Source organism: Silurus aristotelis, assembly GCF_946808225.1.
Source record: "Silurus aristotelis genome assembly, chromosome: 8".
NCBI classification, from domain to species: Eukaryota; Metazoa; Chordata; class Actinopteri; order Siluriformes; family Siluridae; genus Silurus; species Silurus aristotelis.
Window position 1 is genome coordinate 21,031,705 of NC_139581.1, and position 144,179 is coordinate 21,175,883.

The 144,179-nt window shown below is 37.9% G+C and overlaps 3 protein-coding genes across 7 annotated transcripts in view; 1 reads left to right on the forward strand and 2 right to left on the reverse strand.

Annotated features, from left to right (window-relative positions):
• Positions 1-48,881: 48,881 nt before the first annotated feature.
• On the reverse strand, positions 48,882-58,658 carry LOC310730434 (V-set and immunoglobulin domain-containing protein 2-like). Its single transcript, XM_083549462.1, has 7 exons — positions 58,521-58,658; positions 56,194-56,357; positions 53,450-53,654; positions 53,114-53,272; positions 49,576-49,695; positions 49,361-49,496; positions 48,882-49,286 (listed from the first exon to the last, which is right to left on the reverse strand). Exons 1-7 carry the CDS (start codon positions 58,570-58,572, stop codon positions 49,181-49,183), a joined length of 942 nt encoding a protein of 313 aa, XP_083405588.1. The 5' UTR covers positions 58,573-58,658; the 3' UTR covers positions 48,882-49,180.
• Positions 58,659-58,853: 195 nt separating this feature from the next.
• Positions 58,854-99,798, reverse strand: esamb (endothelial cell adhesion molecule b). 4 transcript variants are annotated; one of them, XM_083549449.1, is made up of 9 exons: positions 99,767-99,798; positions 99,480-99,560; positions 73,090-73,235; positions 70,416-70,617; positions 66,466-66,621; positions 65,431-65,475; positions 62,607-62,729; positions 62,391-62,520; positions 58,854-60,209 (listed from the first exon to the last, which is right to left on the reverse strand). In XM_083549449.1, exons 2-9 carry the CDS (start codon positions 99,538-99,540, stop codon positions 59,807-59,809), a joined length of 1,266 nt encoding a protein of 421 aa, XP_083405575.1. In that variant the 5' UTR covers positions 99,541-99,560; positions 99,767-99,798; the 3' UTR covers positions 58,854-59,806. The 4 variants fall into 4 exon arrangements, with proteins under 4 accessions (XP_083405575.1, XP_083405577.1, XP_083405574.1 ...); XM_083549451.1 differs by lacking the exon at positions 65,431-65,475; XM_083549448.1 differs by lacking the exon at positions 99,767-99,798 and having other exon boundaries at positions 99,480-99,679.
• A 36,648-nt stretch (positions 99,799-136,446) lies between these two features.
• Positions 136,447-144,179, forward strand: part of LOC310730404 (roundabout homolog 2) — a 96,525-nt gene continuing 88,792 nt past the window's right edge. For both annotated transcript variants that reach the window (XM_083549386.1, XM_083549387.1), the window contains exons 1-2: positions 136,447-137,310; positions 144,064-144,179. The exon at positions 144,064-144,179 is cut by the window's right edge and continues 211 nt beyond it. In XM_083549386.1, coding sequence (XP_083405512.1) covers positions 137,250-137,310; positions 144,064-144,179 — 177 coding nt within the window. In that variant the 5' untranslated portion in view covers positions 136,447-137,249. The remainder of the gene's footprint in view (positions 137,311-144,063) is intronic.

Here is a 144,179-nt window from a genome sequence, read left to right on the forward strand (position 1 = left end):
CAAATAGGAACACCTATAATGCACTACACAATTAATTTCCTAAATGCAGGAACAATCATTTTGGTTTCTGCACTGAAAATTTATGGATCTTCCTCCATTTAAAAGATAAAGGTAAAGGTGCCTTTATAACTTCAATGGTTCAAGGCTGAGTAGAAAAAGAGAGCTATTTAAAATTAAGGCACGATAACAAAGTAAAAAAAAAGAAGCCTTCAGAAATTAAATCTTTGAAAAACAAAAATAGTTTGGAGCAAGTGAAATTTCTTTAATGCAAAAAAAAAAAAAGGGAAGGTCAATCTAAAAAATAAAAAATTATTTATATCTCTGTAAATATATTTATAAATCCCTAAATATGACCATGAAAAAGCAGAGTTATTGCATATCAGATAATCTATATATGCCTGCTGTATAATGCCAAGATTTTACTCATTTGAATTTGTATGTCTGTAGAGACAGTCTGATAGTCAGCAATATAGCAATAAATAAACTATTGTGCTTATTTGCAATTCCAGAAATTGGGCTGGATACATCACAAAAAAAAAATCTCAGTATGAAACGTTTTAGGTACATTTTATGAGTTAAACTTTAAACCCTACTATAACACCACCATGAGGATGAATTAAAAAAAAAAAAAAAAAAAACAGCAACATCTCTTTTTTTCTAAACACTGGCCCTGAACACGTCTCAGTGAAAGTCTACCATATAATAGCCACATGCTATTAAAGCAAAATCTCAGCACAGTGGCCTCTATTAACTCCAAATGATGTGGAAGCTTCTGTGGAATTTCAAACAAATCACATTTTCTGAACTTAATTTATTTTAGTTGCATGTGCTGAATGCTATCAAAACTCTATCTTAATCGACATCAGGGAAGTGGTGAGAAGGCTATAATGAAATGACAGAACAACAACTACAATAATAATAATAATAATAATAATAATAATAATAATAATAATAATAATAATAATAATATGAAGAAGAAGAAGTAGACGAATAGCAGTAAAGTTTTCAGTCTAGTTTACTGAAGGAGAGGAGGCCAAAAAGCCAGGTATCAATTAGGAGCACAGATGGAGTGGGGAGTTGTTTTTTCAAACACAGAACAGGATGTAGAGAGTATAATAAGCATCTATGGTGCATAGGTGCAGACTAGCTGACAACGCAACATGACAAGCTTTTAAATCAAGCTCTGGAATACTTTCGAGCTTTATAAAAACAAGTGGTGCAAAATCCATTTGCTGCTTTCCATATCCCAAAGGAGAACGTTTCTGCCCACTTTGTCTGTGCTGTGGAGTTAAATAAACCGAGAAGTTCAGTCTCTTAACAGATTGCTCTTGATAACGTAAACAATTTCTTTAGTGTGCTCCGAGTTTTTAATGCTAATCAATATCTTTTTTCAGAATTTTTGACATTTTTAAAGAAATTTACAAGAGTTGAGAAAATCCTTGAACGTTTTAAGTAAAATAAGTAAAAAAGTAAAATAATGCACCAAATTTTTAGATTTTGTTTTAGATTTAGGATGATTTTAAAATATAAAAAAGTCCTCAGAAAGCCATATACTATTTAAAAAGTATTTGTGGTGTTGATAGACTTGGTCTCATCCTTTTTATCATTCCCATTTTTCACCTGTAAATATAATAAACAGGTGTGTTTTAACACTGGGAAGTCAAATTTAAGCACTGCTTGCCTTCAAAAACAGGCAGAAATAAAAAGAGGCTATGCTAATTATACAGTTAATTTTCTTTAATATTAGTATTTTAATGTCTTTGAGGTTATGGGTGATAATCCAAGGTGCACAGGATCAAAGCAATAGCAGAACTCTCAAAAAGCTAAATGTTTTCCTAACACCAGTGACAAATTGTCATTTGGAGACTGGACCACAAATCAAATTCCTACAACTAACACTGATTCAAAAACCCAAAGTATTCACGCTTCACCCAGTTGTTGTGTACATTGCTACACTGTAAAGTGGTTTTTAGCTTAATGGTATTGTTGGATTCTGGCCTATTTGTTCTACAGTAAGGATATATTTCCCATTTAGAACACAAAGCAGTTCTGTAAGTTGGTCTCAATAAAAGCATCGGGCCAATGCTGTAAAAGAAAAGACAGCATTAGAAAAGCAGTACAACAGTAAGCCGCAGTAAAGAAAGTATGCGGCTAGTAATTCGTTATTCTATCTTCTATAAATCTGTGGTGGCATCAAGTGATAGTGTGTCAGGGCTTGGTGTTGAATTAGTAAATTCTAATGATGTCATTGTCACGTAACAAACAAACTAATATTCCATTTTGGAAACTTCTTTTTTTCAGTGTATACAGGAAGAAAAACTTTTCAAAGGTGGACATACGATTTCAGAGAGTAAAATACTAGAAAATTTGCATTAAAAACTATTTATTTAAACTAAAACAAAGTACAGAACATTTACTTACTGTAATTGTACAATGATATATATATATATATATATATATATATATATATATATATATATATATATATATATATATATATGAATATATGAGTGATGGGGTGCTGCGCCAGATGACCTGGCCTCCACAGTCACCGGACCTGAACCCAATCGAGATGGTTTAGGGGTGAGCTGGACCGCAGAGTGAAGGCAAAAGGGCCAACAAGTGCCAAGCATCTCTCGGGGAACTCCTTCAAGACTGTTGGAAGACCATTTCAGGTGACTACCTCTTGAAGCTCATCAAGAGAATGCCAAGAGTATAATCAATAGTGCAATAATCAAAAGTAATCAAAGCAAAAGGTGGCTACTTGAAGAACCTAGAATATGACATTTTTTAGTTGTTTTACACTTTTTTGTTATGTATATAATTCCATATATAATTCCACATGTGTTAATTCATAGTTTTGATGCCTTCAGTGTGAATCTACAATTTTCATAGTCATGAAAATAAAGAAAACTCTTTGAATGAGAAGGTGTGTCCAAACTTTTGGTCTGTACTGTATATATATATATATATATATATATATATATATATATATATATATATATATATATATATATATATATATATATATACACACACAAGTATATATTAAGATATATGTCAGGATCTTCCAGGCACGCGGTGTGCACTTCCGGTTTTGGGGCGATCTTCCCGCTCGGCGGCCATCTTGCCCTTTTTCTCGCGCCTCCCGGTATTTAAGGACACCAAAGACTTTAGCTCGGGGCTAGATTATCTTCCTGGCTCTTTAGACCCTGAGATGATTCTTGTCGCTCTGTATCCTGTACCTGTTCCTGTTTCTGACCCCTGCTATGCTATGTTTTGGTTTTGACCTCTGGACTGATTTTTGGTTTGTGTTTTGCTCTTCCCGGCATTGCTCAGTTTGCTGGTTTATGAATCTTGGATTGTTTTTGGTTTTGTCTCTCCCTGCATTGCCCTGTTTGCCTGTGTTTTAACCCCAGACTGTTTATTGGACTGTGTTTTTGCCCGACCCCATTGCTCAGTTACCGTTTGTCTTTATTAAAGTCTGTTTTCTCCATACCCCTGTGACATCCTGCATTTGGCTCCTCCCTCCCAGTCTCCACTGACTTAGTCACCTGCAAGAGTTCCTGACAGAATAATCTGGCTGTGCATCATGTCCCATGAGATCTCTGACAATATAGGTTTAGCCTTTTTCTAAGTACAATTTTAGGCTTTAAGTTTTGTTGTATGATGGGTTGGGAAATAAAAGGAAATGCAGACAAAGCTTTTAAAACATACACTGTTTATGAAAATTGTACAGCAAGTCCAGTAGTTTAAAAACCTGAACAATAAGGCCAATTAACACTCTTTTCAAACACAGCAAAGTTTTTATATGCAAGAATAATAAAATACAGAAGGGAAAATATATTCAGTAATTGCAGTTCAAGTTTCAGTTTAGGTTGTGATTTAATAAGCATTGCTGGAATAAAAGCAGGCTGGGTGATTTGATCTTTGTCTAAATTGTGAACAGTTTAAAGTAAATCATTTTCCAGGACTTGGTACCCTAACAAAACTCCTTCATTATTTCATGTAGCTTCAAAAAGAGCTGTCCAAACCAAACACACACACATTTTTACAATTCCTTTACCCCAAAGAAATTACAATGTCATTAACATGTATCGAAAAAAACACAGAACTCTGAAACTGTTATATTCCTGGTGGATAAATCCATGTTGGTCTGAACAGCTGCAAGCTGCCAAGTTAAATTGCTGCTCATCTTTGCCAGCTGATGTTGGGTGTCATCTTGATGGTATTTTCAATAAATAATTGGGTAATGGGTAAAAAGAGGACACATGAAACTGGCATTTTTTTTATATAGGTTGGGAATTTGAATATATACCGTATATGGTGGTTTTTCAGCAATATATGGTTCCCAAACTGCTACCACAAAGTTAAAGGCATGCAATTGTATAAGTTGTCTTCGGATACACTAGCATTAAATCTTTTCTCCACTTGAGCTAGAAGACCCAAACCTGTTCCAACATGACAATGCCCCCCGTGCTTAATGCAAGCTCCATGGTTTACATGATCTTGAGTGGCTATAGAGCTCTAAACCCCAACCCTATTAAACACCTTGGGGGCCCCAGCTGTCCTCACCTCACCTGACTTTACTAACACCCTTCTGGCTGAATAAGCACAAATCTCTACAAGCACACTTTAAAATCTAGTTGAACAACTTCCCAGGAAAATGAAGTTTATTATAACAGCATTTGGGGACTAAATGTAAACTGGTATATTTATAAAGCATGTACGGATTCATTGGTCAGGTGTCCACATATGTTTTTTTTTTCCATGTAGTGTTAATGAAACAGCAAGCCATCAATTATGCTTAATTTACACTGGTTATGCTTAAAAAAAAACAAAAAAACATGTGCATGTTCAATTAGGTTGCAATAGTGACAGATTTCTCAGTTAAGAACAATGCCAGACATAAACTTGTACATGCAATTGCATTACTTGCAGCTACACCTGTGTGTCCTAATTTAATCTAGTTATTGAATGAACATACAAGGTCAGTCACTGTTGACTTTGCTGTAATCACCACCATGTTGAATCAAAATGGTCCTTTAGATTAGTGCCATGTTTCTCCCCAATGTATTAGTAGTTAATTCAAATGTCAATAATCGCAATCATGTATGGAGAGTATAATTGGAGAGTATGATAGAAAAAAGGCAATTTATATTCTCAAATATGTCCCATCTATCATTTAAATGCCATTGGAAATAGATTCATGCTATATGCAATATTCGTAATCCAGCTATTTGTATGCAATCTAAGACCTGTTGTGCAATGTCATAGCAACGAATAGTGCAATTTCCATTTGTTCCACATGCAGCAAGGTCATAATGCATTTAAGTAGGCTTGCTTGTGGTTTGCAGATTGACAGCTTGGTTTTTGCATATCCTCAATATCCAATACATAACAGCAGACAGACTGTTCTACATTTCCAGTAGCTGCTCCCTCAACCACTATGATATATGATATGCCTGAATGGATAATATATGATATATGAATTGCTAGGAAGTTGTACAAACTGGCTATTAGCACTACAGTTTACAATGTATTAATTTATTCACAGATCTTAAGGAAAATCTTTATCCTAGGTGGAGCATGCTGATTATGAAGCTAATCATGGGAATGCATGGTGCAAAGCACCTTTAGACATTTTAAACAAGCATTAAATAGGCCTTAATGATATTTGTGGCATACAGTTTGCCTGCATTTTGAGCAGATGAAGCAAACTTTTTTTTTTTTCAATAAACTGGGTGTTACTATGCCATAAAACAGAACCTTGAAAGACCAAAGATCTAATAAGAGTGCAGCTAATGTGGCAGTGAAACTTCAGAGTTTTAAGTGAGACATGTAGCAAAGGTATACTTGAACTTTCTGCTTGGTTCTTGCAAGACAAAGCACCAAATAATTAATGACTATCATGCAAATCTTGCCCAGATGGGAGAAATTGTATTTTGCATGCATCTTAGTTAAAATGGCTTAATCTATAATGATAGATTGTGCTGAACAGGGCATATCTGTTGGTTATGGATATATATATAACTTGTAAAATCACAGAGCAAGAATTTAATCTGAAAAAAATAGACGAAGAAGATCTCAGCAATTTATGTACATTTCATTCTTGTGTTTATAAAAAAAATAAATAAATACACATCCTGGGCTCCTAATTTAAACCATTTCTTCTTTATTTCCTAATAACAGCTTCCAGGCCCCATTTCTTTACAAGGTCAGTTTTTGGTGACAGACAGGTGTGATACCCTACCTGAGTGTCTAACTGACCTTGCAAATATGACTCCCTGTTAAAACAATCTGTCTCCTGACAACCAGCAGAGTTGTCACATGTTTTGTGTGTTCATAAGTAAAAGCAATGATGCATCTATTAAATTTGTTTTACGTGTAAATTACACATGGAACAATGCAGTCCTAAATGTCCTTCAGAACAAAGCCTGAATGTGCAGGTAATGAGGTCTAAGGATTAATTATTATTAATTAACAGTAATTTAGAAGAATGCCTCAAGTCCCAGGTTAATATAAATTATGCATATATGCATTGTGGTGGGATTTCCTGGCTGAATAACCTGCTCTGAATAACATATATATGTTGTATAAAACAAAGATCATTCAAGCAAACAAAGAGAAAGGAAATCGTGACAATGAGCATTACAGCTGTGTTGCACTAGCCCTTTAATTTAGAGTGTGTTGAAGAACTCCATGCTGGGATAGAGTGTTGATTAAATAACAGTGGAGGTGAATTGCAATTTGATGTGAGCCCAGTAAGTGATGAATGCTCAGTAAGGGTGAGGTAAAGGAGAGCTTTGATAGCGAGCGATAAATGAGTTTAAATGTGAATGAAAAGGTGAAAAGGTCAAAAAAATTATTCAAACCAAATTTGATAAAACGATGCTTTGGTTTAGCTACCCTGATTATGTACAGTATATACATTTTTTTTGTTTAAACATTTTATTTCCTAACATCATTTTGATTCGATTCCCTATCATAAATAAATGTCTGCATGTCTATACAATGATCATCAAGGCCATCTTAAAAAGCCAATTTCATCTGTATAGCAGTAGCAGGCTGACTAATGCAATGCAATTCATTTCTTTTTGTATCTTTAAAAGCATTTTTGCTTAACAAATTCTCTTCAATTAGCCAGCACTCATAGAAATGGATTTTATTTTGGCCATAGAATTGTTCAGCATGCTTGACGATGGCAAACACACACACACACACACACACACACACACACACACACACACACACACACACAAACACACACACACACACACACACACACACACACACACACACACACACACACACACAATTTTGATCACTAATTAACTGTTACTACATATGCAGTAGGAACGACAGGCCTGGTGTAAGGTGGAGGTTGGATTGCATCAAGGATCGGCTCTGAGCCCTTTCCTGTTTGCAGTGGTGATGGTTGATGGACGAGGTCAGACAGGAGTCTTCGTGGACTATGATGTTTGCGGATGATATTGTGATTTGTGGTGAGAGTAGGGAGCAGGTTGAGAAGAGCCTGGAGAGGTGAAGGTACGTGCTGGAGAGAAGGGGAATGGAAGTCAGTAGGAGTAAGACAGAGTACATGTGTGTGAATGAGAGAAAGGGCAGTGGAGTGGTGCGGTAGATGGATAAGTTTAGGTTTCTAGGGTCAACAGTTCAAAGTATGAAGAGTGTGTTAGAGAAGAAAAGAGCGCAGGCAGGGTGGAGTGGGTGAAGAAGAATAGCAGGAGTGATTTGTGATAGAAGGGTATCTGTTAGACTCTAACAAAAATGCAGGTCTATAATTTTTCTTTTTTACTCTAACAGTTAAAAAGGAAAGTTTATAGGACTGTGGTAAAACCTGCTATGTTGTATGGTTTAGAGACAGTGGCATTGAGTAAAAGACAGGAGGCGGAGCTGGAGGTAACATTTTAAATTTTTATTGGGACAAAGTGAGAGACACCCAATTCAAATAGTTTAGAGAGGAGGGGCAAGGGTTATATAGGTAGGAGAATGCTGAGAATGGAAAACGGAAGAAGAAAAGAAGGAAAAGAGGAAGGCCAGAAAGGAGGTTCATGGATGTGGTGAGGGAGGACATGCAGGTAGTTAGTTAGGTAGTTAGGACAAGAGGCAGATGTAGAGGACACAGTGGTATGGAGACAGATGATCCGTTGTGGTGACCCCTAATGGGAGCAGCCGAAAGAAGAAGAAGAATATATAACTGTAACTACATACAGTTTTTTTTTAAACGCACTTCTGATTCAGCAATTCACAGAAAATGTTGACCCGATATTGGTATTAACTGAAGTTATCTATACAAATAAAGAAATCATAATATCATAATCTACTAAAAATATTTAATAATATGGATTGACATTGGAAAGAAAATTTGCTCTACCTCCAACAATAACATGTTGTTTGATAAGAAAACAGCTTACCCACCACTGAATACAATTATATCTCATAATAGGTAAAGTGCAAAGAGCTCTACCAAGACCTTCACAACAATAATGTTGCGCTATACAACAATGGCACAATATACCGATGGAGCAACATCAGAGCATTTATCTACAAGTGAAAGACACATCACCATCAACCGGTAATGCACATGATCTTGCTCAATTTCTGTTTAGGAAGTCGGAAGAGTAGCCCAAAAGCCAAGGACTGTTTGGAAAGATATCCAGAAAGGCTTAGAGTCAGAAGTTAAAGCTGACACATGTAAAATGCACTCCACTGCAATAGCCTCTATGTACACCATTGGTGGGCCATAAGGGCTAGCAAAGCCTTCTCTGCTGGCCTAAACACTATCAGAGGTACTGACCTACATTTACAACCTAAATTCTAATATTTGTTTAATGAAATTGTATTAATTTACTCCCAACAGTCTATTCTCTTCATTTTGTAGCGTTTCTCTTGGCTGCACTGCTTCCAGTACGTGTATGTGGATGCTAGATTTTTTGTCGAATCAGATTGCTGGCCCTTTTACCTTAGAGAATATTAGCAATGGGTTTCTTTAACCAATCAGATTTCAAATTAGCCTCACAGGGCCAGCTAGCTGGCGCAGAATATCGTCCGCATTTCTTTATCCTCTGCTGTTAGTCAGAAGAAAACTGTTACAGCCAAGTTTGACTGGCAAAACACATCTGTAGAGCTCTGAACACATTAAAACAATTATCTGTTAGAGTTTTTTAAGCCTACGGAGGAAGAGAAATTCATTTGGTCTTGGACAAACTTAAAAATCCATTCTATTTTCAAGAAGAGCTAGACATTGTGAGGAGGTTGGCCAACCCCGAAGCTAGCTAGCTTGTCTGGGAAATGGTTTGTTCGCCACTTCCAGACCAGTGAATATGAGCGGCACCACTGGATTACAGCCTCTGAGGAGCGGTGTAAATTGAGTTTGCATATCTGGTGAGTATGTCGTATTTTATTGAAATATTTAATGTTTTTGTCATGTTATTAGACATATATTGGTTCTAAACTGCTCCAGATAATGTAGGTGGCACAGTTGTGGTTGTAGTGTAGAGGTTTGGAGCTTGATTTAGTAAAATGGTATTTACCCTCAATATGCAAAATGTCTCTCTCTCTCTCTCTCTCTCTCTCTCTCTCTCTCTCTCTCTCTCTCTCTCTCTCTCTCTCTCTCTCTGTGATGCAATGTGTTGTTATATTGTGTTTTTGTAAAGTATTGACGATTTCTATAATTGCGACAAAATAGTGGTGGTATTAAGAGGTGGATTAAGTCAGGTAAGTCCCCACTGAAGGCCCAGGTACCAAATGCACGGGCCGCCACTGATGTACACTCTCCCCAAAAGGCTTCATTATTAAAGAAAAGGCATTTTGAAATTTGCTACACAACAACTGGAAAAGACTGTAAATTACTGGGAGATTGTAGCCCGGTCCAACAAGACAAAAATACAACTTTTTGGCAATAATACCACATGCTATGTTTGGAAAAGAAATGGCTCTGAACATAATTCTAAAAATAGCATACAAACAGTGATGTTTGGAGGTGGAAGCATCATGGTAAGGGCCTGTTTATTACCTCATGGTACTGTCAGAATCCATATTATTAAAGGGAAGATAAATGGAGATATATACTGGGAGAATTCTGAGATGAATTTGTTGCCATCCACCGGAATGATGAGCATGAGATGCAGCTGAACCTTCCAGGATGACAATGATTCAAAACATACTGCAAAGGATAGGAAAAAAATTAAGTTGTTGGAATGGCCCAGTCAATCACCAGACTTCAAACCAATAGCGCATTTAGAGAAAGAACTGAAGCTTCACAAGAGGTTTTTTTTTTCTGAAATATTTAAAATTTTAAAACTGTTAAAATAAATGGACCAAAAACCCACCCAAGCACTTTAAGCAATTAGTCGCTTTATACAAAAATGGTCTTGAATCTGTAAATGCAAACAAAGGCTCTGTCAGCAAATCTTAAATACAATTTTAGTTAACAAGTTCAACAATTTCAACTTGCATCATTCAACTTTATTTTTCGCTTGAAATATTATGATTCCTTAAGTTAATACCTATGTATGGCCAGAATTTTATGTGAATTGTGTATTTTGTTTTTCATTTGAACAAAGGTGATGTGATGAATACTAATTTCCCCCACTAAATTTGATATTGGTATTTATTGCTTTTATTTTATTGTCATGAGCTCCGATTCATGTTCATTCAACTGTTCGTGCAATGTCTCAAATGTATTACTCAAAAACAGCATTTTTAATTACTGTGACTATGAAGCAAATTTTAGTTTAGGTGTGCAGTATTTCTGCATTTAGAATACCAGCTTTTGATGTTCAATATGAAAGAAAATGCTTCATATTATATAGTAAATAATTAAATCTGATATATACCAGATAGGGATGAAAATGGAATAATTTGATACATTTTTGTTTTACTGAGTAGTCCGAATAAGAGAAAGATTTAAGACACATTATAATATTTAATTAGTAATGTGTGACTGTTATAATGTAGACTCTGGAGACAGCATTGTGAATATCATTAAGGGTTCAAGAACTATCATATGCATCCTTAACCAAACCTTTGGAGAGGACAATATTATTGTTCAGAAATAAAGAGAAATAAGATCAAATAATAAGATCAAATGTACCATTTACTCCAAAACAACTCAAGCCTCACACTCCAACCATGTTTCTCTTGAACTCGAGAGCCATAGAGCCTGTTTTTATGGGGGCTGTTGCCTCTCCATTAAAAGCCACTCTCGGCTCCCTATCAAGGAGGAGGGATAATTGGATTGTGGGAGGTGTGACAACAGATCTGTCTCTCTGTTGTGCACACAACATTTCTGTACTTTGTAAGCATTGAAAGCCAGAATGGTCCAACAAGGAATCCAGAATATAGAAACAGAGGCATTCCTCGCCAAAGACATCTAATCTCAAGCACGAGGTGTGTTAAATCAGTACTTTGACTCTCTAAAACTGAAATTGGTGACCCCAGTAAATCATTACTGGTTTGTACAGTATGTGGGTGAGCTGAGATAAACAGATAAGATGCTAGATTATGATTGGATAAAATGCATGTAGCTGGTTATGAGTTGCATGGTAATATCTTAATATGAAATTTGTTTTTCTATAGTGTTACATAAATAATATGTGATCATGTGATCATAATTATTTAGGGGAGCAAAAGAAATGCATGAATCATGTAAAAAAAAAGAAACATAAGCGAATCTTGTCTAAAATTCTTAAAGAATGAATCACATGATTCAAGCGTAAAGAAAAATTAAGAAAAATTAATCTTTTCTGTATAACAAAATACTAGTGTAATTTCCATTTTTTCACAGATATGACCTGTTTTTTAGGTTTCTCTTTTTGATTAACATTTTTTCCTGGAGAAGGGGCAGCAGATGATGCAATCTGACAGCAATCTGAGCACAGAATTGATTTTCTCTACGGGGCTCTATTTAAATGAAGCTAAATTATTGACTACGATGTTAACTTTTGCACATGCTTTTATTCTGTCATTAGCACCAGCATAAATGCCAAAGCAAAGAATACAATACCTCTTACCTGAGTTTTAATGAGACATGTTCCAGCAGATTACTTTGTACAGAATTTCGCTCTAATTACAGGTAACTAATTACAGAGTCACTTTAAATATTGAGAGGAAGCAAAGACCTAATCCTCCAGCAGAATTTTGTAATGCTTTAGCACAGCAATTACAGGAGGCAAGTTTCATAACAAGAATAACCTTTTCTACAGAGAGCATGTTTTGAGCTCTGCTGCAGGCACAATCAAAAAGAAAAAAGAAAAAGAAAAACTTGCCGCAGAATTACAATTTGCTGAGGCATAAAAGCTGTAATTTGATTTATTATATGAGCTGCAAGTCAATTATGTGGTTAACAATTGATCAGGATCATGGTTTTATTTAAAAGATACTTTTTGAGGCAATGAAAACTTATTTTTCTTCTAGTTTTCAAACCTGCCTTAATATTTTTTTTCCCCTTAGGGTAATACATTTTCATAAATTAAATAATTTGATATGTTTATAACTTGGTATTTTCTATGTGTTTGTTTCATTGCACATTAGTTACAAAAAACTAAACAAAACATGTACTATACCATTGGTGTTTGGTGTAACTTTTAGAAAACAAATAACGTTTTTATTTACTAATAGTGCACTCTCAGTGCCAGTCCCATGCCCAGATAAATGGGGAGCGTAAAAACATGTGCCAAATTAAACGTGCGGAGGATCCACTGACCCCTAATGGGAGAAGCCGAAAGAAAGATTGATTTACTAATATAATATATAGCCAAAAGGTTTTTGGATATTTGGGTATAACACACATAATGGGCTTGCTGATCATACATTCCTGATTTAGTCCCTAACTTCATCTGGTAGGGCTTTCAAGATTTGGAATATGGATGTAGGGATTTGTGCTCATTTACCCAAAAAAGCATTAGTGAGGCACCAATGTTGGGCGAGGAGGCCTGGAGTGTAATCCCTAAGGTGTATAGTGTTTAGGGTTGAGTTCCCTTTCAGGAGCTCTAGCTGCATCAACAATGCTTTAGAAACGCTTTCTGGTTGTCCATGCTCTGAATCACGTGTGTAATCCGTCCAATTAAAAGCGCAGCGTCACGGGCAGGGTGACGTCATGACCAAGAAGCTATAAAAGCACATGGAGTGAAGCACTAGCTTCTGTTTGTTCATGAAGCGCTCTGTGTGTTTTTGTTCTAGGAAGGAAAGGTAAATTGTTATGAATGGATAGCAAGCAATCCTTCTGGCTGTGCATTCTTACTTGCCTCTGCTTTATTGTGGGGGGGGATATGCACAGTTTGTGTGTCGCTTGCATAAGAGCAGAGCATGCTCAGTCAACTTTCGAAGGAGCCAGCTGCTCACATTGCTGTCGCATGACCTCCTCATGGTTCTGGCCCCCCTTCCACTGAGGAGAAGCAGCGACAGCGGTCATGGTGTCTAATCTGGCAGAGGGTTTAAAGGCAGGCCTGTCCCTTTATTCTACTTCACCTGCTAGATCCAGCGCTTTTTCCTAGGGTTTCGGAAGCATGCTTTTTGGCAGTTTCTTCCCCTGTGAGAAAAGCGCTGCGTGAGAAGGGGGAGGGCATGGATGCGGGAGGATACATCCCCACAGCCAGTTCAGCTCAAGGATCTGTAGGAGGTAGTGACTCAAGCTGTAGCCAAGCTGGATTTCACCTTGATTTCACCTGGATTTACACCTGAAGGTGTGCTGTTGTGGAACGATGCCCCGGGTGGAAGAGACACTCCCCTAGGTGCTGGTCCTACCCACCAAGCCTCTGAGGATTACCTCAGCTTTGGTGGGCAAGGCTTATTCAGTGGAGGTATGGTTAATGTACCAGATAATTCATCTCCAGGTCAAGATTTCCAAATAACTTTTCATAAGTCTCCGCTCTCCCCTTCAGCCACTGCTCGCAACCGTGGGGTGACCATGGACAATCAACTGTCCTCCTTTCTCACATGTTGCTAATGTGGCTCATTCTTGTCGATTTCTTTTCTACAACATCAGAAGAACTCTGCCATTTCTGTCAACACAGGCTGCCGAGGTGCTTTTTTTCAGGTTTTTCTTATTTCGAGGCTTGACTACTGCATCTCTCTGCTGAAAGGTCTACCTCTGAATGCTATTTGTCCACTGCACATGATGCAAAATGCAGCTGCATGACTTGTGATTAACCTGCCCAAGTTCTCCCACAACACTTCACTGCTGTGCTCCCTCCACTGGCTTTCAGTAGCTGCACGTATAAGATTCAAAACACGGATGTTTGCCTACAAGGCCAAAAATGCGCCAGCACCCTCTTACCTCAGAGATCTCATCACACCTCGCACTGCAACTGAGAACCTCCAGCACTGCTTGACTGGTACCATCTTCTCTCAGGATAAGAGGTAAGTATACTTTTAGGCTCTTCTCTGTTTTGGCACCGAGGTGGTGGAATGAACTTCCACTAGATAAACGAACAGCGGAGTCCCTGGCTATTTTCATGTGATGGGTGAGGAGCCACCTCTTTCTGAACCACTTTAACACTTTCTTACTTCGCTTTGTTAAAAAAACAAAAAACTCTCAACAGAGTTGTAGGTTGATATTTCTTAAGTTTGTAGTCTAGTGTACCAGTGTAGATTTATTCATTGCTGAAGATACAAAGCACTTTTGTACATTGCTCTGTGGAGCATTGGTGGAGCAAATATACCGAATATTTTACAGACCACAAGTGGACCTGTTTACGACTCAAGAGGTAGCCTCGTGCTGGTAAACCTTCTCGAACACTCTCCCTAGGAAATTTCTTCCAGAAGGGACCTTTTCTCCAGCAGGGGGCACTTTGCTTACCCCCACTGCAAGCTGTGGAGCCTGTGGCTCTGGCCCCTTAGAGGTCCTAGCCACTGGTCCCTTGGTCGAGGTTGTAGAGACCATTCTCCAATTCAGAACTCCCTCCACGAGGGAGTTGTATGCTGCAAAGTGGCACCTGTTCACTATATGGTGCATAGGTCACCACTTAGACCCAATTAATTGCCCAGTTGGCCCAGTGCTAGGATTTCTCCAAGCACAGTTTGCCAAAAGGTCGTCTCATTCCACTCTAAAAGACATGTTTTCTAAAGGCCTTGTCTAAGCCTTCCTTCGAGCCCCTGTCCAAAGTGCCCTTGAGATTTTTGACAGACAAGACTGTTTTTCTACTGGCCATCTTCTCTCTAAAGAGGGTTGGGGACCTTTCCATGTGCCCCTCTGGTCTAAAGTTCACCCCAGGTGTGGCTAGTGCTTTCCTTTACCCCTGCGACCAGCCATGCTCCATTCATTCTTCCCTCCTCCTTTTCAGGCCCCAGACCAGGAAATGCTTAACTGACTGTGTCCATTCCACAGAACGGAACTGTGAAGGAAGTCGGAGCAGCCCTTTGAGGAGAAGTCTTCCTGCAAACAAGCAGATGCTTAGCAGATGAATTGTGGATCCTACTTCATCCTCTATCCACTCCTTTTGGGGTTGGAGCTCAATCAACTTGGAGTGTGGCAGCCCCTAAGTCTTTGTTCTATGGAGTTTCCCTCTAGGACATCTGCAACACAGCGGGTTGGTCCGCTGACCTTTGACAGGTTTATAGCATTCAAGTCAAGAGTCTAGTGAAGAAGCTTTTATTGTTATTTCAACCATATATAGCTGATGCATTACACAGTGAAATGAAACAACGTTCCTCCTGAACCCTGGTGCTACATACAACAACAATCACAGAAAACACATGGCTAAGGACTAGTGTCCTCGCCACATAAAGTGCATCGTGTGCACCCTGGTTCAAACAGTGCAAGACAACACAAAACAGTGCAAGTCAACACAAGACAGTGTAAGACAAATACACAAAACACAAAATACAAAATAGCGCCGCCAGTAAACCTGTTGTATATTGCACACTGTGGTGTGTAAAAGACGTAAAGTGAACATTGTAAGTAACAAAAAATGTAAACAAAATGTTGTGTAAAAGAGCAATAGCAGCAATCCAAAATCACAGTTGGACTGCAATTAAGTTGTAAAAACATCTCAATGATGATCAGTGGAAACAGAATGCACCTGAGCTCAATTTTGAGTCTCATGGCAAAGGATGTGAATACTAATGTACATTGACTTTTTTTTTAATTTTTTTTTTTTTATCATTTGCTAAGATTTCAAACACACTTCTTTCACATTGACATGATGGGGTATTGTTTGTAGAATTTTGAGAAAAATAATGAATTTAATCCATATGTCCTATTCGTTCTATGTGACTTTGCCATTTAATGTTTTTGTGACTTTTCTGTAAGAGGTGTGTATGACTGAGGACTATATCTTGTTTCTGCAATTTATTAAAATATACTGTAAGTAAAAAAAAAACTTATCAAAATGTTCTATTATTGTTTAATCATGATAAATTGCTTCTCCCAAGCCTTCAGAAAGTAACTGCAGAAAGCCAGCTGCAGAAGGAGACCAAGTGAAAGATGATCGATTTGATGCTTTGTGTAGCATTTGCTTTATCAAAATGAATATACAACTGAGATAAAGTACAAATAAATATATGATAGTTACTGGTTTTAGACCCAGCATTGGCAGTTTGGTAGTGATGGGATTTGAAGAACATAAATATTTTTTTATAAGTTTAAGAGCCATGCAAACAGATTGTTGTGCTGGTGGTCTCTTGTTATTCAGTTTAAGCTGGACAAAAAAAGCAGGGACAGTATTAGTCTTTGGGACATTAATGTTGAGCTTGTAATAGTGTACAGGCAAGAGTAATAACAAAACCAGAGACTTTAAATGTTGCCATCTGTCACTGTTGGATAACAAAATGGTCCCAAAATGGGAAAACTAAAAACTGGACATCCTTTGGATATTAAGGAGGCCACTGGAGCTCAGAGAAAGGGTGAGGAATACAATGGATTCAATTGTTTAAGCCACATGCTTAATGAGTCATGCTGCTGCTAGAGAAGTCTTGCTTAATTCATGTGAAGCAAAGTTTTCTGTAATGCAGAGGAAACATAAGGTGGTTGGTGGTAATTACCATTATAAAAAGTTTCATTTACAGTTTTTCCAAAAAGCCAAATCAATATCCAGAAGTTAATGCAAGCAATTTTATTCTCATTATGCAGAAAAAGGTCAAAGCCAGTAAGTACATGACTGAGGATAATAAACCAGGCAACATTGCAGAATAAGTAGAATTCAAATAAAACAAAGAAAATTTGAATTGGGTAGGAGGTTGTTTAGTGGTTAAGGCTTTAAACTTTCATTCAGAAAGGTATGGGCATTTTTTATATGATACATGTATTTCAAATATTGTATTATATTTATTAGGGTTGATGAAAATGGCTTTATAATTTGTATCAATATACTTTACTGATTTGTATTTTTGTAGTTTTAAAAACTGTGTATGATACTGTGGAACACTTTGTAAGAAGTCTACACGATGACTACTCAGTAGTTTCCCCAGACTTCAGATCAGAATACAAAATTGCTCGTTATAGAAGAAGGAGGTCAAGGTAAAAACACTGCATTTGCAAACTGTTAAACATTAAACTGTTGATTACTTTAAAACAATAGTTCAACAAGTAGATCACAGGGATGTGTATGTGAATTTTTGATCTGTTTGCATATGTCAGATTTATTGCATGACTCAGCTAGAAAAAAACTGTTGCTATCAAACATTGTTTACTTATTCAAGTGAGTCGGTGTAATGGTAAAAGGAAAGAATAATTAGGTCAATTGATGTAAGGTTTGGGAAGATACCCCATACCTGCTCAAATTTATGAATGAGCTAAATGTAAGTCGATCTGGATAAATGCCAAATGCCATAAATGTAAACTTGATTGATGCAAATAAGGCATTTAAATTTTAGACCTGAGAAGTTATAATTGGTGTGTATCCGAGGTGGTAGTACCAATAAAGAAACTGAAAAACAAAACAAAGATAGAATCAGTCAAATGCAAAACTGATGTGTTTACGTCACTGTTTGCATTACTCTTGCTTAATCGCATTTGTTTTTTTTTTCTAAATCAGATTGAAATATGGACTTGAACGTGTACTTAAACCTCCGACACCTAATACTTTTTCAGCAAGGAGGAATTATTAGAACTGCCAGCTTAACTGATAAATAATTGAAAGCAGTGTGATTCCTTTTAATGGTCTGAAATCTTAGCTAAGGAACCATACAGTCAAAACAGCATGTGCTTTACTGGCTCCTCATTTTGGGGAGTTTGATAACAGTAAGCCAGGATTACAAACAGCAATGTTTGTAAACGCCTTGCTGTATGGTTTCCTAGCACTGACTTTTTGTTAATGCAATTATTGAGTGGTATAAAGTGATTTTGTGCGTTATTTTTTTCATGTAATTATATTTTTTAAACAGAAAATGATGTGTTATATTTGAAACTGGCATTAAAGCAAAAATATGCAAAGTGGGCTTCTATTACTTTAGAAATGGAAAGTACAGCTCATTACACACTCCAGTTTAATTCGTGATTAAGTGTTCTTCTAAAAATCCTAAAAGTCCTCTTCCAAAATTCTTTTGAAAATCAGCCACCGTAACGTTTTTTTTTTAGTATATTTTCATTTGATATACTTTTAATATGTGATAATTCGCAATATTATGAGACAATTAAAATTTATAGGACCCTATTCAAGAAAACTATTAACAAGGCAGTAGGGAGATGTAACTCCAGAGTCCCTGGTTCAATCCTAAATGTATTTTTTTTCTTCACAGTGCATTTCATGTGTTCCCTGTGAGTATGTATTGTTTCCTTTGAGGTTCTCCAGTTTTCGCCCACTTCTTAAAAGTATGCAAGTAAATGGTGAAACACTATCTCCTAGTCACAGATGTGGAAAGTAACAAATTACATTTACTCACATTACTGTAATTGAGTAGTGTGTTCTGTGTGAGGCTTTGGATACTGCACTGCCGGGTGCAGTTAAATGTGTGCACGGGGATATCCACGAATATCCGCTAGTGGCCATCACTGTACAATTCGGGAAAGAAAACCATTCGGGATTTGGGACATTTGTCTTAATGGCTAGGCATTCGTAGTGATGTGCGTAGATGTTTTGTGGCATGTCGCGAATGTCAGCTGGTGAACCCACAGCCTATCCCAAAAGTGTCTTTGTGCCCATAACCCTTAATCAAGGTCTTCTTTGAGAGAATTGGAATAGACCTCATCGGCCCATCAGAGCAGACTGCATGAGAGAATCGGTTTGTGTTAGTTTTGGTAAACAATGCAACGTGATACCCGGAAGCAGTGACTCAAGACTATAATATGTGCTAAGATGTTGCGGAGACACTCTAATGTGTTATCTCCCAGGTTGGGATACTGAAAGAGATACTGACTGATCAGAGCACGGCCTTCATTTCACAAACACTACACGAACTTTACGGATTATTGGGGATTAAATCGATCCGGACTAGCATCTATCATCCTCAGACCAACAGCCTAGTGGATCGATTTAATCGAACCCTCAAAAATTGTCCACTTCATAAGAGTTTGTTTTATCAAGTGGGCAGTCAGAATATGTAACATGTATTAGTAGTCAATGTTAAAATATAATAATAATAATAATAATAATACTTATAATAATAATAATAATAATAATAATAATAATAATAGTTAATGCCCCGTATCTATTAACTGAAGCAAGCCTTACCGTAACCTAATTAATTAGCAGGCCAGCGATGAAATGTCCAGTAGCCAATTTAACTAATATACAGTCATCAAGCTAAACCGTATTGTATCTGCTACATCTCCATGGTTGCACAATAAGGCGCTTCCCAGCAAAGAATGCAGTTACGTCAGATCCGGTGTCATGCGCTAAAATGCTCCCCTGCCACAGACTGCCTCCACTTATCTCGTAATTATGATATACTAAGCTATAATTATGAGTAAGTAAGTCATAATTATGAGATCAGGATCTCATAATTATGAAATATTAAGTCATACTTATGAGATAATAAGTCGTACTTATGAGATAATAAGTCATAATTATGAGATAATAAGTCATAATTATGTGATATTAGGTCATAATTATGAGATAATAAGTCGTAATTATTTGATATAAAGTTATAATTATGAGATCCTTTCTCCTGATGTACTTCCATTTATTTGCATTGTGTCCAAATACCTTTTAGTGGCAGAATTTTTTTTTCCAAACCTCCTCCCCATTAAAAAGAGACAAGGAAACAAGACAAGAAAATCTAGGTAAGAATCCATGTAGTTGTCATCAGTAGCATGCAGGCCTTAGCTGGTGAACACCCCCTAAAACTCCAATCTGCTTGGCTCAGTATTTTGAAACTGTGAAGGCTGTGTTTAGAGTTGGAGGGTGTGCATGTTAAGTAAAGCCAGTCCATCAAAGATCCACAATCCCCTGCTGTTTTTGCCACCTTGCTGTGGCAAACAATATTTTCTTTTAAAGTGTTGTATTAAAGTTTTAGGAAAATAGATTTATAGCAGCACTGCAGTGCAGCACAGAATTTCGCTATTGGGTAGACTTTAGGAATGATAGATAACTGATTTCAACATTTCCGCATCTTGTACAAGTCTCATGGGTTGAATTAGCTTAAAGAGTATAATTCCATTCATGTGCCATCTGGCAGATATGATTATTACTTCCTAACAGAGAAATTGTGTGATATATATTTTTTTTCAGTGTGACAAACTGCTTAAACAATTTTGATTTCATGATGCATGCATGCCATTTTGGCTCATTGCAAGTGTAAAAATATCACATTTACAGAATTATCTTTTCACAATTTCCTAGGTTTATAAAGTAGAAATGTGTGTGCTGCAAAAACAATGCAATATTTTATATCATTTTAGTTTAGGTTATGCACACCCATATGCATGTGCATGCCATTGACAAGCATAACAATTCAAACCCCTAAGATTCCCACTTAAGCTCATTTACTCATATTGGAAATCTCATTCATCTGTATTTAAAATCTAGCCTAGCATTGATTAGAGTATGCTTTAAACAAAAAGAACATTAACACAACAGGCTTTAGCTGTTGTGCATTGGTAATGAATGTTGAAGGAGCAGCACAGACTGAAGCACGCACTGACGTCTTTGCTCTATTGTTAGTGTAATGAACACCTGGTCATCAGTACAGTGCTAAATCAGTCACGGTACTGCTGCAACACGTCAGGACTGCAGCTCTGACCTATCCAGAATAAGACTGTTAAATTTAAAGCACATTTTTTTTATTTGAGGAATGAGGAGACCTTTGTGTGGAAAAAGGAGGCTTAGAATAAGAACACAGTGCTAATAAAAAAAAAATAATAATAATAATAAAAAAAATAAAAATTAAATAAAATAATAATAATAATAATAATAATATTTTAAGCAGCAGTAGTAGTAATAGTAGTTTTAGTAGTTTAGTAGTAGTAGTAGATGTCATTTGATTTTTCTCCTTGTGTCTATGTGGGTACTCTGGGTTCTACTACTACAACTTTTATTACAATTATTAATACTAACAGAATCTAAAGGTTGAAAAATCTCCTCAAGTAAAAGTAATACGCAAAAAATTTCTTAATCTTAATAATCTTATATTTAATCTAACAGCAATTCCAATGTTCCAAGCACTGTCATGAACACCGCCTCAAAGCACCAATCACACTATGATTACACTTCCACAAGAGGACCAGGATCACCAAAACAAAGGTTACAGTCAAGGTCACAGTCAAGCCCTACGAGTACACCACCAGATTTGCTATCTGGTGCAATGCCTGCATGTGACCAAATTTATCCCCTGTCTAGGGTAGAGCACAAGACAATGGAAGTATACATTCAAGCCCTCATTCAAGTTTACATCAGGCCATCCACCTCGTCCATTCACATCTTTGTGTAACAGCTCAGTCAGGCCAAGATATTCAAAAGACGGGATCTATGCAGTGTTTACAATTTGGTATGGATACAGATGTGTGGAAGTCTGCCCTCAGATCCATCACTGGTCACTATGAGTACTTAGTCATGCCATTGGGGTTTTGTGATCTCTCCTCACTCTTCCAACATTTCATAGTTGATGTGCTGAGGTATATGTTGGTGAAATGTATACCCTACTTGAGCGATGTGCAACATGTCCCCCAAGTAATAAGACAACTTTAAGACCACAAACAATAGATTGTCTTTTAAAAGTGAGTACACCCCTCACATTTTAGCAACCGTTTTTCTATATCTTCTCAAGGCACAATAATAAAGAAATAAAACTTGGATATACTGTATTTTTAAGTAGTCAATGTGCAGCTTGTATAGCAGTGCAGATTTACTGGCCTCAGAATAACTCAACACGCAGTACAGCTATTATTGTCCAAATTGCTGGCAAAAAAAGTAAGTACCCCCTAAGTGGTAAAAGCTGTTCGTCATGTAACCATGCAAAGCCACATGCCTTTGATCATCATGTTCATGTTTTTTTTGTCTGCTTGACAGAACTATACAAATTTTTGTATATTGTATTAATGCACACAAAATTTGGTTATTTGTGTTCAATTTTCTCATACTGATTTGAGAATTGGAATTGTTGCTCTCCACAAAGATGGCCTAGGCTAAAAAAAAATTGCTAACACCCTGACACTGAGTTACAGTACAGTGGCCAGTACAGTACAGTGGTCAGTGGTTTTTTAAGATTTACAAGCCTCGCAATTGTCGATCAAGAAGTTCGGAAGATCTGCTTGTCAGTGTTCAGACCATATGCTACAAACTGTAACAAGTTTGCATGGCTGTCGTCCCAGAAGGAAACCTCTTCTAAAGCTGGCTCACAAAAAAAACTGCAAACACTTTGCTGAAAACAAACTGTCCAAGAGCATGACTTAATGATACCATGTCCTGTGGTCTGATGAGACTAAACTTGTTTTGCAAGTCTAGCATGTGTGGCGACACCATGGTAAAGAGTACCAAGAAAACCGTGTCTTTCCCACAGTCAAGCATTGTGGTAGTAGAGTCATAGTCTGGGGCTGCAAGGGTGCTGCTGTTACCGGGAAACTGTCATCCATTCAGGGAAACATGGATTCCAACATGTGCTGTGACATTTGGAAGGAGAACATGATGCCCTACCTTCATATACTGGGCCAAACAGCAGTTTTCCTAACATTATAATGACCCCAAACAAACAACTGCCTTGGTGAGGAAGCTGAACGTGAAGGTGATGTAGTGGCAAAGTATATCTCTTGGCCTGAACCCTATTGAGCAGCTGTTGGGCATCATACACTTCAAGGGTAAAGTGAACAAGTATCATCTGTCCAACCTCCAGCAGCTCTGTGATGTTCAAAATGTGAGGGGTGTACTCACTTTTGTGAGATAATGTACATCAAAGGTGAATGGTGTGAGTTCCATGTGACAACCACATCATTCTTGGGGTACATTATCAGCCAAGATGGGGTGACCATCACCCAAGACAAAGTTTCTACTATAGTGATTCCTGGGATTTTCTAACTTTTCATTAGGGGTGTTTCATTAGGGGTTTTAGGCAAATTGAACAACCATCAGCTCACTGCTAAAGATCAACCCCAAAAATCTAACATGTAAAAGTGAGGTCTTTCAACAATTTAAGACAGTCTTCATAAGTGTCTCTATTCTAATACACCCAGATCATTAAAGGTGTGTCAAAGTCAGATAAGACACCTCAGATGTGGTGGGGTAGAAAAAGCTTAAACTCACATGTCCTTCTTCCCAGCGAAAATTTACTCTGATGTGTAGACCTTTTGCCTTGAAAAAGTGAAGACACCGATTAGATATTTTAAATTCTTACAGACTAAAATATCTACTTCAACTCTACTCTTCCTTACTGGTCAGGGTAAAAGAATGTAAAAGCAGGTGCTCTGCCATGCATGCAACAAGAAGTCCTCAAAAAGGTGAAAATGTCGAAGATCCTTCACTATCTTGTGTGGTCTGGACCAAAGTGTGGGCCAGACCGTGATGATTTAGGTACCCCAGGCACCAGCCCCCAGTGCATGCCCAGCAGAATTGTTCCAAAATTGGAACACAGTCATTCTATATGGTTTGGTCCACTCAAATCAGGAAGTAACCCGCTGTGAGGTGAGATTTCTCTAGAATACAAAAAACAAGAAGAAAGTCTAACAAACATCATACAGTCCCTCTGTAAAAAAATAGACCCTAACCCTAACCCTGGTTGTAATTTGACAAATGATACTTGAACGTTTATTAGGCTCCTCAGTGAGGCCCTGATGCTATACACCTGTATTAACCTGTTCATGAACAAAGAAAAAAGCATTTGCCTCAAATGCAGGAAAAATAACATTAAAATCAAACCACACAAAACGAGCTGGAAGGTATGATTGGAAGCTAATCAACTTCAGATGGCAGACATGTCTCATCCCTTAGCAGGTAAACCATGGCTGGGTCTTTATTAAAAGCAGCACCAGACATCCAGGAAGGTCAGTATCTAGATGCTTCAAATTGGCCATTAATATGCCTGCTAAAGCGTCTTTTGTTGTTAATTTATTTTATTCTTCTTGTGCACATTTCTATGTATCTATTGATTAACCTGGTGGCAAATTGCTCTGGATGCCTGTCTTTATAGGTAAATATAGGTTTTCCACCTCTCCATGTTGTCAACTCTGCTCTCCAGCTGCTTAGCAATAAACTCTTTCCACCTGAAGGGCAGTTGTTAAGATCTCGCCTACCATCAGGTGAATAACATCCTTTTACATCCTGTTGACCACGCTTTGCTTTGTGCTTTTCAGTAATTTTTGATGCCTTTTTACTGCAGGTGATCTTAAATGTAAAGTGCCAGTTGTCCACTGGAGTGCATCTACATATAAGGTGTGAAAGTTCCACTTGAGCATGAGGTAGACAACAGAGAGTCTGGCACAGTATTGTTTCATAGCATTCACCTAAAGAGAGCACAAAAAAGTAAAAGATTTTGCTTCCATACTTTTTTTGCATTCACTGTTGGCTCGAAACACACTGTTGTAAAACATACAGAACTTAAAACTTATATATATATATATATATATATATATATATATATATATATATATATATATATATATATATATATATATATATATATATATATAAAATTTTCCAAATGAGCATCAGCTATATTCGATGTAGTTATCATGCAACTCATAAACACAAGAGATTATATTAACCCCTAAATAGTGCCCTACAGCTTGAGTATAAAAGGTTAGCAAAAAAAAGCAACTTGAGTTGAGTTTAGCAGAAGTTTGTGGTGCTTTTTTTCAGTCCCTGGCACACAATTTTGAAATCTTGTTTTCTTCTCTAACATCTTTTAAAATAGGAAATGCTTGATTCAGATCTCATTGTTATTAAACTTATGAAAGTTTAATAACAATGGTAACAAAGTTTAGAGTTTTAAAGCAGGTAAGCAGGAGCAAAAAAGGAACATGAATTTAGATTTGCAAACATTGGTGGGAATTTCTTGCAGACATTTGTGACATTTTTTGTAGTTTTGCAGAAGTTGTTGGTTATTTGCCAGTGTGCCACTTGCAAATAACCAACAACTTCTGCAAAACTACAAAAAATGTCACAAGTGTCTCAGACACTTGTGACATTTTTTGTAGTTTTGCAGAAGTTGTTGGTTATTTGCAAGTGGCACACTGGCACACAATATTAAAGTCTTGTTTTCCTCTCACACATCCTTAGTTTGATGCATTGTTTCTGGCAATGATTATTTTCACATTTTATTTAGCCTTGTATTGTTTCACATTATGACACAGATGATGGTCTCTGTCAATGGTGGTGAAAAAATTTGACATTTTTTAAACTTAAAATTTGCATAAAACTATACAACAGACGTATTGACCAAGTGCTTAATTTTTATGTAATTATTGATTATTTACATTTTCTTTCACGGTTTTCATAGCAAACCCCACATGTGGGACATGTAAAACCTTGTAGAGCAACCAAATATTAACCTATGCAGCAAATCTTACTTCAGCATAATTCTAGCTGCTGTCAAAGGCAGGAGTTTTAGGTTCCAATTTCTAGTACTGCCTAGAAGAACATTTGCTCAGGTAAAAATAGCTTGAATTACATAGAACTACTGCCATTTACCTTTTCCGTCTTAAAATTTAGCTTTGTGATTTAACAGTTAACAAATACACTTATTTCTTCTGTTTCACATTGTGTTTTTATGTTACATATAAAATCAAATCAAATTCAATTAAATTTTATTTGTCACATACACATACATACAGAGTACGACATGCAGTAAAATGCTTTGTGAGACTGTCCAGCATTTAAGCATAAAAAGGAATAGAATTAAGGATAAAAATAAAACAGAAAAAAGGTTTATAATTAAAAAGTATAAACTATATAAAATTGGTACACAGACGGGTCACACAAACAAATACAAACTAACTCACCAACACAAAAATAATGTTTAAACGTTTAAAAAATACTTATGCTAAAACACTCCCCTGCCACAGACTTCCCCAACTTATCTCTTAATTATAAAATAAGGATCTCATAATTATGAGATCCTTAGTAAGTCATAATTAGGAGATCCTTGCACCGACATGCACGAACATACAATAACAGCCAAAGAGTGTAGGTGAATGTGGGGTTTTTATAGGCGGTGTGATGAGTGCTTGGAATAAGTCTCAGGTGTTCTGAATAAAGCCCGATTGCGATGAGCTCCATGTGGGTGGGGTACACATGAGCGAAGGAGCAGGGCTTTCCCTGATGCACCGAGGTATGACAGCCACCGAAGGGGGCGTGGCAGGGGGATTCCTGGAGCAGATTGACGACACCCAGGGAGGCCTGGAAAGGAGCCCCATCCACCACGGGCGACCTGGAACGGTTTGACGTTACCCAGGAAGGTCTGGACGCTGGAGTGGAACCGAGCTCTCGGGGACTCTCTGGAACTCTCTGGGACGGAGCCAAGCTCCCACAGAGGTCCTAGAGCAAAACAGAGCTCTCCTTGAGGCACTGAAGTGGAACCGAGCTCTCGGGGACTCTCTAAAACGGAACCGAGCTCTTGGGGACTTTCTGAAGTGGGGCTGAGCTCTCAGGGACTCTCTGGAGCGGGACCGAGCTCTCGGGGACTCTCTGAAGCGGAGAGGAGCTCACAGGGACACTCTGGAGCAGAGAGGAGCTCACGGGGATGCTCTGGGACAGAGAGAAGTTTACGGGGTCGCTCTGGGACAGACAGTACCTCACGGGGTCACTCTGGGACAGAGAGGAGCTCACGGGGATGCTCTGGGACAGAAAGGAGCTCATTGGGACGCTCTGGGACAGAGAGGAGCGGAGTGGAGCTCTCCTGGAGGGCCTGGAGCAGAGTGGAGCTCACCTGGAGGGTCTGGAGCGGAGTGGAGCTCTCCTGGAAGACCTGGGGTGGATGGAGCTCTCCTGAAAGACCTGGGGTGGATGGAGCTCTCCTGGAGGACCTGGAGTGGAGCTGAGCTTTCCTTGAGGTCCTGGAGCAGAGCTGAGCTCTCCTTGAGGTCCTGGAGCAGGGCGGAGATCTCCAGGAGGTCCTGGGGTGGAGCGGAGCCATCCTGAAGAGCCTGGAGCAGGGCGGAGAGCTCCTGGGGGTCCTGGGGCGTAGCTGAGCCATCCTGGATGGCCTGGAGCAGGGTGGAGATCCCCTGGAGGTCTTGGGATGAAGCCGAGCTCTCCGGGAGGTCCTGGGACGGAGCTGAGCTCTCCTGGAGATCCTGGAGCAAAGCCGAGTTCTCCTCAGGAATCTGGAGCAAAACGGAACCATCCCGGATGTTCTGGAGCAGGGTGTAGAGCTCCTGGAGGTCCTGGAGTGAAACAGAGCCGTCCTGGATGGCCTGGAGCACGGTGGATGTGGGGTTTTTATAGGCAGTGTGATAAGTGCTTGGAATAAGTTTTAGGTGTTCTGAATAAAGCCCAATTGCGATGAGCTCCATGTGGGCGATGGAGACGCACCGAGGTATGACAGCTACCGAAGGGGGTGTGGCAGGGGGATTCCTGACAATATCATCTTTCTCCACTGTATCCTCAGGTTCGTTATGTATAATGTTTACATCTTGAGCATTATTAGTGTCAGGCTGATGGACAGGACGCGGAAGCGGAAATAACTCAATCATAGTTTATTTAATCAGTTTAACAAAAGAAACACTCTCAGTTGCCGTGGCGAGAAAACAAACAAAGAATATCCGCTCGAGACAAGTAATCCAAAACAAAGCAAAGCTGCAACGGCAAAGAGTAATCCGCCCATAGAAACAGAGTCTTCGAGACAGAACCAGCGGGCAGGCTGGCGGTCGCGGGAACATGAGATGACCAGCATGACAATTCAAGAACCGACAGCCTGTGACTCGAGAACGTGAGTTTATATAGTCTAGTCCATAACGAGCCACAGCTGTCGGTGATCATGGCCGGCAAGGGATAATAAGGCAGCGTGACAGCTACCGAGGGGGGCGTGGCAGGGTGAATCTCTGACAGCGGCCGAGGGAGGCGTGGCAGGAGGATCCCTGACAGCGGCCGAGGGAGGCGTGGCAGGGGGATCCCTGACAGTACCCCCCCCTCCAGGGTCGGCACCTGACACCCCAAAACCCACCAACGCCAGGCGGGCCGGGGCACTCAGAGGAAGGCCGCTCGAACCGACCCGGGTCAAAGGAGGCCCCGTGAGCATCGCAGCGAAACAGGGGAAGATCAGGAGGGGCCCGAAGCGAAGCGGCATCCTTGGCCAGGATCAGGAACGGGTCAACGGCCTTCGAAAAGACCAGAAGCTGAGCAGAGTTCCTGGCAGAGATCAGCGGCGGCGCGACCTCCACGGTGGGGAACCAGAACCGTACGGCGTCTACGACGAAGGCTGGAGGCCGAGCGACATCCACGGCGGGGACCGGAGGCCGAGCGATGTCCACGGCGGGGACCGGAGGCCGAGCGATGTCCACGGCGGAGACTGGAGGCCGAGCGACGTCAACGGCGGAGACCAGGAACACAGGGGCACTTTCGGCAGGACGTTGGCCCGTAACGACACCCTTGGAGTGACTCTGCCTTGCCGTCGTCAGAGGGAACTGGAGGACCGACGTCGCCATCAGAGGGACCTGGATGCCCGACTTCGCCCGGCGGGGAACCTGGAGGCCCTAGCATGACGCTTTTTCTTTGCGCCACCCGGAGGCTGAGGCCCCTAGTGTGACCTAGAGTGCCTGAATGGGACCTGGCCATAGTTTTTAGGGGCTCTGGCTGAGGCATTTGGAGGCAGTTGTTGGCCATTTGCTCTTTTAAGAGAGTTTAAGATCTGCAGGCCCTTTCTGGGGCCCCCTCTTTCTGGAGTTTACCTCCTTTCTAGAGGTATGGCCAGTGCCTTTTTGTACCCTAGAACACATTACATATCCAAGGTGCCCTCTGTCTTCCCACAACCAGTGAGGTTACAGGCATTCTACCCTCCTCCATTTTAGGCCCCAGATCTGGAGAAACTAAACCAGCTGTGCCCGGTACGTGCACTGGACACCTACGTCTACAGGACGGATCCCTAGAGGAAGTCCAACTAACTGCTCGTCTGCTCCTGACCCTCCGAGGAGAGGCCTGCCTGCTAATTTGTCTAACCTCCAGCAGCTCCATGATGTCTGAAATGTAAGGGGTGTCCTCACAGATACTGTACATCAAAGGTGAGTGGTGTGAATTCCATGTGACATCCATATCACTGTTGGGGTATATTATCAGCCAAGATTGGGTGATCATTGCCCAAGACAAAGTTTCTACTATAGTGATTCCTGGGCTTTTCTAACCAGCCAAATTGCCAACCATCAGCCTAATGCTAAAGGGCAATCCCAAAGATCTAACATGGATAAGTAAAGTCTTTCAACAATTTAATACAGCCTTCATGAGTGTTCCTATTCTAATACACCCAGATCCTTAAAGGTGTGTCAAAGTCGGATTAGACACCCCAGAGATGGTGGGGTAGAGAGGGCAGTCTAAAGAAAAGCTCAAACTCACGTGGCCTTCTTCTTCCTAGCTAAAATGAACGTGATGTGGGTAACATAAAACTTTTGCCTTGAAAAAGTGAAAACACTAATTAGAAGGTGCTATAACACATAAAGATCTTTAAAAAGAACAGAAAAACATTGTTAGATAATAAACAGCAATAATCTGTACAACAGAAATTTGCTTTACTAGACCCTGATACCATAATTATAAATTATTACTGTAATTCTACAATAAATCTCCCTATAATTCCATTAGATTCTTATCCACATTGACCACCCTGAAAAGGTGCCTTTTGTTAGGAGAGAAATACACTGGAATGTAGTGTTACAAACAATCAGTTTTGAATTTAGATTTCTATATATTTACACATATTCAGGTTTTTTTTTAGCATTGTGTGGCAAATGATTTCAGCTGTCACTGCATTTTCAACAGGAAATACATCTGCAGGAATTCCGGAGTTGCTCCAAGTTCTGCTGGATAAGTGATGCTGAGGAAGTAACACGTTCCAAAATTGGAACACTGTCATTCTATATGGTATGGTCCACTCAAAACATGAAGTAACCAGCTGTCAGGGGAGATCTCCCTAGAATACACAAAACAAGAAAAAGTCACAAACATCATACAGTGCATCCGGAAAGTATTCACAGCGCTTCACTTTTTCCACATTTTGTTCTGTTACAGCTTTATTCCAAAATGGATTAAATTAATTATTTTCCTCAAAACTTTCCTACAAACAATACCACATAATCACAATGTGAAAGAAGTGTGTAAGAAATTAAGCTAATTTATAAAAAAATAAAAAAATAAAAAAATAACCATGTTCATAAGTATTCAAAGCCTTTGCTCAATATTTTGTTAAACCACATTTGGCACCAATTACAACCTCAAGCCTTTTTGAGTATGATACTACAATCTTGGCAAAATTTTTTTGGGCAGTTTCTCCCATTTTTTTGCAAACTCCATCAGGTTGGATGTGGAGCATCAGTGCTTCCAAAAGTTTTTTTGCATTTACTGTTTGCTCAAAACACATTGTTTCAAAACATACAAAACTTTTTTATATATAAAATATTTTCCATATGAGCATCAGCTACATTAGATATAGTTCCCTTTCAGGAACTCAAGCTGCGTCGAAACGCTTTGGGAACTCGCCCAAGTGTTCACGCTCTGAAATAATGTGTGTAATCATTCAAAAATTTGACTGATTACATCACGGCCAGGAAGTCACAACCAGGAAGTATAAAATGCACATGAAGTGATGCCGGCTTCAGCTTCTGTTTGTTCACGAAGCGTCCTGTGTGTATGTGGTAAATTGTCTGTCAATTGTTTGTCAGGAAAAAAATGTTTAAATTTCGGGAGCGGAGCACGCTAAGTCAGTTCTCTAGAGAGCTGGCTGCATGACAATGGCATTGCTCCGTTCCCGAGAGGCACTCTTACAGGAGAGTGCTCACGCGAGTGGCGCGCCAGTTCCTGGGGGTTTGCAAATTGACCTTGCAAAGGTTTCAAAACCGACTTGTCTCTTTCTCCAACCTCACCTGCTCACACAGGTATGGAGCGTTGCCATGGGTTAAAGAGACACCTGCGAGCTATCATTCTCCCGGGATCGCCTCCTTCCTCAAGATTCCGACATTACCCACGAAACCCCTGCATAATAGGTCAGCACTTGTGAGTAAGGCTTACGCTTCGGCAGGTCAAGCCGCTGCGTCCCTGCTCACCATGGTGGTCCTACAGGCATATCAGGCTGACCTGCTGCAAAAGCTGAATGTGGGAGGTGCCCCCCGGGCGGCCGGTTATGGCGAACCTGGCTCTCAGAACTACTAAAGAGACTGCTAGGGCCATTGGCCAGTCCATGGCTGCCCTCATCTAGACAGAAAGGCACCTCTGGCTCACTCTCTTGAAAATGTCCGACAGGTATAGGGCCGTGCTTCTGGATGCCCAACTCACTACTTCATTTGAGTAAGAAACAGGCAGCGGTGTTCCAGAGGTACCTCCCATGGCGCTCTTATGGGGCTGCTTGGTGGGCGCAGCCCCAACCTCAACCCACCACTCCCCCTGTAAGGGCCGAAGCCCCATGGTGACAGATCTGAGGACTGTCATCTTCAATAAGAGGGCTATGGCAAAAAGGTCCTGACATAGAACGTTCCGGGGATCCGGCCATAAAGGGGCTCGTTGCATCACAGTATCCGGTGCCCGTCCTGCCCGGGCCCCCTCAAGGACCTGGTTCATTAACCCTGCAATTAAATGTGCTTCAGGGCACGGCCAGCTCCAGCAAGCATTCTTCTCTGTCTTCAACCGGTTCCGTAGTGGTCCAGAAGAACTTGCTGCCTCCTTTAAGGCTCCTAGAGTCCCTTCAGGGCACTGGCACGGCTCTAGGCACAAGAGAGAGATACCCCTTAGAGACTTCCGGGCAGCCTAGAAAGCTCCACCAAAAGTGTTTTAGTCGGTCCTGCCCACTGTAGAGCGAGGCTATTCGATTCATTTTAAGTCTCGTCCGCCCTGTTTCGACAGGGTACTTCCCACTCTGGTTGGAACCAAGCAGGCTCTGGTCATGGAACGAGAAGTAAACACTCTCCTGACGAAGAAGGCCATCGAGGTCAGATAGTCTATCAGATAGTCTGGGTTCTACAGCCGGTACTTTATAGTTTTTATAAAGGACAGTGGGTTGCTTCCTATTTTGGATCTACAGTATGTCAGCTAAACCTCTTACTCGTGAGACTCAGGTTCAGGATGCTGACCCTCGAGCAGGTTGTGTCTTAAATCAGACCCGAGGACTATTTTGTCACGGTAGATCTTAAGAATGCATACTTTCATGTAATTATCCTTCCTTCTCACAAGAATTTCCTGAGGTTTGCTTTCAGGGCCAAAGCTTAGCAGTATCGGGTTCTTCTGTTTGGCCTTGCCCTCTTACCCTGCACCTTCACAAAATGTGTCGATGCCCCTCTGGTCTCCCTGAGACTTCAGGGCATCCGCATTTTCAAATATATCGGCTATTGGTTGATGTTGGCTCGATCAGAGCAATTAGCGGTCCGGCATCGAGATGAAAGTTCTGGAGTTTTAGCTGAATGCTGGGAAGAGTGTGCTTTCTCCATTACAGAGAACTATCTATCTCTGGGATATGGGATTCGACTACTTTGCATGTGCAGCTTTCCCCTGCCCGCATTGTGGAAGTCAGAAGTCAGAGGTCAGAGAAGGACAGCCTCTGGTCATGACGTCACCCTGCCGGTGACAGCCAGCGTCCGATTTTTTACTGATTACACACATTATTTCAGAGCGTGAACTCTCGGGCGTGTCCGCAAAACGTTTTTTTTTACTTGGATTACATATGTAACCTAGAGAGGTTTTTATCATGCAACTCATGAGCCTATCATGCAACTCATAAACACAAGCCATGATTATTAACCCTTAAATGGTGCCCTACAGCTTGAGTATAAAAGGTTAGCAAAAAGCAACTTGAGTTTAGTTTTGCAGAAGTTGGTGGTGCTTTTTTGCAGTTTCTGGCACACAATTTTGAAATCTTGTTTTCTTCTCACACATCTGTTGAAATAGGAAATGTTCAGATCTCATTGTTATCCATCTTATGAGTAAGCAAAACTTGAGTTTTAAAGCAGGTAAGCAGGAGCAAAAAAGGAACGTGAATTTAAATTTGCAAAAGTTGGTGGTAATTTGCAAGTGTCCTTATCCATTTGTGACATTTTTGGTAGTTTTGCAGAAGTTGTTGGTTATTTGCAAGTGGCACACTAGAACACAATTTTGAAATCTGGTTTTATTGCCATACATTATTTGAAATAGTAGTAGTATGAGTAAGTATGAGTAAGCCAAGCTTGAGAATCAAAGCTTGGTAAGTTAATAATTCGATGGCTTTGTTTTGAGTTCATAAATAAGGAACATCTCTTTGCTTGTATCTAGATACTCCACAAGTGGCATCAGTAGTGTTTTATGTGTTTTCTGTATGATCTTTATTCTTATAACTGACTCCATAATAGTGTGCATAGACTGAACCATTTCTCACAACAGTGAGAACATGTGCAGAAGTGTTATCTACAGACTTGGTATATCCTTGCCATTATAATAGGGTCTTTAAGCAAAGCTTTCAATGTCTCTTCTATAGGGATATACTAAGGCAATTTATTTATTTTTTAATTATTATCAATACCTAGAATATATCTTAAAGATGAACATACTGTAAGAGAAGTTTGCCTCAAAATATTGCCAATACATATAATCAGTACAATGTGAAGGGCTATATACATGTGTGCAAACATGTAAATATTTCAGAACATCTCTGCATTCTGACTCTGTCAAGTTGATATTAGCTTGCAGGGCAACTCTAACACTTTCACAATCATCAACAGCAAGGAAAAGTACAAAGTATTTGCTATTTAACATAGAGGATCTACAGACGGACCCCATCTTCTACAGAGGGACAGTCAAGAGAATTCTGAGCAGTTGCATCACTGCCTGGTTTGGAAACTGCACCATCTCGGATTGCAAGACCCAACAGAGGATAGTGAGGATGGTCAAGAAGATCATCAAAGTCTCTCTCCGCTCTACCCTCTACAGGTATTTACACCACATGCTGCATCCACACAACCACAAGCATTGTGGACGACCCCACACACCTCACACACACTGTTCACTCTCCTACCATCAGGAAAGAGGTTCTGAAGCATTTCGGCTTTACATCCAGACTACAGTATGTAACAGTTTATTTCCTCATCTGACAGACTTTAAGCAACATCAAAAAAATATCTAGGCACAGAATGAACAAAATGCACAGCTGAGATTGCAGAACTTGCGCAGATGTGGCATTTTTATGTTTTCTTGAAATGTATGAACTAAAAGAGGACCTCAAAGAAATAGCTTTGCCACAGCATTTAAATGGGCATTTGAGTTCTTCTTAGTTTGATGCAATGTTTCTGGCCATGATCATTTCCAAATTTAATTAAGCCTTGTATTGTTTCACATTATGACACATATGACTGTCTCTGTCAATGGTGGTGAAAAAATGTGACATTATATTTTTTTTAAATTTCAATTTGCACCCAACTATACAATAGGCGTATTGATCAAATGCTTAATCTTTATGTAATTATTTATGATTAACTTTTCCTTTCACTGTGTTCATAGCAACTTTGCAACCTATGCAGCAAATCTTACTTCAGCATAATTTCAGGATTACTCATTGCCGAAGGCTTTATGGATTATGCTTGGGACATTCAAACTCATAGCGGACAACGCGTATCGAGCGGATGTCTTTGTTTGTTGTTTTCAACGGCTTAAGAGTGTTTTTGTGTTGTACGTGTTTTGAAATAAAAGGACAATGATCGGACTATATCGGCTTCCGCGTCTGCAGCCTGACTGCCACTGGCTTTTTCCGTCTTATAAAACTTTAGCTTTGTGATTTAACGGTTAACAAATACACTTATATTTCTTCTCTCTCACATTGCGTTTTTCTGTTACAGCATATATTATAGTTGTTACTAGGAAGTGGTCTAACAGCAAGTTAAAAATGTGGAAGACAGGCAGCTGTTTACAAGTTGTGTCACTCACCAAACAGACACATGGTTCATGTATCGCTCAATATTTTCCAACATATCTGTGCTGTCAACCTGTTCGAATGGGCTTAAGAAGTACAGACAGCTTTATGTATATTGTTTACATTTTGAGCATCATCAGATAACCAGCTAAGTACAGAATGAACAAAATGCATAGCTGATACAGAAAGTACAGTAAAATACAAAAAAATCATAAACTTTAGTCAGTTAAGATTGATGTATTTTTGAATTAAAGAAGATAAATTTTGCATTCATTTAAAGGCTAAATGAAATGAAAAACATTCATTTAAAGGCTGTTAAAAAAATACATCTACAAAAGTAGATATTTAAATGATCTAAATTTTACATAAAAATTTCTTTGGCAAATCATGTAACATTTTAAAATGTTTATTCCTGACATATTATTATACTTTTACATTTTCATTTTAAAATACAGGGGGGAAAAAAAGTAAACATTTATGGTAAAAACTGTAAATAAAAAATTGTTCTGTTATCAGTGATAAAAAGGGGAAAACTTAAAGGTCCTGGAGGATGGCAAGTCAAAGACTGGTCACGCTGAAAGATCTATTTATTGCTGCACTGTCAGAAGGCTTGTGTTTAATTTCAAAGGCTCTATATGGAGCTTGCAAGGCCTTGGTTACTCTGCCTCCATGGACTCTTAAATGTTTCTAAATTAGGTAGCCAAGGACTCTTAGGGATGCAAACTCTCTACCTGAATGAGTTATTTGAAGTGAGGTCTGTATCAAAGGAGTAATGCAACAATTGAAGAAGCAGTAAATTACCTTAATCAGTACAAGCCAAGGATTATTACCAAATTTCTCTTTGTGTATATGCTGGAAATGTGATTACTTTAAGTCTTTATTGAAATTTAGTTTTTTAATATTGGGACAGAATGTCATTTTTTCAGGGCTATAGTGCAACACGGACACACAGCAGTGTGACCATTAATACACAGAACATTAGCTGAGCTATTGGTAGGGTAGCAGCAGTAGGTGTACAGTATTTCTGTAGCATTTATACATTTAGCTTTCCATAAAGTGTATGATGCAGTGTTATAAAGTGCTTTGTTCAGTAGTATCACACATGGTTAGGTGTTTAGCTGTTTGGAAGTTGTTGAGTATTGAAATTGCATGTATTTGATGGCAGAAAGATAAATAGTCCATGAGATGTTATGGGATGGGATGGATCCAGAAAGGTCATCAGCAATACTACTGGCTTAGCAGCTGCAGTGGTTGTTGTACTTACTGTGGGTGTAAATGGTTAGTAGAGAGATTTCAATGATCTTTATATAGCTTTTCACAATCCACTAAATCAGACTTTTAAATCAAACACTATGCAGTTCCCATACCACATGGCGAGACAACTTGTCAGGACTCTCTTTACTGTCTCTCTGTAGAAGGGTGTGAGAATGAGAGCGATCGTTTAGCTCATCTCAACCTACACTGCAGAGGTGCAGCTTTGGGTTTTTTTGACAGGTGGTGTTTATATTTATAGCATTGGACAGATGCCTTAATTCAGAGCAACTTACAGTACAAATGATGATGTTGAGAATCCAGGAGAGGTCCTTGGTCATGCACACATTAAATAACTTGCAGCCTTTGACTTTCTTAATTTTTGAGTGATCTACTCAGGTTCTCCTGAAGAAAACAATCATCCAAATTTTGTCTTTACACCATTCTGTGTGCTGGTTCACCTGCCTCCATGTATAAGTTGCGTCATTACTGTTTAGAAACTAACTGTGGCTTCTTTTTGCTTGGTTGGGCTTTGATAGCCCAGAACAGACTGTTCCTTGCTGTGCAAAAAGCTGCCTTGACATTAGACCTGAAGGCAGTGTCTAGGGGTTCTTATTTTTCACCAGTCTGTGGTGTTTTACTGTGTAACAGCATTTTTTAGTTTATGTGCATAAAACAATCTTGAGGTGCTAAGATGCTGACAGACCACATAGACTCAAACACATTAACAATATAAAGAAATGAAAAAATTATGTTTAAGATGTGACTTACACTGTTTTTAAAGGGGGAAAAAATACAGGGGGTTTTTTATGTCATGTTTATGGTTTATTTACTATATGTGTGTATGTGTGTGTGCCTAACAAATAAAAGGAAATCTAATGGAACACCACAAATCTTGTGTATTCTAGGGTTATTTGTTTAATTATTTAAAAAGTTTAATGCAGTCAATGTCTGGCAAAACATTCCCAATACTTTACTGTCTGTGCTTATCTGCATAACTTGTAAAAAGTATTTAAAAAAATATAAGAGTGCAGAAAATAGAGGGGTGGAGAATTTCCTACAGCGAAATTTCTTGAATTATTGTTATATTGTTAATTATTATTATTTTGACAAGCTGGTGACAGTGAGGGAGTGCTATAATTTTCTCTTAGAATTTCTCCAGAAACTATCCAACACTTTATTAGCCAACAGAGAGTCCTAGTCCAATAATTTGATTGAAAAACTTTTTTTACATTGGGATCCTTCATTGTGTGTATATCACTCTATAATAAACACTATAATTGTCCGTGTTTGCTTTATAAACATACACCGATAAGGCATAGCGTTATGACCACCTAATATTCTGTTAGTCCCATATACAACAGCCCCATATGCAACAAACTGCAAAGCACTGTGTTTTCTGACACCTTTTTTATCAGAACCAGCATTAACTTCCTCAGCAATTTGACAGGAGCTCATCTGTTGGTTTGGACCACCTTTAAAAATGAAAGCTCATCACATGAAGATAAAAAAAGATGAAAGGGTACCACTTTCACCAGAAACACCTTTAATGGAATTTAAAAATCAATGTGAGCTAGCTAGAGAGCTAATCAACCTCAGGCAGCTGTAAGTTTTCATTTTGTTCAATTGAAATGTCTGGAAGCAACAGCAACTCAGCTACAAAGTTGTAGAATACACCAAATCACAGCGCTAAATCTAAGGGGTTACAACACACAATGCATGTAATGCAAGCTGCCAGTGAACTCTGGAAATGCCATGATTTTGGAATGGGATGTTCAAGTTTATTTAGATGCCATGGTCAGGTACCCACATCGTTTCCTCCATATAGTTTATAATATCCAGTCATTCAATTAAGGGGGCAGGACCGCTGCGCATTAAAGTTCGTAAATACAGATCAATAATTTTTTTCTGGTCAAGATATATGCTTTTTTTTTTTAACCCTTGTTGTTGCCAGACAGGTTTTTTTGGAGTTTTTCAGAAACTGCTGATCCCCTGGAATGTTCACACACAGCAGTCTCTAGACATTGCACAGGATGTGTAAAAAACTGACACCAAATAAAGGGAGTGAGTGGCAGTTCTGTGGATGAAAATGAGAAACTTTATTAATTAGAGAAATCAGAGGAAAATTTCAAGACTTATGCAAGCTAGGAATATAAGTACAACAAATTTCAATAATACGACCGGCATAAAAACGGATATTTTCTAAATACAATAATAATCGTGAATCCACTGTGTTGTCGTTTGTTCATTTTGCTAGCTTGGGGGTTTGAATTAGCGGTAATGTATTATGTGTTAGCGGCCGGAGCAGCCTCTTTAAGAAGGCCGAGGCAAGCATCTTGAAATGCATCAAGAGTGAGTCATAGACAGATGTGGCGGAGAGAATCCGGTTATTTTTCAAAATAAAACATCATTTAGAATCAGATAATAAATAAAACGGAAATAATGTAAGTTATGTATTCTTTCTGTGTGGCCCGGTACCAATTGACCCACGGACCGGTGCTGGTCCGCAGCCCGGGGGTTGGGGACCACTGCTCTAGCTCATTGGTCATCTTGACACTGTGATCATCAGTGTACACACCCCTTGTCTATTGATAAGGAACACTTGTAAAGAAGCAAAAATTTAAAAAAAAGGCAGTTTTGTGGGTGGAAATGCATTGTTGATAAGAGAGGTCACAGGAAAATAGCCAGGTTTGAGTTGTGAGGAAGAATATCATAACTTACTGGTGAGCAGAAAAGCATCAAAACATTCGCAAAACTCTAAGCAGGATAGTTACAGGACTATTATAACTTTAGCTCTTTTCCTAAACATACTATTTTTACTACAATTGCAAAAATAATAGCTAATAATTGTTAGAGGCAATCAACAGAAAAGGAAAGTCAGAGGAGCGGGTTTTTCAGCAGTGCTTATAGAACATTCAAGCAGAAACACTCCAGTTCCCTGGCTTACATCTTCCTATATTCCTATATAAATAATTTATATTGTAGTGCCTAGTAGGTAAAAAGCACAAGGCTGCTAGATAAGTGCTATTTTGTTGAAATATTTTAACTCAACTTTCATCCATTTTAAAATCCCTATTTGTACAATTTATACAATTAACAATGGATAATTCACCTCAGACATAACAACATTTTTTTTTTTTTTTTAGCATCGGAAACATAAAGCAAGCCTTGCTGACTGTCATGCGTACGTGGTAACACACATTCCAGACCATTTTTTCTGACTGTGGATTGGCTACTGTTAATGTGTAATAATTGAAGTCCGCATCTGAAGACATTAATTTCCATGCTTTAATCACTAACACACAACACACAACACTACAAATTATTTTAGTTTGGTTGCTTTTTACTGGGGGGAATGATTGTGTGCATAGTTATTATGCTTATGCCACCCAAACAAACTTAAATTAATAGTGTGCCTAGAACCACCAAGGCTTTATATATCAAATATGGCAACAAATGTAATTATCCAACAGACAAGCTACAGTACTGCATCTCAAATTGCTAAAGAAGTTAAAGCTGTTAATGCTCGATGGGTGAGGACTAAATGGGGACCAACGCAATAGTAGGCCATAATGTTATGCCGGGTCAGTGTAAGAACGTGTGAACACTTCTTGTCCAAACAAGTTAATTGACTAAAACAAACATATCAAAAATCAAATATCAATAAACAGTCCTGCAATGGAACTACTGGGATTAAGCCAAATTGTGATAAGAAGCATGTAAAGAAAATATACTTTACACACACACACACACACACACACACACACACACACGTGCGCGCGCGCGCAGAGAAGCACCTGTGTTTGTGATTTATAATTTCTTGTAAGTGTTTCAAGTCCACAATGTCCTACTGGGTTCATGCCATGATTCATCTGAACGGTAAATTTTCTAAACGGAAAGGTTTTAATAAATCCTTATTTTTTAAAAGAAAAATACACTTTATGAAACTTTATGTTTCTTCATGTTTGTCTGCCCTCAATAATGGAAATGTAATGTACTGTATGATATTCTTTCTATTTATATCTATTTTTTCTCCTCTAAATGCATTCTGGGAAATAATTCATATTGTTCATGTTCATTACCTGTGAATATACATGCAACTTCACATGCAACTTCTAAATCACCATTAATGACGTGTCACAAATGTATCAGTGATGCAGCTTAAATAGAATTGCTCAATGGAGATTCAGTTAAGGGGGAATGTGTTTTATTACCTGAAACAATGGTCACTGATATGCTCTGACCAATCGATCAATCGATAAATAGATATTTACTGTTAATTGTCTTGTTGGAGCATTTCTTTGTGGAAATATTTTTCATTGCCCTTTTTCATATATATTTTAGTTATAAGTTTTCAAGTATTTTTAGATTGTTGTTTCTGCCTGCTTTTCTTTATTTGCATAGCATTGTGCATATAACCTTGTTTTTCCACATTTTTTTATTTATGATGTTTGATTTTTTGGATTGTGGACTTCAGTAAAACCCCTTCACTCTGTTTAAATCTGTCTCTGTACTTGAGCTCATCCTCACTCTTGTGATTCACTGATATTATCTAAGTCTTACAGCCCTGACATAATCTCATATATATCAGCATCTTATACTACCACCTTTGTAATGTTGAATGTACTCAAACCAAGTGGCTCTGAAAGTGTCTCTAGCAGATTGTCAGCAGAGACAATAAAAAAAAGCTGTTAACGAACAGTGTCCCTATCGTGTTGCCTTCATTATCACTTAGACATGTGTGAGCTGACTGAGATTGTCTAAGGATAAAAAAGTCTTGAAGTGAGTGCACTATACACCTTGAAAAACAGTTCTCAAGTTCCCCTAAGCAGTGGCTAATCTTTTGCTCAGCTTCTCCACCTGCATTTTTTAACACTGTTGAGCTTACAGTGGGTCAATACAGGAAACTTCCTCTCAGGCACTATAGACCTCATGCTGTCTTATCAGAAAAATGTCTTGAGTGGAGAATTCATGTGATCTGTATGTAATAATCCCATTATTCCTTAGATGGCCCTGCTTTTCAGGGCTGAATCATTATTTAGTGGTCTACCTGGGTATCCTGTAATTGAGCTTCACATAGCTGACACTGCTACTATGCAGCATTTAATCAAAAGAAATTAGAGTCTGAGGACAATAATTATATATACTCAATCAACCCCCCACTCCCCCCCCCCCAAAAAAAAAGAAATCTCATGAGGAATAAGCTGCCACCACTTGTGCTTGAAAGGTAATAGTGCCACCTAGTGATTATTATACAAAATTGCACAAGAATCTTTTGACTTGTGTCCCTAATGGTGCCCTATGCTATGCAGCTCTACAACTGATTTTAATTTACATTTTTTTGCAATGCGACGAAATACTAAGTTAGGTATTCTGATATAATTATAATTATTAATTTATTATGACTTCCCGTGGGCTCACCACCTGCAGGAGGGACCGTGAGGGACAGTGCTGTGAGGATTGGGCAGCAGTCGAAGGCGGGGGCCTGCTTAGACTGCTGCCCCCGCGACCCGAATTACGGATAAGTGGGAGAAAATGAATGAATGAATGAATTTATTATGATCAGGGTGCCAAGTGCCACTGTTGGGCCCTTCAGCAAAGCCCTTAATCCTCTCTAGTCCAGGGATGCTGTATCATGGATGACTCTGCACTCTAACCTCAGCTTCCAAACAAACTGGGACATGTGAAGAAAGAATATCACTGTGCTGTAATGCACATGTGACCAGTAAAAGCCTAAGCTTACCTTTTAAACAATTTATACAATGGGAATTTGGAAACATATATATATTTGTATATATATATTATTACATTTGTAATTTTTTATATATCTTATCCCATCGATCACTACATAAACATAGAAAGAATATGGCATCACTTTTAGATCTGGCTAGAGGGCATTAGCCAAATAAACAGCAACTATGCCAGGAGCAACAATCAGCAAAAGGCTGATTGTTCTGACACTGTTTCACTTTGGAACTTTATATATGCAGTCATTTGCTGTTTAACGGTTTACACTAATAATGTTTGGTTGTGCCAAGGTCAAAAGGTTTTTTATCATTTTTCATAATTATTCATAAGGAACACATATACAACATGAGTGATAGTTCTGTGAGGGAACATTTACAGTTTAGTTTGACCTGCCAGGAAGCATAGAGCAACTTAAGTAGTCATTTACTGTAAATATTCACAGATGTAATAAAAGAACATCTCAGGATAAACAAAACACAGGATATTAGATTGGCTACAACAACAGAAAACCACTTTGTTAGATAGGATTAAGATTTTGAAGTTTTTGTTGTGTGTAAATTGCAGAGACCAGCACTATAGAATTACTGAAACTAATCTTTGTTAAACCAACAGCCATGCTGCAATTAAAGTGACAAGGATACATTTTTTTATCATTCAGATGTTTGATGTGAACATTAACGGACACACGCTTTATCTGCATGTGTTGTGTTGTGCTGTTGCCATATGATTGACTGATCACTGATTGACTGATTAACTGCATGAATGTGCAGTTGTACATATGTTCCTTATAAAGTGGATGGTGTGTGTGTGTGTGTGTGTGTGTGTGTGTGTGTGTGTGTGTGTGTGTGTGTGTGTGTGTGTGTGTGTGTGTGTGTGTGTGTGCTAAAATGTCTTCATTTTTATTGCCAATTCTGTGTTTTTTTGTGGCATATAGTTACATTTCAGTTCCATACTATAGCTAAATAAACGTTTCAGACTTTAATGGGCATGTAGCTGAAGGGAACAGAGGTGATAAGGAGGTGATGGGTAGGTGTGGTCTTAAGGAGAGGAATGTGGAAAGGCAGATGTGGTAGATTTTGCTAAAGGGATAGTAATGGCAGTGATTAATAGATATTTTGAGAAGAAGGAGCAGCATAGGGTGGCAGAATATGAGTGGAGGAAGGAGCAGGTGGACTATGTTCTATGTAGGAGATGCAACCTGAAGGATATTGGAGACTTTAAGATGTTGGCAGGAGACAATGTAGCTAGACAGTATCGGATCTGTAGGATGGTTTTGGAGGTGAAGAAGAGGAGGAGAGTGAGGACTAAAAGAAGAATGAGATGGTGGAAACTGAAGTAGGAAGACTGTAGTGTGAGATTCAGGAAAAAGGTCAGGCAGGGGATTGGTGCTGGATGATTGGGCAAATACTGAGGAAGTGAGAGCATAAGGAGAAAGAGGTTGGCAAAACAGAATTAAGATTTACAGAGTGATGAGAAAAGTAGGCAGGAGAACAAGGAGATGGGGCAGCAAGTGAAGAGGGATGTGTCAAAAGCTAAGGAAAAGGCATATGAGAAGCTGTATGAGAAGTTGGACACTAAGGAAGGAGAAATATTTATACCAGTTGGCCAGGCAGAGAGACCGAGCTGGGAAGGATGTGCTACAAGTTAGAGCAATAAAAAATGGAGATGGAAATGTGTTGACTAGTGAGGAGTGTGTGTTGAGAAGATAGAGAAAGTATTTTGAGCAGATGATGAATGAGGAAAATTAGAGAGAGAGCGGTCGGATGGTGTGGAGATGGTGAAGCAGAAGGTGGATAGGATTAGTAAGACACTAGCTGCAATTTTCTCCATAAGTCTTACAACCAAAGGAATGTAATCACATGTAATGGTTATTTCATTGTAATTATTTGTTTGTGACGTTTATTAACCGTTTTTTAATAATAATAATTGTATTGGCATTTAACAATTTAATAGGTTCTTTGTTTATTTATGAACAAATAAATAAGCAAGCAAATAAGCCTATGTGTTGGTGTATTATAAGCAGTAGAGGGAGCAGTTGTTTCAAAAGTACACACACCTTCACTTAAGTAGATGTACAGATACTCATGTTTTAAAATACTATGGTAAAAGTTGAAGTACTGACTACACTTTCTTTTTCCAAAAGATAAAGTAAAAAAGTTTGGGCTCTGACTTGTACTTAAGTAAAAAGTAACTATTACTACTACCTGTTCTTGTGTCATGCTGGTAACAGGACCTCATATCATATGAATATATTAATACAAATCGAATACAATTTTTTATTAGTTAATTAATGTATCCAGGCTAAACATCCACCATATAGAACACAAGCAGAGAAACGATGATCAGGTGATCAGGAATGTCTCTGTTTTCAGTCATGCTGAGGAGCTGTTGATGAGTTGAAAATGAAGAAAAAAAAAATTATATTCTATAAAATGATGTCACCAAATAGATTATAACTAAAGTAACAATCTATATATATATATATATATATATATATATATATATATATATATATATATATATATATATATATATATATATATATATACAACCACCGGCCACTTTATAAGGTACACCTGTCCAACTGCTCGTTAACGCAAATTTCTAATCAGCCAATCACATGGCAGCAACTTAATGCATTTAGGCATGTAGACATGGTCAAGACGATCTGCTGCAGTTTAACCTGAGCATCAAAATGGGAAAGAAAAGGGATTTAAGTGATTTTGAACGTGGCATGGTTGTTGGTGCCAGACGGGCTGGTCTGAGTATTTCAGAAACTGCTGATCTACTGGGATTTTCACGCACAACCATCTTTAGGGTTTACAGAGAATGGTCCGAAAAAAAGAAAATATCCAGTGAGTGGCAGTTCTGTGGGCGCAAATGCCTTGTTGATGCCAGAGGTCAGATGAGAATGGCCAAACTGGTTCGAGCTGATAGAAAGGCAACAGTTACTCAAATAACCACTCATTACAACTGAGGTATGCAGAAGAACATCTCTGAAAGCACAACACGTCGAACCTTGAGGCAGCAGAAGACCACACCGGGTGCCACTCCTGACAGCTAAGAAGAGGAAACTGAGGCTACAATTCGCACAGGCTCACCAAAATTGGACAATAGAAGATTGGAAAAACGTTGCCTGGTCTGATGAGTCTCGATTTCTGCTGCGACATTCGGATGGTAGGGTCAGAATTTGGCGTCAACAACATGAAAGCATGGAGCCATCCTGCCTTGTATCAACAGTTCAGGCTGGTGGTGGTGGTGTAATGGTGTTGGGGATATTTTCTTGGCACACTTTGGGCCCATTAGAACCAATTGAGCATCGTGTCAACGCCACAGCCTACCTGAGTATTGTTGCTGACCATGTCCATCCCTTTATGACCACAGTGTACCCATCTTCTGATGGCTATTCCAGTAGGATAACGCACCATGTCATAAAGCGTGAATCATCTCAGACTGGTTTCTTGAACATTACAATGAGTTCACTGTACTCAAATGGCCTCCACAGTCACCAGATCTCAATCCAATAAAGCACCTTTGGGATGTGGTGGAACATGAGATTCGCATCATGGATGTGCAGCCGACAAATCTGCAGCAACTGCGTGATGCTATCATGTCAATATGGACCAAAATCTCTGAGGAATGTTTCCAGTGCCTTGTTGAATCTATGCCACAAAGGATTAAGGCAGTTCTGAAGGCAAAAGGGGGTCCAACCCAGTACTAGTAAGGTGTACTGAATAAAGTGGCCGGTGAGTGTGTGTGTGTGTGTATATAGATAGATAGATAGATAGATAGATAGATAGATAGATAGATAGATAGATAGATAGATAGATAGATAGATAGATAGATAGATAGATAGATAGATAGATAGATAGATAGATAGATAGATAGATAGTCGTCGACTTACGACCAATGAAACTTACGACCATACGACCACAATTGCTAGCCGCGGCGTACGACAGTGCGTACCAGCTTCCGGCATAATTTCACAGTACTGTACATATAGCCTACTCTACTTATGACCAAATCGTGTTACGACCGGTCTGTCGGTCCCAATCGTGGTCGTAATTCGATGACTACCTGCATATATATAATATGCCGAATTTCTGCCTCCCCATGAATGAATATTAATAGAATATATTTCGTATATGATCATTGGTATTTTACATTTTTAATAAACCTGGGTGACTAGGAACACGAAATGGTACCAACCATGACAGGGGTATACAGTAAATATGAGGTAACACAAATCCTCCTAAATATTTATTACAGTAGGCAAAACTAAGTATTATATCTGTAAAATGCAAATGGCTATAGGCACTGGTAAATTTAACATAAGCACTGAAACTGCATATTTCCACCTTCAGAGCCATAACTAACATGTTCCTGTCAGTTTATATCTGTGAAGAGGACAGTTAAAAAAAGCAAAAACAAATCCTCAACAATCACACCTGGAGAATTGTGGAATTATGTTGCATCTTGGGGCCAGAAAGTTTCCAATCCATCGCCACAAGTTGTTTGGACAGGTTGCACGAAAAAAGCCTCTACTCTCATCGAAAAAAAAACTCGAATGTGTTCAGTTTGTCAGACATCTGTGACTTCAAATGGGACCACGTCCTATCGTCAGATGAAACCATAATAGAGCTTTTTTGGCAATAAACAGCAGAGGTGTGTTTGGTGCACACAGAGAGGTAGATATATAGAAGAGTACCTAATACCCATTGTTTAATATGGCGGTGGAGTTTTGGGGCGGTTTTTTTTTTTGTCAGACAACCTGGAAGTTTTGTTTAGAGGCATGATATCACAATATCAAATATCAGCAGATATAAAATTTAAACCTGAATGAATCTGCCAAAATGCTTGGGACATCCAGCAGTGATCTATAACGGTTTACTTACTTGAGATTGAAGTCCTGCCACTGCATAGTAGTTCAACAAATTTTTTGGATCCTTATTTCTTAACACCTACTGTCAGACTATGCTCTTTTAGAGAAAATGTAAGTTGCTACAGTAACTCACTAGTGCTATATAGCAAAGTGTTTGTATTTCACAAAAGACAGTCAGAGATATAAAAAATAAATGATCTTGAAACTCTTACCGGATGTCTGTAAGACGGGTGACAAAAAACAAGAGGTAGACTATATTTTAAAATATAGAATCTTTTTTAGAAAAAAACTGTGTAAAAACAGAACAGTAACATGGTTCAGTGGAATTAAACAAATCATCAAAAGAAAATCTGACATGTTCAAAAGCAGCGGTTTACTTGGCAAAGCTTTTCCACACTTCCTCAATGACACAAACTCATGAAAAGGCATCTTCATCGTGTACAAAATCTACCTTAGTTTTCAGGTAACCACAAGCGTGGTAACTACAATTATTAATAATAGAGTAATTACAGGAACAGTTTCTTTCCCCAAGCAATCAGCCTCATTAACAACTCACCATAATTATATTCCCTGCTTCATATCTATAAGTACTGCACAGAAATTTGTCATCACATTATCTGTATATGTTACACACACTATGGCTGCTATATATTGCACAAAGTTCTATAGTACCTGACGCACAATACTGTCAAGTGCACTACCATGCACTTTCACACTTTATGTACATTACTGTTCTGTCATATAACCTTTATCCCAATTTAATACTCACACTGTCTATACTGTCTTACATTGTCTGTATTGTCTTGTATAGTCTGTTTTTGTCTTGTCTTGTATGTTTTGTCTTGTATAGTCCAAGCTGAATGTATAGTTTTTATATTATGTCTGTACTTTGAGAGTCACCAACAGCTGGAACCAAATTCCTTGTGTGTGTCAACACACTTGGCCAATAAACCTGATTCTGATTTTGATTCTGACTGATACCATTTACTTTGACATAACATCAAGTCATTGTGTAATATTAAGTAATTTATAAATCACAACACCTCATATGTGGTTTATACACAAGCATAATCGTGTGTTTTTTATATTAGAAAAACAAAGGCAAAAAGGGGGCAAGATGGGTAAGCAATAAGATCTGGCAACCACATGTTTCTACAATGCAGAGGCTTACCAGAGCAAAAACAATATTTCAAATACAAATACTTCAAATACAAAAGGTCTCATATATTATATAGCAATTTAGAAAGAGATGAAGGATGATAACAAAAGGCTCTAACATAAATAATTTACATAACCAAAACAAGTGCCTCAGATTGGGCAGAACTCAATGCATACTGTTATTGACTGTGTACATCTTCTCCAACAGTAGTATGGTATGTGACAAAAGAAGTTGAGAATTCACACAGTAACCCGTATACTGTAGCTGGTGTGTTTTTATGATTACATTTTGTACACATAGTTGACTTTGAAATGTTCTATTAAATGTTCCACAAAGAGATTAGTTAACATATTATCCAGCAGTTTACTAAGCATTGCAAATGTCTTGTGTATGTTGCAAGTATATATTTTTTGCAATATTGCAGAAGACAAATGAGACTGTGGGGGTTTTAAGAGATGACCTGTAGAGTCTAAATAATAAATGGCTTTTGTTTAGTTTATTTACTTTTTTACAGATGTACATCAAGTCATGGTTTTAGAAGACACCTACATAGTCAGCCCAAAACAATGCAATTGTCACCAGAAGCAAATGCACATCTGCTGCGGTCAGGATTATGCCTGTGGACATTTTATATTCAAAGCATCGATACTTATTATAAACTTCACCAAAAATAACACACAGCACACAAGAAAATACAAAACTGTTACATGGTTGTCCATGTACATTCCTGAAGGAAAAATCCACTTTTACACCAATGGGCTGAGGTGAGAGACTTTGAGCTCATCACCATCAAAATGAGCAGAAAGCAGATGACCTTTTGACTGGCGTGTCACTGATGAATCAGCATTTTTCCTATTGGGACCAAAAAAAGCAGTGAGATTTACAATAGTAATACATTGTGTTTATCAGCATTTTTAAACACGCACCTTGATTTGTTTTCTGTGCAGCTGCGAGCTTTCTTCTTGTAGCAGAAGAAGAAATAAACAACCACAGCTGCAATGAGTAGGACTAAGAGAAAAAGTCCCATCAGCACTCCGCCTACCACTGCTGCACTACTGCCATCTGTCCAACAGCAAAGAATTCATGTAGCCATGAGAACTTAAATATACTTTTATGGATTATACTGTGAAGTCCTACTCACGTGCCACTTTCACAGCGATGCTGCATGCTGCCTCACCCAGGTCATTAGAAGCTCTGCACGTGTAGGTTCCAGAAAAGGCAGTAGAAAGGTTGGACAAGAGAAGCGATCCAGTACGCTGGTCTACAAACCAGGAAATATTTACAAATCAAATAACGTGCAGATTTTCAGCTGTTATTTTAGAGTGCTTATTAGCCTTAAATCTGATTGGTTAAAAACTGTAGATTTTTTTTAATACCTGAATTTCTGACCATAGTGACAGATGCAAGAGTTATGCAAGAGAGCTCATTATTATATGTTAATGACATCTTATTATAATTTATGATGAATAAACTTTCTTTCGGCTTCTCCCATTAGGGGTCGCCACAGCGGACCATCCGCATGTTTGATTTGGCACATGTTTTTACGCTGGATGCCCTTCCTAACGCAACCCTACCTATTTATACAGGCTTGGGACCAGCATTAAGAGTGGCTGGGGTCGGTTCCATGACTGGGGATCGAACCCGGGCCGCAGCGGTGAGAGCGCTGCATCCTAACCACTAGACCACCAGGGGACCTTGCGCAGAGTGACATTGTTATGCTGGAACAAGTTTAGGATTTACAATACCTGTGAAAGAAAATTAAAATGCTACAGCATACAAAAAAAAACATTTTATACAATTGCAGGGTTCCATCTGTCCAACAGCATTTTGGACAATAACCATATTGTATATTAATGTGTTGGTCAGGTGTCTGCATACTTTTGACCACAATGACCATAATTGGACTTTTCACACTGTGCTTATCTCCCGGTTAAACTTCGCTTTTAACTCACGAGAATAAGAATGTTTCACAGTGTACACAGAAACGTCAGATTATCAGATTAATAGTTAACCTTGGTAAAATTATTAGCAGTTTGAAATGTTCTGAATTACCAGAGGTTACCTATTAAAAAAATAATAAGAACGATAACATTTTTCATATGAACAGAGCAATAAGTCATGGTTTAGACATCAAAGCAAACCCATGAAAATGTATATCCTAAGCAAGTGCATACCTGTTTTATTTCACTGCATGAATATACCTGTGAAAGAATAGACCTGCTTTGGAGGTTTCTAAATGACCCTGGGACATCATCATTCCAAACCACGCTTTTTACAAAGAGTAGAGGAATATTTTACAATAGTCATTTAGAATCAGGGTTTATTTTGGGTTAACTGTTAACCCAGGTAAAATACATTCTATTTGAAATGTGAAATGTGTTATCCAGGCTTTTAAATGCCCCAGGGTTAACTATTACAAAGTTCATATTAGGGTTCAATCAACCCTGGGAATTCATACCCTGGCATTAACCCTAGGTTAACATGCTTAGTTGCACATTTATGACATCAGCAACCATGCTTGGATAAATAGCACGCAAGTGTAACAGTATACGGTGGGGGAAATAATTATTTGGTCCCCTGCCAATTTTGTCAAATTACCCCTTTACAAAGAATGAACAGTCTAGAATTTTAATAGTAGGTTTAATTTAACAGAGATAAATAATATTTTTTAAAAATTGTGTTCGTTCAAGTGAAATAAGTATTTGATCCCATACCAAATTAGCAACAATTCTGACTCCCACAGACCTGACACTTTTAGAAAGCACTCCTAATGTCAACTCGTTATGTGAATAAAAGACACCTTTTACAGAAGCAACTTCTTCCAGTTAAACCTCTCCACCACCATGAAAAAGACCAAAGAGCTGACGTTAAGGACAGGATTGTAGATCTTCACAAGGCTGGTATGGGCTACAAGACAATCAGATTGTTGCCTTGGCCGTATGTTTTTGGTCATTGTCATGCTGAAAAACCCATCCACAAACCATCTTCAGTGTTCTGGCTGAGGCCAGGAGGTTTTCACCAAAGATTCTGCAGTGCATAGGCTTGTTCATGTGGTGAAGTATTCGTGTACCCTTAGCAGAGAAACAGACCCAAAGCAGACTGTTTCCTGCTCCATTTTTGACAGCGGGGATGGTGTTCTTGGGGTCATATTCAGCATTTCTCTGCCTCCAAACGTTTAGCTCCAAAGAGTCATCTCACCACATCACTTTCTCCCAAACCTTCTCTAAATCATTCAGGTGTTCATTGGAAAACTTCAGACAGGCCTGCTCATGTGCATTCTTGAGCAAAAGCATTTTTAACCTTTAATCGGTCCTTGGGGTCTATATGACCCCAATCGACTTTTCCTTGATTAAAAAAAAGGGTTCCCTTCATCTGAGTGGAATAATATTTTGGGACTTTTCCTACATAATCTATCTATACACACACACAAAAACTGGGCTTGATTCGGTTGTTCTGAAGGTATGTAAAAAGAAATTTTACACTTCTGGTCTTCGGGGTCAATATGACCCCACATTGAAATGAATGGGAAATGTGAAAAAAACTCAATATTTTTTCTTCATTTGTCAAAAAAAATTCTATAAATCCAGCATAAATTAGAAATTTAGATCATCATTTAAGTAATTTTTTCATAAAAAATTAATATTTTATATGCAAGCTTATGGTGTAGTTGAGGAATTGTGTGGTAAATAGGTACAAAAGTACTTCATATCTCCCAAAACACAGCATTAATGAATAGATGAGAAGTAAACAAAAAAATATATATATTATTTGTATAATTAAAAATGTATATTTTTTGTATAATTTCTCTATCAATTGTTGGGGTCATATAGACCCCAAAGACCAGATTTGTAAACAGGAAACGAAGACCTTATGAGGGTTAAGCAGAAGGACCTTGGTGTGTTACCAATGGTTTTCCTGGTAATTGTGGTCCCAGCTTCCTTGAGATCATAAACAAGCTCGTCCCTTTTAACCTTTTTAAATCGATGCATCACATAGTTATCTTTTATGTCGATGCACCAGTGCTAATGTGTGAATCTTACCATGTCTATTGTACACCACTAGCACTTAACCCACCCCACCACTTGAGAGCAGTGGTCACTTGATTCTTTTATCTTATTTCTTTTTGTAAATGTCTCTTCTTTCACTTGCTCACATACTGTAACATATATGTCAGTATCTGCAGATCTACCATTTACCTGCATAATTACTTGACATACATAAGACATCATACATTCTGCATACTTTGTTAACATATAATCTTTGTAAGTAATCTTCCACTTCCTCTTTTTCTTATTTTGCTTCTTATGTCCACTTTTGCATTACACACCAAGCCCAGGTCGACTGTCCCAAACTTTTTATGCACATGACAAAGAAACTATCAGCAAACTCAAAGACCAATTGGTCTAATAATGTTTCTAGACCAACACTATTAGGTTGTACTTGAGCTAAACAAGTACCAAGGCCCTTATGTTGGTCATATTAGGCTTACTATTTCACGAAATATTTACTCATGACTTGGAAGGCTTGAGTAAATCCACAAAGCCGTTTGATGTTTGGTGAGCAAACAGTTACAGAACCTTATCTCAGACCCAGGGTTGGGCTCAGGTGCCTGATTCAGCTGAGTAGAGCACTGACAATCAAAGCTGGACAAATGAAAATCTGTGGGTTAGGGTACATACCTGCTACAATGCTGTTAGGGGGCAGAGGCTCTGTTTCTTTCTCTCTCGTCCAGGAATAAATAGGTATAGGAACACCCTGGGAGCTGTGGCATGTAAGAGTGGCATCATCCCCCAAATAGGTGTGGCCATTTAGCTCACATACAGGCACAGATGGTGCCACTGAATATAAATTATAAGGAAAAAAAAACATCACTACTGGCAATATTATCATTTAATAAAATGTTCACTTTGTGTCAATTTAATCTACATAATTTCTTTAATGATTTCAACATAAATATTCATATCAGCACTCAATGGTTTAATGAGTCAGATTTATAGACGTGTTCATTCTCCTACCCAGCACAGTCAAGTTGATTAATCCCTGCCCACTTCCAGACCAGTCGTTTGGATTGGTAACATCACATATATAAAGACCACTGTCGCTGGGTTGGACGTTGTGGATCTTCACTGAGGCAACGCCAGACACTGGAGGATTCTGCAGTAAAGCTATTTTGTTCTCCCAAGAGCTCACCCAATATAGTTTTCCATTGTAGTACAACACCTGTACAAAATGGGTCAGGACAAAAAGTGGTTTATAATTACAGTAAAAAAAAGTACTACTCTTGCGTTGGGTTGAAGTAACAGATTATTATTCTGCCATTGAGACCAATCACAATCTAGAATTTAACACCTCTGAATATATGAGAGAACTATGGAAGTCCTTAGAGGCCATGCATTATAATATTACAATACAAGTACAATACCAACGACTGCCACAGGTATTGTTAGCCAACAGGGTACCGGTGGTAATTGCGCTAGAGTTGGCCGCAGGAGGAGTAGGAGAGGAGGAAGACGTCTACAGAGATGTCAGGAAAAGGAGAAGTGGAGGAGAGTGGAGGTTTGGGTTGGTACTTAAAATGTTGGTACTATGACTGGTAAAGGGAGAGAGTTAGCTGATATGATGGAGAGGAGAAAGGGACATATATGTTGTGTGTTCAGGAGACCAAGTGGAAAGGAAGTAAGGCCAGGAACATTGGAGGTGGGTTTAAACTGTTCTATCATGGTGTGGTACTGTGATTCTGAAGGAAGAGTACACTAAGAGTGTAGTGGAGGTGAAGAGAGTTTCTGACAGGGTGATGAACGTGAAGCTGGCAGTTGAAGGGATGATGATAAATGTCATCAGTGCTTATGCTCCACAAGTAGGTTGTAAGATAGAGGAGAAGGAAAAAATCTGGAGTGAGTTAGATGAAGTGGTAGATGGTGTACCTAGGAATGAACGATTGCTGATTGGGGCAGACTTTAATAGTCACATATGTGAAGGGAACAGAGGTGATGAAAAGGGGATAGGTAGGTATGGCCTTAATGAGAGCAATGTAGAAGGGCAGACGGAGGTAGATTTTACTAAAAGGATATAAATGGCAGTAGTGAATACTTATTTTAAGAAGAAGGAGGGGCATAGGGTGACGTATAAGAGTGGAGGAAGGTGCACACAGGTGGATTATGTTCTATGTAGGAGATGCAACCTGAAGGAGATTAGAGACTGTAAGGTTTTGGCAGGGGACAGTGTAGCTAGACAGCATCGGATGGTAGTCTGTAGGATGGTTTTGGAGGTGAAGAAGAAGAGGAGGAGAGTGAGGACTGAAAGAAGAATAGGATGGTGGAAACTGAAGGAGAAAGACTGTAGTATGAGATTCAGGGAAGAGGTAAGATAGGGGCTGGGTGGTGGTGAAGATGTGCTGGATCATTGGGCAACTACTGCAGAAGTGATAAGGGAGACAGCTAGGAAGGTACTTGGTGTGAAATCTGGAAATAGAAAGGAAGACAAAGAGACGTGGTGGTGGAATGAGGAAGTGCAGGAAAGAATAAGGAGAAAGAGGTTGGCAAAACAGAATTGGGATCGAGAGAGAGATGAGAAAACAGGCTGGAGTACAAGGAGATGCGGCAGCAGGTAAAGAGGGATGTGGCAAAAGCCAAGGAAAAGGCATATGAGAAGCTGTATGAGAAGTTGGACACTAAGGAAGGAGAAAAAGATTTATACCGATTGGTCGGTTGGGAAGGATGTGCTGCAAGTTAGAGCAATAAAGGATGGAGATGGAAATGTGTTGACTAGTGAGGAGAGTGTGTTAAGAAGATGGAGGGAGTATTTTAAGCAGCTGATTCATTAAGAAAATGAGAGAAGGAAGGTTGGATGGTGTGGAGATGGTGAAGCAGGATGTAGATAGGATTAGTAAGGAGGAAGTGAGAGCAGCGATTAAGAGGAGGAAGAGTGGAAAGTCGATTGGACCAGACGACATACAAGTAGAAGCATGGAGATGTTTGGTAGAGATGGCAGTGCAGTTTTTAACCAGTGTTTTTAACAGGATTTTGGAAGGTGGGAGGATGCCTGAGGAATGAAGAAGGAGTGTGCTGGTACCAATCATTAAGAATAAGGGAGATGTGCAGACCTGCAGTAACTACAGGGGAATTAAGTTGATCAGTCACACAATGAATTTATGGAAAAGAGTAGTGAAAGCCGGGCTGAGAGAAGAGGTGACCATCTGTGAGCAACAGTATTTGTTGCCGAGGAAGAGCACCACAGAGGCATTATTTGCTTTGAGAATGTTGATGGAGAAGTACAGAAAAGGTCAGGAGGATTTGCATTGTGTGTTTGTGGATTTAGAGAAAGTGTATGACAGAGTGCTGAGAGAGGAGTTGTGGTATTGTATGAGGAAGTCAGGTGTGTCAGGGAAGTATGTGAGGGTGGTGCAGGACATGTATGACTACACCCTCTTACTGAAGATGAAGAGATCCAGCTCAAAGGTTGCTGTTTTGACACTGTTGGCGGAGATCCGGTACGAATAGAAGAAGGTGTTGACATGCTTCGAAAAGAAGACTCCATGAAATTTTCTAGAAGTGGCAGGAACACTGGGAGCGCTGTATTGTTGTGCAAGGGGACTATTTTGAGGGTGATAGTGTGTAAACATAAATAAATAAAGTACTTTTTTGTAAACAGACACACACACACACACACACACACACACACACACACACACACACACACACACACACACACACACACACACACACACACACTATTTATAAATTAGAGTTTAATCGCTTACCCTCTGGGCTTGAACAGCAGGAGTACCGTCAGCAGCATAACGCCACTCCAGAGTGAAGCCCTCTGAAACCTGTGTGCTGTAGGTGCAGGAGAGCTCGGCTTCTGAACCGGCGTGTGCAAACACTGAACTCTTTACCAACACTGCATGCCAGGACCAGGCTTCATCTGGACATAGACAAACAGAAAGCTAACGCGAATGAGATAAACAAGCCATTACGAGAAATAGAAATGCCATGAGTCTATGTGGGTAAAAGTTAGTTAATAAGGGATTAATAAGGGATCCTTTAACAGCATGCTCAAAAATGTTATACAACACTCACATCATTTGCCAATTAATATATTCATTTTTAACTCAAGAACATCATACTTTTAGCAGTTTATAGTTACATTATATAATGAATGAGTACTTGACATATTGTAACATATTGTATTTTGACTCATGACTACAGTTTGGTTATGACCACCATCATTGTACCCCGCAACATTGTAAATCTGCTCTAAATGGACATTCGGTGCAACCCAGATGAGGACGGGTTCCCTCTTGAGTCTGGTTCCTCTCAAGGTTTCTTCCTTATGCCATCTCGGGGAGTTTTCGGGGCATAAGGAAGGGACAATCAGTTATCAGGGACAAACTTACGCTTATAAAGAACATCTTATAAATTTTTTATAAACACATTATCTGTGTAAAGCTGCTTTGAGACAATGTTCATTGTTAAAAGCGCTATACAAATAAAAATGAATTGAATTGAATTGGAAATTGAATACAGTTGTTCCTTCACCATTGTATATATTATTTAAAAATTCTATCTAAGGTTTTCAAGACCAATCAGTTTTTGCTACAGTGAAATGGGAAAACGCAAAATCCTGACAATTCCTGGTGGAAAACACTCTCCAAAGAGCATCTCCAAAACTGCAGGTCTTGTGGGATGTGCTTAGTATCTACCAAAAGTGGACCAGGGATGGAACAGTGGTGAACCGGTGACAGGGTAATGGGCCCATGTGGTCTGATGATCCAATTAGCTACTTTAGCTTAAATTGTTCTTAATGCTCAATGGTTTAGGACTGTTTTGGCAGCAAAAGGGGGACCAACACAATATTAGGCAGGTGGTCAAATGTTTGCCTGATTGATGGCTATTAAGTTATGCTTGATTAGTGTAAGTGCTAAAAGTGAAGACTCCTTACGCAGTGTCCATTAATGAATTGCCTTGTTTTCAGTGTCACATTGTAATTCATTAAAATATATACTATATATATTATATTATATATATTTGTTTGGTTGCAAATTAATTGCTGTTAATTAATTGTCCACTAAGTTGTGCACTAACAGAAACCTGTGATGTTTCCTGGTACACTACTGAATCGCTACCTCATGACCAATCAGATCCATGTTCAATTCAAATCCACTGATATATAATTGCACATAGTCATCAAATGTGCTACAGCAGTTGCTTTTAAGCCTGCTAGACCATCTGGCTCTTAAAGCTCTTCTGATTTTCTGTTTATTTTTCTGTGTGAACACAAACAAATAAGTTTAAGTAGGGGTATGTACAAGTACTGTACATCTTGAAATAGCCTAGACCAGTGGTCCCCAACCCCCAGGCACCTGGGACCAGGCCGCACAGAAACAATACATAACTTAAATATTTTTCTGTTTTATTTATTATCTGATTCTGAACGATGTTTTATGGAAGATTCTCTCTGCCACATCTTTCTAAGACTCACTCTTGATGCATGTCAAGATGCTTGCCTCGGTCACATGTCTTACCTCCATCCGCTACCTTCTTAAAGGGGCTGCTCCAGCCGGGAACACATAATACATTACCGCTAAATTGAAACCCGCAAGCTAGCAAAATGAACAAAAAAACAACACAGTGGATTCACATTTATTATATTTAGAAAATAATGTTTTTATGCCTGCCATATCTTTTTATTTTGTTGTATTTATCTGCCACACCTTAAAGGCGGGTCCGTGAAAATATTGTCTGACATTAAACCGGTCCGTGGTGCAAAAATAAATTGGGGACCACTGCTGTAGACTCTGACCACTGCATTGAACAAAATTCAGGTGGCAATAGTTACAAAAACATCATGTGCAAAATTTAACATTCAAATTCAACATTCAAAGCACTTAAATAAATCAGAATTCCAAATGATTTAATTGATTATATATTTTTTTTAATTGCCCTTTAACAACAAATAGACCATCGAGCAGGGTGAATATACATTTAGCTTCCTTATTACACCACTGATATGACAGTGGCAACGCAGAGAACTACCTCAACGTTAACGTTTTCATTAGTGAACTAAAGTGAGAGGATTTTTACTTACCAAAACAGTGTATCAAAATCCAAGAGACGAACAAAGTGTGAGTGTGAGCCATGTCTATTTGTGTTTCTCACGTACAGGTTTCGTTTCCTTGTTGTTTACCGAGATAACATAGCTCAAACAGCTCATACCTGTGTGGCACTGATTAGTAGTGAGTACAGTTAGTGCTTAAGCACAGGGAAAGCAGGTGGAACCATATGCAAATAAAACCAACACTGTTGTTGGTTTACAAAGTCTTCACAAAGCTAATGTACATCTTACTGAGTTTGGTCAAATATTAATAATCACAATAAAATAATCGAGAAAAGTGCAGTTTAAAATGCAACAATCTTTGCATTTTTTCTATATGTTGCAATCTTTTATTAAAGAAATGAACACAATCATTACATCATCTCTTTGCTTCCACCATGTGGACACTTATGGAATGAAAGATTAAAAGGGACCAATCACAAATCAGAAATCCATAAAAGTAAAAAAGAAAGATGTTACACTTATTTACTCATCATTCTTCTTTTTTAACAATCTTTTTTTTTTGGTATGAATATAATCAATTGCATGAAACCAAATAGAAAACCGAAGCACCAACTATGAAGTCACGAGCCTGACATCAATCTCTTAAATACATCTTTAAAACAAAAGAAAAGAAAAAAGAAAGAAAGACTTTCTTAAAATGTATAAAACTTTCGGGATTGGATTTACTCATTAAAAAAGCACAATAACCCAAATAACGAATAATTTTCAATACAATCTATTGTTTAGACTGAGAGATGCTGTTATAATTGGGCTGTAACATGTACTGTAGGAACTCCTGAGTGAAAAAAGAGGCACGAGGTAACATTTTAAGTAGAACACAAACACTGAATACACAACTGTTTAAATGTTATTCAAACAACTTTAACAAGAATCAAAGAAGATCCTTCAACATCTGGAACCATTTACATACTGTATGAAGTTTAAAGCAGATATTTGTTTACTTTTATTGTTTACTTTTCTTTACTTTTAATCTAATAAACTTTTAAAATGGGATTAATAGGATCTATAAACAAAAAAGAAATCACATAAAAATCTGACAAATAAAAATGATGGTGTTAATGAGAGATTTAAAGCATCAAAATATAATTCATAGTTTTATCTCATCTTAATCTATACAGTATACTTTATAAATCAGAGTACTAATGTTTTACGCAGAGAGATTGAACCCCAAATATAAAATAATTTAAATCTTGAACTTGTGTAACAGAGTTGTTGAGTCCTGCTTGGTAAGAGCTAGAGAGTTTGACTCGACTGGTCTAGACAAGCGATCCAGCCTGAACAGGCACAGTGCCACAAAATGACATTGATCTGACATTTACAGAGATGGGGCATGGAGCCTGTGGCTGAGCTCCATTAGTCCTGAGTGTGCAGCTGTTCTTTGGCTGGTGGTGCTGATGGGCGTGACTAGACATCTTGCTGCCATTGTAGCCAGGGAGCCCATGGAGAGGATTAGGCTCTCCTCGGTACACATGTGCGCCACCTGAAGTGGTCAGAATTGAGTCACAACCAACAAATGGGTAATGGTTGTTAGGCAGGTGAGGTGTGTCCTGAGGAGCAGGACTATTGGTTATGGAGGACAGAGTGCCGTTCTTGGAGACGATGTCTGACGCGGTGGCACTCTTAGACCAAGAAACACGTTTTGGAGCCTGAGCATCCTCCCTGCAATGAATCCAAAAGCAACAAATCATAATTGTTATTTGCTCCTGTTGCCTCTCACTGATTCCACATTTTTCTCTGTCATGAAAAATTAAACCATATACAAAGAATGTTTTATTCCCATATTTACCACAATTTGTTCTTGGCAAATTCCAACCAACCAGCCAGTTCTTCCTCTGCCATACAAGCTCCAAAGAAAGAGGGTATGCCATATGCTTCCTCTGAGACACGTGAACTATCGTGACTATCGTCCTGTCGCACGTAGACTCATCGTGATGAAGTGCTTCGAGAGGCTCGTCATAGGCACGTCAAAGACCCAGCTTCCACCCTCACTGGACCCCATGCATTTTGCGTATCGTCCAAACCGTTCCACATACGATGCCATCTCCACGACCCTTTATCTGGCCCTCACCCACCTGGACAATAAGGACTCGTATGTACGAAAGCTGTTCATAGACTTCAGCTCAGCATTCAACACAATCATCCCTCAGCATCTGATTTAAAAGCTAAGCCTACTGGGCCTGAACACCTCCCTCTGTAACTGGATCCTAGACTTCCTGACAGTCCAGATTGAAAACAGCATCTCCAGCACCACCACACATACATACATAACCTAGAGACATTCCTATTTCGGGTACTCGAGCTGCACTTAAAGTCTAATGATTTGGGAACAAGTGTCCAATCCCTCCATACTAAAGAGTCCCTGCTTAGTGTGTGCCAGTGGGCGTGCCTGCGAGTTTGTGACTTAAGCACTGATCACAAAAAAAAAGAAATAAACTATTTCATTTAGAACTGGTCCTGTCCTGAGTGGTTTTCCTTTCCCCGAACCGTCAGCTCTCCCACAGTAGAATAACCTTTCCTATAAGGGCCATAGCAGTCAAAAAGCTGCTCCGACTTTCTCCACAGACCTGTGGACACAGCCGGTTTTGCTTCTCCTGGTCGGGGGCTTGGAAAGAGGCTGGGTGAGAGAGAAAGAACCAGAGGGGACAGTGCAAAGTCTCCTGAGTCGCCAAACAGATCCACCTGGGCTCTGTAAAATCTCTGCCATATCTGCTGAGGAAAGCCTATCTCCCTTCCCCCATCCTGACCACGTTCTACAGAGAGACCATTGAGAGCATGTCTTTCTTCTCTATCACGGATATTTATACCACACACTGCATCCACAAAGCCAACAGCATTGTGGACGACCCCACACACACACACTCTTTACCCTCCTGCCATCAGGAAAGCGGTTCCGAAGCATTTAGGCTGCCATATCCAGACTGTGCAACGGTTTCTTCCCTCAAGCCGTCAGGCTTCTCAACACAGAACCAAACTGAAACTTACGCACACACACCCAACTATGTTACTGATCTGTAAAACCCGTACTCAAACACACACTCATACTTATTTCACACATCCATGTCTTCAGCGCCACCCACATTATATTACTTCATTATTACAAACTGTTTACATGCTGTTTACATGCTGTTTTTGCACAAACCCTTTTGTTTACATTTTGTTAATTACAAGGTACACTCCTGTACTCAGTACTCTCTTACACACTTCACTGTGTAATATGCAGTAGGTTAACTGACAGCGCTATTTTAGGTTTTGTGTATTTGTCCTACACTCTCTTGTGATGTGTTTGCACTGTCTGTCGTGCACTGTTTGCACCAGGTTGCACACGATGCACTTTATGTGCCGAGGACACTTACTAGTCCTTAGCTCTGTGTTTTCTGTTATGTAGCTTTATGTCGTTAAATGTAGCACCAGGGTTCTGGAGGAACATTGTCTCACTTCACTGTGTACTGCGTCAGCTATACTCTATATGGTTTAAATGACAATAAAAGCTTCTTGACTTGACGACGTGAAGCCAGCCAAACACGAATATTTAAACTGCTCCTCATGCTGCATAACAGGGTGCCATTCTGTAACACTCTCAGAGAAAAGTGCTACTAATCATCTTTAGCAAACCATGAGCTCACAGATTATAATGAGTGGCTATCATCACTATATTTATTCCATGGGAAAAGAGTAAGCGATCCCTTTCCAACTAGAAAGTATGACCAATTGTGCTTCTTTGGCTCCAATAAAAGGCTATGCCATCAGAGGTAGACTTTGTTTTTTGTTAGCCCTGTTTACTAGTAAAGGAAACATGGTGGAAGAGAGGAATTGTTACTTAGAAAATAAGTTGTTGCTCACTTGATCTCATTGGCCATTTCCTCTTCTGTGTCACATTCCCTCCTGAAGATGAAGACCAGAAACAGAATGAGGGCCACGAATCCCACTACTGAACCAACAGTGGCTCCTGCTATCAGCCAGGCCTTCGTGGCTGCAGACAAAAATTCACTTCCATTACAGTAGATTCGTCTTACCTTGCAGATCTTATCACACAAAAATGCTGCTGTTAGTACTCACGGGTGGAGACTTCCAAGTTGATGTGGCAGGTGTCACTCCCAGCTGTGTTGCTGGCCTTGCACACATATTTCCCTGACATGCCCTTGGTAAGGTTGCTCAACTGCAGAGTGCCCTGCTTTTCATCTGAAAATATATTACCACTCACGCTTACATACTATATCGCCATTTACACTTACATTATTCGAGTTCATAACCTTCACTAAATAAAATTGTGGCAAATATAAATAACTTTACCAGTCTATTAATGTAATATAAAAAAATGTATAATGTAGGATATCATTCTAGTCCCTATCCCCTATGTAAGCCCATTTTTGGCCACATCAAAAAATTTAATATTTGCAATTTTACCTCTTGTAAATGAGGTAAAATTTCTCATTATTCCGACTCACTTTCTCGCAATTCCTTTTATTCACAATTATTACCTTTTGTCTCGCAAAAAATTAAGCAAGAATTGTGAGAAATAAATTTAGATTTATAAGAGATAAAGTCACAAATGTGTAAGGTTTTTTTTATTTTTTTTATGTGGCCAAAAATGGGCTTACATAGGGGATAGGGACTAGAATGATATCCTCCATTATTACATAATTCTGTTTTTTAAGGGATAGCTGTGTCTGTTCTGTTTGTGAAACTATGCCTAAAATAGTCCTCGATGATTTCATCCATTGTTTCATCAATCTATTTATTGTAGCTTATTTAATTTTCAATGTGTAAAGCTTTTTGACAATATAGAGGGGGTGATTCTGCCCGATTGGCTAAAAAAAAGTCAGAATTGCGAGAAAAAAAGTTTAAATTGCAAGGTAAAAATTTTAAATTGTGATAAATTGTCAGAACTGTAATAAAAAAAATGGCAGAATCGTGATAAATAAAATAGGAATTTTGAGAAAGAAAAGGCAGAATCTCGAGAAATAATGTCTGAATTGCGAGAAACAAAGTCACAAATGTTTTTTTATGTGGACTTCATTCTAGTCAAATGAACAATCCAATTAAAATGAAACTTCTAGTTCTAAACAACACTTTTCACACCACACTTTTCTGCTTGACTAGGCTAAAAAGAAGTGCATTCGAACTGCATTAAAGTTACCAGAGCAGGTTTTGGTGTGTGCTAAAGGGATTATGGGATGACATTTACTAACTGCCCTGAAACTGACTGGCCTGAGTAGCACCCAATTATTTAAAATAAGATCAAATAATGGCTCAGTGTGAGACAAATAAAATAAAGCAAAGCATTTCCAATGATTTGTGATCATTGTTTAATATTCTATAAACAAACACGCACATTCAGCAATGAACTTATGTGCATACATTTCTGTGTCACATTATAGTGTAGATTAGACATGACTCGGCAGACTGAAGTGATAAGATGGAGGGTTCTTTTCTACATTAGTTAAGCACAATATCTTCTCAAGGACATATTTTCTGCTATGCCACTTTATTAGGAACACCTGGACACCTGGTCATGCAGTCAACCAATCATGTGCCAGCCACACAATGTATACACAATGTATCTTAAGCATACAGGATTAAAAGGTTAGAGTCAGAACAAGAAAAATGTGATCTTAAAAACTGCATGGCTTGTTCACACTCTGACCGGAAATATACAGAGGTTCTGTCCGTGAAAATGGCTTGTTGATGAGAAGGGTCAGGTGGAGAATTGCCAAATCACTTTAAGCTACCCAGAAGGCTACAGTAAATACAAAAAACTTTGCAAGTGTGATGAACAGAAAACATCTTTGAATACATATCATGAAAAACCTTAGGGGGATAAATATATACCCCCTAATTGCCTCTAAATATACTTAAGTATCAAAAATACTATGATTTATTTTTGCTATAATGTCTTATTATAATTTTTGTCACAAAATTCTTGGTTAATCAACTCCGTTTATGTGAAAAGACTCTAATGTTACTCTAAGCACACCAATCTTTTAATAAAATAATATTTATATAAAACACTGATTGATATATATTAAATATATATATTATGATATATTATCATAAGCCCAAAACCTTTTTAACTACTTAAAAAAAATCGTGCAAATAAGGCCAAATAAGGCAAGTTTTTTCATCATTTTTCCTCTCAAAATGTTCTGCTTGCTGTTGAACTGCTGCTGAACTGTATGTTTGTAATAAGTAGATACCACCAAGCAGCAATCAAAACAAGTTTAAAACAGAGCGAGCACCCTGATTGGTGGCTTGCTGTGTGCTTGACCAGTTAACAAGTTTTTAACAAAATGTTTTTTTTTTTTTTTTATGGTTTTAACATTGGTTAACAAGTTTTTAACAAAATGTAAAATGTAGTTAAGTAAAAAAGTAAGATTATTACTTTAAAATGTAGTGAAGCTTAAGTAAATGTCTCCCCAAATAGAAATACTTTACTAAAGTACAAGTTCATAAAAAAGCTACCTAATTATAGTACAAAACTTCATTTACTTTCTTACTACCACTGATAGGCTCCAAAGACAGAAGACTACATAGGATTTTACTCATGTCTGACTGCTTTTCTGATCACCACATGTGTAAAGAGGGGCTATTTTCCTCTGGTCTTTTTCATCAACAAACGGTGTTTCAACCAACTGACCTGCTGCTCACTGAATGTTATTTATTTGTTTCAATGCCTTCTATGTGTAAACTCTGGGGAATCTTGTACATGGGAGATAAGCAGTTTTTAAAAACTTCTGGCACCAACACCTGTGTCCATAACCATGGATATCAAAGTCACTGAGATTACACTTCCGCCATTCTAATGTTTGATGTGAAAGTTCCTAATAAAGTGGTGAGTATATCATCTCGGTTTTTACATCTATTTCTTCATCTAATTTCTTACCCAGGTAGCCAAGCACAAGAATAGGCTGAGGGCATGACCTCCACTCTGAGAGAGCAGTGAAGAAAAGAAAGTGATGAGAGGTTGCCAATGTATGAGTGGGTGTGGGAGACAAAGAAAATAGAGAATTGCTGTTTTGTTTAAGGAATCACTGTTTCATGTTAGTTTTCAGATTAACATGGTATGAGATTCTGTTTCCAACTGTGGACATATTTCTTTATGAAACAGAGAGTCAGTGAGGAGGAGGGTCAAAGGCCTTGACTGATTTCCACAATAGCCAATAGCTATTACACAGCAGCTATTACATATAAACAATTGTGGCTAATCTTATATATAAGAGTCACTATTTAAAACAGAGCTGCACAATTTGGTGATCAGTGCTGACCCGATTGTAACAAGAAGTCTTGCACTCATGTTTATAACAAATAATTGTATTCTTGCTTTCCGCATTAGATACTTGCATATTATTATTGTTATATTTGTTATTTTTTTAGAAATATTGATATTGGTCATTATTATTTATATTTAGCTAAATGCATTGATACATGTTTAAATAATGTATAGAAACTACAACTTCATCTCCAAAAAAAGTTGGAACACTGTGAAAATGTAAATAAATACAGAATGCAATGACAAGCAAATCTAATGAACGCATATTTTTTCACTATCAAACATATCAAATGTTTAACCTGGAAATTTTGAATGTTCACCAATGTGTAGCGTCATGTCTTCTGTCTGTTCATCTGGGAACTGAGGAGACCAGTTGCTAAAGTTTTGGGAGAATCTATCTGCTCAACAGTTCTAGGTGTCCTTTGTTGTGTTTTTCTTTTCCTAATGTTTTTACATGGTGAATGGTCTGGACTGCACAGTCTCCTAACACTTTTGGAGTTGAAGTACAAACTAGTACTAGTAAATTAAACTAGGACATTTAAATATTATTAATGAATCATTGCATTTATTTATATGTATTAACCATTACTATCAAGATGCATTGGTTAATCCAATTCTCCTATATTTTAACACAGATAATGGACTCACTTTGCATTGGAGAAAAGTAGACCTCAGAGAGAGGAGCAGCCTTGGTCCACTTATACTGAGGGACAGGTTTGCCATAGCTGGACTTACAGCTCAGTGTCACGTTCCCTCTCAGCACAGGATCCCCAGACGTAGAGCAGACTGGAGTGGAAGGAGGAACTGAAAAAGCAGAGATAAGCCCCAAACCCAAAGCAAATTAAATATTATGATTTAGAAGTGACTACATTTTTGTTTGGCAGCATTATAATTAGAAATGCACCTTCTTAACTTCAGCTAACTGGGAAAGGTGTATCAAAATTTACAGTAAAACAATCTTCCACTTAGTGGTTAAATAAATGCTTGAATATTAAAAAGAAAGAGAATACACCAATATTTTTATACTTTTTTTTAGATTATACAGTGTTTCAACTGAATATTTCAGCAGAGTGCTCTGTCAGTTCAAATTCATTCTTCATTTACCTAAGAAACACAATTCTCGCTTGATTACTGTACATTATTTATAAATAAAAAAGCGAAGCTAAATCCCCATGGTAAAGACCAGCAACTGCTCTAAAAAAAAGTATTTCTGTCATGCAATACAAATAATAAATTGAGTTACAAATGCAAAGAAATGAAACACAAAATAACCAAGAAGCATAGCTTGAAAAGTGGACAAGAACTGTGGAAAATGTATGGAAAATTACAAACAAATGACAAAGAGCATTTGTTCAATTGTTAATCATAGACAAATTTGAAATGGGTGCAGAAAGCAAATATGTGGCAGTGGGTTGTGAGAAACATTGTCCTTGTCCATAATACTAACAGTTGCAAAGTGGCTTAAGATGCAGCCACATTTACACTATATGGACAAAAGTGTTCCACACCTGACTATAAGATTCTGTGCTTTCTCATACCATTTTGACATTTAATATGATTTGCTGTTATAATGACCTCCACTCATCGGGAAAGATGTTCTATTAGTTATAGGAGTGTGTTTGAGAAGATTTGTGCTCATTTAGCCACAAGGGTGTTAGTAAAGTCAGACACTGAGGTAGGTTGAGGAGGCCTGGGGTGCAGTAAGTGTTCCAATTAAAATCATAGGTGTTCAAAAGGGTTGAGGCCGAAACACAATATACTGTATCAGGCCACTCAAGATCTTCCACTCCAACACATGTAAAGCAAATCTTCATGGAGCTGGCTTTCTGCACAGAAGCATTGTCATGCTGGAACAGGTTTGGGTCTACCTGTTAGCCTTCGCCACAGCTTTTGGGACAGATGAAAATGACCTACCTAACTTTAAATGTTAACAGTTCCTGAGAGAAATGTCCTACATACACAATTTAGATATCTTTGAAAAGAAGACACTTTGGGCTTTAATGGTAATCATGTAATAATATTGCTCAAAAAGATAGTTATAGATAATGAAGTTCCATGGATATACATTTCCTGCATTGAACATTATTTTTATTTCATGTATAAATACACAAAATCAATCCTGGGTTGAAACGGACATATCTTATGAGTTTATATTTCATATTTTATAAAAATTTTCATGACAAATAAGATTTCAACAATTATATTTATTTAAGACTATGTCTGATCTGTTTCTCCCTCTCCCTGTTTGAGAGCCACCTGCTAAACTCAGGTGGCCATTCATACTTTATTCATACAGTCTGCATATAAATTAATTGGCGACTATTAAGGGCTACAGTAATATATGTTTGGCTAATGATATTGATTTGGCATTCATATTGATGGCCAGGTAGCCAGACAAGCTATTGTGTTACATTCATGGCCATTCATATTGAGTCCAATACACACACACACACACACACACACACACACACACACACACACACACACACACACACACACACACACACCCACACACACACACACACACACACACACACACACACACAAGTCTGTGTTGTTACTCCGCCCCAAAAATATTTTCCTCATCGCTGCTTTGTGCAAATCTCCAATAAAACAACTTATTTGACTGTACATTTGTTTTTTCTTTGTTTTCTTTTTTTGTAAACAAATTCCAGTTAGCACGAGCTAGAAACAGCTGTTTGTGCAGAACTGAGAGCTGCATCCACGTCCTGGTCCGTCACTGTGCACATGCTCCCCTATTTGACCACTAAGATTTTGTAAAGACTAATAAAACTAAGAACTCACCCACATGGGGAAAAAATCATTCCATATATCCTGCACTCCTTGGCTACATTTTCCATCAATCATCTTTCCATAATGCTACTGGCTGGAAATAAAAGGTTTGAAATGATAGATGATGTAGAGCAGAACGTCACTGCACCTGCACTTTTTTTTTAGTGGGTGGTCTCATTTGTTTTGTAACACTATATTCTACCAGCTATATTAGTTTTTTTTTTTAACACCAAGATGGCGTTTTTTTATGCGATAGTTATTCCGAAACATATACAAACAATATATCCAGCGAAGTACTGTGATGCAAACAAAAGAATATATATATTCTTTTATACCATCTAAATTACAACACTATTGTTTGGTTGGAGCAAAAATGCTTTAAGGCCTGTTGTTCAGTGGACCTTAATCTTTCAGAATAAACCTGGATTTGCAGTGGTGGATGTGTTTGTGACTTGTTATTACAATAATTGTGTAGATACTGCATTTTTTATGCATGTTGTTTGTGTGTACTGCTTACACACTTTCAGCAAATACATTCGTTATGCGTTTTCCATTTAAAAACAGTGATTTAAAATCGCTGCTTGAGGCTTAGAACTTTAGAATGATTTATAGTTAGTCATGGTTACTCTTGTCTCTTTCTATTTAATCTATTGTCAAACATTAACACCTCTAAACTATGGGATATCGGGCACTGAAGGATAAGGGGTTAAGTCAAAGGAAACTTTATTTCTACTGCATCCAAAGACATCCTATACCTGCAATCAATCACTCCAACTACTGATTGTTTCTTGATTCTGTTATGGCACCTATGCTATGGAACTTACACCCCTTAACATTTGGAACAACCACCTCTATCCACAGTCATGGTCAAAAATATCGGCACCCTTGCAATTCTGTCAAAATCTTTCCGGCAACACTTCTCTCAGAAAATGGTTTAGTTTGTAAAAGAAAAGTGGTCCGAAATTCCAGGAGAGAGATAAAAGAAATTCATGGTTACGAGAAGCAATTGATTTTTTGTTTATTATACTTATTATATTAAATTATTTTTAAAATTAATTTAACTTATTATAAAAAAATTTTTTTGTTGTTTCAATGTAAACAAAACAAACAAACAAACAAAAAAAAAAACATCTGAGTACCAAAAAATCTGCAACTGCAACAATTTTCTAAGAGAAGGGTTGCATTTTCTGACAGAATTGTGCGGGGTGCCTAAATTTTTGCCCATGTCTGTATAAAATTAAATCTCAGCTCAAACCCAATTCATTCTCCTAATATAACCAGTAATAATGTGTATTTGTTCCGTGTACTGTTTATTGTGTTTACATGCTTATATTGCATAAGCGTTCTAAGCAGTCAGTATGATGTTACAGTATGTGCTCTCTGTTATTTGACTGTTTGCACTATTTGATAGAACTGAAACTAATGCAACCGCATTGGTAATATATTGCTCTTTTTTGTGAAGTGTCCTTTAGCTTGGGAAGACGCCATATAAATAAAACTGTTGTTATTATTATTATTATTATTAATATTATTATTATTATTATTATTATTTGCTTTCCTTTTTTTATAATTTTCATCACAGACTTTATGTGAATATTGGATTTAATGCAAACTCAAATAGTAATATAATTTGCTAGTGTCTCAAAATGTTTTTGAGTACCTGTACACATCCTTAACATTTACTTTTTGCTTTGCAAACCTACTTGTATTATGACACTTGGATGCAACAGATGCAGCTTAAATGGACCAGCAATCTGAGAATCAGCCAATTCTGAAGCTTTTGAAACTACAATTATATTATGCACCTTTAACAGTGAGCTGCAGCTCCCCAGTAAGACCTGGGGCACCAGGAATGATGACATTGCAAAGGTAACTCCCAGAGTCAGACTCCTGTGTATTGTTGATGTAGATGGAGAGGTTGGCCGAGGGCATTGGGACAGCGAAGCCAACACGTTTTCTGTATTCAAAACTTCCAATCCCGATCTCACCTGAAGAATATGAGATGATCTGCAATAACAAATCACACTGGTCAGCCATTTGCCAGTGACTGTGTGGATGAATAAAAACAAAGCAATCTTACATTAATACAAAATTACAGATTACATTACATAATATATGTGCTTCTGAGACATGTGAATGTGATTAACTTGCTGTAAGTTATATATAATGTTGGACAACATTATAGCTGTGTGTTGTGCACTTGTATCTGTACAACAGAACAAAAATATGCAGTTTATTCAGAATATAATTGTTTTAGGTCAGGTTCTTGGGTATCCTGTGTGGTAATAACAGCTGGTTCAACTTATTCCCAGGGTATCTCCAGGTTTTACAAAGTCAAATTTAAAACTTTTTTAAGACCATTAAGAATGAAATGTAAGACCTACAGTATATCACAAATACGTTGTTAGCTAACGGTCCTTAACCAAGCCATAAATTAATGTTTTTTAAGCCAAGTATCTCTAAACGTGCACAATCAAAAAAATATTTGCACCAATAACAGAAAGCTAACGAGCTGACATATTGCAGGGGGGGGGGGGGGGGGGGATCTTTCTCTTATAAAGCCCCAGAGTTATGGAACAGCCTTCCAATCAGTGTTCGGGACTTAGACACAGTTTTAGAGTTCAAGTCGAGGCTGAAAACATATTTATTTAGTCAAGTATTTTATCAGTAGATTTTTATTAGGTAAAGAAGCAGCTCTGGAGGGATCATGTATATAGAGTGTTCGGTGAACTGGGATATTTGTATGCTTTCGTCCCCTCACTCTCACAAGTCACTCAGGTTGTGGTGTGGTGGGTCGTCTCTTATCCCAGAGATCCCTGGAGTCGGACTCCCCAACTGCACAGGGTCCTTAACTTTCATACAACAAAAAGGATACTTAATAATCAATATCCTTCTCATCCTGTCACCCCTCTTCTCTCTCCCTCCCTCTCTCTCTCTCTCTCTCTCTCTCTCTCTCTCTCTTTCTCTTTCTCTCTCTGTCGCTCATCAGGGACAAACTTACACTTATAAAGAACATTTTATTTATTTTTAGCACCACATTATCTGTGTAAAGCTGCTTTAAGACAATGTTCATTGTTAAAAGCTCTATACAAATAAAAATGAATTGAATTGAATTGTTGCATGTTGGTCTCACTACAGCAAATTTTATTTTGACTAGTGAAAGAAAGAACTACAACACCACGGAAACTAACAAAAAAATATTCTAAAGTGCTGCAGGAGCATTTCAATGATTAGATGTATCGTTATATAGACATTGGATAATGAAAAAGAAAAAGGGAAAAAGGAAAAAGAAATACAGTCTTGACTGTAAGAAACTTCAAGGGTACCTTAGCCAAGGGCTGAATAGAAGGCTTAGACAGGGCCTCCAGAACGTTGGCCAGGTCCCACTCAGGCACTCTAGGTCGCACCTGAGGCCTCAGGCTCTGGGTGCCACGGAGGAAACGGGTGCTTGCTCAGTGACTGCTTACCAAGCGCCGCACTATAAGCCTCAATAGCCGAAATGTAACCTTTCAGGGTGAAAAGAGAAAACCCTGTGGCGAACTGTCCCTGCAGGAACTCCAGTAATTACCCGAACGGGCAGTTAACTGGGTCTAACCGGTGGTGCTCGCACCACACAGTGAACAGACGTCATTTTGGGGCAAACGACCTTGTCATCAACCGTACCCCCTGCCTGTGAGAGAAGATACCTCCTGGAAGGAATCTCCAAAGAAGGTTGCTCAAGCCTGATAAGACTGCAGAACTGCCAAGGTGTGCAGGCAACCAGCAGCTTAACCCGCTGCCATGTAAGCCTTGCCCACCAAGGCCAAAGAAGTCCAAAGGGGCTTGGTGGGCAGTGCCAGGGCCTTAAGGGACGATGCAGCACCCAAGGAGAGACAGCCAGCTAGTGTCTCTTTAACAGAGGGCATCACCGCATAACCACACTGTATTAGCCCTACTACATTTGCATAGAGGGAGACATTGAAAATAAAGAGGAGGGTATGGGTAAGAAAGGCAGACCCTGGCTTGGAAGCAGTGATGTTGCAGAAGGCATTCATCCAGCTTACTTGGTGGAGGCTGCTTCTGCATTTCATCTGGCCAAGCGATTTTGAGATTGGTGACAGCACAAGTCAATACCTTGTTTATCTTTATAAAAGACTCTCAACCAGAGGTCGACTGATTCTTTGGCTGATGCTCATGCCGATATTTAGTAATCAGGACAGCCAATGACTGATATATAATGCCATGATTTTTTTTGCCTGATATGTTTGGCAATGTTGGGTAGTTTTTGAGCGCCGTTCAGCTTTACTTTTTTTTTTTTTACAGCTTGTCTGAGAAAGATTAAACACTTATACTTACTCTTTAACTGACCACACACAGACCTATTTTAAACCTCAAGAACATCTGTGGCCACACTGAAAATATACACCGTTTTAGAGACGCTGCAGAACTAATTACTATGTGGAGAAATCTGTATACTTTTGCTGCCAGCACGTCACTCACTTGTGTGGAGCCACTGGCCATGAAGTTCCAGATGACTGTATTTTTCTTGATGGCGGATGTGGGAGTGTACCATGCCTCAAGAACCACCATTTGGCCCTTGATTGCTTCTACGTCTTTCCTAGGCATCTCAACTCTCTGGGAATCACCTGCAATGGAGGCAAATTGGAGCATGGATGTTACATGTACAGTTTCAACATGTAACTGGTGCTCACTACTGAAACTCTGTTTTTGAAAATAGATTATTTTACTCTATATGAATATCGTTATGTCGTTGCGTTTGCTTTAAAAATCTTAAAAATTCTTTAAAAATCTTTAAAAATTTCCTTATTAGAAGAATTTGTTAGATCTTATTTAAGTGTGTTAGGATTTTGTTATAAGTGACCAACTGCACCATTAAATAGCAAGACGAAGTAAGCATTCTTAACCAGGCTTCTTTTTGAAATTCCTTTTACAAGGTTCTTAATGTTTATAACAAATTTATTTAGCATGATATAAAAATATTTATGATGCATTAGTAAGCAAAGAAAATATCTTAAATAGTCAGGTGACTGATTAGCATGATTATGCTTTCTTTGGAAAAAATTATTAAGCTTATTGTTCGTATTCAATTAAGGTATGTAACACCTTCCTAGCAGGAAGATTGCTTTTTATGATTTTGTACATTTTTTGCACACATGCACCAAACTTTTTTGCATTCTGCAGATTCAAACCAAATTTTTTTCAGCATGAGATAAAGATATCCAAGATGCTAAATTATCAAGGCAAAGAGATCAATTAATGTGACATACTCCATAAAAAAGATGCAAATACAGTCTACAAAATATGTCTACTAAGGACCTACGCTGGATACTATGGCTCATGAAGTGAAAATTACTGCACCCTTGGTGCTTGGATCCACAAATCGCTGCTTGTAGCTGTCTAAAAACAGTCCTTGACTTTCTAAACATGAACATGTTAGTAGTATATTTTTATGCCACAATAAGCTTTGAATAAACGCTGTGACCCTAACCATGCTTGGATCAATTCCAGAATTAAATCAGTCAATCTGCTAGTTAAAGTCTTAATAACTATATAAATCCTACAAACATTGAACCACTCTTTCTTGAGATATCATTGTAACAAGAATCTTGACAAATGATGAACAAAAAAAATGTAACTGCATCATAGATATCATTAGTTGCTCATTACTTGCTTAGTTTTCCTTTTTACTTTTTAGAAGACACCAAAACACACTAACTGAAGACAAACAAAGTTTGAAAAGCATCAAATAAAGTCTGAAATTATGAGAACAGCTAAAATGACTCTGGTCAAATGAAAACACACAGAAATGCTAACTTACAGAGAGCATATTCTCCTGGGCTCGACAGTTCAAGATGGATCATTGGAACCCTGCAGCCACTATGCTCTAGATCAGCCAGTTTGGTAACGGGTCGACACAACCACCACCAGCTCTGATAGACTACAATGCACTGCACTTTCTTTCTCTATTCCAACCAAGCAGAATTAAGATGAAAAAATGTTAGCAGAGCTGTTATATCAGCACTAAACTCTCATCCTTTAATCTTTAAGTGTAGAGTCTGTGATTTCTTGTTCACTAGGAAAGCTGTTGAACTCATAATGACACTTTTCTTTTTCTATTTCGTTCTGATATCAGTCTTGTCCTTCACTCTAATCCCTAAACAATCTGCTGGGTCTGATTTTTAAGCAGTTCTAAAGCCTCATGTACAAGAGTACAGCTCGTGATGATTTAACGTATGATCATGTCTTCATTCACGTTTGCAAGGAAAACTTAAGTCACTATTTTAATATAAACAAACGGAATGAAAAACAAGCATTATTTGGGGTACTGCAATAAGCATGCAATGTCAAAGAAAGATCATTTGTAACAGAAAAAAACAAACAAGAGAGCAAAATAACAAGAGCGCAGATGATAGTAATGCAGATTTACATGAATATGGCTCTGTTAACAGTGCCAGCTGTAATGTAAATATTTGGTGTTATTATATATTCATATACAGTATGTTTCCACTTTATTTACAATCATCTCATTCATGGACACTTGTCTAGTAAAAGAGACAAAAAAAGATCAAATAGACCAGGAATAAAAGCAATAAAAGCCTTCTGGTATTTAAATAAAATAACCTGATAACAGTCTGTAGGATCCTCAACATAAAATATAAGTAGGGAAGGATAAGATGCTAACATGTCATTAGAATATTTATATATATTTTTTAAATTTACTCATTCATTAAAAAATATCCATTGATTTAAGGCTTTTGACAGCTTGATGAATATGTAAATATTTAAAATCACAGAATTGTCAATTCTACTAACCAAACATGCCCCTACATAGCACAAACCGCATTTCTCAAAAACCATGGAGATAAAGTTTCACAATTGGGTTTTAAAAAATCTTAATCTGTCAAAATAGCTAATTTTGTGCGATTTTAAAATATTGAACCCAATTGCACTATATGGACAAAAATTTGGACACCTGATCACAAGATTCATGTATGCTTTTTAAACATCCCATTCCACGTTTATTCCCCAGTTGCTGTTATTATAACCTGACATTTTTTTGATAAGATGTTTCAATAAATAGAAAGTGCTGGTGGAGATTTGTGCTCATTCAGCCACAAGGGTGTTAGTGAAGTCAGGTACTGATGTCGGAGAGGTGAGGAGGCCAACAGGTTTGGGTCTTCAAGTTCAAGTAAAGGGAAAATTAAATGCTATTGAATCCAAAGACATCATGTGCAACTTTGCAATAACAGTACAGGAAAGAACCAGATACTGCACAGCCGAAAAAGCAGGCATGCCAATAATCTATATAACAGTATTGGCATGCCAACATTTTCATTGAATTCCAAATGATGATGAAATTATTATAAATAACTATCAGCCATTCCATTATTATCAGAACATCTACTAGTCCTAACCAAAACATATAAAATAATGTCGAAACCTATTAATACAATTGAAAATACCATGCAAAAAACAGTGACCTAGCACTCCACAAGCCATGCTAAGGTGTGCTACGGTTCCCTTTCAGGAACTTGAGCTGCATTGCAACGCTCTGGGAAAGCGACTGCGTTGTCCACGCTCTGAAATTATGTATGTCAAAATCAGACGCACATGGAGTGAAGCTGGCACCAGCTTCTGTTTGTTCACAAAGCTCTCTGTGTGTATATCTTTCATTGTTTGTCTCAAAATAAAAACAAAATATAGCAAGCAAGAAAACCAAGTGCACCTTCCGGCTGTGTGTTCCTTTCTACCCCCGCTATATTTCAGATCCAAGGACTGGTTTGTCACGGTAGATCTGAAGGATGCATACTTCCATGTATCCATCCTTCCTTCTCACAGGAAGTTCCTGAGGTTCGTTTCGGGGCCAAAGATTACCAGTATCAGATTCTTCCCTTTGGCCATGCCCTCTCACCCGCACCTTCACAAAGTGTGTTGATGCATCTCTGGTCTCCTCGAGACTTCAGGGCATTCTAGAGTTTTCTCTAGGTATGGCCAGTGCCTTTTTGTACCCTAGAACGGGTTACATCCTCAAGGTCCCCTCGGTCGTTCCACAACCCGTGGGGTTACAGGCATCCTATCCTTCTCCGTTTTAGGCCCCAGACCAGGAGAAGCTAAACCGGCTGTGCCCGGTGCGAGCACTGGACACTGACGTCCACCGGACAGGTCCCTGGAGAAAGTCCAATCAACTGCTCGTCTGCTACGGCCCTCAAAAGAGAGGCCTCCCTGCTAATAAGCAAACATTAAGCACATGGACCATTCGGGGTCAGAGCTCACTCGATCCGGCGTGTGGCAGCCTCTAAGGCTTGGTCCTCTGGAATGCCAAGACATCTGCAACGCTGCAGGCTGGTCCACCCTACTGACCTTCATCCGGTTTTACAACCTGGACCACAGTGCCACTACTGGCCCCTCTGTCCTTCGATCTAGCTGTGCCCATACAAAGTATGCAGGGACTGGTCAGTCTGGTGTGATTGGAAACTCGTTCCCAAAGTGTTGCGATGCAGCTCAAGTTCCTGAAAAGGAACGTCTTTAGGTTATGTATGTAACCCTCTACGCCACACTGCCAGCATCCCTGAAGCGCTTCCTTCTCTTTTAGAGAAGCTGGTGGCAGCTTCACTCCATGTGCGTTTTATAGCTTCCTGGTCGTGACGTCACCCCGCCGGTGAAGGCGTGCATCCAATTTTGACTGATTACATACATTATTTCAGAGCGTGGACAACGCAGTCGCATTCCCAAAGCGTTGCGACGCAGCATCTCGTTCCCTTAGGGAACTAGGCTTACATACGTAACCTAGAGAAGTTTTTTGCCACTAAGACATTAGCAACAGATCTGTGCAATAATCATGTTGTCTAATCAGCATCTCGATATGCCACACCCCTGAGGTGGATAGATTTTGTCTTTAAGAATTGAAGTAATAGTGAGAAAATCTTGACAGTTTGTTTTTAATCTTAAATCTAAAAAAACCTCTCCTTCTCTAGAAGATCTCCATAAGCTGGGATTTGTCTTGCTATTTATTTATTTTTTTCAGAATTGCTGTTGAGGTTTATCTTCAACACTACACCCACCCCCCCGCATGCCACTGCAAGGTTTTATTAAATCAAGGACAATCTGACCTAATCCCTGGATCCGGCTCCATCTGTGTCACTGATAACAGACCTGGAGCGGGAAAGAAGGTGTGGGAGATGTTACAACCAACATTACACTAAAATGTGTTGTCTGGATTTATTTATACTAATATAGAATAAGCGTGTATATTTACTGTCAATTAGAATCAGCAAGCAGTCAAAATAATTCCGAGGTAGAATACAATGTTTGCAAGACAGAATTAGGAAATGATGCAGAACATTTATTCTTTTATTTTCTATTATTATAACTATTAAAAATTATCTTTGCTAAGTATTCTAAAAGAAACTCTTAAGCTGTTATATTATAGGCTGTATTTTGTGTTAGAAGCCGAGTGAGGGCAGTAGCATCCTGTCCTATGACTAACCAAAAATCACTAGGTTGTATAGTAGAGGGAAAAAAAACTTGGCAAGACACTTTTTCACAGAACATGTAAGAAAGTGATCATGTAAGAGTGATGATTTGTTGAGCTGAAGGCTTCCTTGCTTTAAAATCAAATACATTTTGCATTAAATATGATCAATCATGCAGAATGTTTAATGAGCCAAACCATGAAAACCTTTAAACATTTTTTTTTTAAACAAAAAGCAGAGATTTATGGCAATAGGCAGAGTCCCTTATTCAGAGCAACTTACATTTACACAGCTGAGAAGTTAAGGGCCTGACTTAAAGTGGCAGTGGTGAGATTTGAACTATTTTATTTTCATTATTATGCAACTGTGGTTCCAGTCAACTACTTTGATTCCTTTATTATAGAACTGTCATATAAAAGCAATATCGCACTCGCAATAACCGTAAAATTGTTCAAATATATTTTGTAGCCTTTATGTTAAAGGGAAAGTCTGCTGTAAGAGTGCATGCCTATCTCTACATACCCTATTACTAGCCCTGATGTGAAGCGTTGATGGTCCGTCTGATGAATGCGCACTCTATGCACAACAGTACACTTTTATCAGAAATTCTGAAGCCCAATTGTAAAGCTAGGCCTATAAAACTTGGCGAAAAGTGACAGCTAAAGTAATACAGTCAATAAAAAGATGACAAAAATAAGACAAACCGCCCATGTCTGATTTTCTGTGAAACAAAATAATGACTAATTACCTGTAAACTAATTATAGCATTAGAACAGAACGGTGTGCATCAGCATTTATTGTAATTGATCATTTTTCTGTACTAAATTTAAACGTTAAGTTTTTCTCGATTTATTTGATGTGTCTTCTTAGATCACTGCTATCAAAACGATTAACACAGCCATCTGAACACACCCTTATCTTAGCCAAACAGTTCAAATTGAAGCACTGCAGTTTATTTTCGGAAATTATTACTAAATACTAACATCAATACTACACGTGTGCTCTCTGCGGGTTTAGTAAGATAATCAGCAATTGAAATGCAGATGCACTACATGGCCACCTAACTTGTTACCTGAACACCTGAAGTGTTACCATAAAGTAGAAGGCACACAATTGTACTGAATGTCTTCGGAGAAGGTAACATCAGGATTTGAGCCTCCTTGAAATAGCAGGCTCAAACCTGTTTCAGCATGATGATGCCCTTGTACACAAAGTCAGCTCAATGAAGATATGGTTTACATGAGTTGAAGTGGAAGATCTGCTGCTATAGAGCGCTGACCTTAACCTTACTGAACCCATTTTGGGATGAATTTTAATGCTGAATGCACTTACATCAGTATCTGACTTTAACACCCTTGTGACTAAATGAGCACAAACCTCCAAAGACACACTCCAAAATCTACAGGAACATCTTCCTAGAAAAGTGGAGGTTATTATAACAAGCAAATGTGGACTAAATGTGGAATGGGATGTTCAAATAACATATACAAAGGTTATGGCCAGATATCTGCAAACCATCTGCAAGAACTTCAACATTTTTGCTGTGTAATGATTTTTTTCACATCATAGCTGCACAGCATGAGAAAAACGCTGTAAATGTTAAATCTATTACAAAGCATGACAAAGTATATATACAGTTAGTACTGTGCAAAAGTTTTAGGCAGTTGTGAAAAAATGCTGTAAAGGAAAAAAATGCTTACAAATATAAATCAGTATTTGGCGTGCCCACCCTTTGTCTGAAAAACAGCATCAATTCTTCTAGGTAAACTTGCACACAAATTTGGAAAGAAACTCGGCAGGTAGGTTGATTCAAACATCTTGGAGAAGTAACCACGGATCTTCTGTGGATAGAAGTTATCTCAAATCCTTCTGTTTTTCATGCAATCCCAGACAGACATGATGGTATTGAGATCAGGGGCTCTGTAGGGGACAAAGCATCACTTGTACGCTAAAGATAGTTATTAATGACATTGTCTGTATGTTTAGGCTCGTTGTCCTGCTGCAGAATAAATTTGGGGCCAATAAGATGCCTCTATTATAGTATTGCATAATGGATAAGTATCTTCCTGTTACTCCTGTAATCATGATAAAACTTCTGACTCTATTTGCAGAAATGACTCAACAAACAAGCAAGAAGTCATAATTTTAAAACAAATAAAGCAAACACTTAGTGTTGACCTTAATCTTTATTTTAATAAATGTGTCATCAATTATGGAGTAAAATCAAACTTTTTGGCCAAGATACGAGTAGATGGCTGTGTTAATTGCTGTAAGAGCAGTGACTTGGAGTTTGGAGAATTGTGTCAAATTGATCGAGAAAAGCACTGTAAAAGCACTAAAGCTTTGAAAAGCAATTCTGTCCCAGGCACTCGAGGGAATCAACAGGCTTTTATCAAATGCCTGGAAAAAAGCCTCAATAATTGAAAAAACAAACAAGCAAAAAAACCAACAAAAAAAAACGCAAGGCCTGACTATCACCAGGAGTCCACTCTCATTAACCAGAGAGCAACTGTCTTTGAAAATAATCTTCTTCCTCACTTGTGTCCAGATATAAAGCTTTAGGAGAGACAATCGGCCTTGCTCTGAGCTAGCCCTTAAAATAACTGATAATCTTGTGTGAGCGAAAGTGGCAACAACACATCAGAAACCACTTTATGGACCGCAGCCACGAGGGTCCTCGGACTCACCGGGCATAACCGACAACTCCCCGACTCATTTCGGACTCAATAGGCTCCATTGTTCGATGTTAAATGGTGGCATTACTCTCTGTTCTTGGGGAGCAATAAATTAGAAGGTCAGGTGGGTCAGAAAAGGGTTTGTAGCAGAAGACGTGATTTGTTTCCAGGGTTTGTAGGTTAATATTGAGCTCTCTGCCACATGATGATGTGATAGAAAACACTGTCAAGAGGCTGCTTTAAAAAGGATTACATTAACGTACATTAGCTTTCTTCCCATGACTGCTTGAAGTGATTTTGAGAGTGCTGGCTCAGATCTTCCAAATCCCCACTTAGGCTTTGGGGGCATTTAGATTGACTCTTCATGCACATATGGGGAATCACGTCAGCTCTCCTCTGCACTCTTTTTTCGAACACACACACAAATCAATAAAAAGGAACGAATTATTATTAACCATTCCATCAACACCTTTAGCAGTATGACATTTATGCCACCGTCAACCATCATCTCAGAAACATTGTATCAATGACTAGTATTAAACAAAAGCTTATTACATTGATTTAAAAAACAATTGCGATAAAACCCTAAGGGAATCATTAGCCGTATTTTCTGTAATTTTAAGAATTCCACTTGCTTTAATTGCTCACATGAGTTACTTAAGATAACTGAAAATCAATACTTCATCCCACATGGCTTTCAGCAAATATTTCGTAACTCCACCTGAGGCTGTGTGCATCAATCATGTGGAAAATGACAGGCCTGAGAGTCTCTCAATCTTATCTTGAGGATAAAAAATGATGCCACTGCACCAAGCCAGCCTTCCACCGCCACTAGCATTTTGACACAATCCTACTCCTGCTGAAAAAAAAAAAAAATGTGCAAGAAATATTAATCAGCGCAACAGGCAGATGGCCCAGGCTTGCATTATGTATAGCCACAGATCCTTAAGAAGGAATGGAAAAAGAAACAGATCGTGTTCTTGTATCCGACATTTATGTATTCAAAATTACTGTAATTTTTGCTAAATTAATCAAAGCATGTATTTTTCGCTTTTTTTCTTTTGCTTTAATTTAGTTCATTTTTATTTCTATTTTTTAAATAACAGACATTGTCACAAAACAGCAATTTAGTTTTCAAATTATATTTTTATGTATAAACAAATGGATGCAATGGTGACAAGGAAAAACTCCCTGAGACGTAATGATGAAGAAAAGAATTATACATAAAATTAAATGGATTTATTGGAAATATAAATCATCACTTTGCTACATGTTTTTACTATATTTAGTGCTATGTGAGATGAAAAGATCTTCAGTATAAGCATCATGGGTCAAATTAAAATTTCAGTAGCTTTAGCTTTAAGAATAATATCCATATACAGTTATCCACTGTATAATAAATGAGACTTAAGAAAAGTGTCAAACACTAGGCTGGCTTTGTAGGAGAATACATTATCAAGGGTGTCTGTGTTTTACCATGTACAGCAGTATCATGGCAAATGCCTTGATATCCCTGCAGAAGTGTGTGGTTCTTACGGTATAAACAAATGATTCTGATGAAGCAAAAAGTGACATCTGTGTAGAAAGCATTTCCAGTTCCTGAAACTTAATTGCATTATTTTAGGAAAAAAAAAAAGGGATGTAAGTCAGTTTGATCACACCAGTATGTTTTACCCAAAATAATAAGCATATATTTACTGACCATTTTAATGAGATCTACACAATTATTCATTCATACAATTATAAACTCAGGCACATCATGTGACATGTACAAAATCAAGATACAAATAAATAGCTCTGTCATATCAGACATAGGAATGGGAAAAAAATGATCTCTGAGACTTTTGACTGTGGCATGGTTTCTAGGGTCAGATGGGTTTGGTGTAGGTATTCCAGGAAACTGCTGATCACCTGGGAATTTGTAAACCACAATAAACTTTCTTTTCGGCTTCTCCCGTTAGGGGCGCCACAGCGGATCCTCCGCACGTTTGATTTGGCACATGTTTTACGCTGGATGCCCTTCCTAACGCAACCCTCCCCAATTTATCCGGGCTTGGAACTGGCACTAAGAGTGGCTGGGGATGGTTCCCTGACCGGGAATCGAACCCGGGTCGCAGCGGTGGGAGCGCTGCATCTTAACCACTAGACCACCAGGGGACCTTAATTTGTAAACCACAATAATCTCTTAAATTCAAAGTATGGTTCTGTTGCAGTTTTGTAAGCAAAAATGGCTTAGTAACAAGCAAGATTCAAGTTCAGATGGTTAGAATTGTTTGAGATGACCGGAAGGTTATGGTAACTGAAATAACAATTCATTACAAAGGTAATGAAAGCAAAGTCAGATCAGACAGTGTTCTACCACTGTATGCCAGGAACATGAATCTATTAGGGATGGTAAGATTGACTGATTCCAATCGGTGCATCGGCATAAAAGTTAACAATGTGATGCATCAAATTCAAGTTGGCATTTGTACTGCGATGCAAAAGTTTAAAAAAATATTTGCATCAGTAAAAAAATATTAATTCATATATAATTATAGGTAGATGCTCAATGCTTTCATTATTTGGACAGTAACTAATCATTTGTTACTAATATTTTATATGTAGATATTAATATGTGGAAGCACGTTCTCTCAGCACCACTGCTGCTACGTAAATATTATGTATCACAACACTACCGAGGGCCATGTGTTAAAAGCCAGAAGGCACTTAAGTAAAATTATGATTTGCTGTCTGTCTGAACCAAAGAAATAAAAATAAACTATCTGTACCATATTGAAATGAATAACATCATATTTTTTCCATTGTATCATTTTGCACTAAATCGCACTGTGATAAAATAAAAATAGGATTGCACTGCATTATAAAGGGGGAATCATATCACATTGCATCAGTAGCTGCTTCATATGTATCATTAATGTGTCATAACATTAATTAACAAGTTGCGAATAGCATCAGCCTCAGTTATAGAGATGCCTAGAATCACTAGCATCTATAGCTACAATGGGCATGGACAACATAACAGGGATTTCTAGAATTCCTTTATTCAGTAAAAGTCAGTCTCTTGTTCTGCAGATGCTTTTCTGCTCATCACCTTTGTAAAGAGTTTTTTTTTTTTTTTTACTGTGACTTTACAGTCAGCTCAAACCAATTACATCAACAAGGCATTATCTACCTTTAGAATTAATCATGCACATGCGTTCCTTTTAAAGTGGCTGTGAGTGAACATGCTTTATAGAAAGTAATTTGGTTTTCTACCAGGGTTATTTATGAGACAGAACAATAAAGAAAACCCCAAGCAGCCAGCCAAGATTACGTAGTATTATCCACAATACTGTGCTTATGAAAATAATTGACACTATATCACAGTGGGACGTACACAGAAAAGACATGCTGAACACTCCATCCGAATTTCTATATGCAGTAAGCATTTCCATCTGAAACATGTTTTTCACTAACTAAAATAATGAAAAGGTTTGAACCCAGCTGCTGGGAATGCATGAATGAAAAGAGCACACTGCTTTGTGAGATGAGTGGAGATGTGACTGTTTAGAAAAAGCAGCTGGACAGTGATAACGTAAACTCTGTGATTTCTCTGAAGTTGAAACTCCGTTGCTAGATTGTGTCATTCCTCATATATGTTATGATGAAATGAGGAAAATTTAAGGAGCTTTGTTGTGGTCAGTTTTCCTTCAGGCAATACAAAACTAAGCGATCCATCACAGTGTGGCAAATTCCTATTAACCTTACTGCAACAGTAGCTGACGGGCACCAGGCCTCCCTATACAGAAATCTGATATATGGCCATATATGAACATTATTTGTAGTTCTATTGGTTGCTTGAAATATATTTAATAAAGTAGGTAGAATGCATAAAATGTGGGCAACATTTTTTTTTACTTGTTTTAACTTTTTGACTAATGTTCCTGTACATATGTAGGATTCATTCATGATACATTAAAATGCAAAATAATATATGAGACAAATGATGTTGGTGTCACATAGATGTTAATGTAGAATTTAATCAGTGGACTATTCCACACTGATACACTCCTAGAGAGTAATCTGAGAGGTCAGTCTTGTGCTTATATAACGTATCTTTGCTGTTGGATGTAGATCTGTCAAATGCATAAATGTAAATACAGGGGAATAAAATTATCAGGCTCTTCTTTGTGCTTGTCATTAAACAAAATAGCAGAGCTGCAGAAAAAAACCCTCATAATCAAATAAATGTTTTGCTTGATTGCCACTTGATTTTCAGTATTTATTACATTTAAAATAACTTTGAAAGGGCTGTTAATTTTATGTTAATTCTGTTGTGTAATTGCATTGAACATTTAATTAACAAGTTGAAACATTTCCCCTGTTCTGTAATTATTTGCCATTTATGTATTTTATATATTAAAAAAATAATAATATAAAATATTTAAAATATCACTAAAAATGTGTTATTGAAATTAAGCAAACAATTAAAATAAAATATATTTAAAATGCTATAAAATAACTATTATTGTTCCAAATTACTCTTTAATAACATGAACATAAAATGATGTAAATTTTTCTTGGCTAATATGCTTACTCTCAAACATATGAATGTTTTCTAATGTAAATGTTTATAGGATTTTTTTATTAAAACAAAACTGGTAGCAAATCTTTGTTACTTCATTGTAACTCATATGGCCGGCTGTATGCGTCATATTTAAGCAAATTAAGTGTGTATAATTTGTCATCTCTACGTTCATCTTACTTGAACTAGAAATAGAAACAACATTTTTAATTAGTTTTGTATTAATATATACAGGACAGACCAAAAGTTTGGACACACCTTCTCATTCAAAGAGTTTTCTTTATTTTCATGACTATGAAAGTTGTAGAGTCACACTGAAGGCATCAAGGGCTATTTGACCAAGAAGGAGAGTGATGGGGTGCTGCGCCAGATGACCTGGCCTCCACAGTCACCGGACCTGAACCCAATCGAGATGGTTTAGGGGTGAGCTGGACCGCAGAGTGAAGGCAAAAGGGCCAACAAGTGCCAAGCATCTCTCGGGGAACTCCTTCAAGACTGTTGGAAGACCATTTCAGGTGACTACCTCTTGAAGCTCATCAAGAGAATGCCAAGAGTGTGCAAAGCAGTAATCAAAGCAAAAGGTGGCTACTTTGAAGAACCTAGAATATGACATTTTTCAGTTGTTTCACACTTTTTTGTTATGTATATAATTCCATATATAATTCCACATGTGTTCATTCATAGTTTTGATGCCTTCAGTGTGAATCTACAATTTTCATAGTCATGAAAATAAAGAAAACTCTTTGAATGAGAAGGTGTGTCCAAACTTTTGGTCTGTACTGTACATATATATACATATACAGTGTTAATTTTAAAAATAAAGTAACTTCGTTACCGTTACTGTATGGTGCGTTACCCGTTACTTTTTTTAATTAATTAATTTCGGCTGAAGTGTAGCCTACAGTCTAACCTGTTTAAAGCAGAGATGCACTGTAGGATTGGTGGATGAAACACTGTAAACACGAAGAAGACGCACTGTGGCTGTGTTTCCGTTTATTCAGGTCTGTGCGGCAGTAATGGCGAGTCGAGGCGAGAGCAAGACGAGTTTCAGCTCATTATTTCACTTTAGTTGAGTATAAAGACAAAAACGTTTAAGTCAAATGTAAGCTGTGTCTTTCTGTTTCGAAGCTCGTATCTACTGCGATAAACAGCAACTCCAATCTGTTGAAGCTCCTCCAGGAACTCCATGCTAGAAGCTAGAAGCTAACCCGGTGTTCTGTTCTACATTGTTGATAGTTTTCATACTTAAGCTGTGAAAGGAAAATGTTTAAGAGCTCAACACAACAGCAGAAGCCACTTTAGTTTTGATTGTGAATATATTATTCAGCTTGTTTTGTTATTTATTTTAGAAATCCTTGTGATATATTCAGTTTGTGCTGGTCTGGCTTTAATAAAATAGTGTTTAAAAATGACTTTGTGTTTAAGTCAGTTTTGTGTTTGTATAGATCATAACGCATAAAAGGGCATTAATGGGAACATTAAAGGACGTTCTTTAAAAAAGTAACTAAAAAGTTACTTTTAACAGTAACGCATTACTTTTTGGTGTAAGTAATCAGTAACGAGTAACTTCATATATATATATATACAAAGTAATATGCTCATTAGACATTTCCTCCTTTAGTATGGCTTGGGATGTTAAGAAGATTGAAGTCTGAGAAGAAAGTTTGCCAACCTAGCATATGACATATAACATATAATTGTATCAAATTGTATTAATGTATTACATCTTCAGCTCTGCTACCTCCAGCTCCACCTCCTGTCTTTTACTCAATGCCACTGTCTCTAAACCATACAACATCGCAGGTCTCACCACAGTCCTATAAACTTTCCCTTTCACTCTTGCAGATACCCTACTATCACAAATCACTCCTGCCACTCTTCTCCACCCACTCTATACTCCACCCATGCTATAGCGCTATTTTATTTACCACTGGAAATGTTAAGTGAGTGAAGGTATAAAGAATAATGGGTCGCTCCATATCCAAATATATTTAGGCAGAAAACAGGCAGGATTCTTGTTTTGGAATCGCCGAAATACAGATCTAAATCCTATCAAAAACCTGTGAATTACTTGTAAAATCCAGTGTAATTTCAATACAATGAAACCTTGTATACTACAATATATAATATTTAATATAATAAACTTTACAGTTATCAATTATTAGATTTACAGTACCTTAGAAAAGCTGTCTCTCATCTCTGTTTTCAGTCTCTACATACAATATTAAGCAGCTTTGCTTTCAACAAAGTAAACTTTCCTGGACAAATCACAACCACGAATATTGAAAAACAGTAGCAATAATAACATGACCTACATCATTATTAATCTACAAATAAATAGCTTTGTTTAAACACAGTATAACCTCAATTTCAAAACATTGGGATGCTGTGTAAAATGTACATAGAAATAAGAAAATAGGGACAATTTAATTACGTTATTTTTTCATTAAAATGGTACATTTTCTCAGTTTATTTTTTTTATGTTACTGCTACTGTGAATAAATATAAGTTTATGACATAATTGAATTGTATTCTTGATTACATTTTACACCTGAACCAACCTTTTTTTTAATTATAAAAATCTGTTTTATTGACTGTAAATTCATTGAAATCTTTATAAATAAAATAGAATCAAAAGTAGCACTAAAACAGCACATTGCTTATTGAATATCTACAATTAGAATGAATAGATGGTTGATTTAACACTGCAAACTATTTCAATACATTTCGTGCACAAGCATATTGGTTTATAATAGTTTCTTTGTGTAACTTTATTTATACTCCCACCTCACAGCCAGCAACCTTGAGAGTCTCCAATTTAGGCTGCAACAAATTACAAATCTCAGGCACACGATACATTTATAAAAATGCTTCCAATGAATTTAACATTTTGATGCCACATTTCACACTCCTATGCAAATTATGCCATGAGAGATTTTCAGCTTTGGGCATTTGTCAAATTTTAAATAACATATTTGTCTTGTGTATATACAGGATATTTTATCAAGCACTTGAAACTGTAATAACATTTCTATGAATTAATATATTGTTGAGAGAATGATACATGTTTAACAGACCGAGACTGTCGCTTGAGTCAAATTTAAATATACTGTAGGTGTGGTCATCTAAGGGGATTATCTTAGAGGATCATCTAAGAGGATTCCAGAGTATCAGTCAGGCTTTTGTTCACAGATCGTATAAATACATTGCAAATTAAACAAGTAAGCCTGCAAACTCAGATTTCAATTTTAAAAGAAAATCCTCTTTATGCAGAAACTACAAAATGTGTTGGGACACCTGACTTTTCCAGCCATAAGTGCCAGCTTTCCTGAAACCTTTTCCACAAAGCTAAAGGCACACAATTGTATAGGATATACATTTACATTTACATATCTCTTTGAATATGGTAGCATTAAACTTTCCTTTCACTTGAACTAGGAGACCCAATCATGTATGACAAATGCAGTATGACAATACCCTATGTGGAAAAAGTAAGCTTCATAGCTTACAAGGGTAAGCAAAGGTATTTGTTGTTGAGTTGCCTTGCTGATGCAAGTTTAAATGCTGGCTGTTACAAGACAAAAAGACAGAAAGGTTCACAGGTGGGTTCATATAGAACTTGTAACTTGTAAGGGACGTGCATCTCTTTAAGTGTGGCAGATTTGATTTGCATCTCGATGCATAGCCAATGATACCATACATATGAAGCAGCTACCGATGAGATAATTTTGATTTGATTCAACACAATGCGAGTCAATGCAATATGATGCAATGGGAAAAAATTATGCCATACAATTTAATATGGTACAGATTCGTTTTTATTTCTTTGGTTCAGACAGACCGCAAATCATAAATTTACTTAAGTGCCTTCTAACTTTTAACACATAACCCTTTCACAAACAGGCCTGTGTCATGCAAAAAAAAATATTCAAAAAAAAGTCTCCAGGAAGATGCAGCTCTACCTCTGCCATGTTAATCTATATTCTATGTGAATCTCAAGATGTCATATTCACAAAGTAGCAGTGGTGCTGAGAGAACCCACTTAAGAAAAAATTTAGCAAAGAGAAATCAATGTACTTAAAAAATATTGACCACAAATGATTGGGTATTCTCTTACTAATAAAAGTATAGCGCATCTACTAATAACTGCATATAAAGAAACTGTTACTTAATGATGCAAATATGTAAGAAATTATGCATTGCAATACAAATGCTAACTTGTATCTGATGCACACTATTTAAAATCAGTGCATCACATCGTTAACTGCTTACTGCTCAGGTTGTTGTAAATAAAATATTGATAAATACTAACATACTGACAAACAAAAATAAAACATTTTATTGGTCGCTTCTCTAACCAGAAAAAAACACCAACTTTGTTGTTGAGTAACCTTGCTGATGCAAAATGGAATTATTTGATTGAAAGTCAGTCTTGTTAGCAAGCTTTCAATGAATTAAACTCCTTTGTACGTAATGCTTAGGCATTTACTGCCCAAACACGGTGTAACAGTCCTTTATCACAGAAGTAATTTTGACAAATACAGATGATGGCAACATTAATTAGGGTTCCATTCTATTTAGTTGTCCAAAAGCAAAGTTCCTGCTATTGCTCAAGTAAAATTAAAGGTCATAATAAATACTTTTTTTTTTTTTTTTTAATACTGCATACAAATGTCCTATATTTCCTGGTTGTGTTCTACTAAAGAGACTAAGAATTAACATTTTATGGTCATTTTACTATTTCTGAAACAACATATCTAATGGCCTAAGATTTCAGCACAGTATGGCATATTTTATTCTTTTATTTATTTTTTTATTCTTCATATATTTACCCTTTTTATGTGTATTATTTTTTAATGCTACAGACACTGCATAGCATACTGCATGTAGTTATATGACAAAATAAAATTTGAAAAATTATCATCCCTGGTTGGTAGCTAGGGAACAATAAGCCAGTGGGTGGGAAATAGCAGTGACTAAACCCTGGAATAAAGCCAGGGCAAAAAAATATATATAAATCCAGTTATACATATCACTGAAAATTGAGTTGCTGGATTTATTCTGTAGACTGTCTGAGAAGAAGAACTATAATCCAATCAGTGATAGACCGCCTTTCTGACAATCTGTGCAGTGCATTGTGGGGTTTTTCTCCAACAGTTATAGCTTCCAAAAGTGTTTTGTTATTGTCGCCAGTCTGTATTTATGCCTAGATGCAGAATGAGAGTTTTTTTTTAAGTGGTTGTGTTGTTTTAAATTTTATTTATGAACAAATTACTTCTGTAAAAAAGTACTACACTGCAAAATATTAGACCCTCAGCAAATTGTTTAGAAGACTCTAATACTATGAACACTACCTCTGCTTCCTCTTATGTACAGTACATGGAAGTTGTACAGCTCCGAGATAAAAAGTGAGTGGGACTAAATATTGCCCCCCAAAAGTGAGTGGGACTAAATATTCACACCAGAGCTGAAGATGGCAGGGGTGTGCGAGAAAATTAAATGCTTGGGGAATTTCCAGGTCAATTTTTTTTTTTTTTTTTTTTTAAATCTGCTCCAGATAGCACAGCCTGCAGCTGCAGAAATGCTGGCTGTTATGAGACGATAAGATATTGCTAAGTGCAGTTAGTAGCTGCCTGAGGAAAAAGAGGTTAGCAGAGGGCTTCACCTTGAACTCCTGACTGAACTTGTTACGCTCACTTATACATTTTCTATAACAAATTTCTAGATAGATTTCGATACATTAAATACTTGGCATCTAATTGTCCAGTATTGTTGACAAAGGCTTGTGGTTAGCTCTGAATAAACACTTGGAAATGGATAAGTGGTGGACTCAACTGATTAAAAAAAAAATGAAATCATGTCATGTCTCTCAAGACAATTAACATAGCAGTCTGAACAGTTTTTGTCACAGAAAATTGCTATTTAAATTGAACTTTAATACACTTTATGGATAAAAGGTTTGTGAAAACCTGACCATAAAATTCCTCCTGTATGTGCTTTCTCCATTGCATTCCACTCTTCTGGGAAGATTTACCACTAGATTTTGGACTGTGGTTGTGAAGATTTGTGCTCATTCAGCCACAAGGGCATTAGCAAAGTCAGGTCCTGATGTAGGATGGTGTTATCATGTGGGAACAGGTCTGGGTCTCCTGGTTCAAGTGAAGAAAAATACTACCATTTTCAAAGACACTCGAAAAAACCTCCAGTTTTGTGGTAACAGTGAAGGGAAGAACCATGTGACTGGAAAAGTCAGGTGTCCCAATACTTGTGTGTATATATTGTATGTTTTTTCAATGAACAGAGAAGGAAAGGAAATATACTGTATATGCTGTGATATCTGGACACAAATAAATCAGTATATAAATAAAAATAATAAAATACAATAAAAAAATATTAATATTTTGTTTGTAGGATCAAAGTCAGTTGCATGATTAACTAATTATACCAAGCACTAATGATCATTAATTTCATATATATTTTGAAAACCAGTCATTAACTGAAACAGAAGCTGCTGTAGAGAAGGCTACAAATTTAGTGAGAACCAGTCAAAGGGCTGGAGAATGTTAAAATAATGAAGGTCTGCAAGCAACAGTGAAGCATGGTGGAGGTTCCTTGCAGGTTCGGGGCTGCATTTCTGCAAATGAGTTAGAAAATTGTTCAGGATTATTGGTGTCCTCAATGCTGAGAAATACAGGCAGATCCATCATGCAATACATTCAGGGATTGGCCTCAAATGTATTCGGCAGCAGAACAATGACCCCCAAACATGCATTACAGCCAATGTCTTTAAGAATGATCTCCAGTGTAGAGAAGAACAAGGAGTCCTGAAAGTGATGGTTTGGACCCCACAGAGCCCTGATCTGAACACCATCAAGTCTGTTTGGGATAACAGGAAAAGATTGAAGGATTTAAGGCAGCCTACATCCACAGAAGAACTGTGATTAGTTCACCATGATGTTTGGAACAACCTACAGTACCTTCAATAATTGTGTGCAAATATACCTAGCAGATGTGATGCTGTTTTGTAGACAAAAGGTGGTCACACCAAATATTGATTTGATTTGGATTTCTATTGTTTATTCACTTTCCCTTTTTTTATTTAATACAAATACTTAACACTTCTAAAACTTTTGCACAGTACTATATGTGTGGGCAATACTGTACCTTGTAAGAGATAAGCACTGTGATGTTATACTTTGCATTCCCAGATCTCATAAGCATCAAATTAATTTCTACGACTAAATGGCCGGGGCAAGTGCATTTCATTTTGAAGACAACGATCTGAGCTCAATTAATGATATGACCATTTCTCAAAATAGATCTGCTTCATAGGGCAAATGTAATAAAGCCTCATGATGAGCAGCTGCACAGATGAGAGTGAGGTGCAGATGGATGGAGGTGGGGGCGAAAGATTTAATCAAAACATGCTATAGACATAGGGCAGAGAAATATCTCTCATTTCGACCAGGCAGTGCTGCAGGAATGGTGGAACGGAGAGTAAAATAGATCGAAGCTCAACGAAAGCATGCATGTTAATCGGGTGAGTGTCCCTAGCTGGCAAGATGATTCAAGCCCTTTAGACCTTATTAGCCCGATTCGACCGTGCTTCTTCTGACTAATTCCATGCCTCCCACATGGCCACTAATTCAATCCTACATGCAGGACTGATATAAGTAGTAAGTAAATAAAAAAATATATATATCCTCATTATTAGCATGCTGTTTCTATAATCACTGATTAACCAACTGGAAAAACACCTAAACAATATGAAAAACATTTACAATGTTATTACAAAACAAACTACTGATCTATGGAAATCTAGGTACCCAGTTAGTAGCTATTAGGATAACATTGGAAAAATCATCCATCAATTAATTTAATTGCCCTTGAAGAATCTGTAAAAAAATCTTTAGACATATTTAATTCCATTCCTCAAGCGATTCCTTTTTCGATTAGCAATTCACTTATTGATACAATTTGGACTTGGTTCATTAAAGCAAACATTCCCTTCCAAATCCTCTGCAGACTTCCAATCTACTTCACCTCTTAATACATTTGAACCCAGCAATCATCGCTGTTCAGCCTGGATAATCTGAGCAGGAAGGTGGAACAGAATAAAATTGCTAGCTTTTCCAGAGGACAGGCCTGAGACAAAACTCTCATTTTAAAAACTCAAGTACAATTACATACATACAAATGGATGAATGAAGGGCTGCTAATAAGCAAAAGTAGAAAGATTGCATATTCATCCATACCGAAGATGGGAAAATCAAAAGCATGGGTGGCCAGAAAAAGCAAATTTTATGTTCCAAAAACCAAATAACCAACCTACTCCTTATAAACTTGAACATTTTCATTTCCTGTAAATATGCCGTTGGTGGATCGTGAATTTGCGGCAAACATTAACGCCATAGCTACAGCATCTGCTACTTATTACTAATCCTATAGTGTGCTCCACTACAAACATAAGCTGAGGTGCAAGCTGGCTCTTGGTAGAACGATTTCTACTATTGTACATAGACGATCTTTTCAGAATCAGAAATAAAACAGCATGTGAAAACATAGATAAAACAGTGCAGCATAAAGCTGTGGTATAAGGTTTAACATGCATTCACATTTAATTCATTGATCAAGAATGCAAATGATGGTCGATTCGCTCATGCAAATTGGTTTAATCTAAATAAATTACCTTTAAATATTAAAAAAAAAAATCAAATTTTATAATTTTTTGTGGTAAAAATGTATACCTGAAGAATCTATACAAAATTACAGTTTAGTATATTAAAGTGCCTCAAGTGCCAACTACAAAATTCTTGGACATTTTTATTGATGAGGCTTGATAAGTTATTCATATCATTCATATTGTAATATAGTTTGTACTTTTCCAAGTACTCTGCAAAAAAAGTGTATCCTTCAGAAGCGCTTTGTTAGGATTGCAACCCGATCGAATGTATATAAATCACCTGCTTTGTTTTTTTCAGGTCCTTACTTTTTATGATAATATTTAAAATGTGTTTTCATTGTATACGATATATTATAGTGAGGTTAACATACCAGAGCAATTTGAAATGTATTTTAGAGCAAATTCACAAGTTCAATGTCATATAACTATTAATTTTTCAATTTTAATCTTCCTAAAATTCTTACTTGTAGAATATTTCATCAAATTTAGAGGTCTTAAATTATGAAATAGTTTATCCCATCTAGCAAATTATGTTCTTCATGTTCTAACATGCTATAAAACATTTATAAAGGATCATCTAAGTGCTGCTTTGTAATATTTTTTTTTGTTATGCACTTTAGATTATATTTGTTTTTTAAGAACTTTATTCCTGTGTTTTTGACACGTTACATATCTGTTATTATAATAACGTTTTTCTTCATTTCATTAGTTGTTTTTGATTTCTTAATTGTTTAGGTGGAGGCTTTAAATAAGCCTTTTTGAGATTTCTGCCTCTTCCTGCACAGCATATGGATTGCCTTTTTCGTCTTGTTTTTTATTGTGTACATTTTATTCTTGTGCATAATAAAAAATATATATATATTTTGACTTTTTTACAAAAACACATTTACACAAACACATTTACAACACATTGCCACAATAGATCATGTAGCAGTAAAATATCATTCCTGAGTAAGCTAGCTACTGTATGTATTATTACATTATAGTAGCTAGCAAAATACATAGTGCTGTGCAGCACCAATGGGGATTTTTTTCACATGCTTGTTTGGCTCACTAATACATTTATGATTTGTCAAGCCCCATATACAATATTTGATTCACGTTCATAAATTCTTTATACCATACAATCTGGAAAAAACACACTCCATGCTGTTAGGAAGATGGGATCTGCAGCCCTCGCAGCAACAAATCAGGAAGAGACGTGGCCTCATTTAGCAGGGTGAGACCCTCATTACTGTGGTCACTCTCCCCACTTCCACCTGCTGTAAATCAGCACAGCCCTCGCCCACGGTTCACGCAATTTTCATAGCGATCAAAAAGATCATGAGACATGATTGTGTCTTGCCGGTGCGCACGTAACAGACGAGCTGTATGGCATGACTGCATCATTACTCCTAGGATCTCTTTCCTGTCAGTATCATTACTCCCAGCAGGAAGCGCAATAGATGAATGGCTTCAGGGCTGAAGGTATTGCATCACCTGTGTGTGTGTGTGTGTGTGTGTGTGTGTGTGTGTGTGTGTGTGTGTGTGTGTGTGTGTGTGTGTGTGTGTGTGTGTGTGTGTGTGTGTGCGTTTTTGTACACGTGTGAAAAGAAAAATGTGCACAAACATTTGTGTGTAAGATGCCCCTTCTGTTCAGCAATAATAGCTGGCTAAATAAACATCTACTGACATGAATGTTAGGTTCCACCACAGCCATCAGAAAGATGAAGTGCGATCATGTTGGAATTGTATGTGAATGACTTTAGCTTTAGTAAATCGAGCATATACAACTCAACCATAATGGTGTCTCTCAGTCTAAGGGCTAAGTAAGCAAGAACCAACACATTCCTATACATGCAAGCTTTTTAAAGGAATTATTGATGATTGGACATTACATTATTAAAAGAATGAAGGACACCCAAGGGTGAAAAGCCCTTGCTTAATCTTTTTAATAATTACTTAATTATTTCATTATATTGTCAATTATTATTTATAATACAGTAAGCACACCTGGAGACACTGTTCGGATGTTGAGGGTTTTGTCTTTAAAAGACTCTTGGGTGTAAAACTAATTTCTTGAAGAACTCATTTCTTAAATTTTTTAAAGGTCACTTTAAAGGCTTAAGCCACTGATATGCAGTTATTGGAAAGAGAGTGTGAGCAAAAAGAGAGAGAGTGAGAAACAACAATAAAGAGAAATCACTAGAAAGCATGTGTGATTGAACATTGACAGAATAGCCTATAAACAAGCATACCTTTTTATATATATTTATTTGTTCTATTTTACGGTTATCTGCACCCATTAATGAATCAGAAAAGCCTTATGACATACTGTGATTTGCGAAAAATGACAGTATGTGAAAATTCTGACCTAATCTGACCTTAAAATTAACTGCTAATCCTTGAGGTTACAATAAATAAATGACCATATGTTATATTTTTGTCTTATTTGTTTGATTAGCTTCATTTTGTCTACTTTGTGAGTTTGTGTAAAAATTCTATGTTTTGGGTATTATATATTTATGCAGAAATGAAAATTATAAAGGGTTCACAAACTTTCAAGCACCATTTAGTACATATGTTTTTCATCCTGTCAATTCTTCCACTTATATCACTGCAATTTTTCCAAGTACAATGTTCAATACATCTCTTTAGGCTTGCTGTGGTATAAAGTTGTTTAATAGGAGTGGTCATGTGGTTTCCCACCACAGGAGAGTCTTGAGAACAGAGGAATTTGCACCTGCATACAGAGAAATCACTGTATAGCTGCTAGAAATTCATAAAATCAATACCACTATACAACTAAAACAGAACAGACTTTTTTTTTTTTACTGGTGTGTCATTTTCTGTGCTGTGCAGGAAGCCCGTATAATTGCTTCCTGTACTGAGAACCTGCTTTTATAATGATCAAGGGTGAAGCGACCCTATCTGTTATCACAGACGAATCAGCCAACACTAGGGATTTCAACAGTACAAAAAAAATGGATTTCTAAATATAGATCCAACCGTCTGATTCTACCTGTGTCTTAACATTGTGTTAAAACACCCACACGCAATGTTACCAGCCAAAAACCGTCAATACTATACATTAGGAACATACCTGTGGATGTGGAAATGACATTTACAGCAAGTCAATGGCTCAAGAAAATGAAGTCCATTGTGTGTCAGCAGAACAATAAATCCCATTTTAAATGTATTGGACAATCAGTAGTGAATTAAAATTGTATGCAAATTTAACTATACCTCTGCATTAATACCAAAATGGACATTTCTCCTTAACAGTAAAACAAACATTGTGTCTTATTAAGGCACAGCTATTCAACTAAAGCCTGTGCTGAGTGATAACAACATGCTAATACAGAATCCATGAATAAGAAATTAGTTAACAAATGCAAGTATGCAGAAAGTCATTAACCCTAACTTTAAGAAGATTACAGGCTTGTTGAACTGGTAATGATTCACATACATCACTGCTAATGTGCACAGAACCTAAACAGTTCATATGTGCTAAACTACATATTGCTTCAGAATAGAAAGATTGGCAAATTCTAAGATTAAAATGCAAACATTTCTTAACACTAAAGCAGATGAATGGATGGATAAAAGTGTAGCTATGAATGTCATTGCATTAGAGCACACTAGCTTATAGACACTTTTAGGGCTAAAATATTCATACTTAAAGCCAAAACACTGAAAATTGTGCTCGCATTGGGACTTTAATGTAGCAAGATTTAGTTTATACCATCAATTGCACTTATGTATATTATTTAGCTCTGGATACCTCAAGTAAAGCATAAGTTTTTACAAATTTCTACAGAAAAACCAACAATAAAAACAAAATGTTAGACATGAAGAAAAAGGTACACATTTATTTTCCCTGAGTTAAATTCACTAGGTTTCACTATAACTTCACCCATTGTAGTTAAATATCTGTGGTTTAGGCTTTGGTTCAATCTCACCAGCAGCACCAATCAGAAGTTTTTTTTTTGTAAGCAATTTATGTTGCTTACCAGTCTACACCAGTGTGCCTTTCTTTAAACCATGTTCCAGTATAGTGTAACTGCAGCACTACAGAATTCACAGCTTCTACAAGGCTTTCTAATGAAAGCATCTATAACACCTACATATCTGCAGGGGGTTTTCCAAAACATTCAGATCTTAAAATTCTTCCTAAATTAACTATGATCTTAAATGAAATTTTGGGAGTCAGTACTTTTATTATTAATTGCTAATATTTATAAAAGCTGTTTATCTGTGTATGTTTATGCTGATTATTACATTTACCTCAGAGCTCAATTGTATGACTATCGACCTTTAGACCATAAGTCAACAAAGAAGTACGTTGAATTCGTTAAATCGATTTCAACAAAATAGAGTTTACACAATACATGAGAAACGTGTCATGAAAGTCACAAGTGGGGTCAGAGTGTGAAGACAAATTGGTATAATGATATAACCTGGTAAGAATAGTATATAATTAGTATGATTCTTGATGGATTGATGATATCCAACTTGCCATTTAAATCCATTTATCTATTCATTCTTCTATTTTTCATAGTGTGTATTCTACACAGTGTTGCAATGGAATAATGGGGTCTAATGGAACTTGGGGTACAGCGTATTGAGCACCATGTACAGGGTTTCAAATCATTGGAAGGAACAATCTCTCAAATCACATGGAATTTTGGAAATGCCAATAAGGCTTCAATGCATGTCTTTGGACTGGAGGAGGAAACCAGAGTACCAGGAGGGAACATGCAATTTCCAGGAGAACATGCAAACTCCACACACAAAGGATAGAGACTGGATTCGAACCTTCAGCCCAGCAGGTGCAAAAAAACTTTTTATTCACTAAACTTGTAAATAATTTCACCACAAGTCCTTGGTCCTACAAAAGTTATAACGTGACAGTTTTACTGAAATCATCTGCGTTGCAAATATGGACATTTCTCGATTACTTGGGACATTTTATACTTTCAGGAATGGGTCTCGTTTTTTTTTTTTTACAAATCCAACATAATAAACCCGGAGAAACTCACAAGAACATGCTTTTGGTGTGTATCTCATAATTCACACCTTCATACTTAATCTTTTTTACAACGAATGCACGCGCTTTCTTTCTCTCTGTTTGTTTACTTATTTATATTTAAGTCCCACAGCCACGCCCCTCTAAATAGTAATAATAATGACTGTGGCATCTCGATTCTTCACATATTTTAAATGTTCTCAGATTCTCATGTGATCACCTGCTCTCACGATTTCCCATATGCAATTTTTCACATTGACGTGTTCACGTGCGTGACGTGTTTTGGGGATAATGAGATCGGGTCGGTATGAGCTTTTGTGGATCTACAGAGTTGTAACTGTAGTCCTTCTGAGGTTCTAATGATAATCACAAAACTCTTACTTTACGGATAAAAAGCAGAAGACCTGAAATGGTTTATGGGTACCTATTTCCGCAGGAAGACCTGTGGAACTGGTCCTCTTACCTGGGAAAAGGCGCAGCAGAGACAGGAAGACTCCGAGTGTCCAGGAAAACACCTTGTCCATTTGCCGACACACACCAACAACTTGTGCGTAAAGACATGCAGAGAGAGACCGGTTATAATGTCCACACTTGGGTTTCTAGTTCGGATTTTACAAACACAACAAAAAAAAAAACCTCGGAGTGATTTTCGATTTATCCGGAGAGAGAGAGAGAGAGAGAGAGAGAGAGAGAGAGAGAGAGAGAGAGAGAGAGAGAGAGAGAGAGAGAGAGAGCGCGCGCTGCTATTACCTCCAGAGAGACGCGCTGCCTTTACCCCCCCCCCCCCTCTCTCTCTCTCTCTCTCATTCTGTCAACCTCCATGTGTGTCTTTCTGCCTGTCAATTTCTCTCTTTCTCTCTGTCTGTATGTCTGTGTATCTCTGTCTCTCTCTCTTTCTCTCTCTCTCTCCCCCTCTCTCTGTCTCTCTTTCTGTCTGTCTCTCTTTCTGTCTGTCTGTCGATCTGTCAGTCAATCTCCTTTTTTCTTTTTTCTCTTTGGTTTGGTTTGGGTGGTGATCAGTTAGATATGGGGGAAGTTTTGTTTTTTGTATATAGTCAGGTGATAAAGAAAGTACACCCTCCTGAATTCTATGGTTTTGTGTATCAGGACATAAAAAGAATCCTTCTCCTTATCAGGTATTAGAATTAGGTCAATAGAACCTCAGATATTATTACATGACATCTTACACACTTTATTTTTACAAAAATGAAGATAAAGTTGAGAGTTTGTGTGTAAGCTAAGGACTTAGGTGCACCTTTAATAGCTTGCTGAATCACCTTAAGTAAGTAATCGTGCTTTGTATGACTTTATCAGTCTCTCACATCTTTATGGAGAAACTATAGTTCACTCTTCTTTACAATGCCTCAGTTCATTCAGGTTTGTGGGCATTTGTTTATGCACAGCTTTCTTAAGGTTCTGCTACAGCATTTCAGTTTGGACTTTTGACTGGGCCATTGCAACACCTTGATTCTGTTCTTTTTCCATCATTCTGTTGTAGTTTCCTTTCAGGAACTTGAGCTGCATCGAAAACGCTATGGGAACAGCTCGCATTGTTCATGTTCTGAATCATGTGTAAAATCTGGCTAATAGGCAATCATGACGTCATTGGCGGGCGACGTCACGCAAACCAGGAAGCTACAAAATGGGAGCGCGGTGGGAGCGACATTAGATTTTGTTGTTCAGGTAAACGCTTTGTGTGTGAATCTGTGCAGCATGGCTAAAAATCAAACAAACTTTCGCATGTGTGTCCCTCTTTGCCCCCGTTTCATTATGGGGGACACACACATGAGCTTTGCGTTGTTTGTTTGGGAGTGGAGCATGCTCAATTGGCTCTCGGGAGAGACGAATCTGTAGCCATATGGCTATTCGATATATATAGCATATAGATCTCCCTCGCGGTTCAAGCCCCGCTCTCGCTGAGGCCAAGCGGTGCCGAAGGTCGTGGGGCTCACAGGCCAACCTAGCAGAAGGCATGGAGAGGGATGAGTCCTCTCAAACCTATCCTGCTGGGCCGAGATCCCGTTCCCTGGGGAAAGCTCTTGCTGCGGCGGGTCTTTCTTCTGGCTCATGTGACGTGGAGCTCCAGATCAGAGTTTTTGCGTGTTAGCGAGTCCTACCGCTTTTTCCCGACCTACACACCGAGGTGTCTAGGTCTTGGGAGACCCCATACGCGCCACGTACCCTTCCCCTGCATTTTCTGTACGCGAATATAGTAGGGTTTAAGGAGTGCGGCTACGGGGAGATGCCCAGGTTTGAAGAGGCACTAGCTGGCTATCTCTCCCCAGGTGTTGCATCGATTGTAGATGCCATTTGTCTGTGTTATGAGTCTTTTGATCTTCCCACTCTTAAGGTGAAAGAGTTAGGGCTCATTCCACCTGGGGTATAGCGGCCTCTATGGCCTGGTCCACTGGAGTGTCCCTCCAGGACATTTGTAACACTGCAGGTTGGTCCACCCTGCTCACCTTTGTCAGGTTCTACAACCTTGACATCAGAGCCACTCCCGGCTCCTCTGTCCTGCATGCAGGTTGTGCTCAAACACACTAGCCAGGGACTGGTCAGTATGGCGTGATTGGACACTCGTTCCCAAATCGTTTTCGTCGCAGTTTTAGTTCCTGAAAGGGAACGTCACTAGGTTACGTAGGTAACCCTAGTTCCCTAAAGGAACGAGAGCTTTGTCAACGTGCCGTACTACCTGCATCACTGCAACGCTTACCTTCTCCTTTTCCAGAAGCTGATGCCGCTCCCATCACGCTCCCATTTTGTAGCTTCCTGGTTTGTGCGACGTCGCCCGCCAATGATGTCATGCCGGTCTATTGGCCAGATTTTACAAGTGATTCAGAGCATGAATAACGTGAGGCGTTTACAAAGCGTTTTCGATGCCGCTCTCGTCCTGGTGTGCTTGGAGTCCTGTTGCATGACCCTATTTCTTCCAACTTTAACTGTAAGACATATTTTTTTTTTTTTTTTCCTTTTCTAGACTCTAGAATTTAACATTTGACTCTTTAATAATATTTTATACAAAGACGTTCAAGGCCAACTCAATGACTGCAAGTTGCTGAGTTGTCTTGTGGCTGCAAAACAAGCCCAAATCATACCCCACCCACCACCATGTTTGATACATTAGTCAGTATGAGGCATTTGAGTTGACCTGCTGTAAAACCTCTCCACATTGCTATCATCTGTCCAAGCATTGTCCAAACCAGAAGCCATTATTCCAGAAGTCTTGTGATTTGTTAAGATGCAACTTTGCAAACCTAAGTCTTGCTCCCATGTTCTTTTTAAAGAGCAGAGGCTTTCTCCTGGCAACCCTTTCAAACAAACCATACTTGTTCATTTAAGCATTATTTTTAAACATTACAATTTAACATGCTAACTAAGGCCTGTAGAAATTGAGATGTAACTCTTGGCTTTTTGCTCTTTCCCTGAGCATTTCAGACCAAGGTCTGACCTTAGGGTGAATTTACATTTACATTTATGGCTTTTAGCAGACCCCCTTGTCCAGAGCGACATACAAAAGTGCTTTGAGTTTCTATCAATGAATAAATCTACACTGGTACGCTAGATTACAAACTTGAGATAAATCAGCCTACAATTCTGTTAAGAGGATTTTTTTTAAAAAAGCAAACATGGAAAAGTGCTGGGACATCCACTCCTGGGAGAATTTGCAACTGTCTTAAATGTTTTCCACTTCCTCATTGTAGAGCTTTAAATTGTTTGGAAATGGCCTTATAACCCTTCCTAGAATAATGGACAGCAACAATTGCTTTGATAAGATCAGTGCTGATGTCTTTCCTCCTTTGCATTGGGTTAGCACACACCTGAATGCTCCACACCAGCAAGCTGCTAAAACTTATGCTATATATTTGAACTTTCTTTCGGCTTCTCCCGTTAGGGGTCACCACAGTGGATCCTCCGCACGTTTGATTTGGCACGTTTAAAGCTGGATGCCCTTCCTAACGCAACCCTCCCCAATTTATCCTGGCTTGGGACTGGCACTAAGAGTGGCTGGAGATGGTTCCCTGACTGGGGATCGAACCCGGGTCGCAGCGGTGAGAGTGTTGCATCTTAACCACTAGACCACCAGGGGACCTAAAACTTATGCTATATATAAAACTTATAAATATGTAAATTTGTTATATCAAAACTGGTTACAAGAAAAAGGAAGATTTTCTGAAAGTACATAGAATTAATTACTGTATATATATATATAAGGGAACAACATGACCAAGTGTGTAGCAGGTATTTTAAAAATGTGAAGCACATAATGAAAAAAAAATGCAACCCTAAAGCTATACCCAGACATGATTAAATTCACATGGGGTCCTAGGACTTTATTACCATCCGGATCGATCATTTCAATGCTTTTCTTTGTCTTCCTTTGAGAAAATTACAGGCTGAATTACCTATCACTTTTCACCGAACTCAGCGGGCAGCTGATAATTGTACTCCCATTCGAATGTCTGTGGTTTTCTGTCACAAAACAAAAATAATAAAAATAAAATAAATATATATAAATTGTTGCTGGAACTTTGGGTTCAAATCTAAAATAAAAGCCATCATCTCTTAGTACCTTTCTGTTCTTTTGGACACTACAGTATGTTGTGAATACTGTGTAATCATATGACCATGTGATGCAAATATACAGGTTTATAGAAAATACAACCTGTCACTCACTTCTCCTGGAAAAATGTATAGCTCTCATAGAGGCAGGAGTTTTATCACTGAGGAGATGCAAAAATGAATAGTGATGACCTCTGATTGTCTGGAGGAGAAAGCTCCTCATAATTCTTTCTGTGTTGGACTTTTTTTTTAAGTATACATTATTGTTATTGTTATTTCCATTGCATATTACAGCACTGTAAGAAGCTGGGGTTAGAGGGTTAAGGACATTGCTCAAGGGCCCCAAAAGTGGCAGCTTGAATCCCAGACCTTCCGATCAGTAACTTTTCCTACATTCTAAATTAATTTGTGAAAAAATAATAATTTTATGTCACAGACTAGCCATTAAAAGCTTTTATTCTGCAAGTATTACTGTGGCTATGTATGTGACAATAAAACATTTCTATTTGAATTTGACATAAAATAATCCAGTCTGAATAAGGCTTTGCAATCCATTTATTTGCCATCTTAAAATGTTATTTACTTTAGCTTTCTCTCTATTTGATACCATGGCTTCTCTTACACTTGATCATGTTACAAATTTCCAGAGGTGGGGAGGAAAAAAGTACAAATACTTTGTTACTGTACTTAAGTAGATTTTTCTGGTATCAGTACTTTACTATCTGTTGTCTAGTTTACGAAGCTAACAATGAGCAAGGCAGAAGGCAACAATAAGTATGGGGTTAATGTGGATGAGACACAGGGAGTCAGTGATGTAAACATGACTGAGAACAGAGACATTCCTGATCACCTGATCATATTTTCTCTGCTTGTGTTATATATGGTGGATGTTCAGCCTGGATACATTCATTAGGTAACACAATTTAAAATTTGTTTTGTATTATTATATTAATTAGGGCTGTTAAAATTAACACATTAACACAAATTTATTTTACGGCATTAATTTTATTAACGCGCATTTAATGCAGCACTTTGTGTAAAAATATAAATAAATATATAAGAGGTGAGATTAAAACATTAAATACAATATATATTTATGTTATTTTTTGCTCGGATAAAAAAAAAAAAAACACCATAGAAATTTATTTTTATCAGTAAGCATTTGTTTAACTGTTGCGCCAGGTCTTAAATGAAGCACCACAAGCCGCCATGATGTGCACATCCGGCAATTAATCGTCTGAGTTCGACAATCCGTATAAACATTAGAATTGTTACACTTTCTCTGGTATCACCTCATTAACAGTCCGGGTGGAAACATAGCAAAGATTCCGTTTGGTGTCCGAATGATTTACGTAGTTTAAAACACCGTAATTACTTTTAATTCTTTTAATTAATTTTAATGTTAATTCTGTCTTCATAATAATAAACATAAACCTTAAGCATAAATATTTGTTCATTCCCATGTTAATTAGAGTAAATACGTAAAGTAAAACAGATAAAAATGAGCGATTAACATGTGGTCCAGTTACCAGCATGACACTGAAACAGGTCGTAGTAATGGCTACTTTTTACTTAAGTACATGTCAGTGACCAAACTTCTTTACTTTAACTTGAGTAAAAAATTATAGTCAGTACTTCAACTTTTAACAGAGTCTTTTAAAACATGAGTATCTGTATCTTCTACTTAAGTAAAGGATGTGTGTACTTTTGCCAACTCTGCAAATTTCACAAAAATCCAGTCTAAAGTCAGAAATAAAATAAATACTTACTGTGTGTTGCTGTCTGTGTTGCTGCTTGTTTGGTGTCTGAGTCAGCATAAAGAACTCACAAATGATATGTGTAAAGTTATATGTTTAAAATGAAAAGGAGATGTGCATTAGGTCCGGATTATGTTCTTTGTCATTCTTATTAGATATACAGACAGACAGATGTTCTATTCAAACCCTTCCAACCAGGAAGTGGGAAATTTCCAGTTCCCTCTTGGTTAAAACGTAGCAATAAATGAAGCAGAAACGTTTATATATTCTTTATTACAGTATGTGTCCCTTACTATTTTTATTCAACATATTTCACGCCACCATTTTTACCATTTTAGATTTTGCCCAGTAGATGGCAGGCAAGTGTTCTGGTTGACTGTTGAATTATTTAGCAGCAGACACATGATGACTTTGGATGTTGTGATTTGTGGTGAGAGTAGGGAGCAGGCTAAGGTGAGCCTGGATAGGTGGAGGTACACACTGGAGAGAAGGGAAATGAAAGTCAGTAGGAGTAAGACCGAGTACATGTGTGTAAATGAGAGGGAGGGCAGTGGAGTGGTGGGGTTGCAAGGGGTAGAGGTGGTAAAGGTGGATGGGTTTATGTAACTGTGCAGAGTAATGGAGAGTGTGTTAGAGAAATAAAAAAATGAGTGCAGGCAGGGTGGAGAAGAGTGGCAGGAGTGATTTGGGATAGAAGGGTATCTGCAAGGGTGAAAAGGGAAAGTTTCAAAGACTGTGGTGGAACTTGCTATGTTGATGGTATAGAGATAGAGGCATTGACCAAATTTTTTTTTTTTTTACCCCAGGTAACATGTCCCTACCATTGGTAATATCATTTTTATAACAGAAAACTAATTTGAAGTCAGAATCAGGAGCCATTATTTTGTTCTGTGGTGGTAAGGGTCTGAGAAGTGTAGAAAGAGTGATGGTGGTACATGCCAGCTCACTGTCATCCTGTTGTCTAAAACAAAGTAAGCACTGGTGAGCATTCAGACCTGTCTTGGTTTCTGCCGAACAGAAAGAGAAACAGGTTGCCTGAAGTTTAAACTTTTACACTTTTCTGGATTCTCAAGGAGGGTGAGGAGCTGCCACTGTCATCAGAGGAGACCAGCGGTGTGCAGTTTTGGTGCCTCACCCCATGAACATGTGCTCCTGTGTAATTCACAACAACAGGGGTGTTGAAGTTGCATTGCCATTGAGTCCCAGATGATAATCATGTAAGAAATGTGTGAAGAGTTGCAGACCCACTTCACACTGGTCTGGTAATGTTAAATACAAAATGTCTCACCATGATTATACAGTGATTTAAAAAGTATTTAGATTTTTTTTTTTTTTTTGCACATTTTACACCAGTCTGTTCTTCGTGCCATAAAATGATAAAACAAAGACCAAAACTTGACTTTATATATATATATATATATATATATATATATATATATATATATATATATATATATATATATATATATATATATATATATATATATTTAAAAAATGTACTTAGAAATTGCATCACATAGAAATGACTTGAATATTCATTTGGGTCAGCCTTGAGATTTTTTTTTACATTTTGAGTCTGCCTGTGACTGTATGAGGCTAACAGATGAAAATACATATTAGAGCAAATACCAAGCCATTAGGTCAAAACTGAACCGAAGGTACAGTACAAAGAGAAAAAAAAAAAGTAAAACACTGACCCTGATTATTTCTCTGAAATAAAGACTAGTTTCCTCATGACAAGAGGGAATTTATTTCTTTGACCTTATTATACATCTCCTACAAAATATACCATGTTTATTTTAATCCACCTCAAGTTCTAAAATATGCTTTTTATTCTTGTTATACACCCGTAGTGTCAACTTACACACTGTAATTTTAAAGAGCTTCAGGTGGTATATTTTTAGGTTTTGAATCTCTTGGTAGTTGTGATAGAAACGCAGCATCTGTCACATTTTCCAGATGTCCAGCTAGAAACAACCTTTTGACTTCGGTTAGTTCTGCGTCCCACTTTACTGAAACAGATTGATTATTGTGTAGTCTCTTCATAAATCTTCCTTTTATTGAAGTGAACACTGCTGAAATTAAAATGAATCAACACAGTTAGTGGTGCACATTTCTTCTCGTTTTATTTATAGACATGGATAGCTGTGATCATTGCTAAAGCACAGAACAAACATTCTAAAAACAGCGCTAGGTTTTACAGTGTTTCATGTTAAGTATTATTCATTTTTGGTACTTGTATCAACAAAGCTGTAAGCTTGGGTTTTCTGGTGTCAGTGTTTTTCTATGATTCAATAAGATCTTTTAAACGAAAAAAAAAGTATTTTTATTGTCTTAGATTTGAGGGGACATTGTGTAGCTCTAATATTAAATGCCCAAATACTGAACAATATATACAAATATAACTATAACCAAATATCAACAATATGCAAAACAAATTTAAATTCTTTAGTGATCATATACGTATGTAGCTAATAAATAGCAGCCTATTTCGCCAAGAAGATTTCTATAAATTCATATACAGTTTATTTTTTTAAAAACAATATCACTGTACTATACAAAATAGTCGAAAAGGTCATGTCATTAGGAACACAAGAAGAAGAAGTAGAAGATGAAGAAGAAAATTATAAAGTGAAAATCAATGGTTCACCTTTTCAACTGTTTTTCATTTGTATGCAGTTCAAAAAACACCACTATACCTTCAGAATTTTTGACAGGCTAATATTACTAACATCTTTTCATCATCGTCATCTGAAATACTAAAACATGGGATTTAACCATAGAGTTTAGTTCTAATTTGTTTAAGGAGTGTGAGACATTGGATAAATTCAAGGCAGAAGAAACAGCAACACAACACAATACTTTCACACCATCCTCAATATGGCATAATAAAATCTCTTGAACTCACTGCTAATTAACTTCGGTCTTTGCTTTAAAAAAAACATGCCAGTTTAACTAATTAAACCTCATAACACGCTGGAAAGTAGCAATGATAATTAAAGATCATTTCTGCCAGAGCATCCCAATATCAGAAAATAACACAAGTGAGAAGTTAGGATGTTTTCTTTGCCAAATCTATTATCAGCCTTCAGCTACACAGAGAAATCTTGTAAATGTTTAGAGTCATACAGTATCATAACATGCATTAACAACTCTGTGTGTCGTTATGTTGGGTGAAATAGAATTCTGTTACTAATTTTGTTACTAATTCTAGTTATATTACTCTTTTTTGCTTGGATATTGAGACTTTACTGTTTGGAAATCACATTACCTGCAGCATTGTGTATAGTTGTGTATTGATTGGTAATTTAATATTTTAAAACCAAAAATATCTAATTCATGATTTATCTATTTTCTACCAGTTTAGTCAAAAACAAGAATTCTTCCCAAACCAAACACTGGAAAAATAAAATAAGGCCTCATTTCTAGTATCAATCATTTCTAAAATGGCCTATTTAGACCAAAGTTAATAGTTGAATGGGCAGCCCATTAGTCATATCTAACATTTGGCAACTGCTATGAAAGAATAATTATTGAAATATATTTAATTTTTAGTACAGTACATAACAGATTATATGAATTGTTTAGCTACTTATATACTTTATACTACACATGCTATATGCAAGTTTGACATACTATTTAGTAAGAAAAGAAGTTTCTGTATGCAGATAGAGCTCTAGAGCTAGACAGTCAATTGTCATAGAAACACATGTAGTTTAGAAGTCTGCTCATTAGGATTCCTTAATTATTATGTACTGAAAAAAAACGGATAAAAAAAGGATAAAGCATACAGTAAGTGTAAGTGGTCTAGTTGATTAGGCGCTAGCCTGTAGAATTGATTTTTATATAGGGAGTATATTGGTAAGACTGATTTCGTCATACCTTGCAGAATGTTGTACGAAACAGTACTTTGACCCAAGATTTTCCAACAGACATTTGCCCAGGGCATCACATCACCGTCCAGCAGTTTGTCTCTTCCCATAGTTATAATTTCTTTCCCAGGTTCCCTCCTCACCATACATTAGTAGTTGAGTTTACTACCGCTTTTGTGGCTGAATAAATCTCACAAATCTCTACAAGCACACTTCAAAATCTAGTGAAACATCTTCCCAGAATAGTGCAGGTTATTATAACAGCAAACAAGGACTAAATGAAAAATGGTAAAAAGGTGCACTAATATATATATATATATATATATATATATATATATATATATATATATATATATATATATATATATATATATTTATATTTAATCGTAACTTAATCACACATATTAATCTGTTCCACGTCCCATATATTAAATTAATACTTGGCAAGTTTTTAATACTCTAATTAACATGGAAATGGACAATGGATGCTTAATGCAAATGTATGTTTAATATTAGCAAAACCAAACTCAACATAGCATTAAGACAAAATATTCTTGTAAATGTTTCAAAGGAATTATGGTGTTTAAAATGTTGTAAATCATCAGGACACCAAACTGGACCTTTGCTATGTTTCCACGCGGACGGTTTATGAGGTGATACCAGACAACCACTGATTTTGTGTATGGTCAATTTAGAGTACATCTGAATTTTCTCCCACATCTTTCTCTCACTCCCACTAGGAAAATCTGCTGCCCATGGCCACACTGAATAATTCATCTGCAGTGCTTGACCTAGTGAGAAAAACTCTCTACAGTCCAGGGTTGGCGTAATTTCCTCACTCAATCTTGCTAGCACATACAAACCATTTCTCGTTCGAAAAATTGCACACAAAGCGTTATCATATACAGTATTGTAATGTATGAAATAATATTAAAAAATATAACTTAACTATTTTAATATATTGCTATAGAATGTATATTCTTCCTATCTTAACTCGATCTAAAGTTGCATCACAGACAACTAAGAGAGATACTGTTCAATTAAGCTACTGTATATTCACTTCTTTTGAATCTTGAGGTCTACTTCTCACAGATTAATGAATGGCGTTGTCTTTCTGTCACACACAAGTCTGTCCTGCCATCTAGTGGTATTTTATAAATTTTTTCTCTTACTATTTACATACAATAACTTTTTAGATTAGGGGGACTTGATGTCCAAAGGAAAATAATATCCATATCTAATTAGAAAGAAATTCAGCACCACTATGCATGTATATAACATCCGTGATCATCATTAAATCTGAAAATAGATTACTCATTACAGATTACAAAGCTCGAAGGTCTTTTCTCTCATCTAGCTAATGACCTTATTCTACAGTGCCCTTCACTACCATTAGCACCCTTAGTAAATATTAGGAAAAAGAACACGCACTAAAAGAAATGGCTGTGAAAAAAATGGTCTTTTGTTAAATAAATTCACAGAAATACTCTAATAGCTAACAAATAATTGCAAATACAAAACAGTCTTATAAGTTTTATGTGTGCGCCCCACGGGCGTTCCTCCGGGACCTGAGTGATTATCACGTGCTAGTCCGTGTTGAAAACATGTCGGTGGTCTCGTACATCAACCGCCAGGGGCTCTCTGATCTCGCCCCCTGTACATGCTGGCGTGGCAGATTCTTCTGTGGTCCCAGGGGAAACTCCTTTCACTAAAAGCAGTTCAGAATTGGAGAGCAGACGCCCTTTTGAGGCAAGGGCCAAGGCCCAGGGAATGGATGCTCCACCCCGAGGTGGTGGAGCAGATATGGCAGAGATATTACAGAGCCAGGTAGATCTGTTTGCGTCTCGGGAGACCTCGCACTGTCCCTTCTGGTTCTCTCCCTCTCACCCAGCCCCACTGTACACCTCCTCTTCCACCTTGACTTGCCTACTGGCCAGATTTTACACGTGATTCAGAGCATGGACAACGCATTCCCAAAGCGTTTCGACGCAGCGTCTCATTCCCTCAGGGAAATAGGGTTACATACATAACCTAGAGACGTACTTTTCAAACATTGTTTTACTTCTGATTAATTCTTTTACCAACTTTGTGAGCGCTAACGTGCCCGGCATGCGTACGACAAGCAAATTACCAGAGAAAGAAATGTGTGACAAAATAGCCTAGTTGTTTATAACAGTTTTAGATTTTGTGTAATTATGTATAATTTCTCAGGACCTTTTCTAACTCTGGTAATGTTGAGGACCTCATTGCTCAGGGCATTATTGTTACAAGAAAAACCCACAGAAAGATCCTTAAACTGCAGGACATAATATTGGTGAAATACAAAATGCTACACGAACAGAACTAAAAGTAACTCTTGAATGCCAGCACCATGGTTGCTAAAAAAGATGTTTTCTGGATCAACAAGGCAGGAGGATCACTGGATCATTGATTTTTGCTCTAGTCAATTGTGCACAGAGATTTCTCCTGATTCTTTGAATTTTTTGATTATATTATGTACTGTAATTGATGAGATATTCAATTGTTTTGCAATTTGATGTTAAGGAACATTATTCTGAAATCGTTTCACTATTTATAGACAGACTTTCACAGATTTGTGAAACTCTGCCTATCTTTACTTCTGAGAGTCTGTGCACCCCTGTTAGGCGGGAGTGATGGAGGCGGAAGCCGAATCACCAGCAAACAAAGTTTAATGAAAACTTCAGCAGAGCAAACACACAAAGTCCAACAAAGACAATAACGGACGCTGGAGTGAGCGAGTGAGTTGTTTATATAAGTGTGCGTGTAACAAGGGACAGGTGTGTGAAATCAGTATGATGGCGAGGAGCTTCTGGTGGGCGGGGCGCACGGGAAAAGAAGCAGGGTGCTCCCTGACACCAGCCCCTCCCCCAGGGGCGGCACCAGACGCCCTGACCCGGCGACGAGGCCGGCCCCGTGCCCGGGGCGCCAGGCAGCGTGGATGCGAGGATTGGAACTCTGCCAGCAGCACCGGGTCCAGCACGTCCTGCCGGGCCACCCATGACCGCTCCTCCTGACCATACCCCTCCCAGTCCACTAGGTACTCGAGGCCACCCCTGCAGCATCTGGAATCCAGAACCTCCCTCACCACATAGACACCGGGCTGGTCCACAACCTCCTTGGGGGTGAGAAACAGGAGAGGCACAAGGTTTGAGCAAGGTAGGTAGGGTGGATGCGGTACCTCGACGGCAGTTCTAGCCGGTAGGACACGTCGTTGACCTGGTCGGTGATTCTGAAGGGCCCAATAAACCGGGGGCTCAGCTTGCGGCATGGCAGCTTCAGCTTCAGGTCCTTGGTGAACAGCCACACCAGGTACCCGGGACGGAAGCATGGAGAGTCCAGCCGCCGTGCATCAGCGTGTCGGCGGGTGTTGCGGAGGGCCTGACGCAGCTGGGTGTGTGCCGATTCCCAAACACGACTGCTCTCCCGGAACCAAAAATCCACTTAGGGCACATTGCTTGGCTCATCCGACCAGGAAAACAGGAGTGGCTGAAACCCCAGCACGCATTGAAATGGGGTGAGTCTTGGCAAAGCGAGTTCTGAGCATACTCGGCCCAAGGCAGGAACCAACACCACTCTCCTTGGTCCTGGCCACAATAGTTTCTTAGGTAGCGGCTGAATCTTACGCTCTGCTTGGACATTGAACTGCGGGTGGTAACCCGACGTCAGATTCACCAACACCCCCAGGAGTTTGAAGAAGGCTCTCCAGACCCGAGACGTGAACTGAGGGCCCCGGTCCGAGACAATCTCCTCCGGAAGTCCGAAGTTCCGGAAGACGTGATGGAACAGGGCTTCCGCTGTCTCTAGGGCGGTGGGCAGGCTCTCCATGGGGATGAAGGGGCTTTAGAAAAGCAGTCCACACCACCAGGATGCAGGTGTGGCCCTCCGACCTGGGCAGATCCGTCACAAAGTTGATTCCCAGGTGGAACCAGGTGCGCTGAGGGACGGGGAGCGGCATCAGCTTGCCCACAGCGCAGGTTGGACACTCCTGCATGTAGTGCGTGACCTCCTCCGTCATTCCTGGCCACCAGTATTGTGCTTTGATGAGCTGGACCATCCGTTTCTGCCCCGGGTGACCCGTGCACGGTCCCTCGTGGACTGACTTGATGAGTCAGGATGAAGGTACGCCTCTCTGGGCACCCCGCAGGAGCGGCCTCTTGGTGTGCTGCTGTGCGTATCTCCCGGTCAATCTCCCAAATGATGGGCCCCAGGATGAGTGCAGGAGGAAGGATAGGTTCTGGGTCGCTGGGTTCGTCCAGTCCGTACATCCGGGAAAGGGCGTCGGCCTTGCCGTTCAGTGCACCGGCCTGCTAGGTGATGTGGAACGGTCAGCTTGGAACCTGGTGAAGAAGAGAGCCCAGTGTGCCTGTCGGGGGTTCAGCCTCCGGGCCATACGGCATGACCCGGTACTCATAGTGCCCCGAGGGCGTGATGAAGGCCATTTTCCACTCGTCTCCCTTCCTGATGCGCACCAGGTTGTAAGCGCCTCGGAAAGCGAGCTTGATGAAAACGCGCGCCTCCCTCAGGTCCTCCAGAGCAGCGGGCACGAGCGGGAGGGGGTACGGAAGAGAAGCGATCTGTGAGTTCAGCTGTCGGTAGTCGATACAGGGGCGAAGACCTCCGTCCTTGTTTTCCACGAAGAAGAAGCTCGACGCAGCTGGGGCGGACAGCGGGTATACACGGCCCTTGGGTAGCTTAGCACCAGGGAGCAGGTCAATGCAGCAGTCCCAGGGTCGATGAGGGAGGAGACGGGTGGTGGCCTGCGCACTGAACACGTCCTCGAAGGCCTGGTACTCCTCAGGGATATCCACCTGCGTCGTAGTTGTGGCCTCCTCCACCCGGGTGTCGTCTATCAAGTTGAGAGCTTCTTACAGTGGGGACTCCACTCCAGGATGTCACAGGGATCCCAGGAACACCTCGGTGCGTGTCTTTGAAACCATGGTCTCCCCAGGATCACGCTGACAGTGGAACTCTCCAGGACCATGAACCGGATCTCCTCTCGATGAAATAACCCCACTTGTAGTGTCACCACCGGCGTGCAGTACTTCATCCAACCCGGACCCAGCGGGCGTCACTGGATGGTTTGAACTGCTAGGTCCTGGGAGCCCCTCTCTCGGAGGAGGTGTAAGCGGTCGAGGCAGGCCTGGGAGATGAAGTTCCCCGCCGGGCACATTCTTCTCCTGGACAGCCCTTGTGAGCCCAGCTGCATTGGTTCGACGTCCGGGGCAGCCGTTGCGCCTTGCAAAGCTTCTGGTCGAGGTGGAGTTGGGTGACATGCTGCCAAGCGCTGGGAGAGCCCGATGGATTTTTGTATAAAGCTCTCCAAGTTTCACCAGCAAACAAAGTTTAATGAAAACTTCAGCAATGCAAACACACAAAGTCCAACAAAGACAATAACGGACGCTGGAGTTGAGCGAGTGAGGTGTTTATATAAGTGTGTGTGTAACGAGGGACAGGTGTATGAAATCATTATGATGGCGAGGAGCTTCTGGTGGGCGGGGCGCGCACGGGAGAAGAAGCAGGGTGCTCCCTGACACCCTCTAAAATACACTATTCATACCAATTCATATTACTTTCCTATTGTTAAATAACCTAATTAGTTGTTAAATGTTTCTTCAAACATTTGGAAGTAATTTTAATAATTGTAATTAAATACCTTTTTTGCCCTGTCCTAACATTTTTGAAACCTATTGCAGTCATCAAATTCAAAATAACCCTATTGGTACATTTCCTTAATTTAAACATATTGATATATTTTCTGTGGTCAGTTGTGAATAAAATGTGGGTTTACTAAATCATTTAATTCTGTTTTTCTTTACAGTTTACACAGTGTCCCAGCTTTTGTTTTGAATTGGGGTTGTACAATAATTCAGTTAATAAACCTGAAACAAGGATTTCGTTTAAAATGTTATATTTTAGTTTGATCCTCTGGCAAGCTTAGATAAATATGGGTATAGAAAACTTTAATTTCTCCTTTCATATCATAGTATATTATTAATGCTTTTAACTTATTTTTCTAAAGTAAACATACGCTACTTGTGTGTTTTATAACAACCTAGACCCATCTGGGAATGGTATACAATGCCATTTCCGTATGATTTATTAGTTTGTCTCAGGAGTTTAGGGTTGACCCCCAGAAGTTTGATGGCAAGGTGTTGCCATATAGGTACTCATATAGGTACTTTTTAAACTGCATATTATGGTACATAATTACTATACATAAAAGCTGTATGTACCCTCCAGTAAACATAGTTATCTGTGTATATAAAATACTATAATAGAGCAATTCCCTCTTAAACAAGAAAAATCTCTCTAGAAAAAAAACGATACCCTTGCTATTAAATGCTGCTCCCTTTGTCTCTTTGAGTTCACCCCATGACTGGGTTCCCATATGCCACATTCAAATAAATTATATGAACACCACTCCAATTTGAACACAATAGCAGCAGGTGTAAGAGCAAACACAGACAGAAAAGAGTGAGTGGTTATCTCCATGAGGAATGGGCTTGTATTCTCTCACTTGAAGATGAAAAAGACGATTAACATGGATAAACCTAAAGAAGTTATTTTCTGACACAATCTTCAAAATAATGATGATAAATGAGTCCATTCAATATGTACATGTAGAGACATGTTTGTGTACAGATACACATGCACTTCAGTTACATACTTCCACTGAAGTCAGTGCAATCATAATGGTAGATTTGTGTTTAAAGAAAGTGTTTTGGCTTGTATATACAGGAATAAAGAGAAAAACAACACCTGGTAATGTTTCTTACAGAAAGTCTCACATTCATTTGCTCGTGGTGCAATTTTTTCCCCATTCATTTCTGTTGATGGCTTTCTGGCAAAATAATTATGCCGGCATGATTGTAGCCAATAATTTGAAGACTTTACTGAAACAAGTCTTAGGCTCAATCTGGAAATGTGTAAATCGATATCTTCAAACAGCCTGCAGGAAGAAGTGCTCTTTGATTGAATTTCGAAAGATCAGGCGTAAGACATTGACGAGTGGAAAAGCCAATCTATCTACAACAGTGTGCTTTATCGACTCCTGTGATTGACTAATGAGTAACCAATAGACTTTAAATTGCGGGGGAGCAAAAAGCATATTAGCTACAAATAAGAATAAAACAAACCTCTGTTTTATTTTATTTTATTTCTACCTGTTTACTTTTTAGCTTGGTTTTAATCTACATTTAAGCTGTTTGATGGTCCAGAGAACAGGAGAGTGATACAGTAAGTTGAACACACAGATATAATGATTAAGAACCAATTAGTTGACCTTATTAATACTGTATGACCTTTCTGGTTTATTTGGATTGTATGACTAAAAACCAAAAGACAGTTTTACTTTTACATTACACCCGATTTTATATTTGTATCTATTTTAAGTGGCCAAGATGGTACACAGATAGCTGCCTCATTGTGTTGGTGCACTACTATATTGCAACCCTGCACCTTGGACTTATACAGAAAAGGTTAATTTCACTACCTCATTTACATTATTATTTGCACTATTGTCTCATTTTACACACCCTGCACAAACTATATAGTTAATGTCTTTAAATTTGTTTATTATTATAGCATTTTTATTTTCTTAGTTTTTTATATTTTTATAGGACCAGCACATCATGGCAGATTTCTTGTACATTCAACCTATGATACTTGCCAATAAAGAGTATTCTGATTCTGCAGATTCTTGCTTATTTTTATCTCATGTTTATCTCTTAAAACTATCACCTGGAAGTGTTTGTTGGTGTTCTTTCATACTGCATTCTATTTCAAGGACTCTGTCAACACATGCACTGCACATGATTATAAATGTTACTAGCATTGATGCACTTATTCTACAGTCGTTTTGTGATATGCTGTTGAATTGGTAAGTTGACAAAACTGTTATTATGGTCTGTTAATTATGGGACAAAAGAAAAGATCGAAATCTAGAAGAGAAGAGAGCCATTGTCCAAAGTTGCTCAGATTTAATTAGTGAACTCATTGGAGGAGTCTGGATCTCCACATTTATGTACAGTAAGTACAGCAGTATCTGTTCTTATACTTCACTTTGTGAAAGTCTTTTAATAAAGCAATATCTGCCTTTTCACATTTATATTAGGCAGAATATCGCCCAAGTTGTAGATCGTGAAACGTTACTGACACCAGCCTTGTCAGCGCTCACTTAACAAGGAAGGGTTTACATTGAGAAAGAAACTAGCTTTTTTATTTATTTGACCTTCTCCTTATTGAATTTGAATCTACCTCTTCTAAATGATCTCTGACAGACATCTTATACAACTGATGATTGATAAACAATTGTTGATTTCCCTCACTTATGCAAGATTTTTAATGGACCTGAAACTGAGACAGCAGCAAAGATTTAGTGGTGTGATGTTTTGGATTGGATTTACCTTTGCTACCTGGTGAGTTCATGAAGGTGTAAAATTAACAGCAGATGCTTCTTTTGAAAAACATAACTATGCATAATATGCACTTGTAAGCATCTGGCAGAATGATGAACGGGTTCCATGGAGGGCATGGTCGCTTAGTGGCACTATTACCTCACACCTCCGAGGTTGGGGGTACAAATCCTGTCTTCGCCTTGTGTGCATGTTGTTCTCTGGGTATTCAAGCTTTTTTCACCTAGGCAACCAGGCAAACTTTTCCAAATATACTAGACAATTCAAGCTACTATGTCCTAGCAAAGTTAACTAACTGTTTTTTTATTGTAACATCATCCCAAAACATTTTCCAAAGCATCAAACACTGTCCATCAAAATTCAAATGACCTAAACCAAAATTGTCAAATCCAAAGATATGCACCTATTGTGGAAAGTGGGTATCTTGGTAAATTGCAAATATCACTCATAACATTGCATGGAATGCCTCATTATGTTCAAATTATAGTTTACTTTAACTGAGATATAGATTGTAGAAATTGTAGATTCACACTGAAGGCATCAAAACTATGAATTAACACATGTGGAATTATATACATAACAAAAAAGTGTGAAACAACTTAAAATATGTCATATTGTAGGTTCTTTAAAGAAGCCACCTTTTGCTTAGATTACTGCTTTGCACACTCTTGGCATTCTCTTGATGCCTACTTTGAAGAACCTACAATATGACATATTTTAAGTTCACTTTTTTATGTATATAATTCCACATGTTTTAATTCATAGTTTTGATGCCTTCAGTGTGACTCTACAATTTTCATAGTCATGAAAATAAAGAAAACTCTTTGAATGAGCAGGTGTGTCCAAACTTTTGGTCTGTACTGTATATATAATATATATATAAACTTTTGGTCTGTACTGTATATATATATATATATATATATATATATATATATATATATATATATATATATATATATATATATATATATATATATATATATATATATATATACAGTATATATATTCACAATTTTTTGTGAAGTTGGATAATTACATTTTGGTTTACTAGCTTGACATGCACTCAATGTGGCACCACATATTCTAGCATTCTTAATGAATAAAGCAAATAATGATTAATGGGTGACAGAAACAAGCAATTTGCATGCCACTCTATAAGATGTTACATAACATGAATCAGCTATTCCTTTAAAACACATTACCCCTGCCAAGTTTCAATGCTTTCGATTACTGTACAAAAAATTAAAATAAACACTGTAAAGTCAACACCGTTGAGCCAAACGTGAAAAACAGATATTTTTGAAGAAAATCAATTAATTCATTCTTGTTTACTGTTGCGCTTCAATGCTTATCAAGTCCACAAAAGCCTTAGCTCATTTCATCCCTGGGATAAAAGAAGCCATTGTTGGAGTGATTTATTTTGCCTTCAGACGATCGTCTTCTCCTCATTTGTTTTAACTTATTAAACTCGTAGAACTGCAATTCCTCTCATAATTCCTCCTAACACCTTTCCTAATACTAAATAATTCATAATAGTAAGAGAGAAAGAAACTGTTGATCATTTAAGGGGCTAAGCTTTTCTGACAGATTGTCCTTTTCCTTACATTGATATGTGGATTGTAGGTACAGCGCTGTAAAAAACTGTATCTCCAACACATCATTATTGCATGTTGATTTACTCAAATTCACTTAAATTGACAAAAAAGTGTCACAGTGAATGTCCCTTTAAGTCTTCTGCACCTTATAAATATGAATGAACTATATTCAGTGTGTGCTCCTCTGCCGTCAGGGCTCATTACATTGCTCGAGAGAGGTAGCGAGTGAGACAGCGAAGTGATTTAGATAGATAAAGACCGAGATAATAAAGGAATAAAATCCTTTCGCAATGTGTTTCTTTTGCGAAATAAAAAAAAAAACGCTTTAATCAGTTCAGTCATTCTATGTTTTTTTTTTTTTTTTTTGCTGAGCTTGTTCTGTAAAAATAAAAGCATCTTAATTTGTTTGACAGTTTGACAATTTTGGTTTTGGTCATTTGAATTTTGATAGACAGTGTTTGATGCTGTGGATAATTTATTAGGATGACATTACAATAAAAAACAGTTAGCTAACTTTGCTAGGACATAGTAGCTTGAATTGTGTAGTATATTTGTAAAAGTTTGCCTAGTTGTCATGTCACCACTGAACCAGTGCAAACCAGGCCTGAACAGTTTATTAAACATGAATGAATGATATGAATTTGCATAATTCAACAATTCAGTGCACTTCACTTTTCGAGTCTGGTTACATTCTTTTAAGTTTTCTTTCCTTACGTCATCTCAGTGACTTCTTCCTGTTTTTGTGACAATTTGAAATGCAGTATAAAAATTTAATAAATTGAATTCAGTATTCTATATAATTAAATATATATACTATGAATTCAATATAATATACTGTATTTTATTTATTTTATATATATATATGCTTTGGTTTACATGGAACCAAATGTTTAGATGTACAGTATTTATTTTCTATTTGTATATGGATAATTCACAACCTTCTGTACTGTACTGGTTGGTGCTACAGTGTCTGTGCATTTACTGTTTTTGACAGTTACTGTGTATACTGTGTCCTCGTCTCATGTTTTCTTTAGATTGTTTGCACTAATTATTGTACATGTGCACTTTGTGTTCTTAGTTTGTACTTCTGTGTAGTTTTGTGTTAGTTGTTAATTTAAGTTGTCTGATGTAGAACCTTGGTCCTGGGGAAACATTATTTAGATTTTCTTTGTACTGCACTGTATATGGTTGGAATGACAATAAAACCCAAGTTTACTTGTCCATACAAGAAGCAAATAACATTTACCAGGCAGCCTGTAGTAACATGTTCGAAAGCAGAACGAGTGAGTACAGCATACACATTTAAATAGCATTGAATAAGTCTACAGTGGAATGGTGTAGCAGGAAGTCCTGGGTTCAATCCTGGAAAAAGCACTTATTATATTTTGAAATGTTTCCCTAGTTGTCATGTCAACGCTGAATTCGGCATCAGACTCTATTTCTCAGAATACACCTCCGCACACAACTGGACTCACTCACCACCACCATCACACACAATACTCAAGCACACTCAGTGCACACAGGCTTTTCACATTTGCTCGTTTTGGTTTTGACCCACTTTTTTTTGTCTCCTTGTTTATTGATCATAGGAGTGTCTTTAGAATAGCTGTTCATTCATCGTCTGACCTTTTGGATTTTTACTTGGATTTGTTTGTGCTTGCCAGTCTCTATTTTTAATAAACGCATTCCCTTTTACCACTGGCATCTTTTCTAAAGCATCTCATGCAGTTTTTTCACCACCTTTATACAAAACCTGCTTCTAAGACTAAAATATTAGAAAAAAAAAATGATATAAAAGGAAAAAATCCAATTATTTTCCATATTATCAAATGGAATATAATATAACATAAAAGCAAGTGACAACTAAAAATAATAGATTATTAAATACAGATTATTATAGTGATATGAGAATGTGATTATAGCAAGAGATCAAATTTTTAAAATGTGATATATTTCTTGTATTGCTAAATGAAAAGTCCTAATTCTAACTACTGTATAATTTGTTGAACATTTGGTTTAATTTTGCAACATTAGTCAGAATATTATTAAAAGGTGATAAAAATCCATGATATGAATTTGTATTCCACAACTTGCTACAAGTCCCATTTGTGTTTACAGTCTTATCCATAAACAATTTAATTTAATTGATGTTATTAATTGAAGCAGCTTGACAGAATGAAATAGATGATAATATAGCATTTTTAACAGTCCGTATTATAAGTTTATAGGGACTAATTTCCACTGTCATGGAAAAACTCCAGATGGTATGAAAAGGACTGAGATGGTATGAGAGGGAAACCTTTAAAGAAACCAGACTCATTCATTATATATTCATCAATATTAAATTCTCAGGATAAAGAATTTGATTTACATGTCCATATTAGAAATAAAACCCTGTGAATTGATGGCAATATGAATTTCATTAAGTAATTTTATTAATTTGATCGTATTTATGTATTCTATACTAGCCACAAATGGTATTTCCGACTGTACTGTTTGTTAAGTGTATTTGCAACCCAAATCTACCATTCCAGCATGGTGTTTTGTGGGTACATCACACTGTAATCATCCATTGCTGCTGGACTCAATGCTTCTCCTCACTAGAGCTGATTCAAGTTCGAGTTTCTTTATATTGCGCTTTTTACAATGTACATTGTCTTAAAGCAGCTTTACAGAACAAAAGAACAAACATTTTTTATATGTGTGAATTATGTGTGTTTAACCCTGATGAGCAAGTCAGTGGCAACTGCAACAAAGAAAAGGTCCCTGAGATGTCATGAGGAAGAAACCTTGAGAGAAACTAGACTCAAAAGGAGAACCCATCCTCATCAGAGTGACATCAAATGTCCATTTATTACTGTTCCTTCATTGTTTAGGTGCAATGTGCATTGATAGGTGCTTCAATACAGAATTCTTCATGCAACATGAGCGTTCTAAGCCTTTGTAGTAGACTGTTGATATTGATTACAGTCCAAATCCATTCTCAAAGTTCTTGAGTTGCTCAATAATTTCATGGATCTTTAGGCTGTTGATGTTCACTTTATTTGCAACGTTTTGATTGTCCATTTTAATGGTGAGCCCAGTAGAACGGTGGGCACATTTGCTACCTCATAGCTCCAGGGTTAGGGTTGATTCTGAGGTCAGGTATGCCTGTTTGCAGACTTTCACATGTTCTTTCCCTGTTAACAGTACATTCGTTTTTTTTTACAGATTCTCAGGTTTTCTCCAAAAAGCCTTGTGAATTGTCTACATTGTTGATTTGGCTATGGTAGCTGAGTAGATAAGATAGTGGTCTTCTGACAGGAAGTTTGCAAGTTTAAATGTGCCAAGCTGGGAAACTATTATCTGTGAATGTAAATTATATTTAGAAATGAATGATTCTGTGAATGTGTGTGCATTACCTTTGTGTGCATTAAAAAAATCAACATGTACTATTTTTTATTCTATTCTACCGTCTTTAAGAGCTTTTACTTATCCATACATGAAGTAAACAACGTTTACAAGGAAGCCTTTAATTACAATTTGGAAAGCAGCAGAAACATAAAAAAAAAAAACCCACTAAAAAGTGTTGAATAATTCCATGTTGCAGTGGTGTAGCATGTTCTCCAAGTTCCTACTCGTGGTTTACTACGTTTCCTTCCCATTCTCTTATTTCCTCTCAAAAACCTGCCAGTAGGTGGGAAGCCAGTAAAGAAGGAAACATTTTTTTTTCATGTTTGACTGGTCTTACACAAAAATGCTGCTGCTGTCAGGCACAATGACATGTTTTTGGTATGCATGAACAACCACAAACTACTGCTTATAATGACACCTTCAGAAACTGTGAAAGCTGCCATGCCGTTGCTATGGCAGCAACAGAGACATAGCCTGACAGGCTGATACGTGAGAGGAAATACCTGCGAGTCATTTGTAATCAGCCACAGGAGTCACAAAGGAAATAGCTTTATCTTACCTGGTTATATACTTTACAAGATTGTTGTCATGTCTCACGTGTTTCCAGACACATCCTCAAAATGATGGTGGGGGGGGGGGTTCTTTCAGATTTAGCTTTGGGTTTGCTTATAAGAGTCAGAGGTATTTTTTATATCCATCCTATTTCAGGGGATTATAAGTAAGAGGATAGTTTTGAAGTTTCACCCTGATAAGAATGATTTCCCTTTTGAGTTTGGTTCTTTTAAAGTTTCTTTCTCAGTTTTTTCTTGCCAACATCGCCTCCAGATTATTCATTAGGGATGACATTTAATTGAAAAAGTCTATTGCTAAAAGCGAGATATTTAAATTGAATTGAATAGTTAGATGTTAGATACAGACAGACAGACAGACAGACAGACAGACAGACAGATAGACAGACAGATAGATAGATAGATAGATAGATAGATAGATAGATAGATAGATAGATAGATAGATAGATAGATAGATAGATAGATAGATAGATAGATAGATGTTAGACTGTCAGCTCAGTGGGTAAGGCATTGGACTTTGGATCCGAAGGTCACAGGTTAAAATACCACCACCACCACCAAGCTGCTACTGCTGGGCCCCTGAGCAAGGCCCTTAACCCTCCCTTGCTTATTTGTAAGTCACTCTGGATATTTGGACATATTTGGCAGATGCCCTAAATGCTATAAATGTAAATGTAAATGATGAAGATTACCCTGAGAATGGAATGTTTGTTCACAAGTTTATATGGTTTGCGTGGCCAAAAATCAAGAGGACGATATTTGTTGTGCTTTGTGGGTTGGAGGAATGGATTACCTCTCTCCCCTATCAGTCACATATACAATAACTAATCATGAGCTCATGTATGTTGAAGAGGGCAGATAGACCTCTCATCTGAGTGTGTTGTAGCATCGGGAGCAGATGAGGGAAAAAAATTATATTTCAAAGAGGACATATTTCTGCCACCGGTTTTGACAAATAAACTAACAAAAGAGAAAATACTGTATAAAAATATGACCTATTGAAAATATCACATCTTTATATAAAAATTCAGTATTTTGGTTTAAAAAAAAATAAAACCGTCAAAGCTGCAATTACAGTCAAACTATTTATAGACCGTACTGAGGATATTTGAAGGAGACTGTTGCTGTTGTTTAAAAAGAAAGAGGGCCAATTTCCAGTAGACACTCTAAAGTAATTGCCTCTAATATGCCAAGTGAGCTTTGCTTTGATAATTCCAATAAAAACCAATTTTGGAAAAAAGGTATCATAAAAAAAAAAAAAGAAAAACAATCATCGGGAAAGAAAGTGGTACCCTCTGCTTCATTTCCAACTAAGTTTCTCCTACTGGAGCAACTGCAGCGTGCTGACCATCTGTTCATCTGTTCGTCAGTACTATTATCTATTCATCTTCTGAGACATCCAAATGGCCTCTGTGAATCATTTCATACATCTTTTTTTTTTCTTTTCTCATTTTGGTGCTGTGCTCTAACAAGCACCACTGTCCTTTAAATATGCTTTATGGTCCATAATAATTGTACAAAAATATGTTTTGCAACAACAACAAAAAAAAAGACTTCAAAATCCTCTCATTGAAGACGGTTTCTTACTGCTACATATAGCATTCTGCTAAATCCACTAGATGGCAATGCTCTCTAGAATGGAAAACTTAATGAGGTTGGCATCTTTCTCAAATGTACACGACTGGCTATCTTAAGATATAATGGAAATAATTATGTCTTGTTTGCATTATTGTTTGTAGAGAAGTACTGCTTTTATTGTAGCATTTCATTGCAGATTGTAGCATCAGTTTTTTTCCATGAGAGAAAATCTATGCCTTGAAGCCAGTGTTAAGACTAATAGAGGTCAAATGGTGTGGGTTTTATTGTCACTGAGCGGGTATGAGGTACGCTCGCTCACACACACTCTCCTTTTCGGACATCCTGACTTTATACATCCATGTGACGCCCCTGTTTCTGTTCCTCCATAGAGCCGTTCATTGCTTTTGTGCCAGGCAACAACAAATCACTGGGCGAGCTTTGTCTTCTTTTGATGGCTGTGTCTTGGCAATTGTGCACACGTGTGCCTGGCCAGCTGGGCCTTTTGTTGCACATAATGTGGATCATGCCCTCTAGTGACCTGGAGCTACAACAGCAATGGATTTATAGAGTAAAAGAACAGGTTTGTGGAGCAGAGCATCATGGCCATATGGCGCTACAACTGGACTGACAACAGTCTGAGAATTGCTTTTAAAAGTTCTCAGCCAGCAAGAACCCTAAGCCTGTTTCACTGTTTTACTTCTCTAGTCTATTAGTTAGCCGTTTTTACATTTGTGGGGATTTTGAACCATAGGACAAACTCTAGAGGTCAATCTTTTAGCTTTAGAGATTGTTGTGCTAATATGTCCCAGCTGAGCTGTGTTTAAAAACATCACGCAGTACTTTCACAGAATGTTCTACTGCCTGCCTGTGTCATCTGTTGTTTTTGATTGTAAGTGCTGACTCAGTGGCACTTTCAGAGTGCGGGGAGAGAATAGACACACCGGTAAAATGCAGGAACAACAAGAAATATTGCTCCTGTTGTGTTGTTTTGTGTTGTGTTGATTAATTGGTTCTGATTTCTCCGAAAAACAATCGTGAACTTGACTGCAAATCCTTAAACAGTTGGGTACTTAATACATCTTAAATAATAAGGCGAAGAGAACAGTGCATTGTTTCCTGATGTTGAAATGTGCTTCTATTTTTCAAGGAGCTCAACAATAAGTAAAGTTATTTTAAAGTAGTTTCAAGTTTAATAACTTGCTAAGGATTCTGTCCTGACAGCGGCACAGCAGCATCGTAAGAATTTGACAGCCAGTATCTGATTACAAATGAAATTGATTAGGCTCATTTTAATTTCTCTATAACACATACTGGAGCTATTCATCAAGTTGATCATTGCACTGTGAGAGAAAACCACACTTGCTGGCAGAGTTTTAGAAATATTTATAGATTTAGACTCTTTTGTACCACAGTATTTGTTAAACTATAGCTTTTTAATGTGATTTTGCAGGGGGGGGGCTAGGCGGGTATAGAAAAAATAGAGTATATATCGAAAAGTTTGTGTTAGCATGTTTAGACCTGCAACTAAGAGTCAGAAGTATGTTCCATGCTTTCCTGTGCACAAAGCGAGCTCCATGAAGACATGGTTTGCAAACAAGGTGAGAGAGGCACGACTGAGATGGTTTGCTCATGTGGTAAATTGGTTGAAGACTGCTAAAGATGGAGCTGCCAGGCCGGAGGAGAAAAGGAAGGCCAAGGAACTTTATGGATGTGGTGAGGGAAGACATGCACTAATATGTAAATGTTGCAAATTTTAACCCAATGGGCAAAAAGGCTGTGATTTATTCATACATTAAATTACAGATGTCATTATGTAAAATGTAACTCATTTCAGCAAGCATTTCAATTCATCGCAGCGTTCAAATGTACGTAACGTAATAATAAGCATAATTAAGCTTGGCTGAAACAAACAAAATTAAACACGCTCTGCCAAATCCCTTCTGTGACTTCCTCACTGTTGACAAACGCTCTCTACTTTGCCCTTTTGCATGCAGTGCCAGGGTCCAGAGTGACCCTTTCATAGAAGTGCACTTCACTTCGGTTTATTACTATTGTTGACTGTGACCTTGGCCGTTTATGTCCTAGGCTCCTATATTGTATTTTTTGGGTCACGGGGTGGAACAGGATGCCTGTTTCACATAGAGAGCCCTCAATTATGTTAGCCCTTCACAGCAGACACAAAGTCAATGGAAGAAAAAGTGTAGCTGTTTATAGAGGGAGAATAAGTGAAATAGGAGTCTCACCAGAGAGTCACCTACTCCGGTATGAGGGGGAAAAATGTGCAGTGCAGCTTTTCCAGGTGTTGAAAATAAAAACACTCTACTAAGTAACCCCCAAATCAATCCTATTTCTTTCATAACTGTCATTACTCATAAATCAGATTGGACTTAGTTGTTAAAGCTTCTGTAAGTTATGTTATAAATTATACCTTCTTCAGTTTACCCTCTCTTTACAATTCTATGCCCTCCATGAAAAACTCTTTCCAGATCCACTTTGTATTGAATTTTAAATGGAACTGATTTTAGTTTAAAAAAATGTTGCAAACACTAGACTGAAAAACTAATGCTGTAGGAAATTGGCACTTACAACAACCTATATCTAATAGATTATCTTCATGGGAGTGTCTAATTATTGTGCTTTGTCTCACCAATTACATAATAAAAACAAAAATATTGGGACACCTGACTTTTCCAGCCATATGTGGTTCATCCCCGTAGATAGCATTTACGTTTACATTTGCGGCATTTAGCAGACGCTCTTATCCAGAGAGACGCACAAAAGTGCTTTGAGTCTCTAGCAATGAATAAATCTACACTGGTACGCAAGATTACAAACTTAATATAAATATAACTCTTGAATTCTACAAAGCAAACTTGAAAAGTGCTAATTCAAGTGTTTCAGGAGGAGGTAGGTCTTTAATCGTCGCTTGAAGATAGCCAGAGACTCCGCTGTACGGACATCTAGAGGAAGTTCATTCCACCACTTCGGTGCCAGAACAGAGAAGAGCCTTGAATTATACTTACCTCTCATTCTGAGAGAAGGTGGAACCAGTTGAGCAGTGCTGGAGGATCTCAGACAGCGTGGTGCACTGCGAGATGTGATGAGGTCACTTAGGTAAGATGGTGCTGGTCCATTTATTGCCACATCGGTGTTTTGAATCTGATACGTACAGCTACTGGAAGCCAGTAAAGGGAGCGCAGCAGTGGGGTGGTGTGGGAGAACTTGGGCTGATTGAACACAAGTCGTGCAGCTGCGTTTTGGATCATTTGCAGTGGACGAATAGCGTTCAGGGGAAGACCTGCCAGCAGAGAGTTGCAGTAGTCCGGTCTTGAAATGACAAGAGACTGAACAAGCACCTGGGCAGCCTGTGTGGACAGAAATGGTCAAATTCTTTGGATGTTGTAGAGAAGGAAATCGTTAGGGATGAGCCACATTAGCGACATGTGGGAAGAAAGGACAGTTCATTGTAGCAAAATTACACACATCCCTCACTCAAGTAGAAGTACAGATACTCATGTTTTAAATGTTCTTAGTCATGTTTACATCACTGACTCCCTCTGTCTTATCCACATTAGCTTTACTCCTTGTTGCCTTCTGCCTTACTTGTTGTTAGCTTTGTAGGCAAGTCTACGTCTGGGAACGTCTGAAAACGTGTAAAATGAGCAGAAAGAATATTGAATATGTCACCAAATAGATTCAAACTAAAGTAACAAGCCTGGTTTAAAAGTGTAAGAAGTAGAATGTACAGGTATTTGTGTAAAAAATGTATTGAGTGAAGCAAGAACTGATACCAGAAAAATGTACCTAAGTACAGTAAAGAAGTATTTGTACTTTGTTACTTCCCATCTCTGTTCTTCACCAAACTGTTACCGCAAAGCCGGAGGCAAGCAATTGTGGCGGATGTCTTAGTATACAGGTAGCATAAAATATTTCTTCACTTGAACTAGGAGACCCAAACCTGCATGACAATGCCCCAACTCACAGTGACGTTAATGAATGTGGTCGTTATCCAGAGAGCTTCTGACCGCACGCCCACATGAAAGTAAGCACCTTTTACTTGCTTAACTTTTCTGCTGCATTCCTAGTCCTTGCTGAATATCATTTCATATTCTTATCCCTGAAGCTCTGTAGGAAAAAAGTGTCTGTATTCAGATTTGATTGGAGCACATTATCAGTTCATTCGGAATAATTTGGATGCATAAAACATAGCTATATATAAATAGTCAAGACTGGTTTAAGCACAGTGTCACAGCTATTGTTACTTCATTGCAGCAACATTGCATGTAAGCAAGAAGTTATTTAAACTAATACTTTTTTCTCTGTTTGTTTTAAGTGTTTAAGTTTTAATAAAAAAGAACCTACCTATTTGAACCAGTGTTGATTTATTCATAGCTAGAGTTTCAATGCACTTTTGTTAATCGCTCTGGATAAGGTCATCTGCTAAATTCCGTTAATGTAAACGTAAATGTAGTTATATTTTAAATGTAGGTAATTTAATCAATATTTCCTATTTTAATATGATAATAATCCAAATATGTAACGTTTATCAAGCCATTTGTACTTATCCCAAGCTCATTTTAAACATTTAGAAATACACTATATGGACAAAAGTATTGGGACCCCTGACTTTTCTAGACATATGTGGTTCTTTCCCTTACCACAAAGTTAAGGGCACACAATTGTATAGAATACCTTTGGATGTAGAGTACAGTATTAGCATTACAGGAGACCCAAACCCATTTCAGCAATCCCCTGTGAAGAAAGCCAGCTCCAAGAATATATAGTTTACATGTAATGGAGTAGAAGATCTTGAATGGGCTACTATAGAGGGCTGACCTCAACCATACTGAACATTTTTGGGATGAATTATAATGCTGACCGCACCCCAGGCCTCCTGACTTAATTAAGACCCTGGTGGCTGAATGAGCAGAAATCTAAACAAGCACATTCCAAAATCTAGTGGAACATCTTTCCAGAAGAGTGGAAGTTATTATAACAGCGAATAGGGATGTAAAATGGGGTGTTTAAAAAAGCACATAATCTTATTATATAATCTTATTGTATACATTTTGAGTGCAACCCTATAATAATTAAAGAATTATGGGCTTTAAAATGTACATAAGCAAAAAAAAGCCAGTAGCCTAATGAATGTGTCCAGGCCAAACAACCACCATATAGAACAGCTGCAGAGCAAAGATGATGATGATGATGATGATCGGGTGATCAGGAATTTCTCTGTTCTCAGTCATGTTTACATCACTGACTCCCTCTGTCTCATCCATATAAGCTACATTTCTTGTTGCCTTCTGCCATCTTGTTGTTAGCTTTGTAGGCTGGTGTGTGATAGCTAGGAAAGGTACACCAGTGGTAAATTGGAAAAGCTGCCCAATGGCAAGAAATAGGTTGATGGGCTGAAAACAAACGCAATGAGCAGAACAAAAATATTGATTATGTCACCAAATAGATTAAAACTAAAGTAATGAGCTGGTTTAAAAAAGTTAAAAGTACAGATATTTGTGTAAAAACAGAAAAATCTACTTAAGTACATTAACAACCGAGTTTGCCAAACTGTTGCAGGCAATTGTGTCTTTGAATACAGGTAGCATAACATTTTTTCATAATAACAGCGAATAGGGACTAAATGTGGAATGAGGCATTCAAAAAGCACAATATTATTATTATATAATATTATTATATAAATTTTAAATGCAACTCTATAATAAGAAAAATACTTAATGAATTTGAATATATTAAAAAAAAAATTCACTTAAAAAAAAAAGTAAAATTTGCAGTTATTTTTAGCAAGACATTTATAACTTGTATTCACAAATTTTAGTTTTTCACAAGGCACAGAAACACAGCCATATACATACAAATGTTTTTTAACAAAAATTATATATATATATATATATTCCGGTTCTGTTTCTATGTCTATGTCAGTTATGATGTCTATGTCTATGAGAGAGAGAGAGAAGAGAGAGAGAGAGAGAGAGAGAGAGAGAGAGAGAGAGAGAGAGAGAGAGAGAGAGCCTATTACTTTGTTATTTATGCTTTCAATTTTCACTCCATAATGTTTTTAGACAGCATCACTGTACCTACATAATTTCATATCATTGTTTTCCACACACACTATGCAGTTTATAGTATAGAGGGTTACATGGCTTCATGCCATATCTTGGATTTATTTCAATAATATTGGGTATTTCATAGTTATATGTTTGAAAACATACTCCTCTCCTTGTGTGTGTGTGTGTGTGTGTGTGTGTGTGTGTGTGTGTGTGTGTGTGTGTGTGTGTGTGTGTGTGTGTGTGTGTGCGCGTGTGTGTGCGTGTGTGTGCGTGTGTGTGTGTGAGAGAGAGAGAAGTCTAATAGCTTTCAAAATGTACACTTTTATAATAGGAAGCCTACAAATACAGAAACTGAATGCCAGAGAACGAAGTGCCTCAGATGGATGACTAAAATGTCCTAAACATTAGAATGTAAGTGGTTTGGACTTGTTACTGGCATTTAAATGTTTTGAATTCCTTCACCAGTAAATCATGTAAATTAAAATTTCAAGCTCATAGAAACAAAGGTACTGACATTGTTGTTAACCAAGCTCTTTGAACATGAAGAAACGTCACTGCCAGGTGATCATAAATGTTATTGTACTGAAGTGTTAAAACATCACCCAGTACGTTTTACACAGTTTTCAAGTCAGTATCATCTGTTGTTTTTTAAGAGTAAGTAATGACTCAGTGTGAAGAGGTTTTGGCACTGCTGGCATGCGAGATCTAAATAGATATGTGATTGGCTTATTCACAGCTGCTCCGGAATCCCGATTCCCATAATGCATTAGTGATGCCCTGTACACTGCTGTAAATGATGAGGCCAGTTTCGAATCAGTGCTACACTACTATTAATTATATTCAATATCCTGCCCTATTTCTAGGTTCCTATTTATACGTAAGCAAATTTGTGATATTGATCATGTTTATACAAAAGATCTCTTGGTTTTTTCTCATGGCTAATCTCTTCTGTTGTGCTCAATGAAGTGTGTTTGAAGAACACTTCGATAGGTTTGAGCTAAAAACAGATTGAGTGCATAAAAGGGGCCTAAGCAAATACTAAGAAGCTCTCTATTTGTGAATTCATGTAAGTAATTTAAAGATTCTACCTTTTACTTTTAATGTGGGATTATAATTCTTGTATTAAATGTAAAAAAGAATGCAAAATAGAAGCATTTGTTGTTTATTATTCAAGGAAAACTAATGATGAATGGATAAACCCTTAGGATGATTGATTCTGATTGTATAAATACATTTGATTGTTATTTTGTAATCTTCTGCATTAAAAAAAAAACATTCATTTCTAACTGTAATAAATAAAAGCTGTTAACTAATTAACTAGCTAGGTTTAGCTAATGATAAGCTACAAGGCATTCAAATCAGCCATTTTTAATTGCAATTTTTCAGTTAATTCAACTATGAAGTCAGCCATTAGCAATCCTGCTTTTTTTATTGGGGAGGCATGAATATCATTTAACAAATCAGGAGGCAGATCATGTGGCTCTACTATTTTCTCTCACGATGGTACTCAAATTTAATGCACTCTACTGACTTCAGTAGTTGAATTGAGTGCATTCCACTGGCTTCAATCACATTGGCAGTTGAATTACATTCAATCTTTTCTCTTCACTTACTTTGGTAGTTGGATTACATTCACTCTACTGTCTTCAATTCCGTTGGTAGTTGGATTACAGTATATTCTCCTCACTGTCTTCAATACCATTGGTTGATGGATTAAGAGTGCTCTATTGTCTACACTCCAATCAATAGTCACCGCACCAAGTAGTTGCATAACGTTACATTTTCACTGGACGTACAGTACCAACATCCCGTCACCAAAATTTGCTGTTGTTTATGTTACTAAAAGTCACCAGTTTTTGTTCAAAATAAATGCCCTCAAGCATGCTGTTGCTGGCAGTCGCTGTATGTAGGAACATAGCATAGTTCATCTATTCATTTCTTACAATTTCTTGAAAATCTCATGAAAAGAGATCAGTCAATTTTAGAGCAATGAAAGGGTCTTGCTTTTACACTATGGAATATTTTTCATATGTCACTGATGACAAAGCAAAATGAGTTTAAGTACCTGGGATCAACAGTGAAGAGTAATGGAGAGTGTGTTAGAGAAGTGAAGAAAAGAGTGCAGGCAGGGTGGAGTGGGTGGAGAAGAGTGGCAGGAGTGATTTGTGATAGTAGGGTATCTGCAAGAGTGAAAGGGAAAGTTTATAGGACTGTGGTGAGACTTGCGATGTTGTATGTTTTAGAGACAGTGGCATTGAGTAAAAGACAGGAAGTGGAGCTGGAGGTAGCAGAGCTGAAGATGATTAGATTTCCATTGGGAGTGACGACGATGGACAGGTTTAAAAATGAGTTTATTAGAGGGACAGCGCATGTAGGACGTTTTGAAGACAAGGTAAGGGAGGCACGATTGAGATGGTTTGGACAGAAGACATGGGGAGAATGCTGAGGATGGAGGTGCAGGAGGAAAAGAGGAAGGCCAAAGAGGAGGTTTATGGATGTGGTGAGGGAAGACATGCAGGTAGTTGGTGTAAAAGAGGCAGATGTAGAGGAAAGTGTGGTATGGAGACGGATGATCCTCTGTGGCGACCCCTAATGAGAGCAGCCGAAAGAAGAAGAAGAAGAAGAAGACTGATGACAAAGCAATATCATTTGTGTTATTGCATTTCAAATTCTTTTTGGACCACTCTTACATGTGAAACTTGTAACATTTGTGAAAAATTTCTCTATCACAAACATGCCATTTAATCCCTAAAAAGCAACCCCCTGCTGATTGATTTTCATTTAAAGAGCAATACAATAAAGTGTGGCATGATGTCCACATGGTACAAGTAAAAAGGATTACTGGTTATGTATTACATTTCACAGTTTCACCAAATATGACAGCTTTAATATGATTCGGAATCTTCTTCATATGCATTACTGTCTCCTTCACCTGCAATCTTCATGTCTTGCCATGGTTCTGTCACTATCTACTGACATTTTAAGGTGAATCACAATGTGTTTGGTCTTATAAAAAGCTTCGGGAAAGGAATAAATGAGAATACACACGGGTTATATTTAATTCCATGGTGTAAAAGTGTCAAAAGTGCAAGTGTAATTTATTATTTTATGGTTTTATTAGCGAGAAAAGGTTAAGTGTGTATACTAGAATACTGAAGTGAACCAAATACTGCACTCATATTTATTTATGCTTATTTAATGCTTACTCATGCGGTACATGCTTATTTTAACTGTTAGTGGCATAAACATTAATAAACTGCTGTAGAGAAAAACAAAGACACTGTATCTGTAACATTAGCAGCATATCGTAGCATACAGCATACAGTGTGCCGGTTTAAGCGACTATGGTATCACGTTTTGGCTTCTTTTCCCATTCATTTGTAATCGTACATGGGCTTCAACTGACTTGCCATTTTTAAACTGCTCATAAGAATAGGCACTCGAGCCACGCATTAGATGGGAAAGATATCTATCTGGATATCTGGAAATCTAAGAGGAGGGTGGAATGTCCAGATCATAATTCCTATTCTATTCCTATTCCTAATCTCTCTGGTTTCATGTGATCTACAAGACTACATTTTCACAGATCTCTTTGCTTGGTGTTTCTCTGGGGACCACATTTTGTGGTCTGAAACATGTGAATTTGTAAATATATTTAGAAAACAAAGAACGAACATAATTAAAATGGCGGAATGATCTCATTCTCTGTGGCATACTCTTTCAAATGATATTAAATCACTTTTTTAGTAAATGTTTTATTCTGATCAGAGTTGCAGTAGGTCCAAAGCCTATCAATGAGGTAGAGACTGAAGGTGATTGATTTAACCTTACTGTTATGGTACAGTACACATATACAGACAAGGAAATGCAGCTGACCTCTTACCAAAAGCACAAAATGGAAATAAACATTACAAGTGTACATGAATGTCTGGTTCAGTCATGATTCCCTGCATTGATTCTCATTGGTACTTTTGACATTGGTCATACCTGTATACATCTGCTACAGGGGTCACTCTCACTCCACTTTTTGCAGCAGCTGTCTTTGGACTCAGCAGCATCAAAAACTATACATGTCATTCACATAAATAAAACTCTTGCTATCGTCATCCCAGATAGTTCAGACAGTTGTAATGGCTTTTTTTACAGATTAAGTATTTACTGTGCAAGATAATAACCTATTGTAAAATGTTATGCAAGTATATAAAATGTGCAATTATTTTAATAGTCATTGTGCAAAAAAAAAGTATTTGTTAGTAGAGAAAAATAAGCTATTTGTGTATAAGTGCCTTCCTAGTGTAAAGAGGGTAAGATTGGTCTGAGATTTGGTCATGACAGTGGCAAGCCATGCATTTTACATCTGGGTCTTTGGTAGTGTCCTACCTGAATCAATGCACCTCCTAATTCTATAATCATGGGATCATTATGAACCCATGATTATAGAAACCATCAATATTATACAGAAACGCAGTATAACAGAGCATTGAATCACAGACAGGTATCTGATGCAGTGAGAATGAATGCCATAACTAAAGCAATGAAATCCAGTGAACACATTTCAACAAGTCTCCATTCACTGCAGCCACAGCTAAACTTCATGAAGTTCATCTTTTCAAAAGCATTAACCTCAAAAAATGACCCCAGGTTTTATGTACAATTTTGTGCATTTTTCCAAGCATTACAGTTTTGCTGGGAAATGAAATCATGGCAAATTCTATGAGAAAGAAAACGTATAAATGAAAATCCCTAAGATCAGTTTTGAATTGTTTTGTCAGACCTTTCTTAATAATATCCAGCTTTTCTTGAATAGCCTATCTTCTAAATGTCCTTGTAAGTGTATCTGTAACCAAATCAATATCTTCTCTTTTGTCAGCCATCGTGTAATGAAAACAGCTCTTAAAACTACACAAATATATTTGAGGCTGCACAGTTTGCCAGGTCTGACTCTCTGTGCATCCAATCAAAGGAACTAAAAGTGCTGACGTTATTGGACGCCTGCTAGATGGACCCAGTGTCGGCAGCTTGAAACAGCTTAAAGCAACACATAGTGTACGCTGCAGGCACCAGGACTTTGATTCTGAAGGATCTAGGCAGATCCCTTTGACCCTGGCAGCATGTAATGTGACCGCTGAAATCTAAATGAATAGAAATTCGAAGGTAAACAGACACTTCTAGCAGCAGTGCAAGCAAGAGAAACAGTATGAAATGAAGAGAGTATACTATTGGGAATATTTTTATATATACATGGAAAAAATATACTAAAGCATAAGTTTGTGATTCTGATAGTGTTTAAGTCAGCAGAGAACTCACTCGATGCCCTGCTACTCGTCCTTGATAATGCTTCTCACCATCCACAGGCAGCATTCATTGTAGATTTCATTGTCTCAGGAGCTGGACACGATGATATACTGGGTCGAATCTATTCTTAATGGGACTCCAACACAACACTGCTGAACACCACACATTCACACACACATTCACACGCTCATTCACTCCAAGGGGGGTTTTGGCATAGCCAGTCCACCTACTGGCATGGTTTTTAAAAGGTTGGAGGAAGCCCACATAGGGAGGAAGTGCACAGAAACTCATCAACGATGGTGACTCATGCTCAGAATCCAAAAGATTTAACCGTGAGATTGTCCATACATGTTCATGCATGTTTGCAGATTGTTAATTAAGGGTACTTTTGTGGAGATCTTTGTAGGCCAAGGAAAAAAAATACATTTATTACATGATATTGATTACTATAATTTCAAAAGTCTTGTACACTGGAGCAAATCTTTCAAATATATATATTTTTCTCAGCATGCGAACAAAAAACTGTTTTACGTCATAGATGACGCAAACAAGGATATAAAGGACTAAAGCTGGGGGTGAAGAGGAGGGTAGTTTGCAGGATGGGCGTGTAGCGTGGCAGGGGCAGGGGCGGGGTCGTGGTGTGGGGGGATTTTTGGTGGCGTCCCTGCGCGCGCTGTCTCTTTAAGGTCGGTCTCGTGTCGCGCGTTGCTTGTGCGCTGTGAGCTCGCGCGCGTCGCGTCTTAATTACAGCGCGGACTGCGCGCGGAGCAGGTGCGTCTCGAGTCGGTGCATGCATCCAGGCATACAGAATGCATGCAACTGAAATGGATCAGAAAGTCAATTTTCTCAAACAAATATCTGCCTCCGTCCACTTTAACGACACAGGGCTCTGTTACAGTCTGAAGACCGAACTGTACTGGTTGTAGTATAAAAGATGCGCTTTTCTCCAAACGCGACAGGTTCTGCATGTTTCGTTCTTTTCTTTGTTAACATGCACACCTTATAACTATTGTGCTTGATTTTTTTTCTGGTACTGTTCACTCGTTTATTCTACAAACTGCATGCAAAGATCATGTCTTTGCTATAACAGTCGATACAAACACACTGGACAATGGCTTTGCTGGTGAGCAAAAGCTTACTTCTGGTTTTGATGCACATCTGCCTATGCACAGGTAAGTTTTAAAGTATGTTCTATAAAAGTTTTAAGGTGATAGAATAGTACAGTATGTGTTTAACATATATAATTGTAGAGATACATTTATATAATTATTTATATAATGATAAATATGATGTGTCACGTGCAATTATTGGACATTAAACTAATTATTGCACTATTGGTTCGTTTTTGGTGAACATTTCTTTTTTTTTTTTTGCTTTTTATTGCAAGTAATCGACAAAACAAAGCACATTTCTGTGTATCACTGTAGCCTCGATTTATTCGTTTCACTTACTTTATTATGCATACAGACCTGCCTGCCACAAAGGATGCAGGTCCCTTAAAAACGTGTATAATTTAACAAGAGTGCTAGAGGCATCTGACCTGATAATCAGGGATATTCATCTGATCAGCTGTTGAATCAAAATCCCTGAAACTCAGAGTCATCGTATTATTGTCTTGTCGGGTAACACCGGGACGGTGCAGCTGCATTATATGTATTAAATCTATTTATTTATTTATTTTTCATTTTAAACAGTGAAACAGTCAGTGCTGCTGTTTAATCCACCAAATGGACCCAAAGTGTTAGGGATCATTTAGTGCTCTGGGTGGGGTGTAAGCACAGTGTAAAGGAAATTCAACAATGTAGGTGTAAACACACAATTTCGGGGGGAATCTCAATGATCTTACAGGAGTTGAATTTTGATAAGAATGAATAAATCCTGCATAATGTATAATTAATTCAATGTACACACTGATGTATTAACAGCTGCATTGTTGAATCGACTCCTACAGAGCACAATTAACATCTGTTCTAAATTATATTTTGGTGTTTATTTCCAACTTTTGGCTTTGGTGTGTCCAACGCAAGGATTTGTGACAACCGAATTTTACACTTACCTCAAATGAAGCTCATCAATCTGTAAACACCGGTGTCCAGATTTTACCTCATCGCTTCGTGGTAGACCTATAAATTTAACATCGAAAATATTAAATATTGGAAGTTTGTGACCACTACGTTGTGCGAATTCCACAACGCGAACTCCGTATTTATTTATAGCAGCTTGAAGCGGCTGTCAGATTATCAAGTTCCTTTTACAAAAATCTGTTCCGCTTGAAATAACTTGCTCTAATAATAACCTCCACTCTTCTGAAAAGATAAATCTTCCACTGGATCTTCCACTAGATTTCGAAATGTGCTTGTGGAGGTTTGTGCTCATTCAGCCACAAAAGCTTTAGTAAAGTCAGATACTGATGTCGGTGAGGTGAGGAGTCCTTGTGTATAGCCAGTATTTTAATTCATCCCAAAGGTGTTCAATAGGGTTGAGGTCAGAGCTATTAGCAGGCCATTCATGATCTTCTACTCAACCCATGCAAACCATATCGTCATGGAGCTTACTTTGTGCATTCATCATGCTGTAACAGGTTTAGGTTTAAGTTTAATTCAATAGAAAATGTAATTCCAGAGATATTTGTGTGTTCTGGCATTCTAATGTAACCAAATTTATGTTTTCAGTTCAAATGAATGAATGATGGCATTTTCTAATGGTGTGAAGTGAAAATAAGATATTTTAAAATATAGCTAAATTTAATGAAAACACTTTAATACGCAAAAGAACGGAACACTGACTTGGATGGAACTGATTGAACGGTAACGAATGGACATTCGGTGCCACCCAGATGAGGATGGGTTGCCTTTTTGAGTCTGGTTCCTCTCAAAGTTTTTTTCCCATGCCATCTCAGGGAGCTTTTATTTTGTCACAGTTGCCACTGGCTCATTAGGTATAAACTTACAATTATAAGGAACAAAATTATAGGCACTAAACTTGTACATTCTTTTATACAACTTTATGTCCACTTTATTTCGGTTAATCTGCTTTGGGACTATATCCATTGTTAAGAACGCTATTCAAATAAAAATGTATTGGACTGAATTGCGTAAATAATTACAACATTGTCCTCGCCAATCAGAAATGTTTCTTTCGATACTTGAATACATTTAAAAGCGAGTATTTTTTATACTTTTAATCATGTCAAGATATGATAGGAGTACTTTTACTGGAGTCACAGTTTAAAAAAAGTATTTCATTAGTGTCCACCAGTGCAGCCCGACAAATGAGTGATAATTTTATCATGCAGGTCAGCATTCCTATTTTGGCCTTGTGTATTAGGTCGAGGTAAAAAAAAAAAAAGCAGCACATAGCAGGGATTTTTAAATCCACATTAGAAGCTTGCCTCAAGCTCTTTACTGTAGACAGCCTTGTTAATGCAATGAAAGAGCTGTAAATATAGAACGTTGTGGTGTCTTTTTCTGCCCTGGCTTGCTGCCTTGTTTGCCTGTTAAATAAAAGTAGTGTGCGGAGTGAACGTGTCAGTTCTGTGGGCAGTGTGAAACATTTGTTCGCTACATTTGTTGGTTGAACTTTAATAAACTGAGTAACCTTATTGTTGCTTTCTAACAATTGAATGATTGAAGCATTTCTGAGCAACGGAGTTTAGGTGAATTTTTTTCATCTAAACCTGAAAAGAAGTGAGCAGTGATGGGGCACAGTGATTTGTGCTCTATTTGTTGTGTTCAGAAATGCTGCACTATAACGAACAATGTGTTAATGCTATAATCTTTTCACACCTGTTTTAAGTGTAGGAGTATGTGGTTTTAGGTTTTTTTTAGCAGAAGAATTTATTATTTTTACACCACACACTTTATAGGTGCTCACAATCTGCGTCAACAACACCGGAAGCTGTCCTCTAGAGTTGAGTTCAAGCACCTGCCAGATTCCTTAGTATTTCACAAAATTTCTGCATCATTTCACCTCCAACACTTGGGTCCTGAGGTGTTGGTCTACTGCTAGTTCCTAAAATCAGAGTGGCTCCAAAGTAGAGCAAATTGTTCAATGTTTGGCCTATAGACCCTGAAATGTGCTTTTGTGATGCCTCTTGTGTATTTTAGGTTCTGCTTCTTGATTCACTTTCAGGCCTCAATTAAAGGTGTGCTTTTTTTCTCAATATGTTCACATTTTCTTACTCATGTAGTAGTTAAAATATTTTAAAATGTCTCTAAAACAATTATGTAAGAATTTATTATCTTCATCTGGGTATAATAGAAGCACAGCTTGTAGCAATAAAAAATAAAATAAAATAAATAATTTAAATGCTACAACTTTTACTACTATTACTATTTTTACTATGACTACTACTACTACTACTACTACTACTACTAATAATAATAATATTAATAATAATTAATAGTAATAAAAAGTGTCCCTTACGAGGGAAATATCAAGGTCCGTGACGTCGGAGTGACGTGGGGCCGCCTTCCCGTGGGCTCACCACCTGCAGGAGGGACCGTAAGGGACGGTGCTGTGTGGATTGGGCAGCAGTCGAAGGCGAGGGCCTGCTTAGACTGCTGCCCCCCGCGACCCGAATTACGGATAAGCGGGAGAAAATGAATGAATGAATGAATGAATAAAAAGTGATGTGATGAATATTTTTACTGTTGCATTATTATTAATAATGATAAAGTTCCCAATAACACTACTGCTAACAATAATGAAAAGAATAATGTGCATTAATACACAATTTACCTTTTTGTACTAATTATTATCAGATCAGATGCCATTCTGGTGGTAGTTTTGTAGTTCTTGTCATTTCTGCATTCTGTATATCAGCAAAAATCATGCATTTCATCACAATACAGTAATGTTTAAGGTCATGCCACGAACAATGCCAGTCTCAGTGGGGTTTTGATTTTCTCCTTTTCTCTGTTGAAATATAATGCTTTATTTAGTTTTCAGCTGTTCATTTAGCAACAGTCAAATATTGTTTAATGGCAGTCATTTAAACTGGAGTTACTCATTCCACCCAAATTGATTTGTGTAATATCGGGAGATTAAGCTGATGGATCACTGCAGTTTTTTTTTCTTTTCAATCAAGCATGGCATCGGGGGGGGAGTCTTCCTGGAGGCATTAACATATTAGGGATTAAACGGAGGATAGACAGAAAAATCCTGCGTGGTTTGTGACCCTCGATGGTGTAATGTTGTCCATGGGGGAAACAGACCACTGTGGGTGAATGGAGTAATAAATGGCATTACATAAGCCGAACAATCAGATATTACATAATGTAATATGTATGTGTTCTTGTGTTCTAGTGGTTGGCTATAAACGCTCTATTGCATTCGGCCGTCTTTTTGCCTTAACACTTTCTTTCTCTCCTTTTTTAATTTTAGATCAGTATCAACCGTCGCATAAATTACACTCCTTATTTGCACGCGTTCATTTGAGACTGCTATCATATTTATTTACAGAACTCTGAGAAAGTGGAAACACTACCCCCTCTGACCCTCATCTTCAATCAATTAGTCTACAAGATCCTAGTTAGACTCTAAGGAGGCATCAGGAGATGCATGTTTAATATTTGTACATATTAATTAATGGAAAGCATTACATAATGGTGGAGCTCATAGACATGCTGTAGATACAGCTTGTACGAGTGGTATTACAGGAGAAAAAGACTCAAGCGTGTCTTGTCTTGCACAAGCACTGGTCTTACGCTCCGGCGAAGCCGCGTGAAAGCTTTGATCGAACAACAATTGAAGTTAACTTCTGACACTCAAGGCCTAAGGATTAATCCCAGTTTGTTCTGCTCTGGTAATTCCTTCCAGTGTTATTGCTTACTCCATCCCCAGAGGAGTGTGTCTAAAATGGGCAGGAGGGAATTGATGAAGGATGGTGGGTGTGATAGATAGCCTGCTCTAGGTTTGGGATGATGTAGTCTTATCTTGGGTTGCACCGCTATTCGGATCATATTTATACACCGCTTACCAACGCCAGATCGGAATTTGCGATATTTTATTGGCGAGTTAAAAGGCAGTAGTTTGTTGGTTTGGAATCTTAGCCCATTATATCGCACTAGTATTGTATTTATTACATTTTTTCCCATCTAGAGATAATTGTTTTTTTGTGGAGATGTAGAATGTTACATTGTACAGTACACATAGAGCATTTGTGACCAAATTAGACTTTCTGAAAGAATCATGTCAGCTATGTATATACTCTATATTCCTATGAAAATAGTTATAAATGGTTCATATTCAAAAATGTTTGGCAAAAACTCTTTTGTAGAAGATAAGCAATTGAAAATGATTTTTTTTTCTCTGAAAGACCTGCTTTCTTTTGTCTGTGTGCGAGCTGTCAGGGTATGAGCTTATCCTTGAGATGCACAGCAAGAATAATTATCCGGTGCTCCTTCATTAGAGGCTGTCGCACACTCCGCTTTTACCAAAAGCACAGAGAGGTGTCTCAAGCATTCAGCTTCATGGAAAGCAACCCATTATCCTTGTTTTGATTAAGCTGCTGTAGAACATATTGTCTCTCTTGACATTTTGCACTGCGATCATAGCGAAAAAAATGGATAATATTTGTTTACTAGTAGCTATAATTATCATATGGTTTCAATTTTAATTCAACTTGTGGTTTTCTTGCTAAGTAATGGAACATTAAAAGAAAATTCATAATAATTTAACTATCCCGAAACAAAAAAAGTATGTCTCGCAGGGGTTTTGAGATTAAACATCTATAGCTGTGAAATATTGCAGGAACATGGTTTAATGAGCAGCAGTTGAAACAAATACTTATGACTTTTTAACAGTTTTATTTTGGTGGTATTCTTAGATCCTGACCTATTTGTACAAGCATACGGATTTGTTTTTAATGAAGAGTAGAAAGCACATACTGTATGTAAGTGGCTTTAGATAAGAGCATCTGCCAAATGCTGTCAACTACAGTAAATTAGTTAAAATTTAAAAAATTTAATTTCTCTATATTTATGGGAACAACAACAACAAAAAAACATACTTTCTAAACTTCTCCCTACAATGTTACTGAGTTATTGATACTGTACTTTGATGATGAAAGCTGTCTTTGTAAAATTTTTTTCTTTTCCCACAGCCTCGTTTTCAAAGCCATTATCCTCTTTTCATTGATGCCATAGCAACACAACTCAGTCAGCCATGAGGTGCTCATTTCCTGGAATATAAGAACATGAGATATGTTCTATCTGTGTCTGGCTCTTATCTGCATCTCCATCTCCATTCAGTCCCACGAGGGGATGTGCGGTTCATTTTCCGAGCTTTCCTTCCCGACAGCAGCCGTGCCAAACCCCAACGTTAATGTCAGCTTTTTTTCCCCTTTTTTTTTTTTTTTTTTTTTTTACCTTCTCCTTCCTTCCGTCTGCACTTCCAGACTCTTCTGAAGCCTAATAGATGCTGAGTCATCAACTCTTCAGACTCGCTCCATCACCAACCATTAAACGTCTACTCCATTTCTGTTCTGTGTCTGATGTCATCTGAAGCCCAGCCGTTTATTCCTTTATTTATTAATTTTATTTATTTTAACTTCAGCACAAATGCAGTATTGACTTTGAGGCTAATAAAAGCATATTTTCACCTGTAGAATCCACATCTGATTTAATCACAACCTGTCAGGCCGAATAAAAGTTAAAAGCTTTCTGGATGAGCGGCCTTGATTTTGATCATGTGCTCGTCTTGTTTTCCTGTTGATCAGAAATTGGTAATTGTGGAATAGCATCCGAAAAACGTTTGGTCAATTTGCTTTATTTTTAATTCCTTGAATTTTGAAAGCTTTTGGACAGTCAAGCAAGGTGTGAGGTTTTTTTTTTTTTTTTCTTAAAAACCATTTACACGGAACGTCTAGACAGGAACACTAAGCACTTTGAACAGTGTAAGCTGATTACCTTAATTTCCCATAGGCTCTCGGTTGCGTCTGGAGGACAGTCCGCCTCGGATTGTAGAGGACCCGTCCGATCTGATCGTGTCTAAAGGTGAACCAGCCACGCTGAACTGCAAAGCTGAGGGACGGCCAATG

What these genes read in the sequence shown, in the direction of transcription:
- esamb (XM_083549449.1), bottom strand. Translation starts at nt 99,540, where the DNA reads ATGGACAAGGTGTTTTCCTGGACACTCGGAGTCTTCCTGTCTCTGCTG. An exon ending in CTACTTTTCTCCAATGCAAA is followed by an intron (nt 65,476 to 66,465) that starts GTGAGTCCATTA and finishes CTGCTCTCTCAG; the next exon opens with AGTGGAGGTCATGCCCTCAG. An exon ending in GAAATGGCCAATGAGATCAA is followed by an intron (nt 60,210 to 62,390) that starts GTGAGCAACAAC and finishes GATTCATTGCAG; the next exon opens with GGAGGATGCTCAGGCTCCAA.
- LOC310730434 (XM_083549462.1), bottom strand. Translation starts at nt 58,572, where the DNA reads ATGGCTCACACTCACACTTTGTTCGTCTCTTGGATTTTGATACACTGT. An exon ending in CTGCTGTTCAAGCCCAGAGG is followed by an intron (nt 53,655 to 56,193) that starts GTAAGCGATTAA and finishes CATTTTGTACAG; the next exon opens with GTGTTGTACTACAATGGAAA. An exon ending in AATCAACTTGACTGTGCTGG is followed by an intron (nt 53,273 to 53,449) that starts GTAGGAGAATGA and finishes ATTTATATTCAG; the next exon opens with TGGCACCATCTGTGCCTGTA.